Raw genomic sequence first — 144,179 nt, 5'->3', positions numbered from 1 at the left:
TTCTGCTGTTTATTATCCCTAATAAAGAAAATAAAATAAAATAAAATAACTCGAAAAATTAACTTTCACCTTTGTATCTCGACCATAGCAACGTTTTATTTTACAACCTTTATCTACAACTTGATCATTTGGAATTTATTATCTCTATTGTTCGAACAAAAATAAGTTGCCGACTTTAAGAACTTGAACTTTTTTGTGTACTTTTTATGTAAAACAATCGATGTACAGCTGCTAATGAGCCTTAATAAAATAAAATAAAATAAACTTGCCGACAATGTAAGTACACTATTGTTTCTTAGAAAACATTTTAGGACTATACCATAATAAATTTATGACTCACGTAAACACGTGTTTGCATTATCTGATGACGAAATTATTTTTATTTTAATTGCCATGGCTAAGTGCACGTTCTGATGAGTCTTTTTCCCAGACAGATGAAAAGAACTCTGCGAACATATTACTTATTTTCAATATCTGTATGTGCTGAACGATTACCCAGAGTAAGCGTGGGAACGGACGAAGCGCGTTTTTTGTCTTTAATGTAAGACCAAAAAAGTTTTGTAGATTGGGGTAGCAACGCAACTTATATCGGTCAGTTTCCTAGCGGTCCGCCCCGGCTTCGCCCGTGGTACATATTTACGTTTTCTCTACATAAAAACCATCCTCGTACTTCAAGGAATATAATAGAAAAGAATTATCGAAATCGGTTCAGCCGTTCACACGTGATGCCATGACAACGCGAAACGGGTGCAGACCCGCCGCCTTTTTATAGCTCCCGCCGCGAAGCGCGTCGAACGCGGCAACTGATACACAAAAATAATCCTTATGGCTGCATGATTCTGTATTCACGCGCGATGACTTATAGCGTATTTCATGTATAACTTTGGTGTTTCTACACCGATTTACATGATTCTTTTACTATAACCTGCCCAGGAGTATGAAGAATAATTGTGCCAAATTTGGTTAAAATCCGTCGTGTAGTTTTTGTTTCTATAACGAATATACAGACAGACAGACAGACAGACAGACAGACAGACAGACAAAAATTTTACTGATTGCATTTTTGGCATCAGTAGCGATCCCTTATCACCCCTTCATAGTTTTTTTTTAAATATATTTCATGTACAGAATTGGCCTCTCTACAGATTTATTATAAGTATAGATTAGTACATAAAAGAAACCCCAATTTAATAGTTTACTTTCGTTACAAAAAGAAACAACGTCCATGTTTTTACAGATCACATTTATCTATGTAGTTTGTTTCTCTCTTTATTTAACCCTGACCTATTTCATGTTCTATTATCTGGCCCTCACTTTACATTATCATTCGACATCCATACCATACAAATTTCTATCCCTTTCCATTTAATATACCTTTCAAGTATTATGTTCGCAAAATACAGTCTATGAATTTCCTAGTTATTATAAATGCGAATGTTTGTGAGCATTGATGTATGTATTCTCTTTCATGAATATACTACTGGACGTATTTGGATGAAACCTTACAGTAATGTAGATTATACGACAGAAAAGCTTCGGAATAACACATGATCTATAGAAATACGTCTTGATTTTACCCACGATTTCGTCGTATAAAGCCGCGCGGCACAGCTAATAAATAATAAATTCTCTCAAAGCTATGTAAAGGGCAATTTGTAAAACTCAAATATTATACTTTCATCAAAATTGTTATATTACATAATATACCAGTCAACATAACTGATATACAAAGTTTCAAGAAAAAAATTCTTGGCACACAAATCAGTTTAAATTACAAAAAAGGTGAGAAACTTGTAATCCAAACAAAAGCACTCAACGATAGATTTCCCTGGGTTACTATTAGAAAAATAAATGAAAGGACTCGGTTAGAGTATTTGTGACAACACATCTACGGACAATCCTTTATATATAGAGATGGAATAAGCGAAGCAAGGTTGAGGAAAGGATATTTATGGCTTCCCGGAGAAATTGATTCTTGTCACAAACCGATTCTGCAAAAGAAGGGTAATGTTTTTCGTGTCTGAATTTCTGCTACGCTTTTTCTGATTGATTTACATAAACTAAGATTACTTAGTAATTTTTTTATCAATCATAATAAAATAGCTTTGAGTCCTGAAAATCTTCGTTATAAAATATATCTATGTATACATATAATAAATCTGTAGAAGGGTCAATTCTGTACATTGAAAATATTGAAAAAATAAATAGCAGGGGGTGTTACTGGATCGATACCAAACCCAAATATGTGATTAAAAAAATTTTTGTCTGTCTGTCTGTCTGTCTGTCTGTCTGTCTGTCTGTCTGTCTGTCTGTCTGTCTGTATGTGAAGACATCACGTGAAAACTACCGGTTCGATATCGATGAAACTTGGTATAATTATACCTTATTATCCTGGGTGTAAAATAGGATACTTTCTATCCTGGAAAAATACGTAGAAAAAAATTAATCTTAATTTTTCAGTTATCCATAGACGTTGTTCTGTAGAACCGCGAACACACGTTGCGTATTATTATAGGCCTAGCCGTATTTGGGTCAGATAGATATTTATAAGATGTCATTGTCAGAGTTACTCAAAATGGAGAAATAAACCATCCACGCGAAGACCGACATCCGCGCGGACGGAGTCGCGGGCGGAAGCTAGTAACACAATAAAACTCTATCTTAGGATTTAATTCAAAAAAAATACTTTCAAAAAGTATCATCTCCACCTAGAGATAGGCTATAATATTATTTTACAGAGTCATCCCGGGTTAAATCGGGACAAACGTCTACTACAATAATTCAATATTACTGTACCTTTTAAGTTATCACCCTGCAAATGACATTACAAAAAGCACTTACCCTTCTTGATTATAAAATATACCAATACATAGCAAGTCTCGATATTACTGTCTATGAGAGTTGTAAATTGAATTGCATTGAGAAAATGGTTAAAGCAATTTAAACTTCTATTTCATATTTATTAACTAGCTGGAGTCAGTGGCTTTATTCGCCTGGTCAATTGTTTTAAAGAGTAACATACAAACATACAATCTTACACTCTTTTACTACTCGCGTTTATACTAAAACTAGCTTCGCCGCAAGGTTTCACACGCGTTCAAAATCAAGTATTTCATAGCTCCTGTGTTATTCTGATAACCTATATTCCTGTAAAGTTTCATCCAAATTCGTACAGTAGTTTTTTTGCGAAAGCGTACCAAACATCCATTCTAACAAACATTCGCGTTTATAATATAAGTATGATAATATTATGATCATTAGGTGAGTCTGTTTATTGTGAATTGCATGCAAAATTACGGGCGAAAAGATCTTTCTCAATATGATACATAATATAAAGCATTCTTAGTTATCGTAGAAAAAAGAATCCTTTTTTCTCTTGGCATCTTGCCATAACAACTTTACCGTCTTCATTCCTTTTTTTAAGTTTCTTATTTTTAGGACATCGTCTGTCGGATCAGCTTCTTAAATCGTTTCTTTATTCATAACTTGCTGATCCCGCAACTTCGTCTGCTTTTAAAAGGAATATTTTAAACATTTTTCACTGCTACTCCGCTCCTATTGGTCGTAGCATAATGTTAAATAGCCTTCTTCTACGAAATATCCAAAACAAAAATTCAATTCAAACCAATAGTTCCTTAGATCAGCGCTTTCAACCTACGAAACAAACAAACTTTTTATCATTATTATTTTAGTTTAGATAAAGCTAACATAAAAATAAATGTATTCGCACATTACACATTAACAAGTAAGGAAACAAGTAGATATTTATTTAATTCGCAAGCGAATAATTTTAGTTTAAAAATAGTTCAGAATTTCAGATGCACGAGAAACTGTTTCTTATTTATCACAGAGAACGCGTTTGTTATAACTTTTAATTTGAGTTTCACTGAAATGACTCGACTGTAGCACTCCAGACTTTAAACAACATTATTAGAAGAAAATTCGTTGTAAGTTTTATTTGTATCTGTGTGTTTGTGATGGAAGAATGATAACAGATGCATTGACGATGAAAAATTTTGCCTATAAAATAGGTAGATGGTTCTTAGTTATATTATGTGTGTTTGCGTGTGTGGTTGAAATAGAGATATCCGTATCGAAGATATTATGTATGTCATATTGGAGGTAGTGTAAATTAAAGCAAGTAATGAGGTATGTATTTAATTTCGATGGCATGTTCTGTAGGGCTTACCTGTGAAATTCAATTAGGTAGTATTTAATTTATTATTTACATTTATTATTACAAATTTTTTATTGATAGTTTACTTACTTCCAGCAGATATACAAGTTATTTTTATGATTCTTTAAACCTATATAGAGTTAAGTTGTAATTACATCACTTATAAGTAATCTTCTTATACAGGGTGGCCCGTTTACAGTGGTCCAAAAATTTTTTTCAGCTTGAGAGCATCATGAGTAATCATTTAAAACAAACTTTAGTTAAGCGAAAACTTATGGTTTAGAAATTATGATTTTTTTTTTAAATAATCCGAAGTTTCAATGTTTTTGACACAAAACTACTCTGTTATGAAAACTACTGGACCGAATTGAATGAAATTTGGTATAGGTATAGCGCAATAACCTACCTATCGCGCTATAGGCTCATATTGTGTAAATAATTACACTGCATTTTTTTATTTTAACTTTTTCTGTAGTTTTTTGAATTTCTCGGCAAAATGTCGATTTTTCGAAAAAATCCTGTGAAAAAAAAATGTACCACCAAGGTTTTGCTGGTACTGCTAAAAACTTCCTTAACATATGGTTATTCTTTACACAAAAAATCATAGTTGTCCTTCGATTGTAACATCTTCAAAAACAATATCATGTGCATTAACACATGAAAATCGAAAAATTACGAAATTTACCATAATTCAATTTTAATCATTTGGAACGGCCAATTTTTGGTTAAAGAACCATTTATTGCCATAAAAGTCGTTACAAATCAGTATTCACATGGCTATAAAAGTTAAAATGAATGAAATAAAATTTTAACCTGCTAGCCAAGATAACTTTACTTTATTCTAATGTCAATTTATAGAGTTTTTTTTTTGTTATTTAGTTTTTAGGTTTAAATCTTAATAAAAGGTTTGGAGAATCAATAAAACAACATAAATATTAATTAACATATTGTTTATTTTTAACAAAAGTTTTTCGAAATGCCGTCCGCCTTTCGCTAAACATAATCTGCATCTGCGTAAGAAAATTTATTCGCAGCCTATTAAATGGCTGCCGGCTTTCTTTAATGGCTGTTATAGCCACTTGAATTTTCCTCCAATTCTTGCTCCGATGTGCTCTCCCGTACGTACACAATCTCCTTAATGTATCCCCAAATGAAAAAATCAACGGGGTTCAAGTCGGGTGAACAGGCTGGCCAGTGGATGGTGCCACCGCGACCGATCCTCCTCTCCGGATAGGTATGAACCTATGGTATTAAATGGTATAATACCATAAACTGGTATACAAATGTACCTATGTATAATAAATTTATGGTTATTTATAGGCATAAATTCAAATGGCTATAATAGCCATTCAAGAAAGCCGGCAGCCATTTAATAGGCTGCGAAGAAATTTCTTACGCAGATGCAGATTATGTTTAGCGAAAGGCGGACGGCATTTCGAAAACCTTTTGTAAAAAATAAACAATATATTAGTTAATTAATATTTATGTTGATTTATTGATTCTTCAAACCTTTTATTAAGATTTAAACCTAAAAACTAAATAACAAAAAAAAAAAACTCTATAAATTGACATTACAATAAAGTAAAGTTATCTTGGCTAGCAGGTTAAAATTTTATTTCATTCATTTTAACTTTTATAGCCATGTGAATACTGATTTGTAACGACTTTTATGGCAATAAATGGTTCTTTAACCAAAAATTGGCCGTTCCAAATGATTAAAATTGAATTATGGTAAATTTCGTAATTTTTCGATTTTCATGTGTTAATGCACATGATATTGTTTTTGAAGATGTTACAATCGAAGGACAACTATGATTTTTTGTGTAAAGAATAACCTTATGTTAAGGAAGTTTTTAGCAGTACCAGCAAAACCTTGGTGGTACATTTTTTTTTCACAGGATTTTTTCGAAAAATCGACATTTTGCCGAGAAATTAAAAAAACTACAGAAAAAGTTAAAATAAAAAAATGTAGTGTAATTATTTACACAAGATGAGCCTATAGCGCGATAGGTAGGTTATTGCGCTATACCTATACCAAATTTCATTCAATTCGGTCCAGTAGTTTTCATAACAGAGTAGTTTTGTGTCAAAAATATTGAAACTTCGGATTATTAAAAAAAAAATCATAATTTCTAAACCATAAGTTTTCGCTTAACTAAAGTTTGTTTTAAATGATTACTCATGATGCTCTCAAGCTGAAAAAAATTTTTGGACCACTGAAAACGGGCCACCCTGTATATAAAAATGAATCGCAAAATGTGTTGGTAAGCGCATAACTCGAGAACGGCTGAACCGATTTCGATAATTTTTTTATATTATATTTCTTGAAGTACGAGGATGGATCTTGTGTAGAGAAAACGTAAACATGTACCACGGACGAAGCCGGGGCGGACCGCTAGTAGTTAATAAGAACGGCTGAATTAAATTATATGGTTTTCATTTTTATCGAATTCATTTACAATTATTTCATCATTTAAACTCCATGACATGACAGGATATAATAAATAAATAGTTTTATTTCCTTAATATTTCGAATGATTCAATGTACGAAATAGTATCATAGCTCTCAATTGACTCAAAGAAGAAGCATTTACCTACAAATAATTAAGGATAAAACAACTTAGGGCCGATTTTTCAATGCTTAGATAAAACTTATTCGTCGAATAATGTATAAAACTACCATTTTAAAAACGTATTCTAATTGCCCGTATTTGACAGTTTACGTGACATTTTAATATTTTCGTGTAATACTTTATTGGACGGATAAGATTTATCCAAGCATTGAAAAATCGGCCCTAAAATTGACACATATTTAGTATTTACCTAGTATTCATAAAAATTAAGGCCGTGTACGCGGTCCGTGCGCTGTTTGGCTCAAATATGTGATTTTTCAAACCAGATTGTCCATCAACCACTTATCTTACAAACATATGAATTACTAATAATGTTAGGAAATTTTATTGTCTATGTAGTTAGTTAAGAGTTTTTTTCAATTAATACAGTATTTGTGAATACCATCAAGATAACTGAGCCGATGATTACTTGATTTCACTTTTAGTGTCAATTTCGAAGCTAAAAATATCTGAAATTGCTAACAGATCTAACACACAATTTTTTTAACTAACTGCAAAAATCCTTATTAAAATAGTTAGTTAAAAGATTTTTTTATTTTGGACTCCTAACTTACGAAATTAAAATCCACAACAATGTGAATTTTTTTAGAAATTATAGTCGACAAAATGATTATTTTCACCAAGATATTTGACTTAATTGAATATAATTTATACATATTGCAATAAAAGAATGTCTTACTTATAAGATAAAATTTAAAAAATCAACTAAGGTACCTCTATTATTTTTCTACAATTTTTTTAAAAGTACTATAAAACACTGCGCGCGACCCGATTCAAATCAGTCGGCAGCGAGCCTTTCCAGAGAGAGGACATGTTGCTCGGCGCTCTCCTGTGGACCTATGCTGTTCATAGTAAAAGGATAGCGCAAGCCGCGATCTATCGTAATAGATCGCGGAGATTTTGACTTGCGTTAAATTGAATAAGCGCTCTTAAGCATTCACGTTTATAATTCTTTATTACAAGTAGGTACCTATTTAAATTAAGGAAAGGATACCACTGAGATATTTGTCAAAACATTACTTGTATACCTACAAGTTACCTACTTTAAGTCAAACGAAATGTACTTACTACTTACTCTAATTAATATACCTTGCTTTATCTCTATAATATAAAAATGAATCCCAAAATGTGTTGGAAAGCGCAAAACTCGAAAAACGCTGAATCGATTTCGTTAATTCTTCTGGAGAGAAAACGTAAACAATAAACATGTACCACGGGCGAAGCCGGGGCGGACCGCTTGTTTGTAATAAATATAACGTCTCTAGGTCACAGTGCGCATGCGGCCAATTTTGGCTCCCCCATGAATGAAGGGACTTACAACATGAATGGCAGTTTTCCTCATTATTAAAATCCCTAATGGCTTCTTCCATTAGTATCCTCTTGTAAGGTATGGGAAAGGTGTCAAATCTTTTTCAATAATTTTTGAAATTTCAATCTTAATAAGTGAATAATAATATTAATATAATTAATATTCGCACACCCAATCGATGGGTAGAATGTATTAACCACATAATATTGTAATTAAAATTTAAAACATCTGTAATTTGTAACTACACTCTTGCAAATAAATATAATTTGAGTTTTAATTTGAGTTCATTATAATATATATAATTTGTATGCATTGTCCGTATCTTTATTTAATAACTTTAGTTACGTTCTATATAGCAAACTTTGGTTCATAATAGCAATTTTCATTTTTCATATTCATTGACCGTCATTTTATAATTAAAATATTATCCAAATTCTGATTCAAATTGTACTTATTTATTTGTTTCATCAACGTGAATCACCGATGTGTTCGCGTATAGGGTAGAGATAGACTGAGACTTTTTAGTTATTTACAAAGATCGAATCTAGGTACTTTTATTATAATACTTAATGTACTAACCATTTATTTGTTTGTCACATTTTCACCCCTCTATCACTAAACGATCCGAACCGGATGAATTTTAATAATTCTGAAGATGATTCAAAACCGTGTTAAATTTTAAATTAAAAAGAACAAGTAGAATGAGTAAAGTAAGTTGATACTAATACTGTAAATATCTGAAGATATGCCTAATTGCTACGTGAAATAATTTAAAAGAGCTTCTTTAAGTTCTCTAGTAGAATTAATAATTGGGTTTGAACACCTTATACTTTCGTAATACGTCTAAAATAGAGCAGATTTAATACATCCTCAGATCAGTTTACGTTTCGATTACGTTTAAATATATAGGTACCGTAATTTACAAACATAGATAGTTAGCTATTAAAAAAACGTGAATCAGGACAAATAAACATTAAAAATTAATTAGTAAGGCAACCCAGGCATGATTATATGTAATAATATACGGACTCATGAAAATGGTTTATTTCTTAAGTAGGTATGATTTAAAAACTAAAATAATATTTCACGAATATCGTGATATTTACAAGTTATAAATAATGAATTTATTAAAAGTTTGCCAGAGTTTTCTTTTTTTCTGTGTTCGTAAATATAGAGTAAAATATAGAGTTTAACTTTTCAAAATAGTATCTTAGTATTTTCAATATATATGTATAGTTCTTTAAATATTGGTACCAATGTACTTTGTTTTACTACATAGGTATATTTGTTTTGCAATCACGTAAAAGCTCCCTAATTGAAGCTCTTTTTAACTTGATCGTCTGAAAGCTTTTTATGTGAAAACATTATGTTGAATTAAATTATTTTTAAAGTAAATTCGTAAGGCTTGAGAAATCATTTAAATAGTATGTACAAAAAATAATAACATTGATGTATCAATGTACCAATCAGATAAGGAAATGAAAAAGCTTCAAAAGGTTTTTATTTTCCATCTTTCTATAATATATTTGCCTGAAAAAAAAAACGAAACAGGCATAGCTAAATTCATGTAATAATAAATATTATGACCGTACGTTGTAAAAAAGTAATGTATTATTAGAATGATAACATCGCAGCTGTGGTTCTCATACACTTTGAAACGTAAACAAAATGTACAGAAACGGCTGTACAAGCTTTTACCACTTCTACAAACTTATATTTAACATTATTATTGGTAAAAAGTTCCTGATATTACTCACAGTGCCGCCTTTAACCTCCTTCGCCATCAAACATGCCACAAACAAACATACGAACAGAACACAAAACTGTTTACATGGGATTTGTTGAAACACGTCTGCATTCGCCTGTATTAAGGCTTGGACTGTGCGCGCGCCGACCCGTTGCCATGACGACGAGGTGCCAGGCCGTTTCCTGACTAACAGATAAAATACCTTTTTCTATACAATAGATTCGTTGTATAGTATTTACACTTATTTCATGGTCGATAGTTCTTACATAACATAGAACTATTTATCGCAAAGTTTGAATGAGAGCTTTACGAGGTGAATATTACAATATTCACCTCGTAAAGCTTGCTGTGCCCCGCGTTTTCACCCGCATTGCTCCGCTTCTGTTGGTCTTAGCGTGATGATATATAGCCTATAGCTTTCCTCGATAAATGGGCTATCTAACACCGAAAGAATTTTTCAAATCGGACCAGTAGTTCCTGAGATTAGCGCGTACAAACAAACAAACTCTTCAGCTTTATAATAATAGTATAGATTAAAGTTTATTGTACTCAGTACTACGTGTACGTTATAAATTGAAACAACGTTTCCTTAAAAAATTCAGTGATTTCTTTCACTGTATGAATAATATTACAATTAGGGGAGACCGGGTTTGGTTGTCTCACGGGTTGGTTGTCACAGCGGTCTTAACACAAAACTGAACTATCGAATAAGTCTGTTGAACAGCGTGGCAAAAGCGATATAGTGACAACGCTGTCCCCACTTCGCGTCAGACCGCTACGATCTGCCGTGAGGGCTTCACAAGTGTTTATTGTTTTCGCATAGCAAAAGTAAATTTTTGTGCTGCTGTGTCGAACCTCATAAGTATACGTTCTTGTTTTACAGTAATAATCTTTCAGTTCATTTGATGATGATGAAATGTGTTTTATAATATCGTAGTATAGTTTTTTAGATATTCATTGATCGGAATTTATTTTCAATGTTATTTTTCTAAAACGTGTTATGGGGCTCGTTGTCACAAATTTTCGGGGGCTAATTGTCACATGTGACAACCAGCCCCCTGTATGCGAGCTGACTTTATTTGCGTTTTGAGGTTGTTTGTTTCAGCCGTTAATTTTCAATGAACACCGGAAAATCGCCCTAACGAACCTGCTGGAAGTCCATCTATCCTAACGCCAGAAAATTTTATAGAAAGTCCGATGCTAGGGGAATCTTTGTAGAATCAAGTTCCCAATGAGCTCCTGGCGATACCAGGGCCAAGTGGAGTAAGAACCCGGGAGCCCCTAGCGATACCAGGTCTTAGTGGTGTAAAATCTACTCTGAACGTATCCCCGCTTATTTTGAAACCACTACCAAAAGCACCTCCACGCAAGTCACAGCAAGGTGATAAAAGAAAATGTAAATCGGCCGTTCTGACAGATATACCGGAAAGATATATAAGATCTATTTAGAAGAGAAAAAGAAGGAGCAAGATGCTAAGAAAAAGAAAGTACCAAAACTTGTATTGAGTGAGAAGTAATAAGAGAAGAAGGTTTCTAAATCTAATAAAAACAAGAAGAAATCTGACAACAGTGAAGAAGTGAAAGAGAATGAAGATTTCTGCTTAGTCTGTTTGTCGCCATACCCAGCAAGCAAATCTAGAGGTTTGGGTACAATGCCAGGATTGTATATTTTGGGTTCTAGAACATGCACATCTGGTCTACTAAATTTTTCTTCTTTTTGCACTATTCCATTAACTTCATACATTTCCTTTCCATCAGGTTGCCTGGTAGAGATTGCTGCTTAACAATAAGGCCGCCTCTTGTACAAACTATGCCTTTCTTATGTATTAATGTTATTTTTGTCATATTTTAGTTTGTGCAATAAAGAGTTATAAATAAATAAATAAAATAAATAAATGACATTTGCTAAAATTGTGATTCTTAATGTTCAGACTGAAATAAAGACTGTCTACGGTTTCATTAGGTTAAGAGTTCTTAATTAAAAACTATTCCGTAAAATTATAAGACCAAAAAGTGACTTTCTATTTATAAATTGCCTGTTATTTAGTATGTGACTACCTACCCTAGGCATTGTGACAACCATCCCTGACCCGGGGTTATAAGTCACATTTTTCTTTGGAGTGAAAATACAAAATATTTCTACAACTGATAATATTATACAAAAATACGTTTATTTATTTTGTACCAGAATAATTACACTATCCTTTGGTATACAAATATCATTCCTAAACAACGTATTTTGGAAGTTACATAAAAAAAGAAAAAAATGTGACTTTCATCCCCGCTCTCCCCTAGGTCCTGCTTGTAGCGTAGTGTGTCTATTTTTAAGCTTTATTGCTGTATCGTGAAACGGAAAATTATTTTCATTCATGAATTTAATGCTATGTAGGTGTATACCAAAATAAAATTGTACATTTACAGTACATTTTTTGTAATTGAATTCAATAAGCGAATATATTATTGTAAATTTATAAAGAATAGAAAAAAAAATCGTTTACGAGGTGGGTTTCGAACCTTTATATATTACTAACTGCGCTCCGCGGTTTCACCTCCGTGTCTCCGCTCCTATTGGTCTTAGCGTGATGATATAATATAGCCTTCCTCGATAAATGGGCTATCTAACACAGAAATAATTTTACAAAACGGACCAGTAGTACCTGAGATAAGTGCGTTCAAACAAACAAACAATCTCTTCAGCTTTATAATATTAGTATAGATTATTTTTTGTCATAACTAGTATGTTAGAATCCAATTTATTTCGATATAGCGAATACTTAAGATTCAATTTGTCATACTATAAACAATTTTCAACATAGAGTTAAGATTGGTTAGAGCTTTCATCCAACAAATAATAAAAAAAATATAGTGTCTGAATGTTCATATTTTTTAAGCCTCTTTGTGTTTTTGGGTTTGCAAATAACTGTAGCCGATTGTATTTATTTAGTGTAACTTTATGTCGATTTATTTTTAAAGTATATTAGTTTAGAGTACCTACCTATTTAATTGAAGCAATTGTGATTCCCAAGAAGAGGTTTTATAAAAAAAATGTTGTATTATAGGTTACTAGCGGTCCGCCCCGGCTTCGCCCGTGGTACATATTTCGAAATAAAAGATAAAGGGTTCTTTCTCAGGGTCTAAAGATTGCCTGCGCCAAATTTCATCCAAATCGGTTGAGAGGTTCAAACGGGAAAGCGTAACAGACAGACAGACAGAGTTACTTTCGCATTTATAATAACAATATAATATTATATGTATAGTAGGGATATAATAGTTATGTTAAATATGACAGTAAATCAGTCTAGACTTTATATAACAAAGCCTAGAATAAAGCTAGATATCGCCAGTCCAATCTAGACATTTTAGGTATCAGTATTTTAATCACAGATCGATAATCGAACGTCCATCGAGATAAAACATGCATTTGTGAACTGGAATGCATTTTCCAGATAATCATCTCATACCTTTATAGAGGAATATTCATGATCAAACTCAAACATTTATTTATTCAATTAGACTTCTTCGAGAAGCACCTTTGAAACATCAATACATATTTTTAACATTTACCACCGATTCGGAAAGCAGTATCTATGGAGAAGAATCGGCAAGAAACTCCATAGTTGCTCTTTTAAATCATTTCAGTATTACAATTTAATTTTACAAAATATGTAACTGTATATTATCACTACATAGTATAAAACAAAGTCGCTTTCTCTGTCCCTATGTCCCTTTGTACGCTCAAATCTTTGAAACTACGCAACGGATTTTGATGCGGTTTTTTTTAATAGATAGAGTGTTTCAAGAGGCAGGTTTTAGTTTATTAGGTTTTAGACAAAGCGGGCGAAGCCGCGGACGGTAGGCTAGTAAATAATAAAACCTTGCTTTTGACTAATAGTATAGTATGTATGTATTATAATTTAATTGAATGAATGAATGAATTTCTGATGTTTTTATTAAATTCTGCGAAAGGTATTAAAAAAATTTCTTCATTTGTGTAAAAACAAATTATTGTATATTTTTTTTGCTCGGTAATTGTTACAGACACAAGTAAAAATTCCCTATTTCAACCCCCCTTTCAGTTTTCCATTAATTTTCGAGACAAAAAATATTCTACCAATTTGTAAATATCAGCTATAATATGCATTTAGTTTTAAGGCTGTTATTTCGTAGCTTTATAAACAGACATTCTAACTTTATTTGTACAAATGTAACCCAAATTCAAACGCCTGTTATATAAATGGAGCAAATATAACATTATTACAATTGCTCAACTTTATCAACTCCTTCGAAAAGTTTCAAGTAGCAACCTAAACATATAGGTCTAATTTTGTTCTTAGTATAATTATTAATGGAGAAAATTTATTAACTTTCTAATGTGTTTCTAGTTAAAAAAGTTAATGTTGATTGATGACGCTTAAAAATCAGTACATAGTATAAAACAAAGTCACTTTCTATGTCCCTTTGCATGCTTAAATCTTTCAAACCACGAAACGGATTATGATGCGGTTTTTTTAAATAGATAGAGTAATTCAAGAGGGAGGTTTTAGTATATAATTTATTAGGTTTATTAAGTAAGTTTGTACGTAATATATTCTTCGTCTACATCGGGAATCGAACCCAGGAGTTCTTCTGTTGAAAATTCGTCAGACGAAGTTGATTATAATTTTTCTAATAAATATAAATAGATTGTCTTATAATCTATATTCAGGTAAAACACACAAGAGTGTTTGTATAGAAAACCCGACCGCGTTTCCTCTTACAAGTCAGGAAGGTAAACTTTCTTGGAAAAGCTTTTATACAGTATAACTGACGGATTTAAGTCCCACTGGACTATGTGAAATGGTTAGAGTACTTGAGTATATTATGCTCAATGTATCTATATCTCTTTCACGGTTGGTTAGTTTTTATTTCTATGAAATGAACGAAATAAACAAAAAAGATATTTATCGAATGGTTATCTTCCGAAAGGCAGGACAGATATTGACAGAACTTTCACCTGTCATAGGCATTATCTAAGGGCATTATTATATATTTTAACAAAAATCTGAACTGCCTTCAAATGGTTAGAAATAATTTTAATAAGACCGTAAGGCTTTTAAATAAAAAAATCATCAAAATCGGTTCACCGAGTTGAAAATTATGAGGTAAAAAAATACAATATCCTACTTTTTTTGAAGTTGGTTAAAAATCACAATAAACTTACCATCAATAATAGTAATTAATACAGTTATAGTAATACTAGCTTTCCACCCGCGGCTTCGCCCGCGCAGTCAAAGAAAAACCCGCATAGTTCCCGTTCCCGTGTGATTTCCGGGATAAAACCTATGCTATGTCCCGGGGTAAAAAGTAGCCTATGTCCTTTCTCGGGTATCAAAATATCTCTATACCAAATTTCATGCAAATTGGTTCAGTAGTTAAGGCGTGATTGAGTAACAGACAGACAGAGTTACTTTCGCATTTATAATATAAGTATGGATAAAGCTTTCACGGATTCTAACTAGAACCCTGACCGTCGATTCGTCACAAATATAGTTCAATTTTAACCAATGACGATGTTTACACATGACTAATGCGTTGTAATGCTTCAGGAATGCGGATTCCACGAGATCTGAATTATCCAGACCTATAGTTTAACTTTATATATTAGTAACTAAATAAATAAAAATAATTTAGTAAAAGCATAAGTGGACGGGGAACGGGGGCTTACCCTATACTTTTAATATATTTTTATGTTTTCTTGAGAAATATAAATACCAGGTTGGCGTGATAAAATACTATGATGTAAGTATCTACCTATTTTGAATCGCACGCAATATTATTAACTGAATCGAGTAGGCAAGTGGTTTTTTTTATATTTCAGTAACTTTCATTTTTCTTCACAATTTTTTAATTTATTTTAGTTGGTAATGATGACGCTATTTAAGACGTTGACATAATATTACAACGACATTAAATCAAACATGCAGTTTTATGTTTTTGTTAAGCTATACCTATAATACATAAAAATAGTATTTTTAAGTTGAGATTTCTTTAAAATACAGGCGGAGACACAAAGAAAATGCGTTTAAAATACACAAATAAAATCATATTATTCCATTTATTAATCAATATATAAATGCCTTAATAATATAGATGACAGACCCTTATAAGTTATACATAGTTACCTTCTCCCATAACCGATTTCCAATGACTCACGAACAATTATAAAAAGCGATGTAAAATTAAATTGTCGACATTTTGAATCCTATCTACAGGTGAAACTTTATTTATTGTATCGATAAAAACCCGCATTTTTTGTACAACTCTATTTTTGTGAATGAAATTTGACAGTAGTGTTGTTGGTTTAATCGGCGATGGAGTGTGGAGGCGTATTTATTTTTGTAAGTATTATTGTAGGTAATTATTTAACAAAATATGTATGTGACCTATTTATTAAGGAAAATACATTTTGTTTGGTTGAGTTAGACTTTGTAATAAAAATCCTTGAAATACGTAAATAGGAGAGTCATTTGTAATGTCTTAAAAAGTAATAAGTATAGGTATATCTATTAACTATGTCATTTTTAAACTGTCTAATAAAATGTACAATGCAATAAGATCCGCTTGACTATAATAATAGGTACCTAATTATTTATTTTAAGAAGGGTAAACTCAGGAGTTTAACAAAGAATTATGTTTATTGGAATCTTAATAAATTATAGTAGTAATAGCTTAAGAGTTATTTGGATTTGAAATTAATTTGTTTCCACCATTATTTTTAATATTTTTAAATATATAAAAAACATTGCAGTCTTTTCTCCAGCATAGACGTAATAAGATATCTTCCTGGTTTTATTTTCTACTTTATAATTTATTTTACCACTAGCACAGACTAATAATAATATACTACGTATACAACCACTAGATTATTTCAACTTGCACTAAATTTCCTTCCTATATGTATAAATAATAATGAATAAATAGCCTTCATTTACATTACATCATATTTTGTAAATAAAACTCACTTTCTAATTTAAATGGAATAAATAATCATTATTATTCCTAACTATTTTCCATTGAGTTGTTAAAATATGTAATATTGGTAATTACAGATCAACCTGCTAGATTAAATTCGTCACTTGTACCAAAAATTACACTTCTTCTATATTTTCAATGTAGTTTAATAACGTTCCTTTTTATATTAATTCCATACTTAAATAACTATAACGAAGTACTATATTTCCTAAAATACTTAACTATGTATACATTTGCGTTAAATTTCATCATAATCCGTTCAATACAAACGTCACAAGAAACATTTATATCTTAATTAGGATAATATTATATAACTAACCTATAAGCTATAACCATAAGATAACTTAGTTCATTTAAGCTTAGACATCAGCTCACTGTCAGTAGTCAGCTTACCTAAATCCTCCTTTTGAACACGAGTACAACTATTTTATATTATGTAGTAATAATTTCTAATATTTGGATATATTTTTGAACATATTTTAACACATTTTGTGAAAAAAGGCGAAGTTCGCAGTGCTCTACATGACTTGAGAAATAATTTATAAGTACAAAAATTAAAAGATACGCCAGTGTTAGCGATAAACCTAAACTACAGCAATCCCTAAAATGACTGTACCTTTTCTGACGGGATTTGGGACTAAACTAGAAGATAGAGCATAGATAGAGCAAAAATCAGTATTTTTAAACAAAAAGGCAAAATTTATATCCTCACAGTTTACCCACAGACGAACCCGACGAGCAAAACAAGTATTTCTACTGCTTACGTGTAACTTGTTACTCTAGGTATAGTGTATAAATTATAATGTAAAGTTTCATCCGAATCAGTTTAGCAATTTTTCGCGAAACAAAAACATACATACATACATCACAAACTTCCGTATTGATAATATTAGTAGGGCTGAAATATAAGTTTTATATATATGATAACCATATAAGTAACAGAAATATACTATAAATACCGAACAGAGAGAGTTGATATTATTTGTTTTAAAGTCGGTGACCTTTCCTTAAAGTTCATGTCATTTTGTATACAAAATGGAATTTGAAAACTGTCTCATATTTTGTAGGAGACTCGAATCTCGTATTGTTTTGTGAAAAATAGCTCTTATTGTTCTTGTGTTTTGGCTTATATTTAGATAGATAGTTAATTATAACGTGCCCTTTATCATCTACTGTTTGTATAAGAAATAGCATTTCTGTGTTTGAGGAAATCGCAATCTTAAATATCATAATATAAATCATGGCTTTATCTATAAGTAATAGTCCACGTTCGTATTAAATGAGGCAGAGCTTTCATGAATAATATTTATTTTCCAAAGCAGGAAAAGACCATTTTTATAACATAACTACATACTTAGTGATATTATAATTGGACGTAGGCCGAAGGTAATTAGACAAACATACAAGAAGAATATTAAACACAGGTTTTTTATATGTTCTGTTTACTTGCTTAGTTTATCTGTCAGTTGAAAAAACAGATAATGTATGAAAATATACTTCAAAAGGTCAATATACTTCATATATCGACACTCAAACTTCAAAGTTTCAAGTTCAAGAAACTCTATAAAAGTTGTTTATAGAGTTTCTTGCCGATTCTTTTCCATAGATACTGCTTTCCGAATCGGTGGTAAATGTTAAAAATACTTACCTATGTAATGACGATTCGAAAGTGCTACTAAATAGTAGTCTAATTGAATAAATGAATGTTTGAGTTTGAGTTTGAAAAGATACTATCTGTAAGTAAGGTTACCACGATCATGGCAAAGGTAATGGCGCTAGTGTGGCGCTAGACAACCTATATAATTGCTCTGTCATTTTTTCACACTGAAAATAAAACTAATATAATACCGTCGTAACCCTCCAGGTCCATATTTATATAATATCTGGGAATAACATTGAAACTAAATCATAATAAAATTTAAGAGGCTATTTAGACAACTTAACCAATGTTTTTATGTTTAATGTTTTTATATAAATGCTTCCACCGACCTCTTATTTTACTATACTTAGTTTAACTTACAACGAGAGAAGTCGGGCATAACAGCTAGCTATGAACGTGTATTCCAGTTCACTAATTCGTGGGATCACAGCTCCAATCGAAGTCGACAGCACCACGGGCGTAAGACTGTTAGCTTTCAATCGAATCAATGAGGCTCCGATAGGCACGTTTAACTATGTTGAGACCGTGGTTTTGCTTATGTAAAGCTCCTGAAAGGTGTGGTTTGGTGATAGGTATAATGTTTTGAGAGTACTTGGGTATTTTGAAAGTATATCTCTATGTTATTACGCAAAATAAGAGCGACTAACGAAAATAGGGATTGGTGTCTGCATGTTTTTAGTATGAATAAAAGGAATTATTACATATTATGAAATTTAAAAGATACAAATAAAAAATACATTAAATGGAAATTAGTAGATTTGTATTATATTTTTTAATAAATTACCTACAATAATAAGAATATTTTGTTTCTTTTTCGGTATTTAAATTTCTGCTTTGTTGTAATACAGTTTTCTCTTTTTTTCAGATACTTCTCTTTTCTTCTGTGTTAACTTACACAACATCACACGATTATTCAAGTGAAGAAGATGAAAATTTCAACGAATTAAAAACTCAAGACGAAGCAATAGAGGAGGTTACATCAAAATATGACGTCACAGAAATAGTAGTTGATGTACCAAATAATGCCACCTTAGGACCTATAGTAGTAAATTATACAATTGCTAAACCACTTAATCTAGCAAAAACAACTGTCACAAATACTACAGAGTCTGTAACAAAAGCAACAGATATTGAAAATAAAACAAAAAAGAACTATATAAGTATTTTTCACATAAAAGCTGAGTTTGATAAAGACAAAGACAATTCGAATGTTACGAATACTTCAGGTTTTAAAGAATATGTAATCGGACTGAAAAAAGGCATCGTCGATGGTTTTAATAGTTTCTTTGCAAAGCCCATTTTATATTTAAAGAGTTTAAGAGGGAAGAATTATGATGTAAGTAATAGACTACCGAAAATAGACGCAGATGAGATGTATTGATTTTGATGGCATAATAATAAGCGACGCGTTGTTGAGGGGTAAATGCCAATGAGCATTATGAAATGATGTTGAGATACATGAGTGCTTTTCCACCAATAATCTGCGAGGATGTGTCGCGAGGAATGTGTTTGTAACATCCTCGCTCATCATTGGTGAAAAAGCACCCTAAGCAATTAATTTCGAAACTTTTATAATGTAGATACCCTCATCACTTTATGTTTTTGGTAAAATAAATTGGAAAAAAAGAGAACTCGACTGAAATTACTTGATATAAAATGAAGATTGTAATGGAAGAATAGCTTGTAGAAGTATCGGAACAGTAGGTATTCCCTTTTGGGGTATTTTGTAGATGCATTTAAAATCTGTTTTACTGGATGAATTATTTGATGTTCTGGGTATATTATAAACTAGCTTACTTAATAAATTATATAGGTATATTAAAATTTAAAACCTTCCTCTTGAATCACTTTATCTATTAAAAAAAACCGCATCAAAATCCGTTGCGTAGTTTTATAGATTTAAGCATACAAAAGGACATAATAGGGACAGAGAAAGCGACTTTGTTTTACACTATGTATAGTGAGTATGTATTCAATTTACGGTTGTGACATAAACTAAGAAAGGACATATTGAAAATACTGTAAAACGTAAAACTAATAGTAAAGAGCGGTCAGTGTTTTATTATAGCGAGCTACTCATTCTACTAATTATATGAATTCACTATGAATCACAATAGTAATTAGCACAGATATATTTTCAAGTATGTAAAAAATTGTATGTAGGTTAAGTATCGTAGTTGAATTCAATATATTAATTAAGGCTAATGAATAATAAATTGTATATTTGTTTCGCGTGTATGTTTGGTTTTATTTTATTTTGTATCACAATAAAAAAGGGTAATTCTATACTAATATTATAAAGGTGAAGAGTTTGTTTGTTTGTTTGAACGCGCTAATCTCAGGAACTACTGGTCCGATTTGATAAATTCTTTCGGTGTTAGATAGCCCGTTTATCGAGGAAGGCTAAATCATAATCACGATACGGCCAACAGGAGTGGAGCCACGGGGGTGAAACCGCGCGGAACAGCTAGTGAATAAATAAAACTACTTCGCTTAATATTATCTCGAAATGTTTAAGTACCTTAGCTAATTTTATTACTTGATAAATAGATACGTATGCTAATTTTATTTGTTTTTTAAAATATATGTTGTAAGTAAGTTGTGTTGCAGTGCTATACAAACAGTTTTACACCTTTTTCGTTGAATATTGAATTAAAAAGAGGTTAAATTGTTACTTCGTATATTTTTTTGTAATGAAAAAACTCAATGACTATATCGAATTCGTTAAATTATTATACAATTACCACTAAACTATACTGAAATAAACAACATACAGATTTAAGAATAATTTCTTCTCTATATTAATTACTAGCTGCGCTTCGCGGTTTCTCACAACTGGCTCCGCTCTATAACCTTCCTCGATAAATGGCCTATCTAACACCGAAATAATTTTTCAAATTGGACCACTACCTAGTTCCTGAGATTAGCGCGTTCAAACAAACAAACAAACTCTTCAGTTTTATAATATTAGTATAGATGAATTACATGTGCCTCGCGGTTTCACCGCCATTCTATTAAACGATTAACGAACGAAACAATGATTTATTTTGCCACAAACAAAGAATTTTGCCATACATAAGAATATCGAAAAAGCCTAACTTTAAACTGCTTAAACTAAAGAATCGGTAAAATTCAAAGAAACACTATTAGGTACTTACTTGGTTAAAACTTAAAATATTTGATTAACAGTACTCTTGCATGTTATGTAGACGATACATGAATATTAAACAGATACGAACGTTGTTTTACCAATATTAGATCTGCCTTTTATTATTTTAAACATTTTGTTATCATCATAGGAGGCCTGTGTGCCAGCAGTGGCAACGTAAGTATATGCTGATGATGATGATCATGCACTATTCCAATCTTATTTGAAACTGATAAAATTCCAAGGCACCAATTATGTGAGCAATTCTTAAAAATGCTTTCGAATTTATGTTGGTACTTATAGGTACTTGTACCGCTGATTAAAAATATGTTCAACTAGCTGCTCCAGTAGGTTAACGTTGTTCTGCCCTTTTTTGTGTTTTATCACCAAAATAATATTCCTTGTGCCTTAACAAAAACGTTAAAAAAAAACAGAAATGGTCGAGCCGTACTCGAGTTTTATGTGTAGCAACACATTTGCCAATTTTTAGAATTCAGGGTTCCCAGATATGGTGGATAATCTAGTGTTAATAGACTACATCATAATATAAATAAGTGATACGGAAGCACCTTTTATATCTATTAAAAATTTGTCATTTTTAAATGATATAATATTTTAACAACTTTTCTTGTCAACTCTCGTAACTACATTATGCAGGAAGCTCTCATGATTTATTTTATTGTGCTATAATAACCCCTGTAATTGCTGAAACACTTCTTATTATATATTATGTGTTGAGATTCTTATTAAACTAGTTTCTTGTTTATTGACGATAAGATAAGAAAGGAGGAAGGAATGAAATATGCGGACCTGACAAAAAATATAGAAAGAAAATTCAATCATTATATTTAAAAATTGTTTAGGAGTTAATTTACAATTTATTTTAGATCATGCAAAACAATACACAATAACTTTATTTCCAAAATATAAGATAAGTACCTACATAGAAATTGAAAACCCTATTATACAGGTTGTCCCACTGTTGGTATACTAAGCGCGAAGGGACTTGTAGTTTTGCATACACTGATCACGTAAAAAATACTTAAATAACAAAATTACGTCAAAATTTTTTTGCTAAATTTTTCCTGAAAATCCATGTTTTCTTCTCTAGCTTCGCGCAGCCGACATATACCACTTCTCTAATGTGAGCATTTTGTCTATTCATAATTCATAATTCATAATTATTTATTTACATTAAACATGGTATTTTTAGATGATACATTTTTACATATAGTAGGTACAACATGTTTAGCCGTCATTAACAAACAGCATGTAAATTTTATAATAATTGTATATAAAACAATGGGTCCAATTAAATTATCAATTTTAATTACAAAAATTATTACTTAAATATCATATAAATTAGCTTGTCAACAATAATATTATTAAGACATAATCTTAAACGATAGCTCACGTGCTGGTGGCAAAGTTGAGCGGGTTGCTTGTTATGGGTGTACACATAGAGTTTTAAGAATTCATCTATTTGAAAAAAAAAATGCGCCTGGAATTTTATAAGTATTTTTTACATACTCTGCGTATGCAAAACTATAACCTCTTTTGAGCTTAGTATACCAACAGTGGGACACCCTGTATAGGTAGCTCATTCATCATCCATATGTAACACAAAAATTATAAATTATGAGTTAATAATTGCTCAACCGATTTCTATACTCATTTATTGCATGTGTACTTAGTATTAAAATAATAATAGAGAAAAAAAGATCTGTTCAGGTTATTCTCTCTCTATATCATACATTGACCTATTAGGAATAAATTAAAAATTATATAAACACGAAATTAGAAGCTGGTTTAAAAAGGAAAAATTTTCAATAAATAATTGTATCTATCAAATACAATTATTTATTGAAAATTTGATGAAAAATACCTTGACATGTTTTATTTATAAACATATATTTTTATAAAGGCAAATACAGATTGTTCTGCTTACTTTTATCACTAAGGTGTATGAAAAAGAGATGTGCGTATGACGAACGATGACGAAGTGCATACGAAATTTCATAAGATTTGGTGCAGCCGTTTCTAGGAGTATGCTGTAAAACTGTGACACGAAAATATTAAATATATAGAGATAATATTTAATTTAAACCCATTCATACAATCAAACAATTTAGTTCTAAATAATATTGATTTTCAAAAATATAATCTAAGGATATTTTAAAAAATGTTTTGACAACAGTCGGGCGTGTCGCGAATTTTACGTGTATGCTAATATAGCATTAGTGGTCAGTGAACGCGACCCCGACCAGTGTTTGTCTTCAACGAATATCTATATAGAGCTGTTAAAACCTAAAAAAATACCAATAACCACTTGATATATTATTATAAAACACTAATAAACAGACATTATTTCTAATGTTATTGATAATGTTTAAATTGTAATTCCAAAATTGAATGTGGATTCCAGTTAGAATTCTGCAATGAATTGCACGCGAAACCGCGTATAGAAAGCTAAGCTAACAACCCATAAGTATTACAGCATAATTTTAACACCAATCTTCCATTACTGCGAACGATGATTATAGTGATCAATCAAACGATGTCAAGTCTAAATTCATAATGGATCTATAATGTTATTAATTTATTATCCCGTCTCATTACCATAAATACTAATTCCATAAGTGATTCTATAATAATCGAAGCAATTCTGTAAAATTTGATAAGTTTTTTCAAATGTACAATAACAGGAAAAATGAAATGGTAGTTTAAAAATTAAATATAGAATATATTTTATATATCTCGAGGCAGTGTTTATTTTCTAAACGCTTAGTAACTATCAATCTATGATATACATATGCGTGTAATAAATTATTTCCTTTCCCAATTAATCATCCAAAACAAGTTTGAGCATGGTATAAACAGCTCTATATAGATTTATTATTTATTTATTAGATATACTATTTAACAATACAGCCTGAGGTCACTATCCTCGAGGGATGCTGCGGCAGTATCGCGGCGCGCGCGCAGCCAACGCACGCGTTTATACAAATCACAAGAGTAATTATATAGAGGTGAGTTTACTAGTTTTTAATTATTTTATTTAATAAAATATATGTTCTAATTAGATTTTAGTAAGTTAGTGACGATTTTTTTTTAGGTATTTGACTTTATTTATTTGTGTATCAGTAGATGAGGCAAAAACAAGATCCAAAAGTGGTTATTCTATGAACGTTAGGAATTAGAATTGAAACAAGTTTAGTGTTTTCTTCTGTTTTATTTTAAACTAGTATTCATTTCGAAATGATATTATAATGTAAGTTACAACGTTTATTAAAAACACAATTTGCTTGTTTCATCAGCCTCTGCCCATTTAAGATAAAGCGTTAAAAAATCAGTTATTTTTTATTTATATATTTCATTATGTATTACACATAAAAATAATCCGTGGATATATTTATGTACTGTACATGTAAGAGAAATTTAAAATAAATGAATACATAAAGTCGAAAAGTGTACAATAGGCGACCTTATTGTTTAAAAGCAATCTATGGATAAGAAGCGTATGTACTTCAATAATAGCAAAAAGATTTAATTTGCCAAGAGTTAATTGCATAAGCCATGAAATAAACTATTACCATAATAAGTAGTTATTCTGAGTACCTATGCTCTCCTAACAATATTTTTGTCACTGAAGAGTACATTAAAAAATCAAAAGATCAAAATATAATAATATCATGGTGAGAAAGATTTTATCCTAATTAAATTCCAGACAATTGAAAAAAAATGAAAATTGAATTACCATTTGAATTACCTACTTACTTTAGTAACTTTAAGCTCTATTTGTAGCGTTTTTGAATGACATTTTTTGCATTCTTGGCGCTAAAATCTTCTCTTTTTATAATTCTTATAATCCAGTACCACAATTACAATAAATATAACAACACCTATCCTGAAAAATATTTGACAAACTTTCAATACAAAAAACATTCGAATATAACATAGGTAATTTTATATAATAATATTTTTACATCAAGAATACGGTAAGTATAATAATCTAAAAAAAAGGATATAAAATAATACTATGTTATGTTTAAACCAAAGATTAATTAATGAAAAAATAACATGCAAATAAAAAGACCCTTTTATACATTTATCTTCTTATTTATTCACTAGCTTCCGCCCGCGACTCCGTCCGCGCGGAAAAATTAAAATTTATTTTTTCTACGTATTTTTCCGGGATAAAAAGTATCCTATTTTATGCCCAGGATAATAAGGTATAATTATACCAAGTTTCATCGAAATCGAACCATTAGTTTTCACGTGATGCCTGAACATACAGACAGACAGACAGACAGACAGACAGGCAGACAGACAGACAGACAAAAATTTTTTTAATCACATATTTGGGTTTGGTATCGATCCAGTAACACCCCCTGCTATTTATTTTTTCAATATTTTCAATGTACAGAATTGACCCTTCCACAGATTTATTATAATATGTATAGATAATCTTAAGTTATGGGATACCTCATACCTACAATAAATATTGAAATATATAACTGCATTTTATCAAACATTGCACCTAAGTATAAAGATAAACATATTTATTCATCGACCCTTGATTAGAAGCCAAACTTATTTATATTGCAAAAAACAAGTTTTAAAAAAGCCCATCCTAATTCATTTGACATTTGCGTGATTCATCTTTGTGTTAAGTATTAGGTATTAAAACTAGAAAACAATAATAACTTTAAAGGTTATTTATTTATACATTCATATTAAATAAACATAAATTTCTAATAATAATACAAGATTTTATCCTTTTTATTTGACCAGCTTACAGCCGGCGGCTTCGCTCGCTTTGACTTAAACCTAATTAATTATATACTAAACCTTCCTCTTGAATCACTCTATCTATTATAATAATAATAATAATAACGGCGTAGGGATGTGACGACCCCATCGCCCACGGTTGGAATATCTATTGTCTACGTGACAGTAGATATTCCACCCGTGCAGTCAGTCAACCCGCAGGACACCTTGTGGCGGGGTGTCGGGGAGTAGCGACCCCGCGGGAACCGAGCGCTCCCGGGGGAGGCCCCTGTCTTCATCTCCGGCTTGCCTTCACCGGCCGGTCGGAGTGAAACCTGACGAGGACAGGACCCCCACCTCTGGCTTGCCTTAACCGGCCGGCCAGAGTGGAGTCGCGAGAGCTTTTAGCTCGAAGGGTGGATGCGAAGTGTAAGTGGCGAGTGGGCACGTGATGCTGGACCCTCAGGGAGCGCGTGATCGTAGTTTAAAGTCCAAGGACGCCTCTCCACCCTTAGCTGCTCACAATATGTTGCCCCCTTGTCGCACTATTGCAGCGACTTATTTCGGGGGCCCATACAGTGAGAGGGCGAGTCACCAGTTAACGTGGGCGAGTTAACGTCCTTAGGTGTGCTAAAATATTCATAAACAAGTGTACATAATACATAATTATATATTATTATAATATGAAAACATTGCAAAAAGTTTTTTAACTTCTAACTTGCCAAACCGGTCCTCTTAAGATATCTGTAAATCACTTTTTATCGCCAAAATAATATCTTAGGGTCTTCCCTCATTAAACATGATTGGATGTAGGTTGGATATTTTATATTTAGACCGTAATTTTATTTATGATGTACATAAATAAGAGAAATAAATAATATATACACAGATAACGTACAATTTATTATTTAAAAAGACAATTTTCATTTTACTTGTCATGTTTTGTACATAATAAAAATAATACATTTAAATGCATTTATACCATTATTATTTATTCTATACAGTAATAAAACAAAAGAAAACATAAAATTAACGCAGAAACGGTGGCCTTATAGCTTATAGTCATCTCTACCAGGCAAACTTTTTAGGCTTCCAACTAAATAAATAAAGTGCTTCAGAACCCGTTAAAATCATGTCCAAAATGTAACAGATATTTCAGTCTTAATGTCCCTGTCAAGAACATAGTTCCAATTTATTTAGCCCTTATAAGGTATTTAGCTAGGTATAAAGTGGGCCCTACAGAAGCCGTTAGACCCAGATTTCTAGCCTTTCTATGTCTAATTTACTGTTATTGCTTATCTTATCTTACACGGAAGCTGTTGAGTTATTGCCTTCTTGGTTTGTTCTATAAAATAATGGAACGAAATAGGATATATTGTGTATTTATTTCGCGTTTATTATCTCGATTTTCATTACTTGGTTGGGTTTAGTTAGACGCTTTGATACCAATTTATAACGAAAGTATGTTATGAAGTATTTTATTACATAGGTAATATATATTTTCAAAATATTTACTATCCTGATTATCCCAATGAGAAGAGACATATCACTTGAAATAATTTATCTTTTAATTATGGCATAGGCATACAATCACGGCAGCTGAATTTATAGAAAATGTCCACTAAGAGCATTCTAATTAATATATACATATTTATATAATACTAGGTTTCCACCCGCGGCTTCGCCCGCGCAGTCAAAGAAAAACCCGCTTTGTTCCCGTGGGATATCCGGGATTGCGTCATTTTCCCGGGATAAAATGTAGCCTATGTCCTTTCTCGGGTATCAAAATATCTCCATACCAAATTTCATGAAAATTGGTTCAGTAGTTTAGGCGTGATTGAGTAACAGACAGACAGACAGAGTTACTTTCGCATTTATAATATAATATTAGTAGCACAGACTAATAATAATATACTACGTATACAATTAGTAGGTACGGATCTTACTTTCACAAAATAGTTATGAATATTTCTTCAAAATCAACAAATTTAGCACTGTTGACTCAGGTAAAAATCTTACCCCCATAAATTGTATTTCCCAAATCAAATCTCACTAAATTATCTCAGTCGTTTTGCATGTATTAAATTGTTGTTCACTTTAACGACGGCCATACATTTTACGACGCCTAACCTTAAAACGCCTGACTCTTTTTTATGACGAGTTTTATCGTTCTTACAATGTTATTTTACAAGGCGTTAAATTTTATAAGAACCGCAATTGCCAAGCTTCGTTAAACCAAATAAATATATGTCGTTACTTTTCTAGAAGATAACTAAAAACGAACGGTTTTTTTGAAGTGAAACTTCTGTATCGGAGGTGGAAAAAAATTAAGTATAACATTTTTTCGTTACGCGTGACATTTTACCGTTACGCGCCATCTTTTTCTTATCCCTACCACGCGTGATTCGACGTATATCTGTAAAGATGCATATTATTTATTTTTTGAAAAAAATAAGGTCATAAAGAAGTTTCACACGCACACATTTTTATTTCCAAGCAATCTTAAAAGATACCTATATTCTTTTGTTATAAATTGAAATAATAACCACATCTAACGATAAATATTAAATACACATCGTTTTCTTGTGTCATATTAACAAGAGTTTCTGTGATATATCTAAGCATTGAAGTGTTCATCAAACTAATTTCCCTGGAGCCTTTCGAAGTCACAATATTTTCAAAATGATTAGCTCATATGGGACTGCATATTGCATATTCCATGATGTCTTAAAGCAATATTATTTCCATCACTTTCCCACATTGCAAAAATTATTCTTTTTGAAGTGAAACTTCTTTATCGGGGTTGGACAAAAATTTAGTGTAACATTTTTGCGTTACGCCGTAGGCGTGACATTTTTGCGTTACGCGCCAACTTTTTCTTATCCCTAAGTTTCACTTCTTACGTGTGTACTCTAGTACACGCACACATTTTTTTTAGTATCATTACTAAACTGTACAACCTACTAATATAAATATGAACGTTTGTGAGGATGGATGTATGTGTATGTGTAGGTGTGTGTTTGTTACTCTTTCACGCAAACACTACTGAACCGATTACAATGATATTAAGCACACACATAGAGGGTAACTTGAATTAACACATAGGATAGGTTTTATCTCGGAAATCCCACGGGAACGGGAACTAACCCGCATTCTTTGTAAACCCGGGTGAAGCCGCGGGAGGAAAGCTAGTTGTACACACAATACTAATATTTATTACTCAATCTTATGTACGGTATTCATTATATAATACAATGAATTCACTGCCAATGTAAGTAGGCAGTCAAAAATAACTTTCTTATTGAACACGCGTGCATTGAGTTTAGGTATAGATATTATATTGGTCAATCAAAAATGTTAAGTAAATCATATCTATAATAATATTATAAAGCTGAAGAGTTTGTTTGTTTGTTTGTTTGTTTGAACGCACTAATCTCGGGAACTACTGGTCCGATTTGAAAAATTCTTTCGGTATTAGATAGCCCATTTATCGAGGAAGGTTTCATCACGCTACGGGCAACAGGAGTGGAGCCACGGGGGTGAAACCGCGCGGAGCAGCTAGTTAACAATATTACTATAAAAATAGAGTACTTTTAATATTCTTCGCAAATCTTCTTAACGGTTCTCTTTGAATATCTATTTGTAGAGTTTTTTTTTTATTCTCAAAGCAAATATTATAAATCTGCCGTGTGTATTAATTTATCTGTGAGTATGTTCGTGGCATCCTAATTCCTAAAAAGAAGCAGAGACATAGAGATCAGACGATATTTAAAATAGTATTTTATTGGCTGGAATTTATTTATATTTTTGTTCATATGTCGGTGAGGGATGTTTAATATTATATAAGAATTCATTTTCTCATTAATTTTCAGAATATTACAAGAATTAAAATATGCGAACAAAACAGTACTCCGGTATTGTAAACACAAGCGGAAAATCGACGAAATTCAAACTATGGCAAAATTTCTCAACTTTCTGAATAATTTTACGTAAAATTATTGATGTAATTTAAACTTTATTTTCTTATATTTCAGGTTTAAACCATGTTGCGGCAAGTGGTATTATTCGCAATCTTCTTACAGACGGGCAAAAATGTTTTGGTAAGTACAGTATAACCTTCTTTTTTATAGCAACTGATTTAGTTAATACTTTTAAGTGATAAGAGTACCTACCTAATGCAATTACTGTTGGCTTTAAATTTTGAAAAACGTATAAATTTTATGACATCGATTCTTAAAAGATTTCGTCGATTTTACAGTATAGGTATTTACTATTTACTGAGATCATTCCTAAATTAATGCATTATGCAATTTTTTACTTAAACTTATTGATTTCTTGCTTGTATACACCTTGTATACATCAGAAATAAATCTTATCTTTCTTTGATGTTTTGTAAAACCAGTGGCTAAAATTCTAAAAGTGTGACAAATATACTGACAAACAGACATTGTGGTTGAATGGGACGAGTAATGCCGAATGAATATTTATGAGTTTTCACTTTCCTACCGAACAATGGAGCTCAGATTGACAAGCTTTCGATTTGGTTAAAAATATCATTTAATAACACAGTAGGGAAAATATTTTCATGATTTTCTTTTTGGATATTCCAACCGCATATGATTTCCTAAAGTACCTAGTAACTACAAACATATTCAAATAATTGACTCTCTCAGAATAAAATAAATATTTTTTGAGTTCGAAACGTTGTACTATTTAAAAAAGCTCTATCTTGATAACTAAGAAAATCGCATGTTAAGAAAAACAGTTCCTTCACAGTACAAGATCAAACGAAAAATTGAAAAATAACGGAATATTTAAAATATTATTTGAAATATGTACATAGCTGTATTACCTACTTGTAAGGATATTTACGATATAACGGACCTTAATACGAATAACCTGTATTCCAAATTATCTTTATACTACTTAGTATTAGTACAAACAGAAAATGTTTGATTTTTTATGATTGTTAAGATTGAACCCAAAAATCATTCGACCGATTTTTAATTATTTCACCATTACACAATTACACATCTTTACTTTACCAAATTAATTATGCTATGTTATCTACATATATATTTTATCGAGCAAAGCCGGGCAAGTAACTAGAATAATTGTAAATAGGTTAAGATATTTGTAAGTTTCGTTTGATCCTAATTCGAATTAAACGTGCTCACTGAAGAAATTAGATTGAGGTCATGACCTTAATCGATGGTAATTATCATTCTGGTACGGGAGCTAGCAACGTTTAAAAAAAAGTCATTTTAGTATAGTTGGCTTTTTGATATACTGTTTCTCTTGCTATTTCGGTTAGAGTCCGGGCTGTCTGGCTGGCCGCAGTGGTTGCGTTTAATAGTGCGCATCTTATCTGCACAGGAAAATATCCTTAATTTAAAGTCATTTTTTAACGCGTAATTTTTAATCTTTTGCCTTTAGATAGATCCATCAGACATAATTTTTTTATTGCAAGGCGTTTTTTTCGTTGTAAAATAGGTGCCATACGCAATTTTTATTTCAAAATAACTAAAATGTCATCGAAATAAGTGAAATTACATCAACATGAGTCCGCTTAAAAGGTAAGTAATAACTTTATTATTTATATTGTATTATCCTTTTTTAATACTTATATTGAATACCTAATTAGTAAACTAATATTTTTAATAGATGGTTTCATATTTATTACACTTTTGGGTATAAATATGAATTTGATGATATTTGTATTTTCTAGTGTTTGATTTTACGCGAATATTATACATTTTGAAATTAAAGACTTGGGAAAATAATACAATGAATAAATCGCGTTTAAAATCCGTTAAAAAGTCTTTAATTTCTTGATGATATTTGGTTTTTATCAAGTTTACATTAACGTCCTATTTGAGGTTCGTTGGGAAAAGGAGGCGATATGGTAGATTGTTGCAAAAAAACTGTAAATAATAAAATGAATATTATATATAGTTTAAGTAACACAGTGATTACTTATCCTTCACTGGGACTCATGTTGATGGAATTTCACTTACTTCGATGATATTTTAATTATTTTGAAATAAAAATTGCGTCTGGCACCTATTTAACAACGAAAAAAACGTCTTGCAATAAAAAATGTATGTCTAATGGATCTATCTTAAGGCAAAAGATTAAAAATTACGCGTTAAAAAATGACTTTAAATTAAGGATATTTTCCTGTGCAGATAAGATGCGCACTATTAAACGCAACCACTGCGGCCAGCCAGACAGCCCGGACTCTAACCGAAATAGCAAGAGGAACAGCATATCAAAGAACCAACTATACTAAAATGCTCACTTGTCAACGTTGCTACCTCCTATACGATTCGGTTTTGGTTAATTTCTATGTTAACTATGTATGTTTTTAGGGAGATTTCCGAAATATACGTATTCTGCTAAATTAAGTTGAAACTCGGATAAACGGTTTTTGTTTAGTTTAATTATTTCCTGTCTCATAAGCTATACTTACTTAGTCTTTTTCTTAAAAATGAGTACCTATTGATTTTAAACGTTCATTCTTATATTATTATATCTGTTTGTAAAAGGTTTCTAATGAACTGATTTTGATAAAATTTAGCATTATATTACATCAAATAAAGCTTTTTAAAATTATATATAATTCTCTTAGAAGTTAAATACAGTTGGTATTTAGTTACAAGCTAATTCGCTTTCGTAAAACAGATACCATCAGTAAAAATACCTAAGTATAAAGGTATTTTAGAAACTGTTAACTACGTATTTTGTCAATGATATTGTTTAAAGAATCATATTAATTATCTACACCAAAATTTGTAAAAAAACTTACAAACGATTTTTACAAAGCACGTTTCCAATTTTAGCACAAAATAAGCAAAATTAAATCAATGTTTATTGAACGGTGCTTCCTGAGACGAGAGCAAATTAATTAGGATTTTCTTCGTTCATTATAATTGAAGTACGTCTTTATTTCTGTCGCCGCATGCTCTTCGTTAAATATTAATTAATAAATGAGGTTTCTGACTTGATTTATTAAGAAACATGTTGAACGGTTTCTTGAGATGAACTTGTTTGTTTTCAATTTCATTATGAATGTATTGACAGAAATATAACCGTTGTATGTGCTATCTTCTTATGAATCTTCGATGAAACAGCTATTAAAAATAAGTTTCATTGATGGATATTATAGGTTCAGTTTTTTTACTCTACTTACACTCAAAGGCGAAAAAATATGTTATTGTTTTATCCATCACAATATTATAGTAATACGCATTTTTTTCCAGGTGCACTCAGCCAAACAGCAGGTCCAGCTTTCCGACTCGTACTTACCCGTCGCCATGCAGGTGATCGCGCACCTTACAGACCAGATGTCATTCGAGGTCAAAGATGACGTACCTCAAAAACCACCCCCGACCACCCCTAAACCACTGTATGTAAACCATGATTACTTTAGCCGCCTGCCGAGAGGATGGTACATGAGAATCGGGCTTAGGTGATGGTCTATGCTTTCTGCTTACTTTTAATTATTTATGTATTTATTACTCTTTAATAAAACTATGGAAAACTTATAACTAATGTATACAAAGTAAAATATGTAGTTTATTCGGCGGTCTTATCACTTAAAAGTGATTTCTTCCAGGCAATTAGGTAACAAGGTTAAATTTTTTTTTCTATAAAGGCTGTATCACTGTTTCATTGGAAGATAAAAATTGTAAGTAAACTAGCAAGGTGTAGAATGCAGCTCCGTATTCATAATCACTACATAGTATAAAACAAAGTCGCTTTCTCTGTCCCTATTTCCTTATGACCCTTTATATGCTAAATCTTTAAAACTTTGATCGGTTTTTGATAATAGATAGAGTGATTCAAGAGGAAGGTTTTAGTATATAATTTATTAGGTTGTAGAGAAAGCGGGTGAAGCCGCGGGCGGTAAGCTAGTTATTTATATACAACTACGTTACAACAACCCTGAATATAACAGACTCTACAATATAAAGAAAACAGTCAAACAACGTACCTATTACCACATTACAACAATGCTCAACCCTAAATGTAACAGACTTCTTTATAAAGACTCACATAAACTATTTTATATGCCAAAAACGTGGCAACCCTAACCAAATCCCTCAATATGTCAGTATTATAGAGATAAATTTGCATTAGACGCGTACTCAATAAATTCGGCAAGGTTGCCGCTAAAGTATTCTTGCATTCGACTCACATACGCAATAGAAAATAAAATTATGTCAATTCCCTTTCATTCTTTGAATTGACGTATGAAATATTTACTGCCACACGCGCTCTATAGAATGTTTCGACTTTGCAGACAGTAACAAAAAGACTATATAAAATAAAATTCGCACACCATGTGCAGTTCGATCCAACTTGAGAGATAGGATAGTTTAAACATGTAGGTACCACGGGCAAAGCCGGGGCGGACCACTAGTATTCATGTAAATGAAAAGCTTGGAGGACTCAGTACTTTCATTTTCTCTATAACATGCTGTGTTTGCATACTTTGGTCTCTTATTTTATACCTGTAGAACAACTTTTCAGCAGCTAATGCTCAGTAATGTTATTTGTAGAGATTCCTTTTATTATTTTTCTCTAAACTTTTTTATTTTCCTCTTTAATGTGTAGATTGAATCGCTTTAAGCTGCTTCTTAACGCTTCTATTTTTGCTTTCTAGGTATTTAGTAATTGTATTTTCCGCTCTGCACTTTAATAACACTAAAATAGAATATAATAATAATATAGTATTTCTAATTTTCACAATTATTTATGTTTATTTCACAAAGTTAATTAACTGGTAAGCCCATAACTCGACTGTCTAGACGAGAGATGCCAATTTAATTTTCTAGATAATTGTAATTGGCTAACTAAACAATGAACAGAATATGTAATGGGTTTATGAATTTTGAAATATAATAATATAAATATAAATGAATGAATATATAAATATTTTACTTATACATAGACAGTCAGACAGGATATTTTATATGTATTTACTCAAAAGTTATTACTACAAAAAGAAAATTTTTAGCCGTATTAAAATAATTATATTTTTTCGTTAAACTGACATACAATTTTTTAGTCTCCAGAACTAAATACATTTTTAAAACCTAAAATGTTACAGTGACCTCACCACAAAGCATCACAAGCCAGGTTTATACTCGCCATCATCACCACCAAAACCTTCCGACCGGCTGCACTCAAAAACCGAGCCCTTCGTTCTCTTGCCAGTCGAACAGCACTCTCAATACACGCTAATACAGCCCCAAGAGACGAACACAGAAGAGCCATTATTGTCTGCACACAACGAGCAAGTTAAGCCCATTATGGAACCAGCGCCAAACGATCCCCATTTGCTACCACCTTACGATGATCTAAAAGTATCCAGTCGTTCTGGTGATGATGATATAGATGAAGAGAACTTGCAGTATCTATCACCGAACGTGAGGGATATGATCAGGATGGCAAGGGATCCTGATGATGACAGGGTGGTGGATATCTGGGAAGGGTTAAGGGCCAATCCTGCTGAACCGTCGTCGAAGGGAAAATTGTCGTCGTCCAATTTGAGACTCTTACTTTTGTACGATCTGTTGAGCAGAGACGCGAAGAGGCAGAGACTGTCGGATTATAGCGTAAGTTTTTCTTTAGTTATTTTAATTTTTACTTAAATTATTTATAGAAATCTCTGAAACAGTTCGCCCTACTCGTATATGAAATAACTATAGTTTAAAAAACATTATATTAGCGCCGATCCTTAATAAAATCGCAAAATTTGAATTATTTGTCCGTTTAGAGTGGTTCATAGTTTAAGGAATCGGTTACATATTAGCATACAAACATAGTCTTAAAAAGCATAGTAAAAAATATACGAACGTCTTTGCTTAATGTCGTTGGATTTGTAATGTGATCAATATAGGAGCTTCATCTAGTATAATAATGTCGTCAACGGAGCAATACTATCTGTAAGGTCTTCCGTTGTGAGTTGGTATAGTTCTTATCAAAAAAGAAATAGAAAAAGAAATCTTTGCTGAATTCTTATAGGTTTCCAACACAACATTAATATATTTATCTGTTAAATATTTTTATTCTAAAAATCTCATAACATATTCTCTACATTTGACTGATCTTACATACAGGGTTATTTGTAAAACACCGGCAACCTCGCAGGACAAGATAGCTAACATCATAAGTAACAACATTTGATGTACGACTTTTGGCATAACGCAATAAATTATTTTTAAATGATTTTTTAAGCTTTTATTGTACTCTCCTAACATTTGTAAGTCTATGTTCTATTCATTATCGAAAGGACGACGCGACGTCCCCTTTCCCCTCCCGTTCGCTTCTTGTTTACGTAATTTTTGAAATGCGCGTAGAGTTTATAATATTCAAACGGAAAATTAAATGAATATTTATTTTTGTATGAAAATAAAATCTAACAAATTATCAAAAGTCGTAGAACAAATGTTGTTATTTATGATGTTAGCTATCTTGTCCTGCGAGGTTGCTGGTGTTTTACAAGTAACCCTGTATATGTATATTAAAACTAGCTGCTCCGCGCGGTTTCACCCTCGTGGCTCCACTCCTGTTGGTTGTAGCGTGACGACGTGACGTGACGTGACGTCGCCTATAATCTTCCTCGATAAATGGGCTATCTAACAGCGAAAGAATTTTTCAAATAGGACCAGTAGTTCCCGAGATTAGCGCGTTCAAACAAACAAACAAACTCTTCAGATTTATAATATTATTATATAGATAAACAGTAAACACATTCGTAGTCCCAGCGATTTATTATACAAACAACTAGACTTTAAATCTACTCAGACGGATATCAAGCAATTCCATTAAATTTGATTCACATAAAAAATAACAAGCTCTAATCTTCGATATATCATTCAAATGCATTCCGATGTTTTCTCTTGAGAAAACTATATTTGAAACTAGCTTCCGCCCGCGACTCCGTCCGCGCGGATGTCGGTCTTCGCGTGGATGGTTTATTTCTCCATTTTGAGTAAATCTGACAATGACATCTTATAAATATCTATCTGACCCAAATACGGCTAGGCCTATAATAATACGCAACGTGTGTTCGCGGTTCTACAGAACAACGTCTATGGATAACTGAAAAATTAAGATTATTTTTTTTCTACGTATTTTTCTAGGATAAAAAGTATCCTATTTTACGCCCAGGATAATAAGGTATAATTATACCAAGTTTCATCGAAATCGAACCGGTAGTTTTCACGTGATGTCTTCACATACAGACAGACAGACAGACAGACAGACAGACAGACAGACAATAATTTTTTTAATCACATATTTGGGTTTGGTATCGATCCAGTAACACCCCCTGCTATTTATTTTTTCAATATTTTCAATGTACAGAATTGACCCTTCTACAGATTTATTATATGTATATAGATAAAACCTTAAACTGTGGATGTATTCTCAAGGGTCGTTGACTGGGGTTTTCCAGTATTATAGCATTTTAAATGACGACGATTTATTTTAAGTGATATATTTTAAAGTAGATAGCACTGATGACTTTGTTGTGTTTTTTCGATGTAACATAATACGTCAGATTAATCGTCTTTGATTGTGTAGTGGCTTTAAGTAATCCTATATCATATATCCCTATGTATGCTAAAATCTTTAAAACTACAACGGATTGTGTTGCGGTTTTTTTAATAGATAGATGATTCTAGAGAGAAGAAGGTTGTAGTTTATAATTTATTAGGTTTTAGACAAAGCGAGCAAAGCCGAAGTTGGAAAGTTAGTATTTATAATATTATATTCCATCCTACTATTATTATAAATGCGAAAGTTTGTGAGGATGGATGTGTGTGTGTATGTTTTTTAATCTTTCACGCAAATACTACTGAACCGGTTACAATGAAATTAGCACACATATAGCGGGTAACTTGGATTAACACATAGGATAGGTTTTATCCCGGAAATCCCACGGGAACGGGAACTATGCGGGTTTTTTCTTTGAAAACGTGGGCGAAGCCACGGGCGGAAAGCTAGTACATTTATACAACACAAAGTCACGTCAAATTATTTCCCAGAAAGATGCGATATTTTCTATATATATACGATATACTAGAACAATAAAACTATAATCATTTGACAAATACGTATCCATAAATGGGATCAGACCAATCACTAGCAATTTTATTACTTTGTTTTCCTCAAATCTTCGTTATACTGTTTTGATATGTCCCCAAACTAATCTGAGGTCAAGGTCCGGTTTATAGTGAAACTTATCCGAGTATATAACTCCCAGTTTCATTGAAGGAATAAAAACAACGCACTTTTGGTGAAGGCGGCATAAATTGGGTTGTCCTTTGAAAACATTTATTTATATCCAAGTTAATTTTTATAAAAGTGTTCATTGTTATTACGATAACCGGATAATCTCCTTTTTTATTCCAATAGAATGTATAAAGGATATCCTGTTAATGTTTTTAAAACAAATAATCTACTTCAATCAAACACAATCGAGATGAAAACCTCAATATTTTCAGGCTTTTACAGCGCTGTCACAGCCGACAGACTATCTGATAAATAAGATTAGCACCTACTCAGGGATTACGTACAAATCGAATGGTGGAAGAATTTTCACAATTTTTTCCCGTCCATTAGTTCCTGAGATTAGCGTGTTCAAGAAACTCTTTGGTTTTTAATATTAGTGTGGATCACCTAATCATTTATTATTACTTATCTGGACGATTTCAAACCTTTTTCATCTTGCGTATCATGGACAAATTATCTGGCATCAAACTATCATCAATTACAATTTTCTTTAAAAGTTACTACATATTTTAAGACACTCACACACTTACCTACTGGTGAAGGTATATAACCTTATAGGTGTAGGTACGTACCTATGTATGTAACAGACTCCTTTAGAAGTTTAGAGTCGATTTTAAACCACTTAAAACTATGGATTTAATTCAAACTTGGTACACTTATCAAGGATCGCGGACAAAACAATAATTTCATGAGCTTATCATATTACAGCGTGTTTTTGGTTTTTCATCATCATCAAAATCATCAGCCCGTATTTACGTTCCCACTGCTGGGAAACGGGCCTCCTATGAGGGTATGTTTTTAGTTATTTACAGTATATTTTTTATCACCAGGGCTTCTCCCCCGACGTGATGAAGACCCTAGTAGAATCATCAAGCGGCGGTGCGCGCGCGCAGCTCAGCCTGGCGCTTTCTAAGATGGTGGAGCGGAATGACTGCGGACATGACTACGCGAACAATAGAGCCAAGGAAATGGTTGTGGAGTTGGCGAAAGATGACTCGACTTTGTCCTCTGAATTGAGATACTTGCAACCCCTTGTTTATAAGTATTAGGTGTATGTTGGTCAAACCCTTATACAGGAATTGGAGATAAGATATTAAAATTAAAAGTATTATAACATTCTAATACATATACAAGTAATTCACAGAAAAATGTAAACTTTAATAGGTAAATACTCTATAGTTAGAGTAAAGGCAGGGATGTAAAACTTAAACTTATTCTAATACTAAAGTATAGTACCTACTGATATGGAAAAACGTTTATTTTTCAAATATTTCCGACTGATCTCTCTTTGAGAAGTCTATTTTTGACTAAGTACTATAAAGTTAAAAGTTTTGAAAATACGAGTTCATGAATAAGGGTTTAAGAATTTCAAGTCAAAATGGTTATTTTGGTGCATTTTTATCGAATTTATAAATATTTATTACATTTAGGGCCGATTTTTCAATCCTTGGTTAAAATTTATCCGTCCACTTTACTTATAAGTAGGTATTTCACGAACATTTTAAAATGTCACCTGTAAACTGTCAAATACGGACAATAAGAATACATTTTTGAAATAATAAATAATTTTTATACGTTATTCGATGAATAAGTTTTAACCAAGGATTGAAAAATCAGCCCTTAAGAAACAATGGAATAGAACTAATAAAAAAAAAGAATTGAACTGAAAACATCAAATTTCTGAACACTTTTTATTGTTTTACTTAAAGTTAACTTCACATGAAACATTTTTAACTATGAAATGTCTTATTTTATTAATAGATTTATTAAATATAGTCAAAGCATTAAGCATTTATTACAATAAGAATTATTTTATATAGCTGCGTATTTCAATTTTAAATGAACTAACAATACAAGATCTCTTATTCTTTGTATAATAAATAATAATATATTGTATAAAAAATGAATTTTATTTGTCTTCCTATTAACAGAAAAAAAATAAATACCTAGGTACTTTTTCTTTTTGGCAATCTAATAACTTCGTATTATATTTCGATCTAAATATGCAATTTTTTGAATCGATTTTTATGTTCTCTACATTGAAGTATGTAAATAAAACCAATGAAAGAAAGAGACTATCGAAATAAAGTTAAGATTATTAAAAAATACGTTAGAAACTTAATATTTAGCCTAAAAATTATATTAGCATCAATGGTAAACGTAAAAAATGTAATGACGATTCAAAAGTGCTTTTATAAGAAGTCTAATTGAATAATGTATTGAATATTATTGAATAATTCATATTTTTTAAAATAAATGTTTTAGTTTGAGCAATCATTCTCTACGTAGACATTACGTTTATAATTTTGTTACAAGAATTCCATGAATTTTCAATTTAGCTCTATTTAACAAAACCTTGGACATGAATAAAATCCAAAGTTTTGTTTAAGCATTTTATAAAAGGTCTAATGGATTTGGATTTCAAGAATCAATGTCACTTTAGATGTAGGTTTACATTTATTTAATAAGTACCTAATAGCTTTTGTTGAGATTCTTTTTTAATACATTTATGGACAAATAAGTTGAAATTCGTGTTTGCATGTTGTGTCGTCGATGACAAAACAACAACGTCATAAAATTCAATTAAGTATGTAGATACGTGAAACCACGATAAATACAGAATATTCTTTTAAATTGTACTTAAAGTAAGTGACACTTAAATATCGGTTGCTTTAATTTCAAGAAAAATCCTACTAATACTATAAATGCGAAAGTTTGTATGGATGTATGGATGTTTGTTACTCTTTCACGTAAAAACTACTGAACCGATTACAATGAAATTTAGTACACATATAGAGGGTAACTTGGATTAACACATAGGATTTAACCCGGAAATGCCACGGGAACGGGAACTATGCGGGTTTTCCTTTGCAAACGCGGGCGAAGCCGCAGGCGTAAAACTAGTAGGTAATACATATTCATATTAATCTAACAGTTTTAATGGCATGTTTAGAGTTTCTTATTTAATTATTTAGTAGCATTTATATTATGTTGATGATAATGATCCACTCTCTCAATGCTTCAACAATGCTTCCATTATCTTTTATTCTTCCTATCATCTTTCGCGAAAGGAATATAGGTACTATTATTTTATAAGTTCATGTTAGTTACGCCTATGGATCCATCAAAGCCTTAACAACAAGTGACTTGGCTCAATAAGGCATGAAAGGCTATAATCCCGTGGCAAAATTGTAGATATGACGTTTTCTAAATTGATATATCATCCATGTTGATGTTTTTTAGGATTTTTTTTTATTGTCGATAGGGAAGCGCTTGACCACAATCTCGCCTGATGTTAAGCTGAGATGTGGTCTAAGATGGAACGCGCTTCCCTAGGAGGTACCTGTTCACTCTACGCTTGAAGACCCCATATTGTACTCGTCGGGGTACACAGATTCAGGAAGCATGTTCCAGTCCCTCTAGGTTCGGATAAAAAATGTGGAATCAGAATTCAGTTTCTTGAATGTCTGTGTAAAAGATGTTATCTTTCAACCAAGTAATATTATAAAAGTAAAACAAAGTTGTCCATTTATTTTCACATATTATCAAAGAACTCGTTATAAAGATAAATGGGATATCGGGTGTTTGGTAACGATAATAATACTGGAATTGTACAAAGTGTAATATCAAAGTTTCTAAAAACAATTGTAGTGGGATAGCTAGAAATAAACCCTAGCAAAGCGTGGGCAGAAAGTCCAAGTATAAAACTTATTCCATAATTCCATATCCTACTAATATTATAAATGCGAAAGTTTGTATGGATGTATGGATGTTTGTTACTCTTTCACGTAAAAACTACTGAACCGATTACAATGAAATTTGGCACACATATAGAGGGTAACTTGGATTAACACATAGGATCGTTTTTATCCCGGAAATCTCACGGGAACGGGAACTATGCGGTTTTTCCTTTGCAAACGCGGGCGAAGCCGCGGGCGGAAATCTAGAACATTAATAAATTGTACTAGTTAGGAAAAAATATTGAAAAAATTAATGTCTAACCTGACCAAGTTTAAATAAACTGCCTCTTATTTTTGAGGTAATTTCCTAAAGTTTTGTCTTAGTATCTTTAAAACGGATAACTTAAAGATTCCTATCCTAATAGATGTAACGAGTTAAAAGGTTCATCTCCCCATTTCATTTAAAATATCATCTAAATCGGTATGTGTTTTTTGCATTTACAACGCAGACAGATATGAATATAACTTACTCATTTTACTTAGTAAACTCTGCGCATAACATCACAAAATGCTAACACAACGTAAAATCCGCCAACTTTCAAGTCGTTATTTTAATAATTTATGCATGAAATAAACACTTCACCAGTCCTATTATTATAAGAAATGCCATTTTCCGGTGTCTTCTTTAAGAACGACATTAAAGGGATCTTTTGATGATGCTCGAGATGTTTCAAGGGATTTTCACCCTTATGTGAATACAAATTGAAAATTCATACCTCCTTTAACATGAACTGGCTTCAAAGGACAATGTAGATAAGAAAATAATGGACTTAAACGGGTTTAGCTTTAATCTCAAATAATTTTGGAATATTCTATTGGATCACAGATTCCAAGATATACATATAAATAGATTTTTTTTCAATCAAAGCAGTCAATTTTAAGACAAACATTTTTTGGTAAAATCTTTTCGAGTGGAATCGCTTAAAAATTAAATTCAATTAATCGTGTAAAAAAAAGCTAGAGCTAATCATGAGAAATTTATATTATTCCTTAATTTCTCATTTTATGATATAACTAGCTACGCTCGGCGGTTTCACCCGCGTGGCTCCGCTCCTGTCGGTCTTAGCGTGATGATAATATATAGCCTTTATAGAGCTTTCCTCGATAAATGGGCTGTCTAACGCCGAAATAATTTTTCAAATCAGACCAGTAGTTCCTGAGATTAGCGCGTTCAAACAAACAAACCCTTCAGCTTTATAATATTAGTATAGATTATCTGACTCTCCAAACTAAACAAAAATGACATAATATACTAGACATGGTTTATTGTCATATGCAATCTCTACCAGACAATCTTAAATACTTATGTATCGGAATTCTGAACGGATTTTGAAACTTTATAGTTATATAAATGGATATAAAAATAAGTAGAACCAAAGACTAAACGAATACCTTTATTTGCAAAAATGAAACCTGAAAGATATGAAAAAAGATATAGAAATTCGTGTCTTGGACCTTAGTAGAGGGATAATCTATACTAATATTATAAAGCTGAAGTGTTTGTTAGTTTGAACGCGCTAATCTCCGGAGTCCGGAACTACTGGTCCGATTTGAAAAATTATTTCAGTGTTAGATAGCCCATTTATCGAGGAAGGCTAGGCTGTATATCATCACGGTAAGGCTAACAATAGCGGAGAAATGCGGGTAAAACCGCAGAGCACAGCTAATTTAAAGTGAAACAATACAATATAATATTTTTATACATTTATTTTTACAATAAATAAGATTTATATGTTTTTGGAAATAATGGCACATAGTTGAGCACCACAGAAAAATAATGACTAATTTCAATAGCAACTAGGTAACTAAAATTTACAATAATTCCTAATTACAAACAAATATATATATATGCAATATGCATATTTTAAAACTTATTAGTTATCTGACATAGAAGACAAATACATAAGAGGTAAAAATATTCAATTTTGTATTTAAAAAGGCGGATTTTTTATCAATTCAATTGCCTAAGTACTTTATTAATAATTGTCTATTTGCAAGTTGGCAACAATAAATATTTTTTACAAAAGATAGATGAATATGCATTAGGATATTAAAAATGTTAATACTGAAAAATAAAGAATAATATCACATTAATATTCTAGGATTTGTTTAAGTTGCACGGAAAACTTATACTACTAGTACATATAACACATATAATGTATTTTGTAAAATTAAATTGTAAAACTGACATGATTAAAAAGAGCAACTATGGAGTTTCTTGCCGATTCTTCTCCGTAGATACTGCTTTCCGAATCGGTGGTAAATGTTAAAATATGTAACGACGTTTCAAAAGTGCTTCTAAAAGAAGTCTAATTGAATAAATAAATGTTTGAGTTTGAGAATATTATATTATTATCTGTGCTTATTCTAAAATTAATTTTATGCTATATTTTAGCTAGACTGTGTAGGACTTTTCTGAAAGAACGACACCACCGCTCCATATAACAACTGAAAAAGACTACCGACTAGTTCCAATATAAAAACAAAGGGACCTTGTTCTCTGGGCTTCAGATCTTCATCACTTTCAACATCATCAAAACCGAAATTATCAAAATCATCATCACTCTGTGTATCATTTAATTCCAAATTACCTACAGGTAAGTAATTAGAGAATAATGTTATTTTCTCCGGTTTCTTATCTACTCTTTTTAATGCTTCATCTGAAAGTTCTTCTACATCTCTTTCTTTGGATATATCGTTGCTAATCGGTGCTAGAGTTTTAACTGATGGAGTTTCTAGTATTTCCACTTTCTCATATGGTTTTTTGGTTGTAGGTTCCGCTTTTTGTGTGTTGTTGTAGCCAAGGAACCTGGAGAATAGAAATGTGATGTTAATTAGATAATATTTTCTGGGATTTATTAAATAAGTAGACACATGATGTTAATTAAATACTTTCTGGGTTTATTTATGAAAATTTATTCCATTGTAATAAATAAATAAGTAATATATAGATAGTTTGGAGAATTTAACTTCTCATCTCATTCTTTGTCTTATTTGCATTGAAGGTTTAATTTTATATCTAGGAAGGTTATTAATATTTGATCATTTTATTGATATGCAATTTCTCAAATTATTCAATTTTTATCTAGATGTTCATTTTATGGCAACATTTCCAAATCTTACGAAATTATGAACGATTTAACGATTTATCTTTATGAAACAATTAAATGAAACTGACATATTTTTTGCATGTTTCTGTATAAATAGACATTTTAAAGTAGGTATATATGAATACAAACAAACATAACAAGCCAACTCAAAGTAAAGCAATGTACACAAAAATACTGTTACGCAGCAGTTGACAGCGCTGAATTACAGCATACCTATAGATAGGCGAAGTGATCCTCTCAGCAATGTTGTTAGCGATCTGCTGGTAAACGTCCAACCCTGGCCCGCTGCCCTCCTTCGTGTAGTCACTCACCACGGTATCTTCTGGCATACTCCGGGAGTGACCATGCTGGATCTATAAACATTTATTTATTAATTTTATACTTAGCCCGTGACTTCGCACGCGTTATTAAAGAAAATTATTCTCCTCAAATATCTCATGAACGTGGTAAAAAGCCTATGTCAAATGTCATGTAACGGAATAATTATTAATTTAATGTAACTATTATTAGCGATTTCCGCAGAGAGGACTTTTGAGATAGAGATTTGAAATTATCATTAATCACAATAAATCCATGCTGTAGTTTGGCAGATCAAGTTACTGTAATTTTGAGAGACCTACAATGTCAAGGTCCATTGTATACTTATAATACAATTTGGTGAAACCCTGACTTCGGAGAACTTCCGAGAATCGAACCCAGACCTTTCCATTGTAAATACACTATTTTGCGGTTAGATAATCGCAACTAATTCAAGGTTCCGCATCAAAGGAATCCTATCCTACTAAAATTATAAATGCGAAAGGATGGATGTATGTGTGTGTATGTTTGTTTGTTACTCTTTCACGCAAATACTACTGAACCGATTACAGTGAAATTAAGCACACATATAGAGGGTATCTTGGATTAACACATAGGATAGGTTTCATCCCGGAAATCTCACGGGAACGGGAACTATGCGGCTTTTTCTTTAAAGCCGCATAGTTCCCGTTCCCGTGAACCGAAGCCGCGGGCGGTAAGCTAGTTATTTATAATTGTATGCAAATAACAACGATTATTGAATAATATTAGACCACAGACGTGCTTCGTTCGCCGGCTCTCAGATTATACGATACAAGCTCATCAACTAATAACCTGAACGTGGCTTATCGACATTATCGAGCACTGAATAGTTAAACATCATAGTCCGAGAGATGGTTGGGAGATTGTTTGTTTATTACAATCATTGCTAAATGTTTACAAGTTTTACAATTATTGAAAGTAAGCACTGGAAACACAAATTAAATAAGGTTACGACATATTTAAAAATATACAAGTTTCGTTTCAATTATCTCTTGAAATAAAATAATTAATAAACTAAGGAAATTCATTAGTCTTAAAATGTTAATTCGACAGACAGCATGTTTAAAACTGTAAAGTTTACACAGACCCATCAAATGAACAATCGAGCTACATACGGGATAAAGTAAAACAGAGTAAAATTAAACTTGTTGTTGCTGAAACGTTTATGAACAGAAATAAAATAAAAATGGCACTTTACGATCTAGATAATGAATACCCTCGAATCACTCGAATTCCTTTAGATATTTTAATAAAGAAATAATTGCAATAACATCATCCTACAAATACATATATAATAATTCAAGTAGAGTTTATTTTATCATGATTTAAAGAAACTATTTAAAAAAATACAATGAATTTATGAACCACCTTTTTTGAACTCGGTTGAAAAATAATCTCACATCAATTAAAAAGTCAACACCCTCCCTAACTAGAAAACAATAAAACAAACAATATCTAATAATGTATTAATAGTGCAGTAAAGCCAAGCCAGTGTCGTGACCTCCATTATTACGTGACCCGCTTGTCAGTTACAGATCCTTACAAGGAGGGACCAAGTGACATTGGTTATCTGTGTAATGAATAATAATATGATAAGATAAAAACTATATCGTCTTTGTTTGATTTTGATGACGTCAAAACGGTGTAATCAAAATTTATAGAGTACCATATTTCCGACCGCGGCTTCGCCTTCAAAGAAAACCCGCTTAATTCCCGTTCCTGTGGGATTTCCGGGATAAATAGCCTATGTCTTATTCTGGGTCTTCAGCTATCTACATACCAAATTTGATTGTAATCGGTTCAGTAGTATTTACGTGAAAGAGTAACAGACATCAGAAAGTTTGTAAAGGTTACGAACTTTCGCATTTATAATATTAGTCGAAATTTAGCACACATAATCAACTCGTAGGATAGGTTTCATCCCGGAAATCCCCAAGAAACGGGAACTATGCGGGTTTTTCTTTCAAAACGCGGGCAAAGCCGCGGGCGGAAAGCTAGTTAACTATAATCTCTATATAACCACAACATAATATAAAACTATGCATATTATACATATTATATCTAACAATAAAATCAGTATGTACGTCAACAACAAAGCCTCAAAGTCGGTTGTAATCACAAGCAAATGAAAAGTGGAGGATTTAATTCAATTATTATTAGCGGAAGTTCAAACAATTGGGAACGAATAAATGCCGGTAATTTTGAGGTTAGAATTATGGGCTTAGCGGAGACGGAAGTTTTTTAATTACAGATTATTAACTTTGATGCGTGGTTTTTCGCGTTATTCTATTATTAATAGTTTGTTTTGCATCAGGCTAATTAAAATATAGAGATTTCGGGTATTTATTTGCAAGGGCTCAATAAACGCTTGATATAAAGCAATATAAAAAAGAGGGTGTGTACTGTGTCCCGTGCACACGTGTCAGACGTGAAACTTCTTTGGCAAGATTCTAAGATATCAAAATCGTTGTCACTCTATGACGTGGTATTGTCATGACCCGACCTTTAAATTTTAACAACACGCATAAACGCAAGTATTATACGTCTATCACTTCAAAAGTTGACCTTGAAAAAACCTAATTCTCTGTTTTTCATCAAGTCATCTTATTAAACAAATTGTTACTATTATCAATACGGATTGTTTACAATTTATTACCAACAAAAAACCGGCAAATAATGGCCGTCAAACGTTTAGCGTCATTGACCGCAATGCTTGGTCACAGACCATGGCGGCCAAAACTTACCCATTATATAACTTTTTCAAGTTTATATTTTTGGCGGTATATGTGGAGAAAGTACTTTTTGAAAGTATCGTTTAATAATTACAATGATCGATTGCATTTAACTGCAGATGAGAAAACAAGATGTGTAATATTAGCGGTATTTTTAACCGACGAAAAAAAATGACGAGAAATTCTTAGGTACAATTTGACTTTTTTTGCATTGGAATTTGATTTGGAAAATATAGTTGTAAAGATATTTAAGTGTGTAAACTGTAGGTAAACATTTATAAACAGTGAAACATTTCTTTTTTTGTTTAATCGATACAGAAAGACTTTCTTGGACCTTATCTATTACAAATATTATTCTCTATATTTATTATTTAATATTGTTGAAAATGCGGAAAAAAGCAAAGAAATCGAGTAAGCCGTGGTGTTACATAAAACTATGCATTATTCTCTAAAGGTAAACTAGAGCAAAGGTTTTTTCTAACGTGATGATCTTTATACGATAAAAATCTTGTTTAGTTTCACTCTTTAGTTCATTTACTTTTGCAAAAACCTAAATAAATATAATAAATGTAAGAACTAAATCAATACACATACTATTAAATAATGATTATATCTATTATAATATCCAGTACGTAGTAATTTGACATTAAGTGAAGGCTAACTCATCATCTGACCTTACAGATTTGCGAAACACTTAATATTAAACTAAACAAATAAACTTTATAAATTTAGTTTTTTTTATAGCTTTGTGCCCGCGGTTTTACACGGGATCTTTTCATGGTGTCTTTCTTCATACAGTTTACATCCCCTCTTTTACCCCCTTTAGAGTTGAATATAGAAAAAAGTCTAAGACATTACCCAAAGCCATCTATTTGCATCCAAATGTGTTTAACCGTTTTCGTGTCGAAACATGACAATTGAAATGATTTTCACTTATGTAGAGTCGAAAACGATATTTGGATTAAAGTTATCTAGATAATGTAAACCTAATACAAAACTAAGCTTTTTAACTTCTTATGAAATATTTTCACTTGCCACTAAAGTTAATTAGGTATGTAAGTTTGTGTTAGCAATTTAGAGAATTATTAGCATTAATACAGTTTTATACATAAATTGTTTTCATTTTTTCATAATATCTATTGTGATTTATGTAATAACAATCAATTATATTGTGTTTATATAATTATTAGATATTAGTGATTATTCGGAATTAAAAAATAAGCAATAATTTTCAGAGAAAACGTTGGTAATTTTAATTAATACTAGCTTACCGCCCGCGGCTTCGCCCGCTTTGTATAAAACCTAATAAATCATATACTAAAACCTTCCTCTTGAATCACTCTATCTATTAAAAAAACCGCATCAAAATCCGTTGCATAGTTTTAAATGTTTAAGCATACAAAGGGACATAGGGACAGAGAAAGCGACTTTGTTTTATACTATATTGTAGTGATGTTATTAAGTTTATTTTACAACCAATTATATTTTTCTATGTTTATGTTATTTCTACATAATATTATATTAATGTGGGAAATACTGCTTTAAAGCAAAATTAAAAAAAAACTTACCATTAAACCAAAAACGATGAAACAAATAAATTTATCCATTGCGAAAGATCCTCTTAATAATTTTAAATCTCTTACTGCGCTTGAACCGCCAAAATCGAAACAAGCGGGCTGCGCTTACGCACATCGATGCACTAGTGATTTAGCTTGAAGATCTATAGATCCGTAGGGTGGCCATGGTGTACAGGAAAATGGGATACGACGTGACATAAATGTGTTATAATGGTGACGAAATGTGTAAATTATCGTTATAAAATATATTACAATGTTAGGTAATAGAAATAAAATTGATAGGAGAAGAAAAATAAAATTTTTACTTATAAGCCACAAAATCGAAACGTATTGGTATTATAACCGACCAGGGTCAGATCCTTTGCCTATAATTTCAAAAAATTGACTTATATTAGTTAAACTATCATTGTTAAACTAAAACTTATATTGTATTCCTTTACATATTACCTACTAGTGGTCGGCCCCGGCTTCGCTCGTGGAACATATTTCGCAATAAAAGGTAGCCTATGTCCTTTCTCGGGTATCAAAATATCTCCATACCAAATTTCATGCAAATTAGTTCAGTAGTTTAGGCGTGATTGAGTAACAGACAGACAGACAGAGTTACTTTCGCATTTATAATATATATTATTTCTATGAATTTGTGTACTTATATTATTATGTATGATTGGGCAGTAGCCCACCGTGCCATCCCTAAGCTACCTATGTTTTTATTACTGCTTACTTAAAGTATTACTGAAAAATAACTTTATGCGCACTTATTAAATCAACATTGAATAAATAAATTGTTTCCCTCAATAGAATATGTACCCCAGATAATATTATAATACTATACTAGAGTACCTATGGGCAAAGAGTACTTAGTAATTTCCGGGGTCCTAATTAAAACTAAACAGATAATATAAATTATAGACAGGTACTCGCACATAATATAATGATGTGTTATGTATGCAAATAAACAAACACATTTACATAATATTTTATATGTTAATGTATTGTGTGTAGAATTCTCTCTTGATCATTCTTTCTTTAAATTTTCTTTCTTTTCTCTCCTCAGAAACGGCTTGACCGAAACTCATGAAAGGAGAATGCCCATTTTTGGTACTGGTTTTTCTCATGCATCAAGACAACAATACTATTAAAAAAATCTCTTCAATTTAGAGGCCTTCTGACCATCGGAAAATATATTTTGAACAGGGAATGTTTTGTAAAATCTAATAAGACATGTAATTGTTTACATCCGTTACCATAGATTTAGAGCCAGCGCGCACGAGCAACTTTGTCTCCGCAACTATTTTGTCTCTCCCATCAATTGTATGGAGAGTTGCGTCGCTACGTGCGCGCACTTTCATACTAGCCCATGGGTGGGAGAGACAAAATAGTTGCGGGGACAAAATAGTTGCGGAGACAAAGTTGCTCGTGCGCGCTAGCTCTTAGTATCCATTACCGGTTACCACGGTAACCAAGCGGTAACTATTATGACATTTACTATGGTAAATAGCTAAATGAAGGCTAAATGTATTAATATCGATTATTGTTTTCATTGAATTACAAAAAAATCAATTAACATAAAATCACTCTGTAAGGTTGTTTTAACATATATAGTGAAGTAAAATAATATAAATATATATAACAAAATATTATTATGACATAGCTTGGTAGGTAACCAGTTATTTCTTATTTGTTTCTTTCTTCGAATATGTAGTGAAAAAATGAATCAAACAACAACAACAATATGTAAACCGAATAAAAACTCTATTGGCATTTTTTAAATATAATAGGTATATTTAGGTTTTCTTGAAATCCGTCCCGAAAGATTTCTGGTGCCTACCTACACCAGCCGATGAACAGATAGACTTTGTCTGAAAGCATAAGCTCTACGTATAGATTAAATATGTTAAACGAAAAATAACCTTCAGACGATAAAATACTACCTAAATCACACATAAACCTAACTTAATCGGGTTTATTAAAGTTTTGAGGTTAATTCACATTTTTCTCAATATCTTGAAATCCCCTGTTTTTATCACAAAAAAATCAATTGGTAAAAATCAATGACCTATTATAGGTACTAGTAGACGCGGCATACGCCAACATCATTGCACTAAAAAACAGCGTAATTAATACATACCTACTTACTAACGCATTATCACCAATACAGTTGTTCTCTCTTTCACTCTCACGCACGAGACATAATACATGTCTCACTCATGTACTTCGTAATAACAACTGCCGCGGCCGATTAAAATATAAAAAGAACGTCCAGCTACGACGCTGAATGGTGCGTGACTAAGTGAAACTCGGGCACTTACCTGAGTTTTTTCTTGCCAAAATACAGAGCGGGTAACGTATCTAGCCTTTTAATATATCATAGGTAAAAATCTTTTGAATATCGAAGAACCCTCCAAAACCACTCTGGCATTGATGTAACACTATACTGTGGTCCATACTTTCATGGGCATTCTTTTGCGTGCATATCGGATAGGTAGGGCTAAGAATCGGACGACATTTCTTTTTCATACCCCCAGGTCATGAAAGTAAGGCAGTACGACAACTAGTTCTTATATTATATAAAATTTTCGTGTCACAATGTTAGTAACCATACTCCTCCGAAACGGCTGAATCAATTTTCATGAAATACCTCAATAATTATAGGTACTAGTACTACAAAACTACCTAGACAAAATCAATAGTACCTACCTAGATCTGAAAATCGGGCAACATAATTATATTTTTCATATGCCTTAATGTTAAGAATAAGGCAGAACATTTACCGGGACATCTAGTAGACTGTAATAATAATAATTGTTATAGGTACTATACTTACTTATATTTTCCGTTACATGGTCACTGGCTGCGTCCTCCCTTGCGCCGTGATGTGCAAATCAATTACATTTCAATCATTCATAGATGAATTCAAATAAATAAACAAACAATGTGTTTTTAATTTTTTAATAGAAAGTGTCATTCACTTTAAGAAGAGTGAAAATATAAATTGCAAATTGTTGAGGCTATTGAGAAACATTAATAAATCACAAAACTCATAAGCGATCATGAATTGATTCTGAATACAAATCAGATTTCAGAACAGACAGACAGACAAATTAAAAATCAAATGCTAGCAATTTTTTGGACTTGGACAAAATACAAACAAGTCATGCATTTTTTTCTATAAAGACATTACCAATTTCCCACGTTTAATTTCGTGAACTTTAGGTTTTTAAATAGGTAACCTTTCACCTTTTCCACAATGTTGCTACTTTTTATAAACACGCCATCTACACGTATAATACGTTAACTGTTAAAACACGCTGCATATATATATATGATCAACATTTGCTTAGGAAATTGAGCTATTAGCCGCTAGATGTCGCTTAAAACAATGAAAAAAAACTAACAAACACAAAGTTAGAATAATTATATGCTTTGTTAATTTTTGTCTTTAAATAACATTAAAACTTGAAAATTATCATCTATAAATATTACTTTCAAAATTAAATTTAGTAATTAAATTGTGAATTAAATCCACGAAACATAATATTATATTCTATCGCGCACTAGATGGCGGTAACAATTTCTGTAATGAGAAGTCGTTTCCATAGCAACGGATTTGTTTTGTCGCTGTCAATCAGCGCTTTTAAATTCTCTATTTTTATTATTTTAAAAGCAAATAATAGACTAAAATGTCTAAACGTGGATGTGAGCATACTTCGAATATTCATTGTGAGCGTTATAATCGACATTCACATTTGTCGCAACGTTTAAAAGGCGATCGAGTAATGCCTAGAGTGAAGCTCGTGAAAAAGGTGGTTTTATCAAGAAATATTGGAGGAGCAACGTCTGAACAGAAGAAAAGCTGTTCCACAGGTATCATAAATCACAAACAACCAATCAGCAAGCAAAAGAAAACTACAAAATCTGATTGTATTTTGGATCCAACAATATCGCAAACAAAACTTGATTGTTGTAAAAAATGCGGAGATACAGACTATAAAAGAGAAGATTCGACATCTAAGCACTCAAATGAGAAATTAAGTGACCTTTATAGTCTTCAATCGCTGCATAGAATTGTTAATAACAACAAAGCCAGCAAACATGACTTGAAAAATGGTAAGCTAAAACAATATTATAGGAATGAAAACTTTCAAATGTCGACAGAATCTATCCCTGATATTTATAACACGAAGAAAACCTCATTAGAAACAATCAAAGAGCAATCTGAACAAATGCAGTCCCCATCTCGGGACTCCATTTTCAAAATATATACAGACTCCTCTGTGGAAGAAATGGGCTTTTTTAATCCAAATGACACAGATAATTTAAAAAATATAAAAGAATTTCGCAGTGACAATTATTTTGAGTGTCATTCAGTCAAATCAAGAATTAATCACAGCATTGCCAGAAATGAAAAACATAAATGCGTTTATAGATTTTATTTAAATGACAGGCTATTCCCTGTGCCTTTTAATACGGATTATAATGAAAATATAAGATGCATGGAGTGCAACTTGCCGTTACAAAATAAAGAGGATTTTTCTAACATCAATGGAATGATACAGGCTAAAGTAAAATTGAATAATAAAGTACAGGACACAATTGTTATGTTGCCAGTTAAAGAGCCTTTAATTATAAAGGAAAAAAAGAAAGAAAATAATCAAAAAGAATTAGATTCAGTGTACTTTGGTATTGTTAAACTGAACTTGAATGGTGATTCAATATTTAATAAAACGCAACCAGATGATTCTCTAGCTCTTAAATATCAAAAGGGTTATAAACAATATAGTGATGATTTAAAATATGAATATAATAATTGCAATAATGATGATGATATCATAATTTAATTATTTATAAAATCGGCAATGTTTGTAAATTGTCAATAAATGTATTCTGTTATTATTTTTTTATAATTTAGAAACCTAAAAACCTAAAAAGATAACGAAACGCCCAAAACCGTATTGCACGCCTCATAAGCGAAGCGTTGAGGTGGGTACTACTGTCACTTCGCGCAAAACATCTGATTTTTCAAACTTAAAATGTCTTTATGTATCATACATTGCACTTGTAAGATAATACATACACACACATATTAAGAAAAAACACTATTTTTAACATTCATGATATTTTTGATGTCATTTTTATTATTTAAACTAGTTAAAAAACAGTTTAAAAAAGTTCTGTCTTGGACGTCCGTGTGTCTGTATGTGCGGAGGATTTTCTTGTTAACACGATAGCGACCGAAATACTTTACTAATCGAGTCTTTTTTTTTCTCTTACGCTTGAGTATGCTCAGGAATAGAACCCTTTCATTTTTCAGGGTCTGATTCGATGTGGTTTAATTGTTATTAAATAAACAAAAAAAAATATCGACTGTTCTCCATAATTTTAGTATCTTAATATATATAAATCTCGTGTCACAATGTTTGTCCTCAATGGACTCCTAAACCACTTAACCGATTATAATAAAATTCACACACCATGTGCAGTTCGATCCAACTTGAGAGATAGGATAGTTTAAATCTCAAATCGTTTTAGAGAAAGCGGGCGAAGCCGCGGGCGGTAAGCTAGTATCTATATATATTCTTTATTTATTTTTTTATTTTTTTTATTTATAGTGTACTCAAAATTCACCATTATAAACTCGATTCTTTATACTATAAGCCAAGGTTTAAAAAAATAAGTTGGTAGTCAGTCCCTTAAACCTGCGCAGTTTCACATCTAGGTGGGGCCACAAGAAAAATAGCTCAATTATTACGGTACCGCTTTCTTTACTTTTCCAACTGTTTTATTTTATTTCTTTTTTATATTTATAGTGTACTCTTTATAAATAATCAATTTTATTGTAAAGGATGAGATTATGAGGCGTGCACTTTTGGATTTTCCAAACTATTTTAATCTACGCAGGCGGAAAGCGAATAAATATATGAATACTGGTATCCTTTTATGGGTCAAGGTATACGCTTTTACAACAGAATTCCTCATAATATTAAAGAGTTTAGTAGTTCTAAATTTAAAACTTATATAAAAAATGTACTATTCAGAGAGGCTATTACAGTATTAAGGAATATATGGACGATAGAAACCCATGGAGGGTTGTCGCGTAAAAACCACAGGACAGTTTTTTGGCATAATATTATGATTATAATGTATTTTGTAAAATTAAATTGTAAAACTGACATGATTAAAAAGAGCAACTATGGAGTTTCTTGCCGATTCTTCTCCGTAGATACTGCTTTCCGAATCGGTGGTAAATGTTAAAATATGTAATGACGTATCAAAAGTGCTTCTAAAAGAAGTCTAATTTAATAAATAAATGTTTGAGTTTGAGTTTGAATATAAAGAAAGAAATACTTAACTATTAAGACAACAGACGGCCATTTAAAACTTATGAAATACCCACATATTTGTATTTCACGTTTCGCGGAACGTGAAGGGATGGAAAATATAATAATAACGTTGCATCCTAGACCTGATATTGACAACAACATGAAACCCGTTTACAATTTACATGCTGCCATAGCCATTCTGCAATCGTCATAAAAAATATATATGACGGCGAAAAGCGCGCGAATTTAGTCGTTGACAGGAGAGCGTTGCGCGCGCACTCTCACTCTTGTTCGGATACTCGTAAGAGACATTCATCAAAAGAGTTTAAAAGTGAAACAATATGCTTCGTTTATTTTTTATTTTCATATTAAGTTCAGTGCTCGCGCAGAATTCGTTGCGTAAGTTTTTAATTTCTTTAATCTTAAAAATGCGGTTAAGGTTTAACGTAGTTACGAGAAGTACAAATAATTTTACCTTTCTTTAGATGTTTTTTCATGCTTGATTCATGTTCAATATTAGCTTTATAGTAAAATGATTTTCTGTATGCTTTCATAAAATTTAAGATTTGCTTTTTATTAAGCACAAAATAAAGATCTTATTATTACTTAATATTCCAATTATTATCATGGAGATGTGACAATAATTTATCTACGTTAAAAAATCACTTTGAATTAATTACCCATCAACATACTTACCTATTTAGAATAATTATGGACCATCATTCTCGATATATCGAAAAATATAAACTATACCTATTTTCTTTAAATTTCACTGCGCAATCTATAATATTTAACAATAATCACAAAAATCATTATTTTAAGTGATCGATCACAAATTATTTAATATTCTATCTGGGCAAAAATACGCATATTAAAAAAAATCCTCACAAGCCTCGATAAAAAAAAAATTAAAAATCGGATACACTGTGCAACATAATTTCATTAAGTCGAATGTCCTTCACCAGATGAAATTAACTTAAAAGTAAACATTTCGCAAATACGCGCCGCCAAAAGGACGCGTGGTGCAACAAACTTGAAAATTTCTTTACAAAACATGCATCTTACAAATATAAAGAAATGTCACAATATGTGCTTTGGTTTTATTTATAATCTGGCTTGTTAGCAACTCTAGATTTTATTGATTAAGATTTGAACACCCTTAAATGGTTCACTGTTTCTTACTAACAAGATAGTAACTGATTTATATATTATGATTAATGACACGTTTATATTTTTACAAATGAGAACGTGAAGTGGCTTAATACTACAAGGTTAATTTCAAAAGAATTATTTACAATTCAATTAAATAGAGTTTAGTGAAAAGTGAAAACATACCCTTAATTAAAAGCACATAAGCGTAAGCTTATTTACTACTACTTACTACATATTTACTCTACCATTTTGATTGAGAGAACATTTCTATACCAAAGAATTTTTTTAATAATCTATTGCCAAAAATTTATCTCTCCTTAAACCTCCATATTATTAGGAACCTCCATATTTCCTACAGCACGAGCGCCAGAAAGTAGTTCTATGATCTACACATTTTTTTATTTTTGTATGTTTGTAACATATACACTCAAAAACTCCTAAATCGATATTAAAATTTCTTTCACCAGTGACCTTACTCCAGATTGGGCTTTATAATAAAATTATCACTTATGTTAAATTGCAAAACATATACATATCTTGTTTTTTAATATATATCTTAATTCTTGTTAATAAGTTCTCAGAATAGTATAAAATCTTAACAATGTAACCCACTACGAAGTTGCAATAAATTAATATTCATGAATATATTGTTAGACAGGAATTTCAAGATCTCAATCGTAAAGCTCAAGTTTTCGTAAGATGGTTTTCCGTAAGATTTTCCATATAGGTTAATAAGTTTAATTATCGTTTCCCAAATAACAATCTACACGGAGTAAGAGACGCATGTTTAATGGTAAAACAAATATACTTATTTAAATACGCTACCTATGTGATGGATTCATATAAATTTAATAGACCTGATATTATGAAATACAATAGGTACTACCATACTAAGTTAATAACCTTACTTTCACACCATATACTAATCTAAATTCTGAATTATTATGTAGTACCTAAATAGTAGGTAGAGGAGTCTTTCCGCAAGAGGAAGCTTCTAATTAACATTTAACAAAAGACACATTTTAAAAATAGTCGATACGTATATTTACCGGAGAAAGTGATTGATGTGCCCAAAAAATACATAATATGTCTACGTCTACGTCTGTATATCTATATCTGTATGTATATGTCTATTTTTTTGACAATTTAATCATTACTTATATTACAAGTTCCGTACATATTGAAGGAAATTCCTGACCAAAATTTTTATTTATTGCATAATTCAGCGATTTTATTCCGGATTCGCGTCATAAGTTAGTAAATAATTTATTTAAATACATTGAGATAATATTAATATGGAGCAGACACAACGAACAAAATCTGTGCGCCAAGCGCGGCGGCGCGGGGCGCGCGAATGACGGCTAGACAGTCATAGATTATGCGATGTCACTGACTCACCGCTATAGAGGCGACACTTTGTTTCATTCTGTATATTTTATTGGGTGCCACTCCTTACATGCACGTTGACTTGAAATTTTCTTTGTACTTACTTAATATTTATTTTAGGTATAAACTGACTTTACTACGCGGGGCTAACAATATCTGGCATATAATATAGGATGATGTAAATAGTGACGTCATATGGAATAATTTAATTTTTTTTCGTGTTTTAGGTTCAGTCAGGGCTATGGGAATTTTTATTCCTTACAAATTGAGCCTTTTTAAAAAAAAAAATAATAATTTTTCCCTTTCTTCACGGCCCAGACATGGAAACCTTGAATAGAAAAAATATTAATTACTTATCTCTGAACTAGCCGTCCGCCCCGGCTTCACCCGTGGCACATATTTCGCAATAAAAAGTAGCCTATGTTCTTTCTCAGGGTCTTAAGATTGTCTGTGCCAAAGGAGAATGCCCATGAAAGTATGGACCACAGTACAGTGTTGCGTCAATGCCAGAGTGGTTTTGGAGGGTTCTTCGATATTCAAAAGATTTTTACCAATTGATTTTTTTGTGATAAAAACAGGGGTTTTCAAGATATTGAGAAAAATGTGAAATAACCTCAAAACTTAAATAACCCCGATTTAGTTAGGCTTATGTGTGATTTAGGTAACATTTTATCGTCCAAAGGTTATTTTTCGATTAACATATTTAATCTATGCGTAGAGCTTATGCTTTCAGACAAAGTCTATCTGTTCATCGGCTAGTGTAGGTAGGCACCAGAAATCTTCCGGGACGGATTTCAAGAAAACCTAAATATATACTTAAAAATGCCAATTGAGTTTTTATTCGGTTTACATGTTGTTGTTGTTGGTTTACATGTTGTAGTGAAAAAATGATTCAAACAACAATGTTTGAATCATTTTTTCACTACATATTCGAAGAAAGAAACAAATAAGAAATAACTGGTTACCTACATGGTCATAATAATATTTTTGTTATATATACATATTTATATTATTTTACTTCACTATCTTTGTTAAAACAACCTACAGTGTATAAACAATACCTTAAAGAGTGATTTTATGTTAATTGATTTTTTTTGTAATTCAATGAAAACAATAATCGATATTAATACATTTAGCTATTTACCATAGTAAATGTAATAAGTTACCGCTTGGTTACCGTGGTAACCGGTAATGGACACTAAATCTATAATAACGGATCTAAACAATTACATGTCTTATTAGATTTTACAAAACATTCCCTGTTCAAAATATATTTTCCGATGGTAAGAAGGCCTCTAAATTGCCGAGATTTTTTTTAATAGTATTGTTGTCTTGATGCATGAGAAAAACCAGTACCAAAAATGGGCATTCTCCTTTCATCAAAATCGGTCCAGTAGTTTATGAGCCTATTAATTACAATCAAACAAACAAACAAAGTTTTCCTCTTTATAATATTAGTGCAGATAAATAAATAATAATTCAATTATACGTTCAAGTCAGTAGCTTATACAATATCAATTAAAAACTTGATTAAAATCAATTAACAAAAAAAAATTGGTGATTGAGTAATTGATTTTCATATTTCATGATTTCACCTTTTTTCAATTAACAACCAGTCTATGCTTTTCTAAATATGTAAAATTATTATTTTATACTATAAAAATATACGCCAGCAAATATTACTAACAACACTTATTTCATGCCCAATGTCATATCTTAAATTTTTAATCTATGACAAAATGTCGCCCGCCAAAAATTTTGCTCTAACTAAGTTTTAAAAATTATTATCTAGTTACTTACTGATGAAAAGTTATTCCTTTGCACTTTTCCGTATTCTTTGTATTATTTGTGCAATATCGTAACACACACGTAGGCATATTTGATGCTTTTCACTTTAAAACAAATAAAAAATGAGCGTGACGTTCGCGCCAATGAGCGAGCAAGCGACTGAGTGCAGTTACGCCACATGACGTATGTTGAGTGGAACATATGTGATGTAGGCGGTATCGTCTCCATATTAATATTATCTCAATGTTTAAATATTAAATTATTAGCTCACATAATGGCTTAGTATATTTACATTAGATCGTGTTTAATTATCTTATCTATAAATATATAACACATCTATAGTTATATATAGCATTGTTTAAGGAATTTGCCTTTGTTCTATGTTTTTATACTTTTTCTATTGAATATAATAATACTAGTTGCGCTCCGCGGTTTTACCCGCGTGGCTCAACTCCTGTTTGTCTTAGCGTGATAATATATAGCCTATAGCTTTCCTCGATGAATGGGCTATCTAACACAAAAAAAAAATTCAAATCAGACCAGTTGTTCCTGGGATTAGCGTGTTCAAACAAACAAACTCTTCAGCTTAATAGTATTAGTATAGATGTAAATGGAAAAATTATATTGTGCTTTGCTTCAAGCTTCAAGCTTCAAGCTCAACTGAGAAAATGGTAAAAATATCTTAATTTGAATTCGATATACAATAATTAACAATAGCAACTGCTCTATCATAAATAGTGTGATTGTTAATACAACGTAAGTGTTAATCTTTTACGCGTAATTTTACTCTTACAGTAATCAGTAATTACCTATCTAAATATACTAGATTTCCGCCCGCAGCTTCAGCCGCGTTTACAAAGGAAAACCCGCATATTTCCCGTTCTCTTTGGATTTCCGGGATAAAACCTATTCTATGTCTTAATCCAAGTTACCCTCTATATCTGTGCTAAATTTCATTGTAATCGGTTCAGTAGAATTTGCGTGTAAGCGTAACAAACACACACATCCTCACAAACTTTCGCATTTATAATTTTAGTAGGATTATCTATTCACAAACGTTTTTATTCTCTTTTCCAATCTAATCTGCATAATAATTCAGATTATTTAAGCGATCGTAATATGTGTAACGTTTGGAATTACCGAAGATATAGAGTTACTTGTCGGTTGTGTAATGCAGCGGTTCAATGGTTTAACACTATTCCGTATCGATATGTACATTGGAATAGTACTATGTTTTTATTAGATTACTAGCTTCCGCCCGCGACTGCGTCCGCGCGGAAACATTAATAATTTAGATTTATTTTTTCTACGTAGGTATTTTTCCAGGATAAAAAGTATCCCATTTTATGCCCAGGGTAAGGTATAATTATACTAAGTTTCATCGAAATCGAACCGTTAGTTTTCACGTGATGTCTGAACATACAGAAAGACAGACAGACAAACAGACAAAATCGTTTTTTAATCACGTATTTGGGTTTGGTATCGATCTAGTAACACCCCCAGTGCTTTTAATTTTTTCAATACTTTCAATGTACAGAATTAACCCTTCTACAGATTTATTAAATGTATATATAGACTAGTTGTACCTAGTTGCCCGAGGAAAATTACATACTCAGTTGTAACAATACAAGCGCGGCACGCCATCTATGAGATTTATAAATTTCGAAGTTATTCCAATATCTACTCATTATATTGAATCCTCCCATCGGAAAAACCATTTTTTACAAATCATACTTTCAAACTGACTCCAGCCAAAGATATTAAATACCCCATACCTATTGTATATTCTATACTATACGTAGCTCCATTGCGATGCGATAGAAAGACAAACATACAAACACACTAATCAGACAATTTATTCAAATCTATTCAGCAGTTACGAATGCAACATCTGTTAGAACATAAAAACCTTTCACATTATTTTAAATGTTATGATTTAAATTAATAAGGATAGTCGTCGACTACAGGGTTCCCTTTGACCTAATTCCTACCCACCTACCTAACACATTTGTTTACTTTTCCCGTCACAAAATAAACAAAAATAACTGCGTCCTTGTGTGTTGCATTTAAATGTGTGCATTGTTTACCAGCCATTTACATTCAATGGCCAGGGCTGGCCTTCACACGCCCCTGCCTTATTCATCCTAAATCTATTGCAAAGGTCGATGACATACGTGGTCATAATTGGTCGTTGCACTTGGTTATAAATTTATAATAATATGGTTGGTGTTAGAAAAATGGTTTAGTGACATCAAGTGCCGCGCAGTTTCACCAACGAGCCTGCAGGCTAGAAGAAGTGTATTAGCATTATATTGCAACTAATGTGTAACTAGCTTTCCGCCCGCGGCTTCGCCCGCGTTTTCAAAGAAAAACCCGCATAGTTCCCGTTCCCGTGGGATTTCCGGGATAAAACATATCCTATGTGTTAATCCAAGTCACCCTCTAAATGTGTGCTAAATTTCATTGTAATCGGTTCAGTAGTATTTGCGTGAAATAGTAAATTCACATCCTAACAGTTAGCTAACGTTGAAAGTGCTTACGTAATTACTTACCTTTCTAGGCATTATGATCGCGAACACTATCTCTTAACTATGATATATTATCTTACAAGTGAAGGGATTATCAAAAGAGATTTTGTTTCTTGAACTAAGTTGAATGTTTATTTGTACTGTGTACACTAGCTGTGCTCCGCGGTTTCACCCGCAGTCTCAGCGTGATGATAAGCCTATAACCTTCCTCGATAAATGGGCTATTTAACACCGAAATAATTTTTCAAATCGGACTAGTAGTTCCTGAGATTAGCGCGTTCAAACAAACAAACAAACAAACAAACAAACTCTTCAGCTTGTCGTCCGTCAATGCATCTCTTATTCAATACCTTTCCTTCATTTACTTACATATCCGTGGTCATTTGCATTCCCTTATAGCCATGGATACTAAACTCAAGGTAACTAACAACAATATTATCATAATAGACTAATAAATATTCTAAGACATTTCACAGGACGCCATCTTGTCTCAAACAATGCAAAGAAATAAAAAAATAATTGGAAAACTGAATCGAATGAAAAGCAGAATTCCTACTTAATATTATAAATGCGAAAATTTGTGATGGATGGATGTTATTCTTTCACATAAAAACTACAGAACCGATTACAATGAAATTTAGTATGTAAGTAGCTGAAGACCCAGAATAAGACATAGGCTTCTTTTTATCCCGGAAATCGCACAGGAGCGGGAACTATGCGGGTTTTTGTTTGAAAACGCGGGCGAAGCTGCGGGCGGAAAACTACTACATACAAACTGTAACGAAGCCTCACCAAATTTCATAGTATGTACAATCATTCAACCTGAAGCGAAGAGATAAATATCGAAGCTATCACAATTTTAATTAAATTATCACTAGAATACGGATCTATATTATTGTAGGTACCGAATATAATAAATTGTGTATTTTTCATTACTGCATCCATTAATTTAATTTAAAAATTAAATGTCACGGATTACTCAGATAACGAAAATAATTTATATGATTATTTATGAAAATTACGATTCAAATTTTTCCTCATCAACGACATTTAAAATGAATGCATTTTATAAAAATGCCACGGGCCACCTTTGCATAAAAATCCGTGAACGGTGCAGATCTACGTAGGTACGTAATAATAATACTGTTATCAACCGTGATTTGATGTATGTTTGCTATTCAAAGGTGGAAACGATGGTACAAATTATGATGAAAACTTTAAACTACCTACCTAACATTTACAGTTTTAAAGCTCGTTCAGCTCCGAAACGTTTGAACAAAAAAAATACAAGATTAAAGAGCCTGTTTCCGGAATATTACGATTTCCCGTTTATACTTGTTAAATATTTTCGATGAAAAAGTTTTTGAGTAGGTAACTACCAACAAACAAACTAACAGAAAATTTTATCCATATCTCCATTACATGAGTCTACATTAATCTCTTGATACAATTATTAATATAGAATTTAGTATAGATAGATAGTAGATCATTGTAAAGGATCTGTGAATAAGCTTCAATTATAATATTGTCTGGACTGAGCAAGCGAAGCCACAGGCCGAAGCTAGTCACACATAGTCATCCACAATTAGTATTCATACAAACACGGAACACAACGTAACACTTGCAAACGTATTTAATTGTAATTATGGAAATTCAGAATTTTAATTCCAACGGTTAACAAGACACACACTTCGGTTCGTAATGAGTTATGACACAAGATGAATAATTTTATATTGGTAAAGAAAGGAATACGTATATTTGCACGTACCTATGTACACAAATCTTTTAATAAACAACGGTAAGAGAAGAAAACTCTAAAACAATTATTAGGAATGTTAAAAATTAAAAAAAGGTCAATAATTGATGTCACATTTATTTAATTTCAAAAAAGGGTGTCAATTTAAATGATTTTCGGAAACTTGCAATCGACTTATAAAAAGCGAAATATTTTAATTTCATCCCATCGCTCGTTTCAATTTTTAATATAATTAATTCTTGAGCAGTTTTCAAAAAGCTTTTTATGCTACATAGTCGATAATAATTAATTATTTATTTATTCAACTTTCTGGCATCATAATGAATTTAATGTGATTCACATTGACATTTATCAAGCCATCTTTTTCACATCAGGTCTTGGCTTTTTCCAATGTCGTAAATAAGACACAATTATAGTGAGCTATAGAAAGGTTATTAATTATTATTTAAGTACGGATTGTCCATTTTCGATGATGTTTTCAACTTTTCAGTTTATTAGCGAACACTTTTGATAATGCAAGGTTGTAATTGGACATGGAAGAAGGTTACTTTTTATTTATAAAGTACAGTCATAATATCATACATTTTCTTCGATTCTTCACGACTACAGACTTTAACAGACAGATAAACTTACATATGAAATATCATATCTCTTCTTTTGGTACGAAGTTGATGGGTAAACGGTGTACAGCTTCATTAAAAGTTAAAATTATAACAGATTTAATATGTTAATACGATAAAAATCCTACCTATAATCTATAAATACAAAAACTTATTTTACATTCGTACCAAAACGTAGGTACCTATGATACCTAATTTACCTTTAGACTTTAGATTTACCTTTTTCCGGACTTTATTAAGAATGCTAATTCAACTCATAATTGCTTAAATATTTTCAAAAGCATAAATAAATATAATTTCATAAGAAAACAGCACCCTGCATGTTGCAAATATTTCATATTTACTGAACCTTTACTCAACTCGATAAAAAATTAAGAAAACGCACGCAGCCGCAAAAGAAAGCCGCGTCAGCCAAGTCAAGGACTCCAATTAAAACGTAAATAAAAATTACACGCTCAATCACACATCACAACTTAGGAAACAGTAAGGGCAAAAATATTCCACTTATTGTAGAGGCATCTTACAAAACATGCGGTTGGGAGCGTGTATTGAGCGCAAGGTCGACTTTGCTTGCCAAACACCCGCGTGACTTGAAATGAGATGCTAAAGCAAAATGCTAGAGATTAACGTCCTGGATTTTGTGGAGATTACAGGGGGATCTATGAGGGTTTGGAACCAAATTAATGCTTCGATTTAGACAAATATACATGCTGTAAATTTAAAATCTTTCGATTCTTTTAGGTACTTATGTTAGAATACCTACACAACTTTTGGCGCAATCTAGTTTTACTTTGTCCATTGCATATATCACATCCCTGTTTATAGTAATTATACTTATATTTATATCATAGTTTATCAGGAGGAGTACCAAACAGTTTGAGAACCACTGTTATTTATTTTTTTATATTAAGTAATACGGCATATCAGATTTATGCGTTTATCCTTTGTAATAAAACAATCAATCCTGGACATCGGCCAATAATTAATTATTCCTTCCTTATTCATTAATAATTAATTAATTATTAATCACACATTGTACTTCGGTCAATGACTGACCTCTGTAAGCCATAATCGCAATAGGTATTGTCATAATATAACATTATTTCTCAGTGAAAGTCCTATCACAATCGGTGGGGCCGTTTCGGAGATAATACTCAACAAACATAATAACTATATGAAAGGCTTATTTTTAATTATGTACTTGACATTAAAAATGAACAATTAAAACACATTCACATGTGAATAAAAAAAATTACAACACTAGGTACATAAAATTTTTTTTTAATATTTACATCAATCTTTGGAAAAGAGCGTTCGACTAAACTAAATAAACATTATCTACTATATAAAAATAAGTCAGGTTTTCCTTCCTGACGCTATAACTCCAGAATGCACGAATCGATTTCCACGGTTTTGCATCCGTGGAAAGGTCTCGGGCTCCGTGAGGTTTATAGCAAAGAAAAGGTGTCTCTGGTGGCGAAACGGAGTTCGCCCGGTTTTCTAGTTCATTCTAAAATCAGATTCATTACAAAAATATGTAGAATATCTTTCTAATCGTCATAATCATAAAAACAAGCAATCTCTAAATATAAATAAATACTTATGCAACATAATATTTCGCCTGTTGAACTTGACCTACGTTACGTCACATTAAACAAGCTAATACCGCGTCATCGCTCCTGCATTTTATCACGCGACTGCCGTAAAAATTTTTATTTATATTTTTTTAAGTAATAATTTTATTATATAGATTTCTGACAAAAATTGTTAGCTTTCTCCATGGTTTTATTTGTGCTAAAAAGTCTTTAGTTTTTACGTAGATTTCAAATATTCAAGCTAGGTAATAATAATTATTATATTTCAAATCTTCAATTGAGAAATACATATTTATAAAAGTAGGATTTCATTTTAAAGCATTAAATGAAATAGAAGATTTCATAACGGTGCCTTTTGTCTTGACCATTTTCGCGCGTATTTACATCAAACGAGCAAATGCTCATTCTAAATCTATGTACATTTTTAGTGTAAACAGGCGTAGAGCATTCTTTCGTTGTTCTTAGTGCGTTCGAAAAGATTTTATGCAATGTTCTAATATTGAACAACACTGAATACGAGTTTTCTTTTACACTAAAAGATCACGAAAGATTAATGCTCTTGCTCTAGCTCTATGTTCGTTTTGTATAAATGCACCGTTATTATTTAGCAATCCATCTCTACATAAAATAATGTTTTTTGCTTTTATTATGATCCTCTGTAAACTGTAAACTGTAGACGCATCGATATGTCGTTGTAAAGTAAAAATTACTTTCGAACAATTTTACTCCTTGGTGTGTTCCAATTTTTAAACTAGCTTTTCGCTGACTTCACCCGCTTTATCTTTCTTGATGCACCCTACTTACCTATTAAAAAAGCCGCATCAATACCTGTTGCGTAGTTAAAAAGAAAGAATCATACATAGAGACAGAGAGCGGGAAGAGAAGCTTTATTTTATTCTATGTAGTGACATGTACATATACGGGTTACTTGTAAAACACCAGCAACCTCTCAGGACAAGATAGCTAACATCATAAGTAACAAAATTAATTGTTCTACGACTTTTGTCATAACGCAATAAATTATTTTTAAATGATTTTTTAAACTTTTATTGTACTCTCCTAAGATTTGTAAGTCTATGTTCTATTCATTATCGGATGGACGACGCGACATCCCCTTCCCCCTCTCGTTCGCTTCTTGTTTACGTAATTTTTGGGAGGCGTAGAGTTTATAATATTCAAACGGAAAATTAAATGAATATTTATTTTTGTATGAAAATAAAATCTAACAAATTATCAAAAGTCGTAGAACAAATGTTGTTGCTTATGATGTTAGCTATCTTGTCCTGCGAGGTTGCCGGTGTTTTACAAGTAACCCTGTATATGAAATTATTAAATCCTTCTTCCACAAAATCTCCTTTCACAACGGTCCTGATCACACATGAAGCAACAGTATTGTTAAGGTCTCATGTCGTAATGTTACAGCTGACGACTTCGAGCGGTGTCGACAGAGGGACGCTGGCCTCAATGACTGCCTCAAGAGTGCTGTGCCCGACGCGCTGAGGAAGATGAAGAAAGGTTAGTCGACTAGGTGGGGTGTGTAGTCGAGAATTGGTTTCGACTAGGAGAGGTATGAAGTTGACTAGGAGGGGTGCGTAGTCGAGATTTTGATTCGACTAGGAGGGGTGCGTAGTTCAGATGACAAGATTAATAATTGGAAATGGCAACGCGTGAAATGATGGTTTATTTCGTCAAAGAGGGGTGGGTAGTCGAAATTTAGAAGTCTTTCATGTATGGATGTGTCGTGGCCATATCGTAGATTTGCTCATTTCATGAAATGGCCAACATAGTTTGATCAGAACGTTAAATCGTCAACGTTTCACGATTTGGTCATCGACATTTGGCCAGATCGTATAAAATATCTTAGAGAGTCCATAAAACATTAAAAAATTCTGAATATTTTAAGAACTTGTTTATTGTCATTTAAGTTAGTGCCGCGGTAGCGCCGGCGAATACCAGAAGCGAATGGTTTTTTATAAAAGAAACAAAAATGGTCGCATCTCGTGAAATCGTGAAACGTTGACGATTTAACGATCTGGCCATACTAAATTGGCCATTTCATGAAATGAGCAAATCTACGATATGGCCACGACAGATGCACTGTAGGTATAGATCGCGAATCGCGATGATGCAAGACAGAAAAATATGTGTTATTGTGATATGAAAACAATGATATTATATGAATATGAATCATTACGATTCGGGGAAGGGACGTAAGTAGTTATGATAGGTAATTAATTCATTAACTAAATAAAATATTGATGAAGTTTCGAGCCGACTCATGTACCTAGTTCTTAGAGCATTAACTAAGATGTAGTTTGCATGTAGGTAAAGGTATTTTCATACAGGTTAGTACCTGTTTTTTACAAGTGTTTCTTATCCTAAGTATTATTCTTACCCTTCAATAGAAGATAATCCTGATTTCAATAATTACTATGCATATACTTAATTTTGTTTTTACAAATTAGCTATTGGTTATTTATTACATTTATTAGTTACCAATACACAATTACACAGATTAAATTTATTTATCAAACAGACGTGTAATATTTTTAAGAAAACACCCATATTGGAAACCCATAGTGTGTTTACTTAAATATATAAAATACTAGCTTTCCGCATGGTTCCCGTTCCCGTGGGATTTCCTGGATAGAAACCTAGCCAGTAGCCTATATTACTCGTGGATAATGTAGCTTTCGAATGGTGAAAGAATTTTTAAAATCGGTCCAGTAGTTTATGAGCCTATTCATTACAATCAAACACAAAGTTTTCCTCTTTATAATATTAGTGTAGATAACTTTTTAATACAATAATCAATATTCCAGGTATACCAACCCTCTCAGTACCACCGCTAGAGCCCCTCGCAGTCTCCGGCATGAACATCGAAGCAGGCGCCGGCCCCGTCACCATCACGCAAAACTATAAAAATATTAGGCTGCATGGCCTGACGGACTCTGTTTTGACTAGCTATAAGTATGAGCTTTTTATTTCTTTTTTAATAATAATATGTATTCACTAGGATGTTAGGTTCTGGCCTATCGAGAAAATTGTTAAAACCTTTATAAGAATGCGTATCAAATTGACTTTTATTTTCATGAGCTTCAACAGAGATATTCTTCTGCATTCTAAAAATTGCAGTTGTACCTATGTGTCAAAAATCACATCATCAATCGTTATCTTAATATATATAAATCTCGTGTCACAATGTTTGTCCTCAATGGACTCCTAAACCACTTAGGTAACCGATTATAATAAAATTCGCACACCATGTGCAGTTTGATCCAACTTGAGAGATAGGATAGTTTAAATCTCAAATCGCTTAAAGCGGGCGAAGCCGCGGGCGGTAAGCTAGTAGGAAATAAATAAAATAAATATTACTTGTTTCTTGTTTTTATTTCCTTTTAGCTAGGTAATTCTAAACATCTTAAAAAATCATCAATATAGCCTTATAATTTAATTAATGGCAGCAAATATCATTACTTAAGCAATTAATAATAAACAATACGATATACGCTTTAAACATTTCTAGGGCTGATTTGAAACACTACAGATTAAGAACCGACTCATTAACCCCCAAAATGGAGTTCATAGCTGACTACATCATGAAGGGAAGGATTTTAGTTCTGCCAATTCAAGGAAAAGGCATCGCTAATGTAACTATGGGTATGTATAAGCGCCATCTGTTGTTGAATAGACGAAACTATTTTTAGATGAAAAACTTAATTATGATCACATATGATACTAATATTATAAAGATAATTTACATAATGTTTCAATAAACACTCCGTTTTTTTTAATACGGGATTTTAAATGAAAAATATAATACATAATAAATAATTTATTTCAGTTAACTTGGTAGTAAAACACGATTTAATAGGAGAACCTGTGGTTAAAGATGGAGAAACATACATGAGAATTCGTGACTACAGAGTCAAATTTATCCCACAAAGAGTGTATTTACACTTCTCCAATTTATTCAACGGCGACAAACGGCTCGGAGACCAAATGAATCTGTAAGTTGCATTTTTATAAAACAGCGGCATCTAGCGGACAGGTTTGGAATTTGTAAGTTTTAATTTTATGAAACAGCGCCATCTACCAGATAGGTCTGTGACTAATATAAAATTGCAATAGTTCAACTACTCACCGCAAGATGGCAGTGATTAGTAAATGTACTGTATGTAACTTACTAATTTTTCTAACTTGTAAGATAAACTTTTAATTATTGTTATAATAAAATGAACATGGAGATAAAATTTCCTTGTTAAAATACTATTTAAAGCAGTAATTGATTAATTAAATTGTTTTATAATTTACAGGTTCCTCAACGAGAATTCCGATTTGGTTTTCAATGAATTGAAGGATTCATACGAAAAAAGCTTGAGCTCAGTTTTCCAAGATGTCACAAATAAAATATTCAATTCAGTGCCAATGAACAAAATTTTCCCAGAGGATTAGAACTGTGATAATACTTATTATTTTTAATTAAACATAAGGTATGTAGGTGCTCAAGTTAGTTTTAAGTATTTCGGACTAAAATAGGTACTAATCATAGCGGTTTACCTGCTAGATATTTATTAAACTGCTTTAATTACATGTAAAATAATTTGTAAGAAATAAAAAACCTTGTGATAATAAATATTGTTTTATTCGAAATCCATGAAACTATTCCTTAGTTGATTTGATACAGCGCCATCTAGTGTTCGTTTTATGTATTAAAAACATATGCGTCTCCTTTGCCACGGCTTTGATAATTTTTATGTTTAGATTTTGATGGTATTCTTTCATTTAGTTCTATATCCGGCATTTCAGGACTAGCAGCGAGGCGTGCGTTCCTCAAACAAACAGATTTGCAGAACGCTTCGTTTATGATTATCACTGAAAATGAACACATTACTACCTATCTTTGAAATTTAAATAAATTTATTCTCAATAAAAAAAATATTAAGCTTTTTTTTTATTGAAACATAGCGACAACTTCATAGAAAATATTGTACCTACTATTAACTTTCAAATAATATAACACAATAACTTTCAACTTGTAATTATTGTATAATTTTCACATTTTCTATACACTTACGTATTCCAACTAGAAGCAGGTACATAATACAACCCAGGATTATAGCCGCAAAATCCATAATAAGTAGTATTAATCCATGCTGTAGAAATAATTATTCTAGCATTAATTAAAAATAACATTTATTTTCCTAAATTAAAACGTTTTCATTAATAAAAACGGATCGATCGGTTCTGTAGTTTTTATGCTATTGAGAAAGAATAATATTTTGGCATAAAACATATTTTACAAAAAAATTTCATTAATTAATCATAATTATTATTGATGCTAAAAGCACAGAAGGAAATAGGATGCTACTTATTAGAATAGTAGAATAATACCGTTGACACGATAGCCTCGAGTTCCTGGTGGCCCTCCAGAGACCACGGATTGAGAGGAAAGCAGCAAAAATGATCAGCAAAAAGAATGAAGTCTCCCAGAAGTGGACCGCGATAGTGCTCATTGTTATTAGCCCATAAAACTGCCCATTATTTAAATAAATACAACATTAGGACATTGCGAATTTTCTTCTATTGTGACAGATTTGACGGTTGTGATGTGACCAGAGATTTTGAAGTTATACAGCAGATACAGATACAGCTTATAGTTTTTTATAAGATTAATAAAATAGAGAGCTGGGATATTTAGGTACTAGGTAGTTCATAACAAATTGCAATAGTCAATTTTGCACAATTGTAAACCCATATACGTATAACTTAATAGCCATTGTTAAAACCTGAATGAATTGTATATAATTGCATGTGTATAGGCAGAAATAAAAGAACAATGAATCCATTATTGACATTTTATTGAATGAATTACAACAATTTCTATGGCATAATTACTGGTAACGTACGTAAGAGAGAAATATTGCTTAGCCTCTAGAACAGCGCGATTCGTAATCTTATGTCATTGCTGGTATTCCATTTTTTTAAATACAAATTTTATATAATCTACATCAGTGACAGATTCATTTTTTTATGCCATGACATTGACATTTGATTTTTTTTAATACAGAGCAATGACACTTAATTACGAAAAAATAAATATAGAAGAATAGTATCGAACATTCCCAATTCTGTTAGGAGATAAAGTAAAATAACTTATTTTAGATAAATAGACAAGATATAAATTACGTTTAAAAACGAAACACAAAAATTCTACTCTAAATCATTGTAATGTCTTTATCCAGTGACAAATCTTAAATAATAATATATTTCTTAAATTATTTTTAATTTAATTAACATCTAATGATCTCCTATCAGAATTGGAAACGCAATAACATTATGAAACATAATATGAACTGAGACAATACAGGCAGCATAGTTGTATTCGAATTAGAAAAAAATTATCACAGATAACTTTCTTATTTCAAATTTTGGCGGGAAATTAAAGAACAAATTCACGCACACACATTTTTTTTTTTTTCACTTTTATTATTGGTATATTTACCACTGTTTTCCATTTGCATAATTGGTGAAATTGTTTTCATAACTATGCTGTCTGTATGTTCTTAGATTAGCTAGACTTAGGTAAAATCGAGAGTGACAAACATATACTTTCCCTAAAACAAGCAAGAGCTTTACAATTCGCAGATTGTAGGCAAATATATAATTATAACGCTTGGTCGATAACATAACTGGTTATGTAAAAATTTACATAAAGTAACATTACATGAACTATATCGGTCTGTAAACGGTCCAGCAACAATGAAACCTTTTTTGTGTTGTTAATCAAATACCATAGACAAACCGATTAAGTCTAGAATTTATGGAAGCATTGTCTATTATATGTGTTAACAATAAATAGCACACAATCGGGCAATAAAGGGTAATGAGTTTACAAATTATACAAGTACACTTATGTCTATAACGCATTGGAATAGTGCAAAAAAATTGCAAAATGCAGATTGTTGGCTGCCAAAAAGAGTCAATTGAATTTTGACAGTTTTGACAGTTGTTTTTATTTTTGTCTTTTTTATTAGCTAGGCTGTGGTCACATTTAAATAGTAAACAACACACGATCGTCGCTTCGGACATTAATTTAATTCAACATTAAATTATCCATTGAAATGAACGAAAACGACATCTACTCCATATTGTATTTATGGACGGTTGTGTTAACGAGTCATAGTGTGGAAAAATATTTATTTGCCCTGGTATACTACTGAGGTACGATTTGTGATCTACGTTATAATCTATATACTTTTTTTTCAAAAAGTGCATCAAAATTTTAAATTTACTACAAATTTTATTATTTCTATGCACACAACAATTATAGGGTAAAGGAACCAAACTCCGCTACTCCATGTATATTTGCTGTGTCCATAAAGCATTGTATCCTATCTTCTCTACCAAATCATAAGCTCTCTTTCTATCTTAACTTTATCATCCAGAAATAAATGAGATTACTGAAAAAGTAGAAAAAATTGCCAAAATCCCGGCGCATTTGGAATGACATTTTAAATGCAAAAGCTAACTTGAGCCAATCGTAGGGAATAATTTTAAAAGCCGGGTTAACTTAAAACTAACATTAGTAACTTAACATAACTAAAATCGTCATACATAAAGTAAAACATTGTAATGGTTGAATACTTAAATGTATTGAAACATTGCAACGTCAACAACTTTGTCAGTAAAAAATTAAAATAGCTTTAAATAACCTAAATTTAGCACCATCTAATTTTTCTTTGTCATAACATCATAATTGTTAGAAATTTTACGACCCACCTATATGTTTTGTGGTAAATTACGAGCTTTCATATTTTTTTCTTTTCATTTTCATATAATAATTCACCACTAAACAAATAGGTGCCACTTCACAATTTTGAATGTGTTATGTCAATGTTAGTACAAATTTTCTATAAAGAACAATTAGTACTACGTTAGACTTATAAAAACACTACTTATCGAAATAGATATGGTAGCGATAATGTGTCGTTTACCTAAAAATATCGTCATGATATAAATTTAAACACTCCTGTTCACTTTGAACATCCAATCACTAACACTAAAACTGGATTCGAATATAAATTCAGTCTTTTCGGGGACCCGGAGTAGGTCAAGGGAATTGGGATGTGGAGGTTGACCGCCTGCAGCCAATCGAAACAGGGGCAGGTATCCTAGAAGCACCTGAGCCACGATCCTTTCTGGGCGCGGCGAGTTGCCTAGTACTCGTCGACCTCTCTAATTTTCCATCAGACATAACCCAGGCTGATGTGAAATCTGCGTAATCTGAATCTTTTGAACTCGTCCTCGACAGTGAGTCTTCTCCTTTCGAATATGTTCTAATAATTTCCTTCATTTTCTCCAGCACTGTAGCGTCATCCTTCGCAGTTTCCGCTGAACGCAAAATCTGTTCGAGAAGCGGACTTAACGGCTTCTGGTGTGAAGGAGACCGGAGGGTCGCACTGCTCGCTCTTAAAGGAGAATTCCTTTTAAACGCCTCGTTTTGCGCCTTCGGTTTGGCTTTCGGCGATTTGTTTGGATTCTCGAAGGTATCTGCTCCTATTGTAGGCCTGGCTTTTGTTTTCGCTTGGTTTGGAGCAGTTCTACCTCCCCATGTATTTCTCGCTGTAGGCGGTAGCTTAGGAGTAAGTTTTGGGGATGATTGAGCTGGCGTATGTTTAGGGCTGGGAGTATTACCTCGGCTGGGAGTTCTATTTCTAATGGGGGAATGGGGGATCCTGCTGGCTTGTCGGCTTCGAATCGTTTTCGTAGGGGATTCGGTGAATTCGCGCGTCGCTCGAAGGCTTTTGCTTGGCGAATCGTTGTTTTCGTGGCTGACAATAGACTCAGGGCTCGCGCGGTTCGACTTCTCCTCTGAGCTTGCCTTCCTTCCACCGTAGAAGGTATCGGAGAAGTCGGTTTTGCGCAAACCAGTGTTGAGGCTCACGTAGTCGTCGACCCGATCTGTCTTGTCTAAGCAGCTGTCGTCATGGTCGAGACGCTCTGGGAAAAGAGAGAAACGTTTAATAAAAGTAATAAAAATACTTCTTAGGTAAAAAGACTGCAATTTTTAAAAGATTATAGTTTATCATAAACAATACAAAATTAGGTAGACGTTTCAGACAGTGTTAATTAATTCACGCAACCGAATTTTAACAAGCGTGAAACGTGTGTACAGCTCCTCAATGATTACCAGACAACAGAGCGTAAACCAACAAATAGCAATTAGCACAATCCGTAAATCATATAAACAACGCCATTCTAACGGCCATTTAAGTGAATAAACTAATAACAACAGGCCTATTTCGAATGTTATCAGCTTTATGGGCCATAAAGTGACGGTAAATACACCAAAATCGATATAACGGTCACGATAGGGGTACTACGGTACGAACATTACTTATGGTATTCCATTTTAGGGTAATGATTACTGCTACCTGCTATTTGCAATTTTGAAATTTTCGCTCGTTATTCTTAAGGTCACATTCCAAGAGAACAAAATGAAATACTAGTTACTGACTTAGAATGTTGTTCGTGATGTATTCTATGTGAAAAATAGCCTAGAGCATTCGTAGAGCATCAAAATGAAAGTGCAGAAGAAGTCTTAGCGCGATGTGTTTAAAATTTCAACACACAGTTTACCTAGACTCTAGACTCTAGACTCTAGACTCTAGAGCGTTCAAAAGGAATTGCCAAGTCAACTCTATAAAATGCATAAAAAAAAAAATTTTTTTTTCTGATTCCACCTTCAATTCTAAATATTTTATGTCTAACTTAAGACTAGTTTTATATCTAACTTAAGATCCAACTCAAATAAGCTAGGTAATAGAAAATTGTATACACGATATGTTGCTATATAACAAATCATTTCTTTATTTTTAAGTCCATCCATTATAAACATATAAATCCTGTTACAAAAAGGACATTTATGAACAAATGTAACAATGTGAGTAATGTAAAATCACGTTTCCTGATTCGCCATAACTTGACGGCCATAAACAACGCCTTGGTCTTGACTATTATAGCCTAGCGTCGTGTGCAATGAAGGATTTAGAAATATCATAATAATCTGTATAAATAAAAATGAATCTGTTTATCCCTTTGTCACGGCATCACGTGTGAATAGATTGATAGATTGATAATAATTTTTTAATGTTTGCAACTGTCACAAAGACCTTATGAAAAAAAAAAAATTAATTGGCGCCAAAAAGACGTTTGAACTTTGACAGTTCGCGCGAAGTCAGGAAGTTTGTAGGGTCAGCTAGTATGGTATAATATTTGCAATTTTATTCCCTTCCTTTGTTATTCTAATTAAAAAGCGGGATGAATGTGCAGGGAGGAAATTAGAATACATTGTGGATTGTGGTTATGGCAAATGAAGGAATTAGGTACTTATGTGATATATAAGCTACTGTTCTTTATTATTCAATGGTGAACAACTTTGAAGTGCTTTTTTTTATATCAGACTATTTTTTAAAGCATCATGCGATCTTCAAACGTTGTAATTTTGAAGTAATCGTATCAAACTTTCAGCTTTACAAAAAAAATTTTAGATTTTTGTCACAACATCCAAATTATCTTAAATATTTTCTACTGTCACATATTACACACACACACACACACACATATTTAGATCAAATATAACAATTCTACTTAACCAGGCCATTAAATATTAAAAAAAAAAACAATTCTACTAACAACACACATCTGTAACCGCCTAAATATTCAAAAATATTTTACCAAAGATGTACCTATTGCATGATTCACTTGGCTGATTACTAAGCCAGTATTACGATCACAGTATTACCAGCATTCCCTTCCAGTTAGTTAGACAGTCATTGCTGACTATTCGTGCTTACTTAATGTAAAGGCCACGAAAATCAGCGGTATGAACTAATTTTATTACTGCCTTTCCCTAGCTACTACGCAAAATGTGGTTTCAGATTTCATGATTTTGTGTTGGAATTAAACTCAAGCGTTTACTCAACTAGAATTTATTATTAGGCGTTTTTCTAAACTCATATTATGAATGGATTTAATGCACAGATTTTACAGAGAAGATCCGCCAATCAACTTCAACTGTAGTTATGTATGATAATAAGTATTGTTATGATGTACATATTAAATATCATTAAAATTCTAAGTTTTTCAAGATACAGATTAAAGACTGTTTAAACTGAAACCGTGTTTTGTTTTAAATATCTGGAGTTATCATAGTTATTTATTAATAGTTGACAGTTGACTGTCTGAGTGTACGAGGTGTGAATTTTTCTATCGTAGTAATAGTTCTATTTTACAAATCGTAGTAGTGTCTTTTACGGTTACTACGATGTTTATTCTGAAAATCAAAATTGCATTCAATTTAGTTTGATGAGTACAATTTGGAGGCCTTCAAGAGGAGAGTGAACAGGTACATTCTAGGGAAGCGCGCTCCATCTTAGGCCACATCTCAGCTTACCATCAGGCGAGATTGTGGCCAAGCGCTCCCCTATTGTACAATAAACAAAAAAGTTTACTAGTTTTGCTTAACAGCAAACATTATGACAAACCTCTACGTTTACCAACGTCAGCTGATTAACGCAAGTGAAATCATTTCGGACATATTCAAATGAGTTAGGCATGCTCATGTTTGGATACAACATCTTATTGTTTTCAATAATTGACCTCCATTATAGAATGGGCTACGTCAACAGGAATGTTAGTATGGGATTGTTTGACATTTGGTAGCATTATCTGCTGTTTAATCTTTGGTAGAATGTTCTAAAGCATCTATGGGATTGACACTACGTAATACGTAATAACTAATACTAATAATACCACATCAGAATAGGTGCACAATACCCCAGATTAAATACTAGAGCGAAAACGTATTTGTCCTGCAAAAGATGTATTAGTGTTTAGTTTTCGCGCCAAAATGTTTCAGGCTCAAAGACGATAGAGTAAAATGGAACATTTATGACGTTAACAAATAAACCATTTAATTTTCATCTTACTTTTTAGTAACAACATTCTTGTAAATTAAATTGAATTTGCTACATGCTTGCATACTACACTTTCATGTATTTTCACGTGCTGATTTCTGTTTCTCAGTTCAACAATAAGCTTGAAATTGTCTCTACTTCAAAACAATAACTGTTTATTATATGATAATTATATACAGAACACGCAGTAGAAATCTATATCAGTATAATTATATTTCCCATGAGTGTGACAGTGAAATGCGTTTATTGTCATTTGTTATGGGAGTAGTCATTGCAGTTGTTTGCATAATATTGAATTAGCGAAAGCCAACCGTTTTCTATTTTGTTATTTATTTTTATTTGATGACATGTTATATTGGGATTTAAATTGAAAAGCTTTAGTAAAGATTCAACGCAGTTGTTTAGTATACCTATACAATAGATCTATTTTATTTAGCACGTTTTTCATATATAATTTTTTGCGATACAAAAATATTGTCCAATATAAATAACCTCAAATCAGCTAGTTTTTCGTGTTTTATGTTTATCTATGGCATAATTTTAATAGATAATGTTTTACATCTGTCAAAACAACATAAGTCCTCGATAGATATATTTTATCTGACGATTCTCAAAAATCAGTTGCTTGTCATTTGTTTTATATATAATCATAGTTTTTTGTGTAGGTAGTAGTGTACTCGTACATTTCAATATTTCTTTTTTAAACGTATGTAAAATTGAAATCTGTTAAACCTACTTATTGATTAAAAATTCGATCGTGTTGTTGTTCAGTAAAATAGTAAGAGATGAGAAAAAAATGTATCTTTCAATTAATATTAAAAAAATTGGCAACCCTGATGAAAATATTGCTAAACTTTTTAGTCTTGTAACACAAACAATTTCTATAATTATACATATTTTATTATCTGTAACAGCTATTTCAGTAACTGTTATTTATCGTAATCTTAGTTATTATTGTAAGTAACGTTACAAAATATTTCTCTTCGATAACAATCCCATTGGATTCCAATACCATTTAAGGATATCTTTATTGTCGCCTTTAATATGAATGCTTACGCTGTGTGTAATGTGCGTCACTAATATTATAGTGATGCACTGTTGTATAATTTATTTTATAAGTAAACATTTTTCTTAACTTTACGTACCTATTGATCAATAAGCTAATAAAATATCACGTGAAATAGCAAAGGAACACTCACCACTAAAATCAGCGTCATCCATCGAGTTCTGACTGTGCAGCGAGTACCGATTCGTCGTCTTTGTGGACGGCGACCCCTGTGTGGACCCCGCCACGACCCCCAGGCTCCTGTAACCCTCGTCCGACACCTCCGACCCATTATCCGACGCGCTCTCCACAGCCGGCGCGGGAGACAACGGCCTGGGACTTTTATTCCTAACCCCTAAAGGCGTCGGCACCAGATGATTCGTTGTTACAATCTTTGTTCGCCTGTCTGGTGATGGTGAACACCTCCCTGGACTGTGCGTCCTGGGTGCTAAGTGCTTTCTGCTCGGACTGGCCGCTCTGTCCATGTCCATGTATGGTAGACTGGTGGGTGCATCTAGCTTGTTATTGGAGTGGTACTGCAGGCTTCTCGGTTCTTCAGAATAGACTTTAGACTGGTACGGCATGGACATCGGTTCGTAGGATTTGTAGGTCTGTGTGTCTTGGCTTGGGCGTTCATAGGTGACAGTAGCGCCGGCTAGATCGTGTTTTGGTCTGGCTAGACGCGCGGAGAGGGAGGTGCGGTGCTGCGCCTTGCAGCGGCAAGGGTCGTGCTTGTCGAGGTAGTGGGCGAGGGTGTCCCAACCACCCCCGACGCGTACCATCACGTGGGAACGAAGGATCTGTAAAGAAGGTTCAATTTAGTTGGCTATTCATAGATTAATTACAACTGTGTTTTTATATAATATCATATTTCTTGGTAATAATATGTAAATTTAATTTAGTGTTCTTTCTTCTTAAACGTCGTATTCTTAATTAGAATCTAAATGAATATAGGTACTTAATTTTCCACCAAATTCATTAATTGTAAATATATTTGATTAAGCCCGAATCATTAAGAGCTTGATACACGAAGGTTTTACAAATACAATTCCTTTCATTGTGCCAATCAATGCATTACAATTGAATGATTTTCCAAATCAATTAAAGGCACCCAACCTCGAACCTTAGCCTTAACTTTGGACATTAAAACCATCTGTTGAACTCACAGTTCTACCGCCACTCCATATTTAGGTCCGGAAGCACTCAGCCTTAAATTGCATACACGTGCTATAAGTGATTTTAATCCATGAATGGTTACCTATTCTCAATGTCTATTTTGATCGTACGCCATGATTCATACTGACCATCTCCTTGTATGGTTATATCAATTGCGTGACCTTTGTGTTCTGTTTCGGATTAATCAAGTTTTCCATTGCGTGATTAATTGCAAGTCATTTGTGGTACATTCGTTAATTTGTTAAGTTTTTGTTTCGCTTGTTGAGTTTTAACTTTTACGTTTTAAATTTTTTTAATTAGATAAGCTTTTGTGTTTTAAAGCTCTATCGTGGGCCTTGAGCGCGGGGACCGAATCGAGAAATTCCGTAACGAAAAATCCTCACGCTCCCCACTCCGACGGGCGGAGGTGTGGCTTGAAGGCATAGCATGCAATAGCTTTACCGCGGCAGTCCCCGAGTGACACACGTCGTTTTTTCTATTTAAATGTAGTGTGTCATGTATTGGTCTTTTCTTTATCTTTATCTATTCTATATATGTATTTCCTTCAATTTTAATACTAGTGTATATTTTAAAATAGTTTGACACAGATCGACAGAGATCTAATATTCATCAGAAACCAATGAGTTACTTGTCAATACTAAACTACCAGATAAATCTATCAGGTCATCCATACATAATTATAACCAGCACAATTTCACCTAACCGTAAAATCTTCAGCATAATTCAATCAAATCAACATTAATGATTGATAAAGTATTCTTAAGCGCAATGAATCAATATGGCGGCTCGATAAATACCATCGAAGGTAAACAGGAAGCTTTAGATAAGCAAGAAATGACAGTTGCCTGCGCACGCGTCACAATACAAGGAGTAACGGTAGGCTATAATAATCAAAATACTGGGAGTGCATATGAATAATAACGGTTTCCAAATTCTGAAACTGAAAAACCTGTTGGAAAAAATTTGGTGGGTAAAATGAATATGAAACGTAAAAATGTACAAATAAGATGAAGGGTTTATTTTTTATTTATATTTATTGTGATACTAGATTAGGGAATATTTAACAAAAATCTGAAAATTTCAGCTTTACTTGGTATGGTAAGATAAAAAAGATAAATCATATCATAGTATTCATTCGAGTTTTCTATCTAGATATACATATAATATGTTTAATTTTCTTCCAATAATAGAAAGGTCAAATCACACACGAAATATTCCGCCTTGAAAATAAATACAAAAAATAATAAATATCTCCGTCGCCTCGGTATGAACCTTGCGGATCCAAATAAGGAGCGATAGATCCCGATCTATAGATCTAATGGGCTTTGATCTATATCTTCTAATAGCGCGCCTAATATGACAAGCCTATCAGTTATTATAGTTCCGAGTTAACTGCATTGAAAATATTAAACTCAAGTTCAACAAGCCTAATTCGTAACAGCATTTTAGATCTATTCAAAAAGATGCGTTGTAATTTTCCTTTGCAGTCCTTTTTTATTAACGAATTGTATAAATTATTTGGATATACATACCTACTCCTTTTACAATTTTAATATTCAAAGTTTTGCTATTAAATACATGCAATAAATTAAAGAGTATAGTAGAATGTAAAAAGAATGCTTGTAAAACTTACCCGAACGAAAATAAGCAGCCTAGTGTCGCCAATTCTGTATTTTCCCTCCGAAACCCTGACCATAGGGAACTGCGTAGGACAGGAGCATCTCTCAACCAAATCCCTGACTCTCTCGTCTAAACTCCTCAAGTCATTGGTCACCAATTGCGGCTGTGGTCCAGACGGTACCAGACCTAACGCAGAATCGTCTGGTCTCAACTCCTCTCCAGCCAATTCCCTCTCAATCTGTTTTTCCATCTGTACTAGCAGTGGTGCTGGCATGCCAAGCACTGCCCCCTTTCTGGCAACTTCTAGAAGGCACAGCACTACATGTTTCTCGTTCTTTCGTAAGCATAAGTCGTCAGTTTCGAATAAGAGGCATTCCAAAATGCCAAGGGCTTTACGGCACCAGTCTATGAAGTTGGAGAGATTGTCTCGGGCAAAGAAGGTGCCGGCTTTTGCTGCGGGGAGCATGTTGACGGGAGGCCGGGAGCGGAGGGCCCTAGCGAGGGTGATGGCCTCCTCTGTCTCTGTGTTCAGTGATTCGATGATCAATTTTGCTGACTCGCGGACTGCGTTCGCGTGCTGGAACAAAGATATTTTTGATTAGCTTTTGAAAAGGAAGAATGAATATGTCACTATCAGTTTAACTGTGATTTAGCGGTTGTTTTTAGTATACTATAATAAATCACAGGTACCTAATGGAAATGTTGCTTGAATACTGAAAATTACAATTTATATTTAAGAATTAGATAGTTATCTATTTAACTGAACTATCTAAACATATATTTGGTTGGCGTAAACTGTAAATAATGGAGAAAGTCGAGATATGATCATGCGAAATGTATTTTGCAAACATGAAAATGTACTCGCCTATGTCAATATTTAATTATCTAGCATGATATGTTATAAACAACTTTCTTTGTATTGTGAGTGTTAAATTATCGTATTGATAATCAAATACTTAATCGAAGTGGTCAACACGAAAGACGCTCCGAAACATTTTATTTTAATGAAGCTGTAAAGCGGCGCCACAAACTGGCTCGGACCAATTTGTTGCCATATTCGACAAAAGTAATGAGATAAATCTAGTCTGAATCGCGCTAACGAAGTTTTTTTTGTACTTTCTATAACTACATGCCATATGTTAGGAACGGACGCCTAATTTGGCATTGTACTACCATTTTCGTTGTATCCCACTTGACATCGACACTCATAAATAAATTATTTTAAACTGAATTAGTTAGTGGTTGTAGAAATCAAAGATATAGATCAAAGATATACTTAGTGACTTGTAGGAACTGGAGGAAATCGATGTAATCTACATCTACACTAATATTATAAAGAGGAAAACTTTGTTTGTTTGAGTGTAATGAATAGGCTCATAAACTACTGGACCGATTTTAAAATTTTTTTCACCATTTGAAAGCTACATTATCCACGAGTAATATAGGATAGGTTTTATCCCGGAAATTCCACTATGCGAGTTTTTCTATGAAACCGCGGGCGGAGCCGCCGGCGGAAAGCTAGTGGATTCAGGATTGTTTTCTCGTACCAAGCTCATACCTAAGAGTGGTACTTCAATCAAATCGCTGTTTACGTATGCAATTTTACGAACCAATAATTCTGATAATTAATACAATACATATATGAAACAAATAGTGTTTTTACGTATCTATCGCCAGTTTGTAAACAACCCTCAAAGTTCTAAAAACTTATATGAAGCTGATGTTCGTATTTTCTTAGACATAAGACATATAAACATAAAATATCTATTAAAAGTGAAGTATACTAAATTATCTCAACAAAGATTCGCACATAATTTGAATATGTAACCAAGTCCTTTGTAATATTTCCAAATACCGCGTGTTCTGTAAATGCAAATTATATTTGCTTCTATTTACACGCAAATACGAAATTCCTTCACCTTTACGTTTGCGAAATGTTCGAATATTCATAATTTTAACCTATTTCAATGTATTATGCTATTTAGTAGTTATGGCTCGAGATTATGTTCCTTATGTAAGTAGTATAAAGATTATGTAGGTTTCGAAATTTTGTAATTTTAATGATGAGTAGATAATTATTACTAAGAATAAATAAAAAATATATTTTTATTATTATTAAGAATAGCACAAATTTAAGAAACAAATATAATTAATAGATACGTAATCTATTGTATAAAAATAAGTCGGGGTTTTCCTTCCTGATGCTATAACTCCAGAATGCACGAACCGATTTCCACGGTTTTGCATTCGTTGGAAAGGTCTCGGGCTCCGTGAGGTTTAGAGCAAAGAAATTGCTAGTTCTTTATAAGATACAATGCGAATGATATGCGAAGGATAAATGAATGAATCACAACCCTTCATTAAGACGAAGATAAAACGCAAATAAACATAAAAATATAAATCCATATACAGCATATACCATTAACAAATATGATATAATATGAAATCAGAAAGCATAAATATATTGATAGTTGCTAATTATGTGAAATTATATCCAGAGACGTGAGGAAGAAATCAATTGATATGAGTGTGTTCTGCTTTGTACTGGAGAATGATTCCTTTTTTTATTAGGAAACAAATAATAATGTCTTTGTTTATAATACTAACTACGTAATTAATTGTTTAAATAAGAGAAAGTAAAATTACTCGATAAGGTCATTAAAGTGTTGGTTGTGAATCTTTGAAATCTGTAGATATATATAGTATATAATATATAGTTTAGAACGATTCTGTTGGAAACAATTGTGAGGAATATCATGAATACAATATTTTTTAACGTTCTATAATAGATTACTGTTGCGTAATAATTCATATTATATATAATTCATTTCATAAAAAATAACTATATTTTAGTGAAAGAACCAGTGACTAAAGAAAGTTTATTTGCATGAGTATTTATGTTTACAGATACCCCTCTGTAAAGCCTGGAAGTAAATTACGTGACCTTGAAACGAGGTACAAGTGGAATAAATCAGTTGCCACGCAAATAATTTCTGACACAATCGCAGAAATACTCTGTAAACATTGGACGCTGTGACGAAGCCACGGCGCGTGCGCATTTGTGTATATTCTGGCGACTTTTATGTAGTTTAATAATTTAATTTGAATTGCATGATTTTTACAATTTTAGCACTATTTTTGTTTAATAGTTAATGTATAAAATTATTCAACATTCATCCATGTTGCTTTAAACACAAAAAAAAAATTTAATATAATATAACACAGAAGACAATAAAACACAGAAGACAATTAAACAGATCAAATTACGATGATTTTGCTATTATTGAATATCTGATGAACTCAGTATAAATTGATCTTTATTTTAATTTGGATTTTCTTTTAAATTCACCTGCAAAAAATGCCATAATTATGTACGCAAGGCAAGTCGCATTGCCGCTTGCTACATTACAAATGAATACACACCTTCTACCATTGCCAGATATAATCATGTTAAATTACTTAATGGGCTCATTACATGGCCCATGAACATTATGTGAACTACTGGTTTGAGATTAAACATATGTTTACGGTAATTTGTGGCTTTAACCTGATACGTCTTTTTTATGGGCGATATTTAATTTGTTGTTATTTTTGAGAGATGATTCAGAAAAATTAATTGTTTTTTTTTTAAACAATGAATTTAAAGATAAGATTAATAGGTTTAGTAACTTTGAAAAATAAATAATATTTGTAGGTAATTATATTTTATAAGTCATGGGAAATAAATGTAGGCTTTATTTTTAAGCTGACGCAAGGGCAATTGTTTATTATTTTAATTTAATGTTATCTGGGGGCACGGTAGTGCCCCCGGCCCCCGCCAAGACGAACCAAGCGAACAAGTGAAGCGCACGGGCACTACCTACCTTTTCTCGAAGCGCTTCGACGTTTTTTTGAACCCTCATAACTTGGTTGTAATGTTTAAAAATGGTGGATTTTTTATAAATGACTAGTTCTTGTCAAGTCTAGTTATTTTTTAGGCCAAAAACAATTAAACATTTATTTTTAAGCCTTGGTAAATTAATTTAAAAACTCAGTTTCATTTACAAAAATGCCGCTCTGTTATTAAACGTTCGTTAATTATGTTTAATTATAATAAGGTGAGAAGGTAAAAATAATTATTTCTATATATGTACATATTATGTAGTGTTCAAGTGCTGTTGATATTAATATTACTACTAGCTCTCTCCGTGACTTCGCTCGCGTAAACTTCGTCACACATGACAATTGTCTTGTCGTGTAATTTTATCACTGCTACAAATATTAAACCAATATAAATAAAATAAATAAATCAAGACAGATGATCTCTAGGTAATATCAATTTCAATTCAAAATTTCTTCACGGCCAATGGCTTGATAATGAACTTAACATTTTCAATTTCTTTAGAGCCGTATTGTTTTAAAAGCAGACGAGACGAGGCGTCAGGTGGTAAATGACGATGCACTCTGCAGTATAAACAAATAAAATACTTCTTACGTAAATCTAATTTTGCGGATTTGTGTGAGCATAAATATTTAGGAACAATTTTGTTCTAATCATTCTAAGACCCTAAAACCCGCGTGCTTTAGCATCATTACTAATATTTTTTTATATAAATTTAATGTAAAATTGAAATGACTGAAAAATAAAGAACTGAAATAAATATTTAGCCGGATCTCTGAAGAATTTGCTTTCTGAACCCATGATAAAAATAGCGATTCAAAAGCGCGAGTTGAAAACTATGATTAAAATGTGATAATAAGGTAAAAATTCTTATTGCAAAAATGTAGCTTAATCCCTTTATTGAACAAGTTTTGCCTTATATACGATATATTGTGATTCAAACTCAATTTGTTTAAATATGTCTATAATTATAACAAATTATGCTAAACTGTCTGGTTATGGCACTAGTGTGATATTACTTGTAAATGTTTTGTAATATATATGTATTATTATTGCACCTTGTTAGCATTTAAGTATTTCTTATGGTAATATTGAAATAATCGATAGCTCTGAGATATAATTATTATCGATAAATTATACATACATAGGCTAAGTGTTTTGTCGGTTTTAATGAATGTGGGTTCCGTTGTTTGTTTGTTAATTTAAAATTTTATGGACATTTTATTTATAGGTTGTATAAATTAAGTTGACATAATGCATATTTTCAGCGAGTATAATTTGTAATATTACATGTTTTCCCGGCCATTAGCATTATTTTTGGAAATAATTAAATTCATACTCAAAAAACATGTCCAAATTTTGTAAAACTGTAGTATGTGTGTTAAAGAATATATATAAATAAATGTAATACATAAAATCGACCTTCAGAAACATTAAAGAACGGCACATAAAAACTTTACCCACTTTAAAATTTATCTGAAATACAGCCTAATGGTTATAAAATGTTTTTCTATTTATTAACCCTAAACTAAATAATTATTTTATTATCTAAACATGAATATATCCCATGCATTCACAAGCTTGCGCCATGCGCCGGCGCCGGCCACAATTACTACAATTATGATTGTCGATCTGCGCCGGATCAATCAATTACTAGTTATCATGTATCGGTTGTAGCTACATTGGGTAAACCGACGTTTTACTAAATGTCTTTATGATTGAGTTCGGGGACATTGTAATAAGAATAACAGATAATTAAATAAAAAGTAATTGCAATGTTTTGTAAATATATACATTTCATGTGCTTCTTCAGTGATTATGCTACTTCAGATTAAAATCCTATTTTCTAAGGTTATATAGGTAGGTAGGTACACTAAATTATGATATTTTGATACCTAGGTACGCTTTTTAGATAAGTGTTAATCGCATGTTATTCGGAATCTTTCTGTGATATGATTTTTTAAATCTCTGCTAACATGTAACAAAATCTTCAAAATTTTGGCTATGTATTTAATTTCTACAGACATTTCTATACTAATCACAACCCGTTAAAATAATTTATATTTTTTCAATTCGTGTCCATTTGAAGCAAAGTTATCGTGAATTATCAAAGTTGTTCTCTATTCAATCTTATAATATAAAAATTAAAAATGAATCCCAAAATGTGTTGGTAAGCGCATAACTTGAGAACGGCTAAACCGATTTCGTTAATTCTTTTTTTATAAGATTCCTTGAATTTCGAGGATGGTTCTTATGTAGAGAAAACTTGAATATGTACCACGGGCGAAGCCGGGGTGGACCGCTAGTTATAAATAATTTCAGTTGTATTTTATTAATATTAATAACATGTACATAATTTTAATTGTAAATCTAATAACGCATGGCGGATGGCGTCAGTGTATATCTGTGTATTTTTTAATGTCTTGTTTACTATACGTGAATTATAGGTTTGTTTTTATTATGACTATACAAGCAGTGTTGTTTTATATACGTTTTGATTGACATGTAAATTAATTGTGAAAAGTACGGTTTATAGAAACTGTAAAGGAAACTCGAATACTGTAATTAGAAAGATTTAGAAGAAATTATTGACAGTGCTTCGTATTTTTTGAGCTGTTGGTTTTCAATTTTCATCTTCTTTATCAATAATTCCTTGTTGTTATAACACTCAAAGTATTCAATTCATTTGATGGCATCTTTAGTTGGTATTTTAATGTTTAACAAAATTAATCAATCAGTTCTTAAATATTTTAAGATGATTATGATTTATGATCAACAATTGATTTAAATCAACTAAATTGAGTGTGCGATGTCCTCGATAGCATGCAGACAAAGCTGCAAAACTAAGCTTGTAAGTTATAAATCATTGTTATCAAAGGAACGGGGTGTTTAAACAAATTGTTTATTTATTATCCAAATGTCAGATAGATTCTCACGGGACCAAAGTTATTGTATCGGGATCAAATCGTGATTTATAAAATATAATGAACCGTATATTTGCATTGCCTTATTCGGGTTGAGACAAATGATCTGATACGGGTGTTAGATAGCGCCTGTTTGTACGGTTGGCAGAAAAATGACTTGGTAAGTATAGATAACTAGCTTTCCGCCCATGGCTTCGCCCGCGTTTAGAATCACCCGCATAAGTCCCGTTCCCGTGGGTTTTCCGAGATAAATCCTATCCTATGTGTTAATCAAAGTGCTCCTGACATGTGATATCACTACATTTTAAACTAGCCGACTTTTTTAATAAATTATCGTAAGTAGTTGATAATGAGGTTACAGGCTTTGTAAATAGACGGACGAATTATACACAAATATGGACATAATGATGAGAAACAAAACCTCTTTATCGTTATCTTGATTAAAACTACTCAAAAACCCTTATTAACTTTAATGACAGCTTGTAAAAACTCGACGAAATTGTCACTTAAGGTTCATGACATTCTGGAAACTTAAATTGTTTAAAAATAATACAAAAATAAGTGAATTAACATCTATAAAAGGTTAAAACAGGCTTATTAAAGAGATACCAAGAGCCATCTCACCAAACATGGTGATAGGTTCTGTTGTCACTTAATAAGCTGATGCACATTTCCGTAATTAAATTAAATCTGGACTTTTTGACGCACGTCTGACCTTGACGAGAGTTCCGAAGAGACTGACCGGTTAACGAGATTCTGTTATCAATTATCAATTTAGTAGCAATTCACCCGTATTAATTTTAATTGTTACAAAACACATTCAAAGTACATGTTAAGTACACTACGTCTTATATGTGTCGCAGGCAAATTGTATTATTTCGCCGTTTACAAAATGCTCGTCATTTGGTGGAGTTTTCAAAAATAAAAGTACCTAGACCATAACACATTCGAAATAATTATTTTAAACGTTGATGTGATCAATATAGTGTATCTGTTTTGAATAAACTAAAACTATAACACTAAAATAATAATTTATAATTGTTATAAGGCTGATTGTCATGGTTTTTATTTTAAAATAGAACTTAAAGCCAAATTTCACATTAATTTCGTTTTTAAACATCAAATTAATTTAGATATTGGTAACTACCAGGGATGAGAAATAAGGCTAACTTGTTAGTCAAGGGTTTTAGACATACTTGAAATAATGGAAGGAAATAGCTATTCTTATATGAGACGAAGTCGTGAATCGTTATCAAAGAAACCTGTTTTTGCAAGGTTGGTAAATTATCATAGTAAGGTCAAATTGGAAATGTTTTGTTACACTATCTTTTAATTTGAAAAAATGAAGCATTCGCACGATGAAAAGGAAAAAAATTTTTTTTTTTTTTTTTACACAAAGTGAACACACATAATACGAAATATACATGAAATATACATATGAAATACAAATAAATTTAAGAAATATAAAAAATAAAAACAAAAAGATACCTGCGATGGCCGGGAATCGAACCCGGATCAACTGCTTGGAAGGCAACTATGCTGACCATTACACCACCATCGCAGTTGGAAGATGATTCGAAATTATCGTACTATATCGGCTTTAGATTGTATTTTGAAATACATACATATTATCATCTAGTTTTTCTTTGTTATCATTTATTGAGGTTAATGTATTTTTTTCTACGAAACCAATTTTTTTTTCATGCAATTGTAAATATTCTTTATAACTGCCACTACATTTTAGCTTTTAATTTCTTTAATGGGCTTTATTACTCTTTTTCAATCTACTCTTAAATTAGTAACATATGACCCATCAAGGATCGAACCGCACCTATATTCACTTAACCTCGCGATCGGCTATCGATAAGGTGAACAATAAATAAATAGAATTGTATGATCGTGCGCCGGCGCAGGCGATCGCAATTACTTTGTAAATCGCCGCTAGTCGATCGTGATCAAGATTTAGGATGCGCATGATTTATCATTTTTGCGCATGTTTTTTAACACTTTCTTTAAATGTTAAATTAGGTAAATCCAGTAGTGATTTTTATACATTGTTTATTCTATAACCTAGTTATTAATTTTGTTATCACTTTTTACGTTATACTTCCTTTAATTAGCATAAAATGTAATGTTGAGACGACGACATAATACATAATATTTTATTACATTATTTACATAAATAAATAAAGTTTACAATTTCTATACCTTCCTATTTATTTATTCTATTCTTTAACGAGTAAATAACCTTTCCATATTCACTTTACCATATATTACAAAAATAACAAAGTCCTACGCCCACAGAAAACTTTCTCTATTATCCACCAAAAACAAAAAAAAATGGCCACCCTACATGTTTTGTCGCGATAAACCGTGACCCCCATATAATTGGCCGTTCCCACGCCGGACTCGAACCCGTAACCTTTTCACTTGTTAGCCGTTTCGGGCCAAATCTACGCGCTCGGGTCAAGTTGCTGGAGGCAGGGTCAGTAAACACTTTCATCTGTTGTTATATGAAATACCAGTATCATACCGGTGTGTATGAAATACCGATATGATACCGATACTTGGATGTGATAACGATATTCAAAATCGTTATATCTTAATTTACGACTTTCTTGAGATGCTACTGGGTAGTGGGTATATGATAATCGAGAAATGCTTACGTTACAACTGCTTTAGAACTCCTGACTCCTGAAAGTATTACGCAAATTAATAACCATCCCCTATTAAATCCATGTTTTGATATCACAAGAAAGCAAAATGTATCGTTAATCATTGTCTTTTCTTAGTTAGCACACCTATTTATTTGTCTATCTTTGATAAATTAAGATCCTTTGATTCCTATATGCCATATACCGTAAAGACAAGGCAAACAAGATATCTGCCATTAAAACAACCACGCAAGCCGCGACTAAAAAGCCGCTATAAAATATAATTCTAATTGTAAATGTCACAATGTAAATGGGTGATTACAGTAAATTATGCATCATTGGCTCTCGATAGACGCGCAAATATATTGTATTTATGGAGATTTACCGGTCGCTTGGTGGACATTAATCGCGGTGTGAATGGCGTATTTATCCTGTCAGTTTGTTTATCGTGAATGTACTGGGCGGGGCTTTAGGCTTGGGGCGGCCAATGTTTTAGTTGCTGATAAGGACTGTTATCTTTTATGGATTAATTTGATTAATTTTTACGTATGAGTAATAGTAATGTTTTTGTTATTGCCTTAATTTCATGTAAATGAAACGTAATTCTATATTTATATCCTTTCTCGTGAAATTATTTTATCATACCTAATATGGTATCTTGAAAATAACCGATTTTGATAAAATTTGCAGCACTGGTTCGATTGGTTGGAGACTTGATGATAGCCTTCTTGGTGATAGTTATATGGGTATTATCAAGCTCTATACCTATGTACATATTTATACAATAGTTTGATCGACATGATAATTAAGTAATTTAACAGCTGTTACAGGTGTTACAGGTGTGAACTTAAATCTGTTTTTATATCATTTTTTCAAACATCGTTGGTGATTATGTGTTACCTATTGTTGAAGTTTATAATAGTATTTTTATTTACTGATTATGCATCTAAGCGGATCCGGGGGCGGAAAGCTAGTTTGTCAAATGGCCAGGGAATTTCAAGAACAGGTCGTCAAATGTCGCCTACATAATCTTGTATTTGAGCAATCCAAAATAACCAGACCTGCCTGGAGGCATATTGTTTCGTTTTAAGCGATTTACTAAAATGTATTTATGGATCTTTCATCGAGATAGTGTTTTATATTGCAACTTTATCGACTACTAGTTCTATAACGATTTATGGAGTTTTATGTTTATTTTATAGCAATATACCTAAGTTCTGTAGCGTTCTTTTAAATTAATGAAGTCGTCATTTGCAATAAAACGACTGTTATATCTTTTATTTTACAATGTTATCCGGTTTATACCATTTTTACGATGTCCACTTTACACAGTATTTTGTTTATTAATCGACAAATTTATAAATCGATTTTTAAATCGATATATTAATAAATGTCTATCTTGATACCATATAAAGTCATAATCGTTATATTATGATCGCTATACTTACTACTTATGTCAAAATAATACATTATCTGTTACATATGTCATATTTTTGACAGTACGAAAAATGGCGCCGAATATCAAAATCACATTATTTCATTCAACGAATATATTATTTTCTTACAACTTTAAATGGTTCGTATCAGTACAAAATAAAGTATCTATTATATTAATACTAAGTATATCTATGTCGGTCCAATTAATGGGCAGATGGAGACAAAAGAGATTAGATAACATTTAGAGCACGTGGGTGTGAACAGTTGCCGCCAAATTGTTTAACGGTATCTATGGCGCGTTTGTGGTGACCCTAACCTAAAGCGAAATCAATTATTTACTGCGGAAGACGAATAAATGCGATAATACTTACAAATAAATAAATAAATGATTTTATATTAAACTCGCGATAGTGTTTTATCGTAAGGCTAGTAAAATTTGTCATAATCGATCGAAATTTTGCTTTGATCACAAGTGCAATAGATATAGAATAGTTAATATTTTGTTTCCAAAAATATTGATTCTAAAAATAGAACAGAATAGTTCAAATAGGTACCTAATACGAGAAGCAATGACAAAAAAAAATTAAACGTTTATAAATATCAAAGAGTTATTTATGACATCATTATATTATGGATCTGTAACAAATCGTTACGGCATAAAAAAGAAAATGATTCATAACCATTAAACCATCCATAATTGAAATGCCACAGTATGCCGTAACAACAACTGTAAGATCAGGAAACGTCAACATGACAGCTGTCAAAATGATACTGACAGCCAGGATTTGTCTATAGCCTTTTATGGTAAAAAAATATAAGTGTTCTTTGTTATTAAATAATAATAAGTGGTCTTAGTTTAAATGTAATCGTTTGTTTATCTTAAAGCCAATTATGTACGCGTGAAGTTTATAAACATAATTGATGTTATTTAATAAATTGTAAATGACTGTTTACAAATGCCTTAATAAAAAATGTAAACAAGTAATTTTTGTTTCCTTTTTCTAACCTATAAATAAAAATGGTATAAAATTATGTTCTGCATATTATTACAACCTTGTCTGTATACAGTGTATAAATAATAATTATTTCAATACAGCTGTACAAAAATGGATTTAACCGCTTGAATCACACTCGAATTCAATTAAAAGTATTGTGTGGAGACAAGAGAAATAATTGCGTACAGTTCCGACAAGACAGTACCTACCTATAGTGAATCATTCGAAATGGTTTAAATCAAAAGATGAAGTGTTTTTAAATACGTAAATACGTTTTGATGAAGAAACAATGAGACAGATGTATAATTTGTATTGTCTATTTATAGATAAATAAAATGGTTAATTAAAAATGACAATAAACTGAGGAGGTTCATTTTTATTCTTAATAATTGATTTATTGCTTATATTATGTAGCTTATGTTGGGAAGAGTTATGGTTACCTATATCGAAAAATTAATGAAGGTACTGCAAAAACGGCATTTATGGGTAATTACCTACTATGTTGTAAACTAAAATACCTCTACTAGAAATTATATATAATAATACCTACCTATATACACAAAAAATCATGTATTATTTTTTATTCGATTATAGTTTACTTACTCACTGCCAGTTAATGACTTCCTTTATTCTCATTATCCTTATTTTAAAATGAAATAAAGTCCAAAACTGTGAAGCTATAAAAAATGACGGACTTGTATACCCGGTAGGCGCCAGAAAGTGAATTAATGCTTAACTAGTTATTAACTCGAATTTGTCTGGGTTTTGTTTTTGTTAATTATTATAAAGAAGGCAAATTTTTGATACACGGAATAATGTTTTATGTGTAGTACTTTGTATTTAATTTGTGTTTCAATCATCGTAGGTAGTTTATCTAGTGCTAGCTGTGCTCCGCGGTTTTACCCGCAGTGCTCTGCTCCTGTTGGTCTTAGCAAGATGATATATACCTAATAGCCTTCCTCGATAAATGAGTTATCTAACAGTTAACACCGAAAGAATTTTTCAAATCGGACCAGTAGTTCCCGAGATTATCGCGTTCAAATAAACAAATTCTTCAGCTTTATAATATTAGTATTTAGTATCTTAGATTAGTAAGGTGCCCCGGGGCTAAAGCAACTACGGGGCTATTGTAACTAAATTAAATATCTCCGCTAATTATTGGATTTTAAATATAACGTCGTCTATAAGATTTTTGAGCAAACCAAATTGTTACATGAAAATAATAGGTGGCAGCGCTGCAGCTAAAAATGATGGTAAAACAGGTTGATCTGTCAAACCACTATTTTGAAGCAATTTTTTACGAACGCACGTGGTGACACTAATTTATTAAAAAATTGTTTTAGAGTGTTTTATTGCTGGTGTTTCAAGTGGAGTACATTGTTGACAACCGTAAGTAGCTATTAATATATTTTGCATAAGGATTCGTTAAAGCTACAACAAGATATGTGTTTAGTTACATTTTCCCTGATAATAACACAAACTGGGGTAATTGTAACTTTGAGGTTAGTTGCATTTCCCCCGTGTCGGTTTGTATGAAACCATGAAACAATAGTGATGTGCCATGTCGATGTTTACATGTGTACATTTACTTTCGTTTTGTTTATTTTTATTTTGTATGTTTTATTAGTATTTTTAGTTTGTCATATTCCTGTGCGAGTCCTAATAAATACTTTTACTTTCTTTCTGGTTCTTTTATCTTCAATATTTTTAAAGGTGTATTTTTAACTGTATGTTAAGTACCTATGCTTTCACAACTTAACTGCTGCACTGATCTTTGTTTTAGATGGTCCGGAATTATAAACGAAAAACTGAAATAAAATATTCTCAGGACAATTTGTTAAAAGCATTGGAAGATGTTAGAAACAATAAATTAAACACCTATCAAGCGGCTGACGTCTACGGAATTCCGAGATCTACTTTAGTTCACCGATTACGCGGATCAGGAGGAGTGAAAAAATCATGTCGCGGTAGGCCTACTGTTTTCACCAAAGACACGGAAACAAAAATAGCCGGCTATATCTACGTAATGGAAAAAACTGGTTTTCCTTTAACGGTGCAAGAAGTCAAAGTTTTGATATCCGAATACATCAAAAGAAATGATTTATTACGCCGTTTAAAAATGACATCCCTGGTGATGATATTTATAAGATGTCATTGTCAGAGTTACTCAAAAATATACCATCAACGCGAAGACCGACATCCGCGCGGTCGGAGTCGCGGGCGGAAGCTAGTACTTAATATTAACTAAAATGTTACTCAATTTTCTAGGAACAAGAAATTCTTATGTTATGTGTGATTTTTTACTTTGATCTTTCCTATTAAAACACTGTGCCATATATTCTGCTTTTATTTTATTTTCCTCGTATCAAACATTCAATAAAATTCGTTATCGACTAAATTTAAAGTAAATTCACAACACTAACTATTAACGAAATAGTTGCAATTGCCCCTGAAGTGAGGAAATATTTATTTCACTCCGAACTGAGCTTAGATACGTGAACTTAAGTTTCAAATTCGCCTACGTTATCACATTGCGTTGAAAAACTCGGTTTTATAATAATTTTTAGACCTACAGATACAATGCGAATTGTCATTAGTTGCATTTGCCCCTTGTCGGGGGTAAATGCAACTTTTTCTATCACTAGTAGAAAATCGTTTCATTATTTCGATTCCTTAAGAACTTTCTTTTTAGAACTAGGTTCTATGTATTATTAATGAAATTGTTAATCGTGTAGATAAATCAAATTAAGAAAATTTACAGTAAAAATTAAACTGTGCAAAATCAAAGTTGGAACCTTATTTTTTCTAGTTACATTTGCCCCGGGGCACCTTATAGATTAAATTGGTCCGTGAAAATGGTCGTCTAATTTTTAATTTAATACATAATTTTATTTTTTAATAAATAAACTAACAAAGATATTATGTTACACAACCACGCTTCTCTCGGGACTATTTAATATTTCCACATTATTTGTTTTATTCAATAGAAAGTAGCAACAAACGAACAAACAAAGCCGTCCAAAACATATAATAGCGTAGTAAAATTAATTAAAATTCAGGTCGAAATCGTAAAAAAAGAAGTTTCCTTCATTTTATATCAGATGTCGTGCCAAGCGGCTATTTCATCATCTGATTAAATTTGCCCTTTTTAGGGTTCCTCAGGTCATAATAAGACCTGGGATTTTAATAGGGCATATTTATTTTAAGCTATTGCATAGCTTCTATCGCGGGCCTTGAGCGCGGGGACCGAATCGAGAAATTCCGTAACGAAAAACCTCACGCTCCCCACTCCGACGGGCGGTGGTGTGGTTTGAAGGCATAGCATGCATATAGCTTTACCGCGGCAGTCCCCGAGTGCCACACGTCGTTTTTTTTTTAAATCTAGCAACAGAAATCTATTTATATAAAAATGAAACTCGTTTTCCTTCACGGCATCACGCGTGAACGGGTGGACCGTTTTCGATAATTAACTTTTTTTATTATATTCCTTGAAATACGAGGATGGTTCTTATGGAGAGAAAACGTAAATATATACCACGGGCGAAGCCGGGGCGGACCGCTAGTATATTTTATAAGTGAGAAACTTTATAGTTTATGTTATGGATATTTAAGTAGCGCTGAATTAAACAATAGAACCTGTCATTTTGAATAATTTACAGCCAACATTTTCAGGACAGGCCCATAACAGGTCTTAAAAAATTAGACCAAGGAAATATTTTTTTAAAGTAATAAATAAATAATTCAGGCAATCGTTCATTTATAATAATTCATACTTACCAATCTGCCAGTTTTAATTAATTTTGCTTACTCATCACTTTGACAACTTACCTGTAACATAAATAAAAACAAATTAAATTACGTCATCAATTAATCAATCAAGTAGATAAATAACGCAAAATAACTCTTTTTTACCTTATCCATGAATAATTGTCAAAATAATGTCCCTAGTCACGCAAAAACAGGGTGTAGGGAATCAAAAGAAATACCTTTATAAAAGAAAGGAATGTTCCAGCTGATATTTATTTATTAAATAAATATATTTGTGATTACTGATTACGAACCACCATTCTGTCAATATAATGTTATCGAATGACACTATAAACAAATAAACATCAACAAATGCTTTACCGATAACGTAAAGGAGGGTTATGATTTAATTAAACATGCTTTATAGTTTATCTATGCTAATATTATAAAGCTGAAGAGTTTGTTTGTTTGAACGCGCTTATCTCAGGAACTATTGGGTTCTACTGGTCCGATTTAAAAAATTATTTCGGTGTTAGATAGCCCATTTATCGAGGAAGGTTAGGCTATCATGTCGCTAAGACCAACAGGAGCGGAGCACTGCGGGTAAAACCGCGGAGCACAGCTAGTACCTATATCATAATTCTTTGCGTTATAATTTAAGAAATATGGCTTTCAAAGCATCTAGAACTCAAATTATATTATTTAGAGCGCGGTTTTAAAAGGTCACATAATATATTTTGTAATTAATCTTTTGAACGGCGTCAGCCGTCAGCGAATGCATAAAGTAAAATAACTAATTAAGTGGTAATGATTAACCCGCCATTGGTGACCTATTGGTCTGTGAGACCGGGCAGTTAAAGAAACCCAAATATTTTTGTCATCGTTTATCGAATTACACTGTGGTTTCGAGTAGCTGCCTAATTTCGCGCCCCCTACCCTACCCCTACCCCGCGATAGCGACGCGGGCGCACGTTACAGATTTTTGGCCCCAACCCGGTGCGTGAGACCGGCGTCACCAACTAAGTAAGTCAAATGGTTATTATGTATTTTTTTATTTTACTTATTTTCATAAAGCTGTTGTTGTAATTTTATTGTTTAATCATATAATTCTATTATTAGTAAGCGTTTTGCTAGATTTGATCGATATTTTACAAGAAATTTCGTGTTTTTGTTCAAATTGTGAACATTGTTCCAGCATGCCTTACGAAAGTAATCAGCGTCGTCTCGAGGCTCTTTTGCAAGAAGCAGTATCTGATGAGGACAGATTACAAACGTCATCGGAAAGTGAATCTGGAAGTGACTTCGAATCAGATAATTTTGAACCAGATCGCACGTAGTACCTACCCACTTGCTCTAGTTGTTTGGCTGTTGAAGATGAGTGATTTTAGTATTGTATATATATATTTTTTTGGTCGAAGTATTACCATTTATGTTACTTAATTTTATGTTTTCAATGTCATAAGACTGACTAAGCCTAATTTTATTGTTAAATAATTAAGATTGTTGCTTTATTTTTGAGTTTTAAAAAAACTTTGTTAAAATACTTGAAAATTTTAGTTATTCCAAAGATATTGTCTTATGCTAATAAAAGAGATTTGATTTATAAAATAACTATGTTTTATTGACAATAAAAGATGAAACTTTATATATGTCCCAATGAAAAGTAGCATGAACCGCAAATTACAGAAAAACTCGTAGACAAAAACCCTGGTGCGTGAGACCGGGGTCACCATCGGTGTAAGTCAAATTCACGTCACCAATGGCGGGTTAAATCAAAGTGCATTATGTAAATACTTAATTGCAGTAACTTTTGCAAATATTGCATTGTTTCCTGTGAATTTTGAGAATAAAATTGAAGGAATTAACGATGACGAAAATAATATGAGATAGGTACTATTTAGTGCTAAAATACAACGTAAACTAAAACTGTAACACTTTATTTAATTTGTAAAAAAACACAACATTAATTTATTTACGAGACTTCCATATGAGCTTTTATCTCGTCATACTATTTGTCGTAATATTATTTACCACCGGTTCAATAAGCGGTGTCTACAGAGAAGACCCAAAACTTAGTTGTTGCATAAAAGTATTATAATATCTTCTAAATTTGCTCTATTCAAATAGTTTGTTTATTAAACATTCCGCCCGTGGCTTTGCCAATATTGCCAAAAGCTGAAAATACCGCTTAAAATACGTTATACCAGTACCGGACGTCCGGACAGACAGCGGGATGCGTGTTTTATACTATGTAGTTATAACACTATTATGTTATACCAATTTGAACTATTAGTTTGTACACATAAATATATGTTATTATCGATTAGTCTAACCGAAGCAAGGTCGGCCGGCCCGTGGGCGGCTGTGGGCGGATGGCGCAACAGTTACAATTAGGTAAGTAATATTACTTACTCTAACTTATTTGCTTGGGAAATATTTAGGACGTGGGTTCGATTCCTGTGATAGTTATTTCACGGGTATTTCAAATTAGTGACAAATTCATAGAACGAGTAATAAACACTTTTACTTTGATACATTTTTAAAGAGCATTTGAATGCTATAAAATTAAGTTTCCGCCCTCGGCTTCGCCCGCTCAGTCAAAGAAAAACTCGCGTAGTTCCCGTTCCCGTGGGATTTCCGGGATTGCGTCATTTTCCCGGGGCAAAAAGTAGCATATGTCCTTTCTCGGGTATCAAAATATAATATCCATACCAAATTTCATGAAAATTGGTTCAGTAGTTAAGGCGTGATTGAGTATCAGACAGACAGACAGAGTTACTTTCGCATTTATTATAATACTAGCGGTCCGCCCCGGCTTCAACCGTGGTACATGTTTACGTTTTCTCTCCATAAGAACCATTCTCGTACTTCAAGGAATATTATAAAAAAAGAATTAACGAAATCGGTTCAGCCGTTCTCGAGTTATGCGCTTACCAACACATTTTGCGATTCATTTTTATAGTATAGAAGAAGAAGAAGATTATAGTATGGATGTATTTATATAATAGAACTAGCTTACCGCCCGCGGCTTCGCCCGCTTTCTCTAAAACGATTTGAGATTTAAACTATCCTATCTCTCAAGTTGGATTGAACTGCACATGGTGTGCAAATTTTATTATAATCGGTTAAGTGGTTTAGGAGTCCATTGAGGACAAACATTGTGACACGAGATTTATATATATTAAGATATCATACCGTCTGGCTGAATGGAACATGAAATTAAATTAAAGGGATGTTCTCAATTTCATAAAATATTGTAACAATTTGATTGATATACCTATAGCCACAATATTTTAAATACCTTCTGTAAATAATCTTAAATCCACAATTTAAACATGGTTACGAGCGACCATTACTATTTATTTATTTTAAATTTATATAAACAAAAACTTCCAGTTACCAATGCTTACATGATAATTTATTTGACTTCTTATAAATCCGGTTTATTTATGATATCCTAAAAACGAATGGACATAAATTGATATAACTTCAATTCACAAGAGCGATTAATTATTATTTAATATTTATTAGTAAATACATAATTATATCACGCTGTCAAAATATGTTATGTTATTAAGAATAATATTATTTATCTTTTTCCTTGATTCGTTTATTTAAATGCAAATTAAAACAAACAAAATATAAGTTATAAAATGAAAACTAAATAATTATTTATTTTAATACTAGGTTTCCGCCCGCGGCTTCGCCCGCGCAGTCAAAGAAAACCCCGCATAGTTCCCGTTCCCGTGGGATTTCCGGGATCGCGTCATTTTCCCGGGATAAAAAGTAGCCTATGTCCTTTCTCGGGTATCAAAATATCTCCATACCAAATTTCATGAAAATTGGTTCAGTAGTTTAGGCGTGATCGAGTAACAGACAGACAGACAGAGTTACTTTCGCATTTATAATATTAGTATGGATTATGTTCCTTTAGAAGAGCTTTTTAAATCGTCATAATAAATTAAAAACAGTTACCAACGGTTTGGAAAGAAATGTCTGTAAGAGCAGAACACATCTATGTTAGATAGGGAGGCGAAGAGGGGAATTTTCTGCAATACTCGAGCGTGGCAGTTTAAGAAATGAGAGATACCTTAGACCTAATAGAACAACCTTGTTAACTATTTAGCTCTTTAAGTAGTGACGCGCGCCCAGGATAGACGATCAGATTAGTAAAAAAAAATCGATAGTCTGAAATACTCGAGCGCGTCAGATTAAGATATTGGGGGTTGATTTTAGTGTTTTAAGACTAAATTTAACTAATCTGACGATAAGTCCTTGACGCCGCCAAGTTATAGGGTCGCGAACTTGTAAAAAAAAAACGTTAATCCGGCATTCTCGAGCGCGATTGTTTTTATTTTTATTTTGAAGAATATAATCTAAAACTTACTAAAAATACAAAATCTGCCGGTTTCCGCGTGACCGGAAGTCTGGAGGAGCCATTTCGTCTTCCGAAAAACGCGTTGCAGTATATAAGTCGCGAACGATACATTTTACAAAAAAAAAAGTTTGAATAAACAAAAAAGGTAATTTTATTTTACACAAAAAAGGTCTCTTTACATTTTTGTCCAAAGTTAAAACTTTTTGACTTGAAGCATCATAAAAACTCAAACTCCCGGTTTTTTGAGTATATCTCAAAAACTGAGGGTATTAAGAAAAATTGATATGAAATAACGATGATTAAAAAAAAGAAACTCTCAAACCTTTTTCGGTCAGATTAAGAGAACCCACCAACATTTTTGTCAGATTAAGAAAATATGCTTTCAGGAGGACGAGATAAACCTCCCCTATGAAAATCTGACGCGCTCGAGTATTTCAAAAGGACTTTTTTTTTTCTGCATTTTCAAAAATTCATCGTAACTTATCGTCACGCCGAAATCGTCAGTTTTTTTAAGGGGAGCTTCCTTGGGGCCTACTTAACACCCCTTCCGAAAATCTGACGCGCTCGAGTAAATTTTTTTTTTGTGCATTTTTGACGAATTAATATGCCTAGCCCCACCACGCAAACCGGCAGATTAGTATACCGTTGTTATCAGAGGCACTTGGGGCATACGTAGTATGAATATCTGACGCGCTCGAGAATGCCCAAGTAACTATTTTTTTTTACATTTTTGAATATCCGTACACGCCAAACCCACCGCTAAAATGGTTTTTACCATAGAAGCTTTTCTTTTCGAAATTATTTTATCTATCGATTTTGATAAGTCTCGACGGCGCCGTTTAATTACGCCATTTAGCTACCTCGCCTCCCTATCTATGTATATGTACCTACCTACATAAGTAGCAAAATCAAATTACATGAATATTCATGTTCAAAACCACACTGAAACTAATAAACAATACATAAGTATATACTTTATATTATGTATTGTTTATATTATAGATAGGTACCTAGATTCAATAAAAATGTGAAAAAGAATTTCATCATTAAATGACGTTAATTATAACAAATCTTAGTAACACTGACACTATAAATTGCAAAAAATAAATTAATGCAATGTAATAATATCACGTCTTATCATTAATCATATGAATTTAATCACAAATTGATTAAAAACTTCGTCGTACATTTATCAAATTCATCTTATAATGTCGGATAACTTGATAATTTGAACAATTTCATTTTTAGATACTGTCTCTGTTTTTCGGGAAAAGAAAATTAGAGGATAGAAAATGATTACTTAACATAAGTTATTATTTGCACTTTACAATAATATTATACATATTGCCACATATTTAAAAGGAATCTAGTTCAATGAAAAACATCCCTGTATAATTTATCTTCATATTCGTAAAAGCAACAAACCATCAGTAATTAGAAAGAGCGTGTGTACCGAACACACGTGTCAGAAGTGAAACTTCTTTGACAAGATTCAAAGATATCAAAATCGTCGCCTTGCTATGACGTGACGGTATTGCCATGACGCGACCTTGAAATTTCACTCTCAACACGCCTAGCTTTGACATTTTTATAACATCCTTCATACTTTCACAAATATTTTCACTAAAACACAAGTGAAACCGCACGCACAACTAGTATTAACGTCAATATTGTCATGTCACACGCGTTCAAACCTTTGCCGAAAATTTTAACAATACAGCATGAATCATCGTTGACTCATAGACTCGATGCAATTAATTAAAACACGCTAATTTATCTCTGTATCGGAAAAAATAAATGTCCTTGACCCCAGGTAGACATTGTAATCAAATGGTTTTATATTGTGTAAGCATTGGAATTGATTTGACGGTTTTAAAACGGGTTTAAGTATTCATTTTTTAAGACGTTTGTCTTTGCAGTTAATATGGTGGGGCAGATACAATTTTTTCCACGATTATCTATAAGTTATTTATTAATATCTAGGTATTATGTTTTTAAAGTTCTATTTATTGGGAATATGGAAATAAAAATAGCTTGGTACTCTAGAAAAATAACTTCACGAATGAAAAACAAATTCAAAGCTTTACACATAGCTTGAGTATTTTTTTTGCCCATTATAAACTCTTACAATTTTCTTACGTCTGATTTTTATGCGATTAGCATTATATAAGTATTATTTTATTATCTCTGGTTCTTTTATATTAAACTACTAGCTGTTGCCCGCAGCTTCGCTTGCGTGGAAAAGATAAATTCTCATGGTATAAGTTTTCATCCCCTATTTTACCCCTTTAGGAGATGAATTTTCTAAAATCCTTTCTTAGGGGACGCCTACGTTATGACATCTACCTGCATGCCAAATTTCAGCCCGATACGTCCAGTGGTTTGGGCTGTGCGTTGATAGATCACTATATCAGTCACCTTTGAGTTTTATATATATAGATAACCCTATTAAATACATCTTCTTTCTTTCTCCCATGGGATGGGACATAGTATTCACAAACTTTATAAGGAATGATGATTCATAAGAACGGTCGCCATATACCGCCTGGGGTCACTTTTCTATCGATAATATAACATTATTATTTTTAACTTGCTTTAGAAAGTACAGACGGAACTTTCATATTAATCATGTTTATTTAATATACGATTTATGATATAAATTTTATAAATATTGTATGGTTTAAACGATGTGATTTGGTTTGCGAAAGTTTTGTGACATGTAAATCAATTATGCGAAATTAATCTTTGAAAAGATAATTGGCACTTTGCAATCCTAATCCAATCATATGAAAATTTATTATTCAATGATGATGATGACTTATTTCTTACACACATTTAAAGAGAATAAGAAAGGCAGGTACCTACTTAGGCTTATTAAAAAAACAGAATGCGCACAATTTATTTCGCAAACCACACACTAATTCAACTCTCATAATTTTTAAATACAAGAACGTGTAAACCCCCGTTAATATGTAAGAAAGAAATAATATTCAGGAAATTAACTAAAAAGAAATTTCAATTTCACAGAAGATAGGTCAAACACAAATGGTCTTACCACAAAACAATTTAAACATGGTCTAACTTTAAACCAGGGATCTGTCACTTTAATAGTTGTATACGACAAAACCAGATTAACGAGAACCCGCGCTTAAACTCAAACCCTGTCTAAAGTTTTTTGTGGTAAGACAGAAAGAAGTAAGGAGTTACATAGCAAGCTTCACAAAGCTACTAGGTAACATGGCAAGCAACACCGGGTGTACACACTAGCTACACATTATAATCATAATATTATTGTTACAGTCATGCTCCGCAAAGCATTGCAGATAGTTGCGTTACATTACATACAGCCGCTGAGCGTGACTAAATCGAACGAGATCTGCTTCACTTCAATTTATTATATAAATAATAACAGTAAGATAAACTATAAATCCTAGGATCCGTAAAGGACTTATTTGTAAAACTTTTGAGGATTTATGGATGTTTGCTAAACGAAAATACTGATGAAAAGGGATAGATTATATTTTGGATTAAGGAAGGGTAAAGCCGCTGGCTACGATAAGTAATAAAGGTCTAGTATGTTCTGTCTTCTGACTGTCAAAAACTTCGAAAATTTAAAATGAACTAAATTAAAAAAAGAAAACAGGGCTATGAGTATGAAATTATATCCTAACTAGCTGTAGCCCGCAGCTTCGCCTGCGTGGAAAAGATAAATAAACATGATACAAATTTTCATCCCCTATTTTATCCCCTTGGGGGTAGAATTGATCAAAATCCTTTCTCAGGGGACGCCTCCGTCCTAACATCTTCCTGCATGCCAAATTTTAGCCCGATCCAACCAGTGGTTTGGGCTGTGCGTTGATAGATCACTATATCAGTCACCTTTGAGTTTTATATATATAGATTCTAATCTTTTGTAATACCTATATTATGTACTTGAAAATTAGATAAATACTTTATTTTATCCAAAGATCGATTCTATACCTATTTAGGTAATTTATAAACTACCTACCTAAGTCTACAATTGAATTCGTTCTGAACATTAATTATTAAAGAAGATTAGGCAAAAAATAATAATGGATATAAAGTTTTAATTCCATAGTTACTCAGTAAGAAAGAAAGAAAGAAAGAAAGAAACATTTATTTATCAAGGACAGCACAACACACACACATAAAACATAAAATTAATAACATAAAAAAAAGCAAAACAATTTTATTGAAGATTTTATTGAAGTGTGTCATACGATCCTGACAAAAAGGAGACAGCTCAGCATATGCTGCAACGTTCAGGAACGTTGCCAGCGCTGTTTTTCAGTGCCCCCCTTTATTATGAAGGCTTCGAGTTGGGACGAAAGGAGTAACTTAGGTTTACATATAATTACAGTAATGATTAAAATCAAATTTCTAAAAGTGACCAGTGGGAAATTGCAAACAATGCAACTCTTTCTCAATGCCTTTAATTATTTTTAGGGGTCCGTTCGCATACTTTTCAATTAATTTTTAATCTTTACAATTGTAGTAATAGATAAACATAAATCCTGTTGTTAAAATTAAAAATAATTAACATATATAGAAATTTCATTACATATTGATAGAGATAATTTTGTACATAGCTCTATGACCCAACATAAAATACTCTATATTATAGAGTATTTATTATATATAGAGTCTATAACCTACAGTAGGCCTTTCTTATAGATTGCTAAACAGCAACCTCTGCCAATCAAAACTACTTATAAGCACTACAGAGAGTAAAATAATTCAAATGACTACTTTATGATAAAATTATATTTAATAAACACAATTCGACAAGTTTAGCTAAATAATTCGTTTAATTAAACAAAAACAATTATTTATTTAATTAAATGGGTTCCGTAGCCGACTCACACTTGGCTCTCGTCACGGTCCAAGAAACATGCTATCATTACAAGTTATTATTTCATATTTGCGAAAACCCTTGAGAAATTTTGTGTATTCTTTCCAAATTGAACGTTAAATCTAATAGCTGTTATTAAAATTTAATTAATAGTGAATTCATTCATCTTGAAAGTAAACGTTACGGATTTAGAACCCGGTTTTTCACATTGTATCAGTTATGTAATAGAATGGAAATAAACTCAAACTTTTATTTATTCAATTAGACTTCTTCTAGAAGCACTTTTGAATCGTTAAAGGAGAATGGCGAAACTGGGCCTAACTGTTACAGAAATCATAATATATTTAAAATTCATTATGTTATTTTTAGTAATTCTTGGTAAAATATTTACTTCTGATTCTATGGGAAAACAAATCTTTGAAAAAAAAGATAATGTGTTCACTACCGGCATTGTTATTTAGATTTCTATGACTACCGGTCTTATCAAGCAGAGATTGTCAGTGTTGTCAGGAGTAAAAAAGTCGAATATATCGATTAATACGAATGAACGTCTATATTTAATTTTTAATTTTATTGAATTCAAATGCTTTATAAATCAGAAGCAAAACTTAACTTATTTTTAACACATATCTTAATTTATTTAGATCATTCTATAAAATAAAAACATGTTTTACTTATTCAATAATAATTATAACATTTTTATTTAGGTAGCTGGCCATTAATAAAATGTCAAATTATTAATCATAATTGTGTCAGTGATGAGTGATTTGTTTATGTTTGTTGTTTGACATTTGAGTGAAGTTTTAGGCCCTTCTCCCATTACGATACGCATAGGCGATTCAAGTATCCTGAAAGTCTCGGAGACTAGTCGCCGCGGAGTATCTCACATACATTTTTATGTAGGCTCGCACACTACGCTACTGGTATCCTACACGTCCGCGACTAGTATAGCACTACTCACCGTGTCGGTCGCTTTTGCATCGCGTCTCGACTCTCGCGCGTATCTCTTCGTTAGAAAGATAAAAATATCTAATCATCATGTTGTAGTTCTCGTTCGGCTACAAAAACTCTACAATTTATGTTCCTTTCAATATATGGATGAATCCAGTACTTCTTACTCTTACGTTGGCGTCTTCTATTTCTATAAAAAAGAAAAACTGCAAGAGCTTCTTCGTCACTGGAATTGCTGATTGCTCGACATAACGACGTAACTGTTGTTGCAATAAATAAACGAATTATTATTATTATAACGTCGGTCCACAAAAACGAGGCACAATAATGATGAATTTAGTCATTTTTCAGTCGCATAATATGCGAGAATCGGGTAGCCAGCAAATATCTAAGTAGTATTCTACGCGAGTATCGTATTCTAGAAGTATCGTACCTAATGGCAGAAGGGCCTTAGTAACGTTATATTCAAAATTGATCTTAATCAATATCCCAATATCTCTGCTATCCCATAGAAAAGATCTATAATTATTATATTCATAGAGTCTGTATATTTTTATCTATTTAATCACCCATAAATCATCAGTGTAACGATCAGGCCCAGAGTCCTATGGGAGTTTGTCATTCTCCTTTGAAGAATTACCACCGATGATAATAAGCTTTTGGCTATGTTACTTTTAAATAACTTATTAAAAAGGCTTGTTGTTCTTAGAAAGAAATGCAAAATACATTAAAATATTTAGAAATTAAAGACTTTTTAACGGATTTTAAACGCGATTTATTGATTCTTTTATTTTCCCGACGTTTCGAACACTTTACAGCGAGCGTGGTCACGCTCGTTAAAAAGTCTTTAATTTCTAAATGTATAATACTCGCGTAAAATCAAACCCTAGAAAATACTACATTAAAATAATTTTAAACCTTTATAGGCTACTTAATTAAAACATTTTCAATTTTCATTCATTTGTCTTGAAACTGTTAGCGAACAAAATATAACTATAATATCAATCATTTAGATTTTAGAAGACTAGACTTACAAAATCCGGACCTACAGAAACCTATTTGCATATAATATTATGACATTCAATACAGAATATTACGACCTTATCGAATATTCTACAAGCGTCGGGAGACATAAAACGGCTCACCTTATTTGATAAACTGACGGAAGGGTTTTAATTTGATAGATTATTGTATGACTGATATTTGGCACAGATCTATGTAGGTATATTTAGTTTAGTATAACTCTTTTGAATACTAATTTATTGGAAACCACTCGCAAGTGATAGTTTTTAGGTTAGATTGAATTTAATCTTTGTCTTGATTATGATTATTATTTGTACTTAAATTTGTTAATAATTATTTTTGAAGTGTAACTTCTTTAGGCGCATTGAGATTAAAATTTCAAGATCGCGTCATGGCTAAACCGTTACGTCATGGAGTTAGGCGATGGTTTTAGTATCGTTGAAACTCGCCAAAGAAGTTTCACTTCTGACACGTATGCTTGGCACACGCTCTTTTCTCTAAAGGTTTGCCTTTATTTAAAAAAAAACTCATTTAACGCGGATTATATCGGAAGCATGGTCTAGTAAAGAATAAAATAAGAAGATTCGTTTTTATTTTTAAGAGCGCTTATTCAATTTAACGCAAGTCAAAATCTCCGCGATCTATTACGATAGATCGCGGCTTGCGCTATCCTTTTACTATGAACAGCATAGGTCCACAAGAGAGCGCCGAGCAACATGTCCTCTCTCTGGAAAGGCTCGCTGCCGACTGATTTGAATCGGGTCGCGCGCAGTGTTTTATAGTACTTTTAAAAAAATTGTAGAAAAATAATAGAGGTACCTTAGTTGATTTTTTTAATTTTATCTTATAAGTAAGACATTCTTTTATTGCAATATGTATAAATTATATTCAATTAAGTCAAATATCTTGGTGAAAATAATCATTTTGTCGACTATAATTTCTAAAAAAATTCACATTGTTGTGGATTTTAATTTCGTAAGTTAGGAGTCCAAAATAAAAAAATCTTTTAACTAACTATTTTAATAAGGATTTTTGCAGTTAGTTAAAAAAATTGTGTGTTAGATCTGTCAGCAATTTCAGATATTTTTAGCTTCGAAATTGACACTAAAAGTGAAATCAAGTAATCATCGGCTCAGTTATCTTGATGGTATTCACAAATACTGTAATAATTGAAAAAAACTCTTAACTAACTACATAGACAATAAAATTTCCTAACATTATTAGTAATTCATATGTTTGTAAGATAAGTGGTTGATGGACAATATGGTTTGAAAAATCACATATTTGAGCCAAACAGCGCACGGACCGCGTACACGGCCTTAATACTAACCACGTTTATGCAATTATCATCTCATGCGCAATTATTTCAAAGTACCCTCTTATTATTTAAATAAATATTAAACACAAAGAAAAACAAGGAAATAAAGATTGTACTAACGATCTGAGTAGTCCATAGTACAGAATTTTCTTTCATTTAGATAAGATTTACTTACAGATAGCTCAGACTTTATAATTAATTACGTATGTACCTATTTTCTAGAAAAAATACTATGAAGTTGAATAAATAGATATTTTTATAATAATACATGATAAATTAATAATACTAGGTGGGCATATAAAAACACCTCAGTTGTTTTACAGATAATTTGCAAATGGGATTACGATAGGAAAGGGTTATATTATATCGTCACGCTAAGACCAGTATAGGAGCGGAGCATTGCGGGTAAAACCGCGGAGCACAGCTAGTTATTTACATAAAAAGTTAAAAATTCATTTATGGGTCAAGGTATACTTTTTTACAACAAAATTCCTCATAGTATTAAAGAGTTTAGTAGTGCTAAATTTAAGAATTATGTAAAAAACGTCTTAGTTCAGAGAGCCTATTACAGCATTAAGCAATATATGGAAGTAAAAACCCATGGAGGGTTGTCGGGTGAGAACCGCAGGACAGTTCTTTGGCATATTATGATAATATATATACGTACTGTTACTAACATATTTTGTAAAATTAAATTGTAATACTGAAATGATTTAAAAGAACAACTATGGAGTTTCTTGCCGATTCTTCTCCATAGATACTGCTTTCCGAATCGGTGGTAAATGATAAAAATATGTATTGACGTTTCAAAAGTGCTTCTCGAAGAAGTCTAATTGAATAAATAAATGTTTGAGTTTGAGTTTGAGTTTAAAAGAATATGCCTCCCCCATGGGAGGCGGAACCAATTACCATACTTATATAATATATGCAAGTAACAGTTAATCGTACCACTAGTCTATAACACATCTAATTAAATCTATGCTTCGCTCTGTATGCGCGGACGCACGTCCTGTAGCCGAAGCCGGGGTGTGTGGCTAGTTATAGCGATTGTTACACTTAGCTTATAACCTAACGGCGTTACTAATAAAAAGTTAAACAGTGGATAAATTTCTACTATTTTCTACCATAGCTGTGTCCTGCTCTTGCTCACATGAAACGTCAATCATAAAAACAAGACACAAGCAAAGAAAATGGGTAAATTTTATTAGTAAGACCGTAAGTTGACTATAGATAGTAAAGATTTTTAGTGTTATTTTATTTATTGAATTGCATTTGCATTTGCTAATTAGGTTATTATCAACTCAATACAGAAATTTTTAGAGTATCTAAAAACACGAAGAAAAATACAATGTGAGTTTATTCTATATCATATTTATCTAACTAGCGGTCCGCCCCGGCTTCGCCCGTGGTACCTACATGTTTACGTTTTCTCTACGTAAAATCCATCCTCGTACTTCAAGAAATATAATAAAAAAAGAATTATCGAAATCGGTTCAGCCGTTCTCGAGTTATGCGCTTACCAACACATTTGCGATTCATTTTTATATATTTCTAATTAGTTTAAATGCAATGAAAACCTTAATTTGAAGCTAATGTACAACAATACCATGACGTGATAAATTCAAAATAAGGATTAAAATCAAATGCATCGAATTATTTTTATAATTTATTTCCCTATTCAAATCGCTCTAACTCACGCCATACTCTTCTGCTAAATATGGACCCACAATTGGATTTCCGATTAGAAGGGATCATTTTAAACGTTCTTACAGCAATTTAAACCCTATTACCATCGTGTTAAAGTTAAAAACATGATGAATAGAATTATAATGATGAATTCAAAAGATTTGGGGAGGCCATTAGTGACGAAATTCGCGTAACTAATTTAAATAAAGAATTATATGGGTGCGTTTGAAGCTAAGGAATAAAATATGGAAAGGAGAATGGCAAACTCCCATAGGACTCTGGGCCTTATCGTTACACTGATGATTTATGGGTGATTAAATAGATAAAAATATACAGACTCTATGAATATAATAATTATAGATCTTTTCTATGGGATAGCAGAGATATTGGGATATTGATTAAGATCAATTTTGAATAAAACGTTACTAAGGCCCTTCTGCCATTAGATACGATACTTCTAGAATACGATACTCGCGTAGAATACTACTTAGATATTTGCTGGCTACCCGATGCTCGCGACTAAATAATGACTAAATTCATCATTATTGTGCCTCGTTTTTGTGGACCGACGCGAAAGTTATAATAATAATAATTCATTTATTTATTGCAACAACAGTTACGTCGTTATGTCGAGCAATCAGCAATTCCAGTGACGAAGAAGCTCTTGCAGTTTTTCTTTTTTATAGAAATAGAAGACGCCAACGTAAGAGTAAGAAGTACTGGATTCATCCATATATTGAAAGGAACATAAATTGTAGAGTTTTTGTAGCCGAACGAGAACTACAACATGATGATTAGATATTTTTATCTTTCTAACGAAGAGATACGCGCGAGAGTCGAGACGCGATGCAAAAGCGACCGACACGGTGAGTAGTGCTATACTAGTCGCGGACGTGTAGGATACCAGTAGCGTAGTGTGCGAGCCTACATAAAAATGTATGTGAGATACTCCGCGGCGACTAGTCTCCGAGACTTTCAGGATACTTGAATCGCCTATGCGTATCGTAATGGGAGAAGGGCCTAAAACTTCACTCAAATGTCAAACAACAAACATAAACAAATCACTCATCACTGACACAATTATGATTAATAATTTGACATTTTATTAATGGCCAGCTACCTAAATAAAAATGTTATAATTATTATTGAATAAGTAAAACATGTTTTTATTTTATAGAATGATCTAAATAAATTAAGATATGTGTTAAAAATAAGTTAAGTTTTGCTTCTGATTTATAAAGCATTTGAATTCAATAAAATTAAAAATTAAATATAGACGTTCATTCGTATTAATCGATATATTCGACTTTTTTACTCCTGACAACACTGACAATCTCTGCTTGATAAGACCGGTAGTCATAGAAATCTAAATAACAATGCCGGTAGTGAACACATTATCTTTTTTTTCAAAGATTTGTTTTCCCATAGAATCAGAAGTAAATATTTTACCAAGAATTACTAAAAATAACATAATGAATTTTAAATATATTATGATTTCTGTAACAGTTAGGCCCAGTTTCGCCATTCTCCTTTGGTCCTTCGAGTTGTCTGGAGCTTAAATTAAAGCTCAGACGTTGTTTATTGCTATAAATATAATAGGAGGCTGTAGTCTCTCTGATTATATAAGACATTTCTTTTGTGTCGTATAGGTAGTTTCATTTTACATTTGTATCAATAACCAATTTTTAAGCTATTGCATAGCTTCTATCGCGGGCTTTGAGCGCGGGGACCGAATCCAGAAATTTAGTAACGAAAAACCTCACGCTCCCCACTCCGACGGTCGCGGAGGTGTGGCTTGAAGGCATAGCATGCAATAGCTTTACCGCGGCAGTCCCCGAGTGCCACACGTCTTTTTTTTTATTGTCTCTTTGTAACAAGCCGTTGAAACCTTTTTAAGTATCTACTCTCAAAAGAGAATCGAGCGTACTTTGTAAAAACTAATCTACGTGGTGAGGAAAATTTCCAAGGGAATAAGTAGATAGCTTTAGTTTCGATTTAAATTGTAAGCCACTCCAAAATAAACACCCTTCAGATCTGCTTTCAGCGGCTTCAACATATCGTTTAATTATTATCATACCCCATACACCATTAAAGATAATTGAAATGCCGTAAATCAATCTACAAGCCTTGCATTGTCGAAAAGGCGTCAAGTGCGAACAGAATACTTTGGACGGTACCGACGACCCTTTATTGGAATTTAATTTGTCTACGTCACTGTCAGATGCCACTTAAAAGGGCAAGTGACTGACATAATGTGCCCTGAGTACAATTACTCGAAGATTCTTTAGTGGAATAATTTATTTTTATTGTTAAACTCTTAGGTTAAACTGTTATTTTCTTGTGTACCGTTCGTTAATGATAAAAAGTCTTTATTGATTGATTTTCTTATTTTTGGTCACAGTTAACAAGTAATAATTACTGCTACTCGCTTATCTGTTATACACAAATAAACATGCATTTTAGAATAACTAAATTAATATTGTAGGTAACAATTGTATTACACAAGACAATAGCCGAAATCCATCACAATAAACAACAATCACTAGAATTCAACGCGACAGCGACAATTGATCAATTCAAGCAGCTCAACATTGCTCCATACATGACGGCTCTTGTCAATCACTCGTTACATAAATCTCCGACAATTAAATGACATAACTCCACATCAAAATAACATTTAAAAATGACAGATAATCTCCACCCAAAACATCGTAAAAAGAACAACAATTCCGCACTGACATTACCAATTTATATTCTGTATTGTTATGACATTGACACTAGTGACATTGACAGCTGACATCCGCCCAGCCACAGGCTAAAAAGTAAAGTTCAAAGACTCCACATTGTCATTATTCACGTGTCATCGGTTAAGGGAAACAGATAATTTCGTTTCCGAGATACCTACGCTTGAAATGTCAATTATTGGCATAATGTGATATCTTTATTTATGAAGATCAAGGCAGTAATCATGGAAGCAACGAGATTTATTACCTTAAATGTGAATTTATTTCTGTTCTTTAATTAACGCGGACGTGCTGAAATAGTTTATGCGTTCGTGTTTAATGTCACTGATGTTTTTAAACCCAAATATATTTTTAACGTTAATCTTTATCTTACATGATAGTTGATGCATGATTTTCTCTCTGCTTTCTTATTCGTATGACTATGTTCATTCTGGATTGATTAAGGATAAAAATATAGCCAGTTAACATTAATTGATTTAGCGTTAAATTACATTAGTTAGTTAAAACACATCGTTTCGTTCGTGTAAAAGATTAGAACGTTTTCTAAATAGCGTGCGAACTTGGAAACCCAATTTATATTGAATCCAAAGTATGTAAGTGCAAATCAGTATATGATAAAAATACTGCTATAATCTATAGAATGTGACATATCCTTCCTCAAATAAAAACACAGGCGACCTTCCGAAAATGTTTATTTGCACATAATTGATGCGATCGACGACCTACAAAGGTGATCGAGTTGACATTCCATAACCAGAATGCAAGTGTATCCGTATGCGTGTACTATAGGTACCTACTATCAAGGTAATCGATATTAAACAAAGTCTGTTGGTTTGCGATAAACTCTAAAACGAATGCAGCGATTTTCATTCTGTTATCACCAATAGATAGCTAGAGGAAAATTGTTAAAGTCAATCACCGATTAGGCCAAAGAAATATAAGTAAGAATTAAGTTAAAATAGTTAACTTCTGTATTTTTTAATTTAAAATATCTCTATTATAAAGTTTGAAACCACTAGCCACTAAGTAATCAACTTATGCTTCTAAATTAAGTACAGCTTGAGTCCAAGACGTAATGAAGCATTCTTATTTAAGCATAACTTCCGAAAGTGATTCAGTTAAATTGTTTTAATTGAAGTTCGCTTAATTGTTCCCCTTGGCACTGAGCCAAGTACCCTCATGTTAATTTAAAAAAGCAATTGTTAGAGGAATAAATCAAATAACGTTTTGATTGAGATAAGACGTATATTTATTTTTTTCGTTTTTGAAGTATGTGCTAAGTAAAAATGTTTATATTTTTTGCCTGATTTTCTTGTTTGATTAAAGTAACCATTATGTTTAAATCTTTAAAAATCTTTTTAAATTTTAAATAGCCACGTACAAAAACAACGTCGTAATATGTATATATGGTTATGTGTAACTAAAAAACTCATATAATATTATGTTTGAGGTTTTAAGAAGTGCGAAATAAAACGCAGGACAATGGGCAATATATTGATTGTAATATTTTTTCCGTCACCTTTGTTTCCTTACAATGTTTCTGTTTAAAATTCCACTCGATCCGTGGGAATAGCCGAGAGTAGTGATGTGAAGTTAGTGTTTTAGCTAATATTTGTGCTTCCTTATTTCCTAAGAAAGGTTTTATTAATTTGTCTACTAAAACTCTTATAACAAACTAGCCGCACCGCGCGGTTTCACCCCCGTGGTTAAAATATACTTTCTATAGCCTTCCTTGATAAATGAGCTATCTAACACCGAAAGAATTTTTCAAATCGGACCAGCAGTTCCCGAGATTAGCGCGTTCAAACAAACAAACAAACAAACAATCAAACAAACAAACAAACTCTTCAGCTTTATAATATAGAAGATGGGCAAGAAGGTAGGCAATAATTCAATCTATTTGTATAGATTGACTTATTGACTAGCTTCTTGCTCTGGCTCTGCGCAATTACGTTTTTACTTTTTATATAGGACTGTATTTTTGTAAATAAAATAAAATTGCCTCATTTCAACGGAAACACTGTTTTCATATTAATAATCATATCATATTGGTTTAATAAAGTATTTCCAGTTATTATTTATTTTGTAACGTTAAATAATGTTATTTTTTACGTATTCTGTAATATTATACCATCCACAACTCAATATATGCATTTTTACTTTACAAGCCCTTTTTTTGTTTTTTTTTCAAGTGGGGAAATCTTGCCTAAGATACCCACGGCTCCCAGGGAAGGAGCCGTGGGTTTAATGTCGATTGCCGATTCCTACCGACTACAACCTACTAAAACCCCACCGTGTACAAACGCGCTGCTTTAGACGGGATGCGGGTACACATTCGCAATCTTCCGCATGTCCCGCCCAGCAGTTGCCCGTTTCCAGGCCCTCCGCCACTTGCCCGTTACTTTATGCTTATAAACTTTACAAGCCCTACACCCAAGTATCGACATTCCCCAATCACTAGTCGACACAGCACATCACTAGTGATCGATAAGTCAAGCAAGATATCGCGAAATCCACCTCTAAAACGTGACGCTACGTTTAACTCGCTTCGGCACGCGGCTTGCATCGTAATTTTAGTTATTAATAGTTATTTGGCACAAAACACGCCTCAATGAATTCTTTCCTGGAATACTAAGAAATAGGCTTTGTTTGTGTTCGTTAAGGTCATAATTTAAAAGGTAAGAGGGATTATCAATGTGTAAATAAAATTATCGTTTTTAACTTGAATAGCATCACATGAAGGGATGGGCCGATTTCGCGACGGTTTTGGTATCTTTGAATCATGCCAAAAAAGTTTCACTTCTGACGTGTCACGTGTCTTCACACACGCTATTTTTTACAATAATCAACATATTATTATAAATTAGAACTAGAAATTATACAAAAATGAATATATTACTATGATCGATCGTCCTTGGTGATTTGTGAGGGCGGAGGCGCCGGCGCAGGTGCCTAGCATGAGTTGAGACGTAATACCCACGCTTGTTCCGAAATATATAGGTTTAATAACGTTTATGCACTTAAATAGTAACTTTCAAGTGTAATTCTAGACTTATAGTACCTACTTGTAAACTAGTCTATATCTATACTAATATTATAAAGTTCAAGAGTTTGTTTGAACGCGCTCGGAAACTACTGGTCCGATTTGAAAAATAATTTCGGTGTTAGATAGCCCATTTGTCGAGGAAGGCTATAGGCTATATATATCATCTCGCTGAGACCAACAGAGGCGGAGCACTGCGGGTAAATCTGCGGAGCACAGCTAGTAAGTAATATTATGTTTGAAATGGATAAAATCAACATGAGAAGAGCTTAATCAATTTCTATATACCGAATTCCTTACGAATATAGGCAATATTTTACCACAACCTAAAATTATTGTATTGGCATCGATCCTTGATAAGTGTACAAAGTTAGAATTGAATCTGTCCGATTTAAGTGTATCAAAATCTAGTCTACTGCAGGAGTCAGTTACATAGGTACATACATAAGCGTGTTTTAAAGAAACACGATTCAAATCCTCTTTCTTAACTACCTACTGTTTGACCAAGTTGACCTCTTTTACACTGTCAATAAAAATAGTAAATGTGACGATTTGACGACGTTTACACAAACTAACTAATGATCTGTTGCGACACAAGGTTGGCTTGCAACATTGTGATTTTGGGTAAAATTACACATACTTAACCCTTTTATTTAGTATCTCAATTAGTCGGCAAAGCACGTATGAAAATTCAAATGGTAAGGCGAAGGACACGGGTTCAACTCATGCCTCGCATTATTTAGGTACATAGTTAATAATATACAAATTAAATAATTTAGAAAGATCTGAGCTATTTTATGGTAGAAATATAATTTTTTGAATCTAATATTAGGTACCTAAGATCTCATAAGATTTAGTTTCAGAAGTATTTCTAAAAAAAGAAATATTTCTGAAACTAAATCTTATGAGAAGGTAAAATTTTCTAGTCATGTGTAATCTTCTATAATATAAAAATGAATCCCAAAACGTGTTGGTAAGCGCATAACTTCAGAACAGCTGAACCGATTTCTTTAATTCTTTTTTTATTATATTCCTTGAAGTACGAGGATGGTTCTTATGTAGAGAAAACGTCAATATGTACCACGGGCGAAGCCGGGGCGGACCGCTAGTTCAAAATAAATATTGTTTCAGTTCACTAAACTCATAAAACATTACTAACATCCACTAAACATGAATCAGTATACTTTAAAGAATCTGACTCAGTTACACTTTTACTCATACGCAGCTATCTACTGAGGAAATTCCTTATTTCTGTATCTAGTTACATGTGTGAGTCAAACACACACCCACATTTATAAATGAGCGGAAGAAAGCGTAATTGAAGCAAGAAAACTATGAATATAATGTATACAAAACTGTCCATATATTGGTATGAGAAATATCAATTTAAATTTTGAATAATAATCACTGGTTTAAAAGAGTAATTATAGATTTAATTCACTCGTGTCAATGAACAATCTCTTCTTTCTTTGTGTGAAAATTTTGACTTTTCCAATGAGGCGTTTTTGCCCACGGCCGCGGCCTTACTCACATACTTACAACTATATAGGTAGGTAGGTCATAATATTATGTGAATCCAGACTATGATCTATCTGATTACTACAATTCACCCGCATGCAATCAGATTTGATTTGATTTTAAAGAAAGAACGAAAATTTCTTTTATCTTTATTTTTCTACTTTAAAAAATAGTACAATATTTCGTTCCTCTTACTAACTTTAATATTCGTACTGTAACAGAATCTTTCTATTGTTAAAAGTTAACTATACCAAGGTTACCCTAATCAACCGATTAGCATTACGAAACTCGGCATTGACAATTATTAAATACAATTAGATCGCTACTTCGTGACATTTCTCACACATTGGTGGTATCAGTCAACACTTTATCAAAGGTCAGTTACGTTAGAATGTAAACACTAAACAGTATTGATTTGTCGTGGGATGTATTGAATATAACTGTATAATGTAACGCTTCATACACGTAAATCTATATTCTATACTATATCGCTATACTAATATTATAAAGCTGAAGAGTTTGGTTGTTTGAACGCGTTAATCTCAGGATCTACTGGATCGATTTGAAACATTCTTTCGGTTTTAGACAGCTCATTTATCGAGGAAGGCTATAGGCTTTATTATATCATTACACTAAGACCAACAGGAGCGGAGCCACGCGGGTGAAACCGCGGAGCGCAGCTAGTATGTGATAATGTTTGTAGCTCTATGTAGAACTACAATAGCCGATTTAAATAATGAGAGAATAAAGCCTAGAATAGCAAACATACTAATTTGTAAACAGGTTACGCAAACAATTCTTGAAGATATATTTGATAGTCATACCTAGGCATTCATAACAGCTTCCTACTTGTAGTGTCAGATGAAATTTATTTTTAAAAGAGAGATTAAAAAAGAAATTGTAAGCACATGCATTGTTAAAACAACACAATATCCTAAATACAAATCATTTTAATTTACGCACAAAACCCTATCACTATTCACTTTTCGTTTATAACATAGAAACGTGTATAATAATAACAACAGTCTGACGAAACAATTTACCTGTTTATCAAGAGTAAGTGAATCGAGGGCAATAAAAATCGATATATTTGTGATAAGCTGATAATTTGTGATAAGCCAACCACTTGACAGCTCACTCCGGAACCATTTCACTTTATCAGTGAATATTTAAATGCATTATTATAATATTAAAATATGTATTGTTTATGTATGTATTTGTAAGTCAAGTTTTGTTTATAGTTAGGTAATAAGATAGAACCGCGACAAATATTTTTAAGCTATTGCATAGCTTCTATCGCGGGCCTTGAGCGCGGGGACCGAATCGAGAAATTCCGTAACGAAAAAATCTCACGCTCCCCACTCCGACGGGCGGATGTGTGGCTTGAAGGCATAGCATGCAATAGCTTTACCGTGGCAGTCCCCGAGTGCCTCACGTCTTTTTTTTATCAATGATCTTAGTTATTCGAAAATATGGCAAAAATTTAGAATGCTGATTGCTTTAAACTATTTTTATTTTTCCAGTGACAATTTCGTCAAAATCAGGCCAGCTGTTTCAAAGGTGAACCAGAAAGTCTTCATAGTCACATTTCAACGGTTAAATCTAAGTAATAATACATGCAGTAATAATACAGAAATAAATTGGGTGTGATAGTTTTTCAAGTTAATTAATTTTTAGTTATTTTAACGTCAAAGCATGGCTAAATACCTATAATATATAATAAATAATAAATTAATTAATAAATTAAATTCCTGTTAATGACGTGTCTGGATATTACACGTTACAATGCATTTATTTTCCTTAAAATTGACGCGTTATTGTTACGTACTTGGCATATTTATTATAGGAGATAATAAAGGTCTTTATAATATTCTAAGAAGAGATATTTTGGAGGTTGTTACATTGAGAATAAGGAGAAAAATGTTTATTGAGAAATTATACTAATATGTCCCTCACATTGGCATACATTTATTGATGACATCATATCGTAATAATATGAAATAATTTCCCTATATGAATTTGCAAAGTGCAGCGTATTTTTTTTAAATATAGGCATTAAAAGAACTATCAATGGGAAGCAAAAAGAAGGAACTAGCCTATAAAATGATAACCATCGTCGCTCCTGAAATCGTCTATTAAGACTTAAAAAATTAAAGAAATATTGTGTTGAACTAAATAATAATAAAATTAGGAAAACATAATATTACATCCTTACACTAACCAAATATTTATATAAAAAACTTACCCTGCACAAAGCGACGCCAGTGTCCAATCTATCAAGAAAATTATCAGCATTTATCCGTAATTCAGGGTAGAGGACTGTCAGCCATTCTGCCAGATCCTCTTTCATAGCATATAAGTATTCCTCGGAGGACTTAAAGGGCCTGAAAGGCCTGGTCTCCAGAAGGACCGCGCCGACGCTCGCCATTTTGATTGTTTTTTCACTGCTTGGACATTATTGGCTCTGGAACAAAGAAGGTTGTTCATTGATTACATTTGGAAGGTTTTTTTTTTTTAATTGACACCGGCATATAATTCAAACTTATTAGCAAAGAGAAAAAAAGTTAAAATTCAAATTAATTTATTTGCCAAAAAACATGGTAGGTATACATAGATGTTAACAATTGAGTTCCAGCATGTTCAGCCGTTATTAACAGCATGCAAATTATGTCACTTAATTATAAATCAAAATTTCAATTATTACATTATCATTAGGTACATTTCAAAGTCTACAATTATTATTAACAAAGTCAAAAAAAAAATCACAATTCAAAATTTATATTGGAAGTAATCTGCCATTGTGCAAAAGGAACTAGTTCAGGATACATCGCCCATTTTTGCAAGTGACTACTATCAAGCTGATTTTCCGTTTGTAGCTTTATTTTGATGAGACACCGAATAATTTCGTGTACGAAACTCTCGATTGTGGTAGCTAACAGAGATAACAAGGATAAAATTTTTTGATTGGTTGACATTTCAGTTTTCTAAGTGGCAGCGATCTTAGCTCCTTAGGAAGGTGGTTAAAGATTTTTATGGCCATTGCATAGCTGGAGCGCAGTTCCATTCCACACAAAGGCATGCGCAAACGCGTCGGGTCTCTTGCAATGAAGAGGGAGCTATCCTTAAAGGTTGTGAACAAATTATTATGCTTTTTGACGAAAATTATGGTTTCTAAAATGTACATACCGGGAAGTGTAAGAATTTTCAGCCGCTGAAAAATTGGCTTACAGCTTGCAAGAGGACCGACATACATAATATTATATACTTTAACGTTTGACGCCATCTTGTGGCAAAAAACAGCGGGGAAAAAGTAATGATTGATTGCTATTTTGTATTTAAAAAATTCAACAGATCGTGTTTTATTATTATTGAAACACTTAAATTATAAAAAAAATTAAAAGTTTTGGTATGTCCGCCAAAAATGGCAATTTAGCGCGGAAGAATTCGCGGGCATTTACTAAAAAAGTTTATCGAAACCACGTCTAATGGACGATTTGGTAATTAGCGCGGGAATCTCAGCTTTTTGCGAGTCTAGACAGAGACGTTCCTGGTATCCCTAGATTAATGATCCGCCAAGGATTTTGTTGTGTCATGCTCATTTTTTACAAGTTTGTTACGTTTTAAAGATTTCCAGAAAATATTTTTTTGTAGATTTTTTTTATTAGCCATATTCATGACGTCTGTAGGTAGGTACCTACCTAACTACTACATTATATATTTACTACAGTAGATTTTTTTTTTACTTATAACTTCGTATAAATTAGATTTTTTATATTATAATTAACATTGTTATAAATGACGTTTAAGAACTTTAGGTACACTTACAGCAGCTTTGTTTATTATACATATTTGTCATTGCAATACGGATAAAAAATAAACATGAATAGTTTTATAACCAAGAATTTATGTGTTCAATATTGTTATCTATTTATAAGTGCATTTTATAAATAACAGAAAATATAGCACATTTTTTAGAATACTGAGTCATGTACTTAACATTCTCAGGTAAGTACCTATACCTAATAATTATGTCTGTTTATGTGATGAGACGCGAATGTCGTAACCTTTTTGTTTGTTTGTCTACGCTTCCTTATGTTCACACTTCTTCAATATCAGTATATAATTATCAAAGTATAAAATATATAATGACCACGGTCCGGATAGTAAAATTTAGAAAGATAGTCATATACTTAACAGAAAATTCTACTTAAATATCAATTTTTTAACAATCAATATTTCTCCGCGTTTTAACTCGCATTGCTCCGCTCCTATTGGTCTTAGCGTGATGACATAAATTTTATAGCCTTCCCCGATAAATGAGCTATTTAAGAGTGTAATAATTTTTCAAATTGGACCTGTGGTTCCTAAGATTAACGCGTTCAAGCAAACAAACTCACCAGGCTTATAATATAGATTAATAAATTAATGAATATAGATTAATTTTAAAAGCTGGTCAGCTTAAAATACATAAAACTAAATACGTTACAGAGTTGTGATACAAAAACTATCATATACTACGTTATTAAAATGCGAGAACAGCCAATTATACAATGATTGAAGCGTAAAATCTGTCAAAACATTAACTATTTAGTTCAATTGAGATGTTGATGGACCTTGGACTCGTTATGTAATTAAATAATCAAGATAAAGGTTAAAATTGTGGTATTTGTATGAAATTGACTTTATTAAATGTAATTGGTGTGCGGTCATCCTCTTTTTATGTAAAATGATTACACTTTTTTACATAAAATGTAATCGGCATATTTTCGCATCAAAATCGATACCAATTTACACTATACTGGACTCACAAGCTTTATTTATTTAAATAATCTGCAACGGCACAAATAAAAACATACTACAAAATTGAAGTTACCATAAACAATTCAATAATTATCAGAAAACATATTATTTTAACAGATAGAAACTATACTTATAAATGTTTATAAATATACAAAAACAACATCATAAGTCAAAACAAACGTCAGGTCGTCGGCCGTCACGCGCGGACGGAGCCGCGTGACCAATACTAGCGATCGCGATTCCCATAAATGACCGTAAAACTGTGGCCGAACAATTATATCCATGTTACATTTGGTTCCGGCTCATAGGAACTACGTAATGGGTTTTTGAAATCTAGTTTTTTATTAAAAAACACCGCTTTGATTCGCGGATATAATGAACTAAATCTTTCGGCAGTAACGCGAGGGATTCCTTAGAAAAAAGTATATTTTGATATAAGGTTTCAAATGGCAAAATAATTTTGAAATCGTTGTAGTAGTTTTATTCGTTACATACAAAAATACAATTCCTCTTTATAATAGATATTACTGTTTAATTTAAGATGAAAACTAATGTTTGTAACTAACTAATTAGCTAATGTTTTAAAATCTCAACAATAGACAAAATGGCCGACGAAACGCGTGAAATGTCATTTAGACAATCGTTTATTTTATCTGCATCAATCGAATCCGGCAGCAATACCAAATAATTAACGTAGTTTAAAATATTATATGCTAGTTTAGGAAGGTACACGATTTTGCACGGTAAGTATATTTTTTTAATAAAGATGATTATCCATTACACGAGTACGAGTAACTAAACTGCTGTCTAGGCTTAGTATCTAGGAGTACTTTTTTCCTTCCCCTAATCAAAAAAATCTGATATTTCAATTTACGTGTGATGTTCCATCTAATTAGTATATAATCGAAATTAATCACATAACCGGTAGATAATCAGTAAATGTTCTCCAACACGCACTAAACCTATTACATACAAGGAAATATTGGCTTCATTATGTTTCATGGTAGAAAAATTGGATCAATGAAAGTCGATTATATGACGATCACGCTTGATTACCGCTTCAAATCAAGCATTACGAATTATAATATTTCACAACAAGAATATCTATTGTTTATTAGAACTCCTGGGATTAAATTATAAATGAAATGATAACAAAAGAGGACCTTTGATACATTTTTATGTGATACTAGCCAACCGGGCGAACTCCGTTTCGCCACCTTATGTTTAAATACCAAACGAAATGTACCTAAAGCGCTGTATGTGAAAAATGATTTTCCCGGTTTTCTTTTGAAATGTTTTCTGTATTTTCTTTGCTAGTTACAAACCTCACGGAGCCCGAGACCTTTCCAACGAATGCAAATCCGTGGAAATCGGTTCGTGCGTTCTGGAGTTATATGCGTCAGAAGGAAAACCCGACTTATTTTATATAGAAGATTTTAAAAAGGCATTTCTAATCATGGAATTGTAAATGGTCATTGATATTTTAGAAATCAATCATTAAATTACTTTTCCAATCGAAAAGTCGTTTGTGAATCACCTTCATAATATAATTATGGCCACTTTTCCCGCGTTAATTTGGACTTTTTTGGCGGGAAACCCTAATTCATAAGCTGTTGAGCTCCAGCTCGTTAGAAATGACAGCTATGACGTCACAACATGGCGGACGGTCATGTCAAACTTCCGCTTGAAAAGGATAAAGCCACCAAAATAATATAAATTGTTTTATAAATAACAATCATTGTAATCGAATATTTTCCTATAATACAAAATTTCTAAATGAGTCATGAGAATACGTACAAAATACAAATACGACCATAAGTATTATACGCAACAATTAGTCAATTTATTTTAATTGCAAATTATTGTGCACAGACTATCACCTTCCCGCCAATTTTTTTGTCGTTATTTTATTTTGTCCCTCAATTACTTTAAGGAAAAAACATCAATTAAACCGCGATTTAAAACATCAATTAGCCACAACCTTCCATACGATTTAGAATAATTCGCAGAAGATAAATTGTATTTAAAAACATGGTCTTGGATTAATTACGAAATACAGTTGATCAATAGTTCAAGTCCGAATAAATTTCTAAATTAAATGAACTTTTAATTTTGGTAATTTGAATGCAGATTAACAAGACAAGGTCAGAAATAGATATGTACGAGTAAAACATTTTAATTAAAGTTTAAAAATGTAATATTTAAATTTTAAATGTTTGATATGAGACTAGTTAAAAGATTATAAAAATGTTAAATCATAACATTTTTACAAAATAAAGTTACACGACGAGGTTTTCTATGCCTAGCCCAAGACTCAAGAGATTTTTAAACTAATACGTTTCTAATTCGTTTTCATGAAATAAAATAAAATTAATAAACTATTAAAGTCATGTATTCTGTTATTGATTGATTCTTGAGTATATATTTTTTAATATTTAATAACACACATTTACTCACATCTCAAACAACCACTAATGCTCAATAGGAGAAGATTTATCAACAAAGTCACTCAAAATAAATAAACTTCTTAAGAACACAAGACGTGAGAAGTTATCACAAGCAATGTCAAAACTATTTAAACCCTCATAAATCCCGCTTATTTATATTTAAAGTACTTACATATTTATTCATTGTTATTTTTGTAAATGAATACGTGTGTGACGTCATATAGCAAGCCAAATATAGGGTTTAGCAAGGGCTACTCGGAAACAGTGGTATTAAAATATTACCTCATTGTTTAAAGAAATTTGTATTGAGACTCGAAGTGTGACGAACTCTATTAAGTTTAACAAATGAATAATGTGATTTTCAGGGTTTTAAAGAGCTTTATATGGACATGTTATTGTATATTATATTAATTCAGACTGCAATAACTACTAAAGTATTATGTATATTATCCGTAGTAATACTTATTAATTCAATCAACTAGAATTCTGTCGAACGATCTTTTACGAAAACTTTTAAGTATTTTATAGAAATAGGACGTCGAAAATTATGACATAAGTATATTTCTTAAGCCTATGTGTAATTTTCGTATATATAAGCAACATCACTCTATGATATATAAAAGAGCTAGATACGTTACCCGCTCTCTATTTTGGCAAGAAAAAACTCAGGTAAGTGCCCGAGTTTCACTTAGTCACGCACCATTCAGCGTCGTGGCTGGACGTTCTTATTGTATTTTAATCGGCAGTTGTTATTACGAAGTACATGAGTGAGACATGTATTATGTCTCGTGCGTGAGAGTGAAAGAGAGAACAACTGTATTGGTGATAATGCGTTAGTAAGTAGGTATGTATTAATTACGCTGTTTTTTAGTGCAATGATGTTGGCGTATGCCGCGTCTACTAGTATAATAGGTCATTGACATCACTGCCAAGTATCATCAAAATCCGTTCAGTAGTTTTCACATGAAAGAGTAACAAACATCCGTCCATACTCACAAACTTAATAATTAATATTAGTATAGTAGTCTAATATTATTGAGTTTTTTTTTCAGACTTTTGAATTGTCCTAACATATTACTAATTACCGCCGATTCGGAAAGCGGTGAAGAGCGGGCAAGAAACTCCGTAGGTAGTTGCTCTTATAAAATAATTTCAATTTTCCATATTAAATTTTATATTTCTAAAGGCTTTGGTTCTGTATAGCCGAGGCATTATAATTAGCTCTGTGTGTCCGCAACAGTTGAACTCTTTAGGTGCAGAGGAAGCAACAACAGTTGCAGAAACAAAGCCGCGGAATCCGTCGCTTGCGTAACGTTGACTTCCGTCAAAGCGTACGGTTGGCGAATAAAGTTTTATTTTTATTTATTTTTTATTTGTGCAGTTAGTAACTATTAGATGAATTGAGCAATGGTGAGAACGTGTCATTTTATAGCTGTGGTATGTTAGCTTCAATAAAAAAATAACAATTATATTATGGCAATAAATCGGAAGGAGTTTTGCACCGTATAGGGAAGCTACTTTAGTTCATTAAACAAATGCTATATTATTATCTTTTTGACTTCATAATGCTGCACAGATACCATGCCGTGTGAGTTTATAAAATCCGAACTGAATCTTTTCTATTTTCTTTTTCGTTTGTCTTCTGTGTGGCATGTCATTAAAATAAATGTATTTTCATTATTTCATAATTCATAATATTATTCCACACTAAAGATTTATTTGAACTGTTCATTGAACAATTCGTAGATCAAATAGGTTAAAATTTTGACACTTGATGTTATTTTTCGAAACTTAGTTTCGAAAATACAAAAATGTTTTGCGAACCGTACCGGTGAGTAGGCCAGTTCAATCACTATAGAGACCGCTGTCGCACGCACAGGGCTGCCAACGCTGCGCTACTGCATTCAATATTTTCTTTAGATTATGTGCATAATATTAGCACAGTATAAAGAAAATTTCATAGACTGTGATATTAGGTTATCTCAATATAGTTATTGGATATGAAAATATGTAACAATAATACCCAAGAGATAATACATTGATTATTGAACAACGAATATTCAATCCATTTATGACTTATGTATGAATTGTAAATCGAAATGCTTTAAAAAAGACTAAACTTATTTACAGATTTACACGAATGAAATTATTATGAAACTAAGAATAGTACTTTTCTCAATGCTTTTAATTTTTATCAGAATTATTTAAATAGATTCGATTAGTTATTCAGATTCTGAACTGTATGACATTTTAAACGCGTAATTTATTATGCACAATTATGCACTTTAAAATTGAAGAAAATTATTTTAAAATAAATAAAAATGAACTGGCAACCCTAACATTATATTTTGGTTTCGCCATTTCTTCCTGTCACTCATTTCATTGGCATATTTCTATTTTAACAAGCGGCAACATCACGACCGATATATTGTGTGAAAAGGAATACCTACCTGCTTTAAAGTTTTATTTGAAATGGGTGTCTCAGAAACGGCTGATTCGATTTGGATGCAATTTTATTACATTATTTTACGTGCCTGGTGGAGCTTCAAGAAACTGCTCAAATACAGAATTATTTCAAATTAAACAATAAATTGAATTCAACATGGACATAGAAAAAAAATTAATAAATTCATTCTTATTTACAAGATTATTTTAAACAAAAGGATACACTATTTCCAAAGATCGTTTAAAAAGGAACATACCTAATGAACTAAAAAAATAATATTTTAATTTACAATTTAGTTTTATTTTAATTCAAATAACGTTTAAAATCAATGATTTTAAATGTATCGTTACACAAAAACCGATGCAATGACTTAGGGCTGATTTTTCAATCCTTGGTTAAAACTTATTCATCGAATAACGTATTAAACTACCATTTCAAAATGTATTCTAATTGTCCGTATATTATTACAGTTTACAGGTGACATTTTAAAATGTTCGTGGAATACTTTATTGGACGGATAAATTTTAACCAAGGATTGAAAAATCGGCCCATAATTATGTAAAAATGTCCAATAAAATGGATGTATGTATGTCTAGTTCTTACAATGCATAAGGTCATATGCATTTAAAAGTAATTACATACAGCTGGCTCTTGTCACACGTAAATAAGGAAATATTATCATTAATTTATACTGTAATTAAATATTTATCAATTTCCGCCATTAAGATGTGATTTAGTCAATCGTCAGTCAGTACATAATACTTGTCTGTATAAGAATTTCAATCAATACTAATATTATAAAGCTGAAGAGTTTGTTTGAGCGCGCTAATCTCAGGAACTACTGATCAGATTTGAAAAATTATTTCGGTGTTAGATAGCCCATTTATCGAGGAAGGCTATATAGGCTATAATATCATCACGCTTAGACCAACAGGAGCGGAGCAATGCGGGTGAAACCGCGCGGCACACCGCACAGCTAGTATAAGGGTATAGCTACTCAAACTCATAACATTTTATTTTGGATAAGATAATATAAATACTTGTAATTTAAAAAGTTGATAGACTTAATAATTAATTTCAATTCATTTTTAATTATTAAAATTAAAAATACATGTACTATAATTCACATATTATTACGAGTTATTTTATATTCAGTAGATATTTTGCATAAGAATACAAAACAAATAATAGGAATTGATATACAACGTTGTTTTCAATTGATATTCGATAACATGATAACTGATAAGAACTTTATTTGAATTTGATAGTAGGTAGATAACTACTTGACACAATCATGTGTTGGACTTTCAAAAAAAGATTAAAACGCAAAATAAACATAAATATCCTATTCCTTTACTATAAACAAATATTATAAGAAAATATGGATAGATGTTTGTTACTCTGTCATAAAAATATTTTGTGGAATACACTAAATTATATTTTTGTTATAAGGGTGTACCACACGTGGAACCGCGGGATTAAACTAACCAGTTAAATATAGATCGTTGATTATTTCGATAAATAACAGGATGGAGTCGTAGAAAGTAAACAGTTGAAGGTTTAATATAACACACTAGGAAATTATATTTACACACAAACAATTATTCGATTTATTCCGCACAACGATTGTATATCAATTGTATAGTTTACGATGATAAATTGATAGGAAAATATCAAACAAAAGATTACATTTATAACCCTGCGATTAAAACAAATTAAATGTCATAAATAGTTCGAAAGTAAATACATTTCACGTCTTTTTCATGTCTTAGTAACAACAAAAACTATTTTATGATATAAAAACTCATTTAACAAAACCTCTTTTGTCAATTGACTTTTTAAATAATTATCATAACCTCTTTGCGGTTATATTTTTATTACCTACTGGCTGTTTAAAAAATATATTTGAAATTCGAATTCCTTTCAAAGACAATTTTATCCGGTCTAATTTTAATCATGGACCAACATGGCGGTCCCCGACGGTTCAGCTTCACAGAAACGTTTATTTATATTTATATTTTAAGTGAAAATATTAAAGAATGTTCCAGCAGTTGGAAGATGGTGAGTTTGACAGCGCATTAGCTTTTAATAATTTCCTTCATTTCAATATGGTTTTTCGTTTTTGATGTAAGTAGGATGATTATTTTAGTCGAATTTGTAGGAAAAAGATAGGTACCTATCTATTAAGGTATTTCCTATTTTGTGTAATAATTAATACATAATGATGTAGGTAGGTATATTTATAAAGCAATAATTTAGGCGAAACACAGTACCTCCCTAACTAGGTAGGTAGGTAATTAAATTATTATAAAAGCGTTTTGAATTTGGATATAAACATCATTCCTATTCTTCATAATAAAATATTAGACAAATTAAAGGGTAGGTAGGTATATTATCAACTAGCTGTGCCCCGCGGTTTCACCCGCATTCCTCCGCCCCTGTTGGTGATGATATAAATCTTTCCTGATAGGTATATAGCCTTCCTCGATAATTGGGCTATCTATAACACCGAAATAATTTTTCAAATCGGATCCGTAGTTCCTGAGATTAGCGCGTTCAAACAACAAACTCTTCAGTTTTATAAAATTAGTAGCTGTTATAATATAGATAGGAAAACCAGTAGCCAGTGTTTCCTATACTTTTTATAATATTATAAACATTACTAGATACTGTTTAGCATTTACTAAATCAAAATGTTTATTATTTACTCGAACCGAAACATAAACTTATAAAAATGTCTGAATCTAATATGCTGCCTAAAATTTATGGTCAATTATCATCTGCCATATTAGCATACTGAGTAATAAAACTTCTATATTTATACTACATGAACTTTGATTAAGTAATAATAGGTACCGAAAACTTTGTAAAATACTGCAACAAAATACCTACCTACCTATACGAATTTATTTTGTTATCGCGATTTTAATTCTAATTTAATGTACCTAGGTAGGTACCTACGCCGCATAAAAACGCTCTAAAAAAACTGAAAATTATATTTAGCCAAGTTTTTACCCAATATTTTCATGATAAAATGAGTCTTTGATGATCTTAAATCTTAATTTCAAAAATTTGAATGAATGATAAGAACAGTTAAATTGAACTTATTATCACTAAAGATGCTACTAGTCTAATAGACAATTATTGCTCAAGTAAGCAGCTATAAAACATTTAGCTTTTACAATTATTATTATGTCGATTAAAAGCAATAAAAAATATCACATAAATTTTCTTAGATCATAGGTAGGTACGTTATTATCTAAGAATAACGATGATTGTTATTTATGTATGATTAAGCAAATATCATAGTACCCATATAGATAACGAGTGTCCTAAATTATCAAACATTAAAATTTAATCAATAATTTTAAGCTGTGACGTAAATGATAAAATTTATTACTATCCGAACAAGTACAGGACGCGATAACGATCCTTATGCGACACAATACTTCAATACAATGACTCTTTTCGATATTGAATCATATTAAAACAAATAAATGTTGAAATTTAACATAAATAATAATTACCTTTGAATTTAAAGAAACTCGCCGGTCCACGGCACAAATAAAATCCGTTTTTAAGTTAGGTACACAGCACTTGAATTATCGCGGTTTTTTATCGACTCGAGCTATTTATTTGCGACGACACATACGCTTGCTATGAGCGCTGGTGGCAGACTGGCTGTGCAGACTGGCTTGAATGAGCTGGCGCGTGCGTCGGGATGCGTGCGCGCAGTCAACAAGCAGGTGGCCTTGAAGAATGCAATTTCGAGATTTATCTCAGTGGTGTTTTTTGATCAAATATGGTTTAGACTTGGCCTTCTGCCTTTCTCGTTTTGGGCAGCTACCTGAACATCTGCAAAACAATGTGGCAGCGGGTGCCGAGTGCCGCAGACGATCGGGAGGTTTTTTGGACCTTTATAAGGCTTTGAGAGAACACATTTTTCTGAGTAAGTCTTGAAGTGAGTATTTTTAACCAACGTTACTGAAATAGCTTAATGAGTTGTGTTTATTTTTGTTGATTTAATGATATAAAAATATAGGCAGGTAGTTTAAAAAAACTAAAACACGAGCTTCATTGGGTAAGGTCAATAAATTATGTATTGTCACAAATATCAAATAAGTTTACGTTTGAACTGGATGAAAATCGACTATAAAGAAGTCAGTTACATAAAAACTTACCAATTTTTAGGTGAAGCTAATGAGAGTGTGGTAAAAAAATATACCTATTATTTCTTCACACAATACAAACTATTGCCTGACTGAAATCACTTTTGGAATTAAGTTCCTTTTCAAAAGTTTCGGGTAGTTCTTAGTTCTCATTTGATACATTTCATTTCAAGTGCTAATTAGGAATTATTAGATGGAATAACGGATAACATAGTACAAAAGCTGTTTTAATAAACCTTTTTCACAACATCAGAACATCTTTTTAATGTCGGCTAACAAAACCTTTAATAAAGCTGTCACAGTGCTCTCACTGAACAATTAAAAGTCGCCATTGTTCAATTAGAAAACCAGTGAATGTGGGAAAATATATATGTTTTTGTATTATCACTGTTTTATTATTTCACAAGCTTTCTGTTATACGTAATGGTTGATTATGAAATTAATTGGCTGTTATTATTTATTACGTTTAAATGATTTTGCCTTTCCCCAGAATACAGTAACGAATTGAGATTCTTATCAATTTTCTAAAACTTTTACGTAAGTTAACGAGTTAATCATTACGCCTATTTGAATTTGAACACCGACTTTAAAACTCGCTGTAAAGCAGTGGAATAAATTGTACAAAAAAATTGTAATTTATGAAATTTAGAAATTACAAAATATTAGATATTAGAATATCTTCTAATGTTATTTTTTCAAATATGTACTCCCAATTCCTATACGGTTCGACCGATTTCAATCAGATTTTTTTATTTTTGTTAGGATTAAAACTAGTTGTAAGTACTTATTTTTTTAGTTTATAACTTATTGAGAATCTAGATCTCCATTGACATATTTTAGGGTTCTTCGAAATAGCATTGTCCTTTAAAAGATGGCTGACCCAGGCGCGTTTGAATTATGCTTGGCGCCAGCTGACCGCAAGTGGTCGTTGAATGTATTAAATTTCCGAATATCTAGGACTTGATAGAGAGATTAAGGTAATCGGTAGTTAATGAAATTTACCAGAACGCAACTATGTTTGTTGAGTTAAGCAGCTCTGTAATAAAAAATTTTTAACAGGCTCACAATTTTTAACAGCTTCAAAATTGAGGTTCTATTTTCCACTGTATTAGGTTGTGTATTTTTATGCGTGTCCGCGGATAATAATAAACAGGCTATAGAATAATTAAAATATAAACTTTTTGTCCACGTTTGAAACTACTCTGAACAAAAAATGAATTTACCAAAACATCTAGGTATTTAAAAATATGCCAACGTCCAAAAAATATCTTCCTTTACAAAAACAAAAATGTAATATCACTGAATTAAGAAATCCTCAGCTCAAATACAATTTACAAGCCATTATAGTTATTTTCGGTCTAATTTGTTGCATCTTACGAAAGCAGCATCGTATTACAGAAGTGTTGACAAGTCGGGTTGTGACTAATTATGAAGACTGCGGAAGTTGGTTAGGTGACGAACTCAGGTAGATTAATTATATCCACTCTAATATTAGTTTACTAGCTTTTCGTCCAGTTTTGCTTGCATCTAAGTATTTCGCTCTTGTCTTGTTAAAAATTGCCATCGTTTCACAAGTTTAACGTTCGTAGGTTCTAAAATTAGTGGCTTAAGAATAAAAGAACAGACACAATTAACATATTATATAAATACTTGTAAATAACTATACCTATGCCTACGGACTACGAAGCTTTTTTTGTAGAAATTACTTAGGTTAAACTTACCTTAAAAATATTTCTGAAAGAAGTCATGTTCAATTAATTAACGGTTAAATTTTTAGTCTGTAAATTGGTCTTAAAATTTAAATGCAGATAAAAAAGATCAATTAACTGGCGTATAATGTCAACCTTTATCAAATTCCGAACAGCTAAAATGTATATTTTGCACCTGTCCTCATGTTGTACATTCCTGATGTTGTTTTTTTTATTTGTGTTTATAAATAATGCTATGCCTATACAGACCTCTGCAACTAAATAACGTTGCAAAAATCTGCAACTATCTTCAATTATTTTGTATTTAAATATTAAACAAGGAAACTTGTGAATTTTTTTATCGTTCTACGACTTTAGACCGTTTTCGCCATTCTTATTTAGTAAAAAAATAATATGTTTATTTAATTCTAACCTAACCTAAAATTGGAGTACCTACATATTATGTATATATGTATATTAATTTTAATTTATATCTGAATAATATGGTCACATTAATAGTTGTTTAGAACCGAAACATGACATATTACGTAAATTTTATCTCTCTATCTCACAAGTTATAGCATTAGCTTTACATAGATAATAATCCGCATCAGCATTCAAACATTCAGCATAATTAAGGAACAAGGAAATGTAAGTAACCGTACTTAGAAAAATAATTTAAAAGAATTCTCAAATTATTAATTCAGAATGAAAGACCCGAAAATGAGGATTGAAACAAAATTGTCATTTTCCATTTTATACTATTAACATTTCATAAAGCAAAGAGCATAGTTTAAATCGTTTGCATGTAATTCGGTAGAACGCGCCTAAAATCAAAAACGTTCGAGCCACACACATTCGTTTTAATATGAACACTCACTTAATTTAATTACCATCAGAAATAGCGAAACATTCAAACGCATAGCTGAAATACAGTTTTGGCGCAAGTCCAGTCCCCGGTGGCACCCCGCTGCATATCTTACGCGACGCAGTCGTGGCGCCAAACTATATAGGGAAATACTTTATGTAAGGTCGATGCCCGATTGCCGGAATGACTACACTTGCCTGATATTTAAAAATTATTTCGCTCTATAAAGGGAATTTTCGGAAAACGGTAACCTCGACCTTGTCGATTGCATTGATGATGCCATATTAATACAAGTTATTATATTTTAATGTGATTTCGCAGATTTATTGCGCTCTCTGCTCGTACATTGTACTGTATCAACCTTGATAGTTGTAGGTTCATTTTAGTTTATTAAGTTAGTCATTTTGTTGCATTCTTTAATATATTTAAAGGAGGAAAATACGTTTTTGATTAAAAATAAAAATAAAAACTAAAAATAGCATAATTATATAAATTATTATTAAATACATAAAAGCTCTCCCAGCTTGAGCTATGTACTTACTGGGATTAAAGCGTCGTGACAATAATCCAGGTAATAAACTATCCGTGTATCATATTTCATTTAAATCTGTTAAGCCATTTTGGGTGATAAGCTTTCAAACTCAAACTGAAATGTTTTACATACGTTTGAGCAAAGCTCTATTGAAAATTAATTATTTTAAAATAACAAAAATTCGGCTTGCAGTCTCTTTTCATTGTAATTTTACGATGGATAATAAAAGCATTTTTTAACATAACATGAGACCTTAGTTTTAAATTAATATCAAAGAAAAATACAATAATTATTATCCACGTGCCAACCACATGCAATCTTAAATATTTAAATTTATTATACAGGAAATGTTTACGTATTCTAATTATTTTTATGACATTATAGCAATAAACAAATGCTCAGATCCTACATCTATACTAATAATATTATTATAGAGGAACGATTTGTAATTATGTATGTATGTATGGTTTTCACGCATAAACTACTGGACCAATTTCAAAAATTCTTTCACCATTAGAAAGCTGCATCTTCACTGAGCAACATAGGCTAGGATTTATCCCGGAAATCCCACGGGAACGGGAACTATGCGGGTTTTTCTTTGTAAACGCGGGCGAAGCCGCAGGGGGAAAGCTATAGTTAGGTATAATGTTGATAATTATTTATCGTAGGAAACATATTGATTTAAAAATTAATAAATCGATGAAACAATTAACTAAATAATTACTACATGGAACAGTAATCACTAAATTGTCTGTCCGTCTGTTTATCTGGGTCTAGGACTAAGCTGAAGAGTTTTTGGTTGTTTGCTTGAACGCGCTAATCTTAGGAACGACGGGTCCGATTAGAAAACTTATTTCACTGTTATACATTCGAATTCGAATTTATCGAAGAAGGCTATCATCACGCTTAGACCAATTAGAGCGGAGCAATGCGTGTAAAACCGCAGGGCATAGCTAGTAACATGTAATACAACATGAAGCACATTTAAATGTGAAACGCAATGCATATTTCTCCAGTGAGTTATATCAATGGAATAAATTATTATAATTCAATTACGTTAAATTATCTAATGCCAACTTACATAAAGAAAATTATAAGTTTATGATTTATACAGGAATTAATATCTAAAATCTTTGTGATAAATAATGTTTTATTTATTTTTAGTTTACATATAATTATGTGTTTTTTTGTGCCTTTGTGTTAGTTTCTTTTGTTTTGAATTATTGTATCTTTTCTCTGTCTGGTATATATGTACAATAAAGTATAAATAAATAAATAAATAAATATTATATGAGTATAGTCATATAACATCCGCAGGGTTGTTGGTCAAAACTGGCGACAACGAGCAAACGACCGGGCTCAGTGGCGTGCCATTCCTGAGTCCTATGTCCAGCAATGGACGAATTTAGGCTGACAGTGATGATGATGATGATGATGAGTATAGTTCCGAGTTCGTTATTAAATTAAAAAATTCACACACTACATACTTATAGGTATTTTAATAGATATGAATTTTCCTCAAAACTTTTTCTTCTACAAAGTAACAGATTTTGAACCGATTTGTAGTTTAAAATGTCCTGAACTTAAGTCGTAACTCTCAAATCAAAATTAGATCGTCATTAACAATTTCACAGCAAGTACGGATAGGATGTAAGCTATACTAGTAATTCCTTCCGGCCGGCCTTGCGTCAAGGCGAACTCAAAACGTACAAGCCATAGGGAGTAACATATGTCACATTTTATAATATGTACTTGTATAGTTAACTATTTGTTAGTTATAAATTTAACATTTGTCTGAATTCATAAATTCGCAAGGAATTACGCCTTACGTTGATTTTGGAATTCCGATGTATGAGTTAATAGCTTAACGCCCGCGGCTTCGCCCGCTTTGTCTAAAACCTAATAAATGATATATTAAAACCTTCCTCTTGAATCACTCTATCTATTAAAAAAAACCGCATCAAAATCCAGCGCGTAGTTTTAAAGATTTAAGCATAAGTACAAAGGGACATAGGGACAGAGAAAGCGACTTTGTTTTATACTATGTAGTGATTAAAAACTGGAAAATTCTTTCACAAGGAGTAAATAAAGTTTTTTCGTAACGGATGAATGAAGCCTAATAAACATTTTTATCTTTTCCCGGAAAATACCCTCTCTTAACTCTTGTAATATAACGCCTATAATCAAAGACGCCTATTTCATTCTACTGGAACTTTGCGAACTTTAAAAAACCTTTAGCCATCACACGCCCAGGATAAAATGAGCTCTGAATGAGCGATATTTATAGCATATTCAAAATTTATCAAGTTTTAAACTAAATTTAATAAAAAATACATACCTAATTAATGGTCACATATTATAGTATCGTGAATACATTTTTATGCAATGCTTAGCAAGCTGCAAGTACCTAGCTATTTTGTCCTTTATTCTTTAACAACAAATTATGAATAAAATTCGTGTGTTTTTTTTATAAAATATACTCTATTGATAGAATGAGAATAAAAAACAGTTTTGAGTTTGTTGTTTTGTATGTTTCTAAACGATTGAGCAAATATCATTTAAACATGCGTATATTTGCCTAATATTCGGGTCTGTAAATATGTTTTTTTGCCTATTAAAATAATCGAGGACATTAATACTGTACCTATAGGTATTAATTGTTTAAAACGATGTTCAACTTTTTACCGCTACTTGTTTAAACATCTACGTTAAAAGGACTTGTAATAATTTTACTGTTGTTCTTTCGCACTTACGCATACTCTAGTCCTATATGTCCCAAAATTTAAAGTTTGATACCATGTGACTACCCGCATTTGGTCATCGTGGTGGATTACCTTATGGAGGTAGATATTTTCTTGTGTTAAAAATAGTTATTTTAATCAGTTAAGTACGGGTACCTTCTGGGGAAACGCACTCCATCTTAGGCCACATCCCAGCAGGCGAAAGTCTCGCCGCGAGACCATGGTCAAGCGCTTCCCTATTGCCCAGTAAAAAAATAACTCAAAAAGAGACAGAAAGCTTTAAAATATACAAATTGAAGAGTTTACTTGAACGCGCTAATCTCAGTTACCACTGTTCAGATTAAAAAAATTGTTTCACTGTTAGATAGCCCATTTATCCCGGAAGGCTATGGGGTGTATATCATCACGCTTAGACCAACAGGAACAGAGTAATGCAGTAAAACAGGGTATAGCTATACAAAGACATTTCTCTCCAATTGTTGTATTATCGATGAATCATAAATATTATCAAAACTTTAATTTCCGCTGGCAATGAAATTTAAATTAGGGCAACCCACGCCACTGCATTCGGGTCTAGGACATTTTTTATAGATTTTTCAAATAAATTACGTATTTACTTTTACTTATTGTAAATATGGTTTGAAACTGTAGAGATTCTGGGAGTGTGCTTTTGTTTTACATAAGTCTTTGTAGTTCCATACGAAGAAGATTTTCTCGTTAGTATTGTAATAATATGTTTTACAGATATAATAAAAAATTACATTTATTAAATACTAAAAATTTTGATTAGGTACCTATTTTTACTTTTAATATCATTCTTCTACAAAATATTATCGAACGTGTGTTTATTCTATATATATTCCTCTTGCAGGTAACATGCGATAGCGTGAAGTGCAGGTGAGCGAAGCGAAACGGTAACCTATATTTCTCGAAAAGTATTATGTACAAGTATACTATGTATACTTGTATATTATCTGTGCCTATAGTATAAGTACACAATATAATTCATACTAAGTAGGGTAGACTGGGTACGATTGAAACAAAGGACGGTTGAAACAACACGAATATCTCGTAAACCGTTGGTGGGGGGGTTAGGGGTCCAAGGGGAAAATGAAGCGCACAACTGTTCTAAACACGAACAACAATGATGCGTCGATCTCCGCGCGCTTCAGCTGATTTTATAAGACCCTATTGTGTTTTTATGACCAAAAGTAAGTATTTTGGCTTGGAGATTTTTCCAATTATTAGCGTTTCTATTTAAGTGACAGTATTAAGTGTGCGTTTTTGTTTGAAGTGAATCTTGTGGAATATGAAATTGTGACTAGTTTTTGTGTATCATTGTTGTTACAATTACTATAACTGTATTTTACCTAAAGTAGGAGTTGGGGACGGTTGAAACATTTTTTTTGGGTACGGTTGAAACATTGTTGTAATTGTTTTTGATTTTTTTTAAGCCGATAGTACGTGTAAGAGAGATTTTGGGAAGACAAATAGACTTGACGAAGTACAAAGACGCATATGAGGAGGTGAAAACCGGAGAATCATTGCGAAAAGCGGCAGAGAAGCGCGATTATTCGTTTCTAAGGTAAATTCGAATGCGAGATGACTCTGGCGAGCAAGAAAACAAAAAAATGGGATACAATAGAGGATATAACAATAGAAGGTATAATAATAGAGGGCGAAAAATCAGGAAGTCTACTATTTACAGTGACACACCAGATAAAGAAGAGATAAAAAAGAGCCAGAATTAATATGAAACGAACAAGAGCTGAGCAAGTGAAGAAGCAATTGGATAGAGGAAAAAGGACGAAGTTTGATGGAGGAAAATGTAAAAGAAACACCATAAAAGCAAAAAGAAAATGTACAAGAGAAGATATCATCAGAAGATGAGGAGTAGGTACTTCTGTCTTGTTTGTACTTCACCATATTTAGAGAGCAGACCTTATTGTAAATGAGTTTCTTAATTATTGTTAGATTTAAAATAAACGATCAATAAAACATATTTTAATACTATATTTTGTATTATTCGCATGTTTTTCAACTGACCCCAATCGCTGTTTCAACCGTCCCTGGTATGGGGACGGTTGAAACAAATCGGATTTATTTTTTTAATTTGATCTACTATTTAAAATAATACACCTGGAACTAAAACCACAGTGCCTATTAGTAGACAGATACATGCTCTTTTATTTAACATATATTTCACATCGCTCGGGTTATAAAAAGCAAAGTTATGGTCGTTTTAAGTGAAATTGTTTCAACCGTACCCAGTCTACCCTAATATTATAAATGCGAAAGTAACTCTGTCTGTCTATGGTATGGAGATATTTTGATACCCGAGAAAGGACATTATAGGCTACCTTTTATTGCGAAATATGTACCACGGGCGAAGCCGGGGCGGACCACTAGTATGTACTATAAGTCAATCGTTAGCAAAGGGTTCTTCTTTATATTATTGGTTACTAATTGCACATGTAGTTTAGTTTTTTTTTTTTTTTTCATTGCAGATAGTATGCAGTGGTGGATCAGTGGTGAGGACCTCGGACTTTAAATCGAGTGTTCGAGAATCGGCGAGCGTGCAGGCAACAAACTGATTTTTCAATTTATCTACATTTTATAACACATTATACTGTCAAACGCTCGATATTTTGCCGATATGTCGAAGAATCAAAAAGTTCGTCGACATGTGACATCTGCCAAGCCGCACTTGGCCAGCGTGGTGGACAATGGCCTGAACTGTCATAGGAGGACCCGTTTCCCAACAGTGGGAGTGTATATGGGCTGATGATGAAAGAAGAAAGAAAGAAACATTTATTTGACTCCACAAGTTACAATGAAAACAATACAATATAAATTAACGATGTAAACACAGAAAACAAACAATTTAAAAAAATGAAAACAAGAATGATGATGATGAATTATTGTATTAATTGTATATATATTTCGTTGATTGTGAGTTTTATATAGTTTAAGTTGTTAGTATGTATTAGTATTTGCATAAAAATTTATAGTGTTAGTCCCGCTTTTGGTTAATCTTGTAAAGCTAATTGATCTATACATGAGTAAATAAATAAAAGTACATAAGTACTATATTATTTAAGCTAGAATCTGTAGGTATTCTAGTTGCTATTTTCCAAGTGACCGGTGACATTTATATAATGGCCGTGTCATGACTGGTTAATTTACACCGCATATATTGTTAATCTATGCAAAATAGTGCTTATTCTATTAAAGGCATAGGTACGTTCTAGACATATAAAAGATTTAAATTAATATTTTAAATAAGTGAACCCAATTGTTTCGACAAAAAGAAGTGTTATAACATACTAGTTTGCCGCCCGCGGCTTCGCCCGCGATATTTTTTTGTAAATATTGTTTTTTTATATAGATACTCGACTTTTTTAATCTTGATCTTTTATACGCACAATCAAAATCGATTCAGGTTTATTTATTCTGCCATGTTTAAGTATATAGCTAAATACTAATGTAATACTAATGTAAAATGTATTCTATAAGGTGTACAATAAAGTATTTTTCATTCATTCATTCATTCATTCTTCATTCATAGCTATATCTATATAAATAAAACCACATAAAACTCATCTATATAAATAAAACTCAAAGGTGACTGATATAGTGATCTATCAACGCACAGCCCAAACCACTGGACGTATCGGGCTGAAATTTGGCATGCAGGAAGATGTTATAACGTAGGCGTCCCCTAAGAAAGGATTTTGATCAATTCTACCGCCAAGGGGATAAAATAGGGGATGAAAATTATTACCATGAAAATTTTTCTTTTCCACGCAGGCGAAGCTACGGGCAACAGCTAGTACAGTGAAACTTGGTTAAGTGGGACCTGGGGCCATAGACAAAGTAACAATTACAAAACGATAACGAAGTTAGAAATCGCAAAAATGTATGGGATTGACATTAGATAGACCACGTGAGCGCGGCGTATGTCAATCCCATACATTTTTGCGAGAATTGAGGATAAGTGAGAAACCTCCATAACTGGAACTCATTGTGAGGTCCCAACACTTTGGCACTGAATTACCTTTGTTAGTGGGACGAGGTAAACCTCTATA

At 32.1% G+C, this 144,179-nt stretch overlaps 6 protein-coding genes, 1 long non-coding RNA gene and 1 other non-coding gene across 8 annotated transcripts; 4 read left to right on the top strand and 4 right to left on the bottom strand.

The window, feature by feature from the left end:
• Positions 1-16,113: 16,113 nt before the first annotated feature.
• Positions 16,114-20,168, top strand: LOC123700326. Its single transcript, XM_045647508.1, has 2 exons — positions 16,114-16,243; positions 19,403-20,168. Exons 1-2 carry the CDS (start codon positions 16,217-16,219, stop codon positions 19,916-19,918), a joined length of 543 nt encoding a protein of 180 aa, XP_045503464.1. The 5' UTR covers positions 16,114-16,216; the 3' UTR covers positions 19,919-20,168.
• A 4,485-nt stretch (positions 20,169-24,653) lies between these two features.
• On the top strand, positions 24,654-40,266 carry LOC123700325. Its single transcript, XM_045647507.1, has 5 exons — positions 24,654-24,714; positions 30,490-30,555; positions 33,718-33,863; positions 35,571-36,078; positions 39,592-40,266. Exons 2-5 carry the CDS (start codon positions 30,499-30,501, stop codon positions 39,808-39,810), a joined length of 930 nt encoding a protein of 309 aa, XP_045503463.1. The 5' UTR covers positions 24,654-24,714; positions 30,490-30,498; the 3' UTR covers positions 39,811-40,266.
• Positions 40,267-44,848: 4,582 nt separating this feature from the next.
• LOC123700264 lies at positions 44,849-50,379 on the bottom strand. Its single transcript, XM_045647434.1, has 3 exons — positions 50,251-50,379; positions 45,825-45,964; positions 44,849-45,310 (listed from the first exon to the last, which is right to left on the bottom strand). The coding sequence occupies exons 1-3, from the start codon at positions 50,287-50,289 to the stop codon at positions 44,893-44,895; spliced, it is 597 nt and encodes a 198-aa protein (XP_045503390.1). The 5' UTR covers positions 50,290-50,379; the 3' UTR covers positions 44,849-44,892.
• A 3,565-nt stretch (positions 50,380-53,944) lies between these two features.
• On the top strand, positions 53,945-55,105 carry LOC123700374. Its single transcript, XM_045647575.1, has one exon. It carries the CDS (start codon positions 54,039-54,041, stop codon positions 55,098-55,100), a length of 1,062 nt encoding a protein of 353 aa, XP_045503531.1. The 5' UTR covers positions 53,945-54,038; the 3' UTR covers positions 55,101-55,105.
• Positions 55,106-56,821: 1,716 nt separating this feature from the next.
• Positions 56,822-72,043, top strand: LOC123700131 (protein takeout-like). Its single transcript, XM_045647264.1, has 6 exons — positions 56,822-56,981; positions 68,830-68,922; positions 70,230-70,377; positions 70,934-71,067; positions 71,252-71,417; positions 71,724-72,043. The coding sequence occupies exons 1-6, from the start codon at positions 56,924-56,926 to the stop codon at positions 71,860-71,862; spliced, it is 738 nt and encodes a 245-aa protein (XP_045503220.1). The 5' UTR covers positions 56,822-56,923; the 3' UTR covers positions 71,863-72,043.
• On the bottom strand, positions 72,041-73,003 carry LOC123700132. The gene is made up of 3 exons (XR_006752598.1): positions 72,802-73,003; positions 72,485-72,563; positions 72,041-72,282 (listed from the first exon to the last, which is right to left on the bottom strand). It is a non-coding gene; the product is annotated as an uncharacterized LOC123700132 (long non-coding RNA).
• A 248-nt stretch (positions 73,004-73,251) lies between these two features.
• Positions 73,252-133,770, bottom strand: LOC123700545 (GAS2-like protein pickled eggs). The gene is made up of 5 exons (XM_045647790.1): positions 133,621-133,770; positions 122,646-122,864; positions 83,243-83,806; positions 80,588-81,233; positions 73,252-76,410 (listed from the first exon to the last, which is right to left on the bottom strand). The coding sequence occupies exons 2-5, from the start codon at positions 122,826-122,828 to the stop codon at positions 75,521-75,523; spliced, it is 2,283 nt and encodes a 760-aa protein (XP_045503746.1). The 5' UTR covers positions 122,829-122,864; positions 133,621-133,770; the 3' UTR covers positions 73,252-75,520.
• On the bottom strand, positions 91,523-91,594 carry Trnag-ucc. The gene has a single exon. It is a non-coding gene; the product is annotated as a tRNA-Gly (tRNA).
• Positions 133,771-144,179: the final 10,409 nt, after the last annotated feature.

Source organism: Colias croceus, chromosome 19 (assembly GCF_905220415.1).
Source record: "Colias croceus chromosome 19, ilColCroc2.1".
In the NCBI taxonomy this organism is placed as follows: Eukaryota; Metazoa; Arthropoda; class Insecta; order Lepidoptera; family Pieridae; genus Colias; species Colias croceus.
This window is presented reverse-complemented; position numbering and strand designations above follow the sequence as displayed.

What these genes read in the sequence shown, in the direction of transcription:
- LOC123700326 (XM_045647508.1), top strand. Translation starts at nt 16,217, where the DNA reads ATGGAGTGTGGAGGCGTATTTATTTTT. An exon ending in GTGGAGGCGTATTTATTTTT is followed by an intron (nt 16,244 to 19,402) that starts GTAAGTATTATT and finishes TCTTTTTTTCAG; the next exon opens with ATACTTCTCTTTTCTTCTGT.
- LOC123700325 (XM_045647507.1), top strand. Translation starts at nt 30,499, where the DNA reads ATGTTGCGGCAAGTGGTATTATTCGCAATCTTCTTACAGACGGGCAAA. An exon ending in CCGACCACCCCTAAACCACT is followed by an intron (nt 33,864 to 35,570) that starts GTATGTAAACCA and finishes AAAATGTTACAG; the next exon opens with TGACCTCACCACAAAGCATC. An exon ending in AGAGACTGTCGGATTATAGC is followed by an intron (nt 36,079 to 39,591) that starts GTAAGTTTTTCT and finishes TTTTATCACCAG; the next exon opens with GGCTTCTCCCCCGACGTGAT.
- LOC123700264 (XM_045647434.1), bottom strand. Translation starts at nt 50,289, where the DNA reads ATGGATAAATTTATTTGTTTCATCGTTTTTGGTTTAATG. An exon ending in TCATCGTTTTTGGTTTAATG is followed by an intron (nt 45,965 to 50,250) that starts GTAAGTTTTTTT and finishes AAATGTTTATAG; the next exon opens with ATCCAGCATGGTCACTCCCG. An exon ending in ATCACTTCGCCTATCTATAG is followed by an intron (nt 45,311 to 45,824) that starts GTATGCTGTAAT and finishes TCTATTCTCCAG; the next exon opens with GTTCCTTGGCTACAACAACA.
- LOC123700374 (XM_045647575.1), top strand. Translation starts at nt 54,039, where the DNA reads ATGCCTAGAGTGAAGCTCGTGAAAAAGGTGGTTTTATCAAGAAATATT.
- LOC123700131 (XM_045647264.1), top strand. Translation starts at nt 56,924, where the DNA reads ATGCTTCGTTTATTTTTTATTTTCATATTAAGTTCAGTGCTCGCGCAG. An exon ending in GCTGAGGAAGATGAAGAAAG is followed by an intron (nt 68,923 to 70,229) that starts GTTAGTCGACTA and finishes TCAATATTCCAG; the next exon opens with GTATACCAACCCTCTCAGTA. An exon ending in CATCGCTAATGTAACTATGG is followed by an intron (nt 71,068 to 71,251) that starts GTATGTATAAGC and finishes AATTTATTTCAG; the next exon opens with TTAACTTGGTAGTAAAACAC.
- LOC123700545 (XM_045647790.1), bottom strand. Translation starts at nt 122,828, where the DNA reads ATGGCGAGCGTCGGCGCGGTCCTTCTGGAGACCAGGCCTTTCAGGCCC. An exon ending in GGCTGCTTATTTTCGTTCGG is followed by an intron (nt 81,234 to 83,242) that starts GTAAGTTTTACA and finishes CCTTCTTTACAG; the next exon opens with ATCCTTCGTTCCCACGTGAT. An exon ending in GGATGACGCTGATTTTAGTG is followed by an intron (nt 76,411 to 80,587) that starts GTGAGTGTTCCT and finishes CTCTTTTCCCAG; the next exon opens with AGCGTCTCGACCATGACGAC.